The sequence below is a fragment of the Mobula birostris genome, chromosome 14 (genome assembly GCF_030028105.1).
Source record: "Mobula birostris isolate sMobBir1 chromosome 14, sMobBir1.hap1, whole genome shotgun sequence".
NCBI lineage: Eukaryota > Metazoa > Chordata > Chondrichthyes > Myliobatiformes > Myliobatidae > Mobula > Mobula birostris.
The window spans coordinates 24161876-24306054 of NC_092383.1; the positions used below are offsets into that span (position 1 = coordinate 24161876).

General features: G+C 40.1%; 1 protein-coding gene across 5 annotated transcripts; it reads left to right on the plus strand.

The window, feature by feature from the left end:
* Positions 1-215: 215 nt before the first annotated feature.
* Positions 216-93073, plus strand: lrrc28 (leucine rich repeat containing 28). 5 transcript variants are annotated; one of them, XM_072278250.1, is made up of 11 exons: positions 216-303; positions 20542-20614; positions 21211-21442; positions 22671-22711; positions 26012-26049; positions 31226-31363; positions 57088-57294; positions 67127-67229; positions 73405-73577; positions 78318-78477; positions 87205-93073. In XM_072278250.1, exons 3-11 carry the CDS (start codon positions 21275-21277, stop codon positions 87275-87277), a joined length of 1101 nt encoding a protein of 366 aa, XP_072134351.1. In that variant the 5' UTR covers positions 216-303; positions 20542-20614; positions 21211-21274; the 3' UTR covers positions 87278-93073. The 5 variants fall into 5 exon arrangements, with proteins under 5 accessions (XP_072134351.1, XP_072134352.1, XP_072134355.1 ...); XM_072278251.1 differs by having other exon boundaries at positions 21227-21442; XM_072278253.1 differs by having other exon boundaries at positions 224-242; positions 21227-21442.
* The last annotated feature ends 51106 nt before the right edge of the window (positions 93074-144179 follow it).

A 144179-nucleotide genomic window follows, 5' to 3' on the forward strand; every position in this document is an offset into this window, starting at 1 on the left:
ATAGGGCATCTGCCCCTTCCCCCAACAGTCCTGACCAAGGGTTCCGGCCCGAAACGTCGACCGATCTTTTCCATGGATGCTGCCCGACCTGCTGAGTTCCTCCGGCGTGTTGTGAGTGTTAATTTGAAAAACAGAGAATGCGAGATAAATGGACTACAGTCCCCAAAATGCATAGCGAGGCACCGACCAATCGGAAGCCGTTGTGCTTCCGGTTACGCGATTCTGCTGTTTTATTGACAAAGGTAAACGAATCAGAAGGTGGCTTGGGGTACGGTTGTTGTGGTACGTCGGTGTCACGTCTAGGTGAGGGTTATGATGTTTTAAAATGTCTTCCATTTGTGCGTGCTGCCAGTGTGAGATTGAATGGGCTCCCACTGTAGTACAGAAGCCGAGAGTAGGGTGTTATCGTCTGTCCTAGTTGCTGTGTGTTCACTGGGGCCGGGGACATGGCCACTAGTTGAATTGGGCCTCGCATCTCCAATAACCTCTTTGTTGTCAGCTATTTGTTTAACAATGCCAAAACTGTTCTTTGTTTTATTTGCATGTTACAATGGTGACAACCTTCAACGGCGCATCATGGGCTATAAAATGCATTGGGAGATTGTGCAGGTACAGGTTGAGTACTCCTTATCCGAAATGCTTGGGGCCAGGCGTATTTCTCATATTGGATTTTGGAATGAGATAGCTTTGAATCGCCATAATTTCCGATCCTGAATTTATGTCCTACCGGTATGCAGTTTGTCTTACACTTGTTCATCACACATATTTATTGAACAGTAAAAGATATATGCAATTAATTTAATGAAACTATAATGTGAGCAGGGAACAAAGTACAACAGCAGCATCGGGAGAATACTTGAATCAGCTGCTGAGTAACAACAAACAACGGCAGGCTTTCATTCTCCATCTATAATACCGTGTTTTGATTAAAAGGTCATTGTACGAGAAAATCTGCTGGAAATCCGAGCAACACGCTTAAAATGCTGGAGGAACTCTGCAGGCCAGGCAGTATTTAGGAAAAGTACACTGTAATTGTATTTTACTTTTTTTTTAGTTTTTATATAAGGAATAAAAGCAATCAGCATTGTAGACTTGTTCTGGTGTTAGATTTTTTTTATCAGCAGCGATCTTGGCAAACTCATCAATACATTTCTCTGCTGTTCCATGATCAGCAGAAGCTCTATCTTTAAAATATGCAAAATCTTTTAAAATTTAATGCCATGCCTTTTCTTAAATTTCTGCAACCAACCTGTTGAATATTCACAATTCCCTTCAATTCATCATGTTCATCATGTTAGATCTTTGCTTGCTTCATGATCAGCATACTGTTAAAATGGCATATGTTAGCTCCAACAGTGATGAATCCACTCTTTCAATACACGTTCAGGATCTTCATTTTTTGTTTTATGCAGTGTTTTTCTATTTTTCATTAACTTCTATTCATTACATATGTGTGGTCACTTCTCAGAACTGTCTGTAGTGCGCAGAGACCTGTGCATCACCTGGAAACCTTACCAGCGCCTTGTGGAATTTTCCATTTGTGATGTCATGTCAGTGCTTAGGAATACAGATTTCAGGGATTTTTGGATAAGGGATACTCATCCTTTATAATTGTAAAGGCGTGCTTTGTTTCCTTAGTCACGTTTCTGTGGTGCGCAAGTAAGTAAGGATAGAGTATGTATTCCCTGTATATCAAATGAACTAAAGTTCAGTGCTGTGATGGTCATTCCGACAATTTCTTCCTGAAATGTTATGTGCACGTAAGTGCAGACATTGTGGTATTGGTATCTTTGCTCTGTAGTTTATATTGTTCATGTTAGTTTCTTTGGAATTATAGACTTTTACTCTGAGGGGTGGGTGAGATGGGATTAATTATTAAGTAGTATACTATATCTTGGGCAGTGTTGGCGCGTGGCCAGTGGTTAAGGCGTTAGTCTAGTGATCTGAAGGTCGCTAGTTCGAGTCTCAGCTGAGGCAGCGTGTTGTGTCCTTGAGCAAGGTACTTAACCACACATTGCTCTGCGACGACACCGTATTGGCCCTAGTGTATCAGCCCTAATGCCCTTCCCTTGGACAACATCGGTGGCATGGAGAGGGGAGACTTGCAGCATGGGCAACTGCTGGTCTTCCATACAACCCTGCCCAGGCCTGCGCCCTGGAAATCTTCCAAGGTGCAAATCCATGGTCTCACAAGACTAACGGATACCTATATATATTATATATCTTGGGCTGTTACAGAGGTCATGATTATGTTTTGAAATTGAGACAAATAGCTGAGTACAATGCAATGGAGATTCAAGGGGAGTAAATGCTGGAACTTGGTCAAATTTGGTCTGTGGCCAGGGACAAGAGGATGTGAATGCTAGTGAGGCAGGTAGGGTATACAAGAGGTAGTGCTGGAGGTGTACCTGCTCTTGAGCTTGCTCAACAGGTCTAATATTGTTGCTTCCTGTGCAGATAAGAATGGGGGCTGTAGGAAAGATGAGCAACCATACTGTGGAACCATGGTTCAGAGAACAGTTCTAGAGATGGCAGAGAAGAGAAATCTAGTTGTAATTGAGGGTAGTATAGTCAGGGGAATGGACATAATTCTCTGTCGTAAGGATTGAGAGTCCCGAAGGCTGTGTTATCTGCCTGTTGCCTAGGTTGCATCTGATTGCCCAGTAATTTGGAGTGAGAGGTTCAGTTCTTGTGGTCCATGTGGGTACCAATGACATAGGAAGAACAGGAAAGTGATTGTGCTGAGGGAATTTGAGCAGCTGGAGGACAAACTTAAAACACAGCTCCAAAAAGGTAATCTCTGGATTGTCACCTGATGCATGGGCAAACTGGCACAGGGTTAATAAGATCAGAGAGCTGAATGTGTGGATCTAAGATAGGTGCAAGAGAAGTGGGTTTGAATTTGTGAAATATTGGCACCGGTATTGGGAAAGGAGGGAGCTGTTCCAATGGGATGGGTGCCACCTGAATCCTGGTGGGACCAAGGTTCTGGTGAATCAGATAACAAGGGCTGTGGATAGGGCTTTGAACTCAACAGTAAGGGAGATGGGTTCAACAGGTTGGAAAATTATGGATTAAGTAAAAGGGAAGGAGAGTGCAGGAGATGTTACCAAAGTCTCCAGAAGGAATAATAAGACAAAAGGTTTAGAAATGGTAAGAATTTAACCTCAGATAAGATGCAGACAAAATTGAAACGAAGGGTGGTGAATACAGGACAGAAGGTCTTATATTTGAATGCCTATTGTAGATGGAATAAAGTAAATGACTATAGCATAGGTAGAAATTGGCAGATATGAAGTTGTGAACATCAGAATTGTGGTTAGAAGATCACAGCCGATGGCTTAATACCCAAGGATTCACATTGTATCAAAGGGGCAGGGCAGTAGGCAGGAGGGCATTGGGTAGCTGTTGGTTTAAAAAAAAACAAATCAAATCCTTAGAAATAAGTGATATGGGGTCAAAAGATGTAGAATCCTTGTGGGTAGAGCTGAGAAACTGGAAGGATAAAAAGACCCCGATGGGAGTTTTATACATGCCTCTGAACAGTGGTCAAAATGTGGGGTACAAATTACACTGGGAGATAGAAAAGGCATGTAAAAAGGGAAATGCTGTGATGACCACATCAAAGTTTCTGGTGAACGCAGCAGGCCAGGCAGCATCTCTAGGAAGAGGTACAGTCGATATTTCAGGCCGAGACCCTTCGTCAGGACTAACTGAAGGAAGAGCTAGTAAGAGATTTGAAAGTGGGAGGGGGAGATCTAAAATGATAAGAGAAGACAGGAGGGGGAGGGATGGAGCCAAGAGCTGGACAGGTGATTGGCAAAAGGGATATGAGAGGATCACGGGACAGGAGGCCTAGGGAGAAGGAAAGGGCGGGGGGAACCCAGAGGATGGGCAAGGGGTAGAGTCAGAGGGACAGAGGGAGAAAAAGGAAAGTAAGAGAAAGAATGTGTGTATATAAATAAATAATGGATGGGGTACGAGGGGGAGGTGGGGCATTAGTGGAAGTTAGAGAAGTCAATGTTCATGCCATCAGCTCCCTTTTCCTTCTCCCTGGGCCTCCTGTCCCATGATCCTCTCATATCCCTTTTGCCAATCATCTGTCCAGCTCTTGGCTCCATATCTCCCCCTCCTGTCTTCTCCTATCATTTTGGATCTCCCCCTCCCCCTCCCACTTTCACATCTCTTACTAGCTCTTCCTTCAGTTAGTCCTGACGAAGGGTCTCGGCCTGAAACGTGGACTGTACTTCTTTCTAGAGATGCTGCCTGGCCTGCTGCATTCACCAGCAACTTTGATGTGTGTTGCTTGAATTTCCAGCATCTGCAGAATTCCTCGTGTTTGCTATGATGACCATTGGGTTATTTCAATATGCAGGTAGATTAGGAAAATCAAATTGGTATTCGATCCCAAGAGAAGGAATTTCTGGAATGCCTATGAGATGGCTTTTTAGAGCAGTTTATGGTCAAGTCCATCAGGAAAAATTTTGGATTGGATGTTGTGTTTTCAAAGGGAGCCGAAGTAAAGGAGACTTTAGGAAACAGTGATCTCAATATGTTAGAATTCACCCTGCACATTGAGAAGGAGAAAAGTCAGATGTACCTTTACTACAGTGGAGTAAAGGGAATTACAAGGGCAAGAGAAAGAAGATAGCCAAAATTGATTGGAAGGGAACACCAACAGGATTGAAGGCTGAACAGCAATGGCCTGAGTTTCGGGGAGTAATTTGGAATCGAACCTGCAGAAAGAAGAAGAACCATTCTAAAGGGAGGTTGAGGCAACCATGGTTGACGAGGGAAGTCAAAACAGCTTAAAGGCAAAAGAGAGAGTACACAATATAACAAAGGTCAGTTGGAAGTTAGAGGATTGGGAGCTTTTAAAAACCAACAGAAGGCAATTAAAAAAGCAATAAGGAAAGAAAAGATGAAATTTGAAGGTAAGCTAGCCAATAATATGAAAGAGGGTACCAAAAGATTTTCAGATATATAAAGAACAAAAGAGAAGCAAGACTGGACATTGGACAGCTGGAAAATGACACTAGAGAATAGTAATGGGGAACAAGGAAATTCTGGACAAGCTGAATAAGTATTCTGCATTGGCCTTCACAGCGGAAGTCATCAGCCTGCCAGGAATTTGAGAGTGTAGGGGGCCGAAGTGAGCATGGTCACTATTACTAAGGAGAAGGTGCTTGGGAAACTTAAAAGTTTGAAAGTAGAACGGGAGGAAAAGATGGCGGTGCACCTGCGCGTGCACAGCCCTCCGGTGAAAAATAATACCGTATCTGTTAAATAGGGGCCATGGACAATTCTGATTTGATGGAGAATGGACGTGAAAGCACAGAGGAACATCTGGAGAAATTTCTGAAATGCCTGTTCGCTGCTGTTGTTACTGTGTGGTTGGAAGGGTAGGCCTCAAAATCCCCGGCCTTGCCTGCTTTTGGCGACTGAGAAGGAGTTTGAAACGTTTGGACAGAGATGGCGCTTAGTAGTCGGTGTCGGAGAGCTGATCAGAGCTCGAAGTTTTCGGATGACTCAGAGTTGGATTGTGGTCGGCACGGCAGGGAGAGTTTTTCTTCCTTCTCCCATCTGCGTGAGATGTGGGATATTTGAGAAACTTTGAACTTTACTGTGCTCGTGGACCTCTTCGTCAAGTTATGGTATTGTTACACTGTTTGTAACTATATGTTATAATTGCATGGTTTTGTCAGGTTTTTCAGTCTTGGTTTGTCCTGTGTTTTATGATAGCACACTGGAGGAAATATTGTATCAGTTCTTAATGCATGCAATACTAAATGACAATAAAAGAGGACTACGTGTCTTCATAATCATAGATAAGTTACCTGAACCAGATGGACTATACCACAGGGTTCTGAAAAAGGTATCTGAAGAGACTGAGGGCATCAATAGTGATCTTTCAATAATCTACAGATTTTGGAGTTGTTCTGGAGGACTGGAAAATTTCCAGTGCCACTCCACTTTTAAGAAGGGAGGAAGGCAAAAGCTTGGAGTTTATCGACCAGTCAGTCTGACATCAGTGGTTGGCAAGGTGTTGGAGTCCATTATAAAGGAATGAGGCTTTGGGGTACTTGCAGGCACACGATAAAATAAGTGGAAGTCAGCATTGTTTCTTTAAGAGGAAGTACTGCCTGACAGATCTGTTGGAATTCTTGAGGAAATAACAAGGAGGATAGACTAAGGAGAGTCAGTGAATGTTTTTGACTTGGATTTTCAGAAGGCCTTTGACAAGGTGCCATACATGAGGCTGCTAGACAAGATAAGAGCCTGTGGTATTACAGGAAAGACACTAGCATGGAGAGAAGATTGGGTGACTGGTGGAAGGCAAAGAGTGGGAATAAAGGGTGTCTACTTTTGGCTGGCTGTTGGTAACAAGTGTTGTTGGGTATGCAACTTTTCATATATACAGAAATGTGCTGTAAAAGGGCCAGTAGCTTCATGAAGGATTCCACCTATTCTGCTCAGGGAGGAGACTATGTAGCATCCATGCCAGGACCACCAGGCTCAAAAGCAGTTACTTTCCCAAAGCAATAAGGCTGATCAACACATCCAACCACCAACCCACACCTCTGTACCCCCACCGCCACTACTTTATTAAATGGACATTCAATCAATCTATGTTTGTAAGCTATCTTATGTATTTATATTTATTGTCTTTTTTTATTATTGTGTTCTTTATCTTTTTTTGGTGTAGCATTGGAGCCAGAGTAACTATTATTTCATTCTCCTTTATACTTGTGTATTGGAAATTACATTAAACAATTTTGAATCTTATATGCTAATGATTTGTATCACAGAATTGGTGGCTTTTTAGTCAAGTTTTGGAGGATAGAAAGATAAGTGGAGGAGCAGGTAGTACGGAAGAAATAGGGAGTCTGCAGAAGGACTTGGACAGATCAGGAAAATTGGCAAAGGAGTGGCAGATGGAACACAATGTAGGGAAGTTTATGGTAATGCAATTTGGTAGAAGGGATAAGGTGTAGACTATTTTCTAAACGGGCAGCAGATTTAGAAAGTGGAGGTCCTCCGCTGGACGTCCTAGTGCAGGATTCCCTAAAGATAAATTTGCAGGCTGAGTCAGTAGTAAAGAGACAAATGTAATGATTGCATTCATTTTGAGAGGCCTAGAATATGAAAGCAAGGATATGATGCTGAGACTTCATAAGGCATTGCTCAGACCACATCTGGAGCACTGTGGGCAGTTTTGGGCCTCTTATCTAAGAAAGGATGTGCTGGCATTGGAAGGGGTCTAGAGGAGTTTTACGAGAATGATCCTGGGAATGGAAGGGTTATTGTATAATAAGCATTTGATGGTTCTGGGCCTGTGCTCACTGGTGTTTCAAAGCACACGATAAGCGCTCGTGGAAACCTACCAAATATTGAAAGGCCTAGATAGTGTAGGAGAGCCTAGGACCAGACAGCACAACCTCAGAATAGAAGGACATCCCTTTAGAACATAGATGAGTAGCAGTCTGTGGAATTAATTGCCACTGACTCTTCTGAGCAACACACAAAAAATGCTGGGGGAACTCTGCAGGCCAGGCAGCACCTATGAGGAAAAAAAGTACAGTCAACGTTTCAAGCTGAGACCCTTCGGCAGGACTGGAGAGAAAAAGCTGAGGACTAGGTTTAAATGGTGGGGGGGTGGTGGAGGAGAGAGAGAAACACAAGCTGATAGGTGAAACCTGAAGGAGGAGGGATGAAGACAGTAGCTGGGAAGTTGGTTGGTGAAAGGGATATAGGGCAGGAGAAGGGGCGTCGGATCGAAGAGGATAGAAGGCCATGGAAGAAAGAAAAGGGGGGAGGAGCTCTAGAGGGAAGCAATGGGTGGGCAAGGGGATAAGGTGCCAAATTTTGCACTATCTGTTTAATTTAACTTTTTAGGTGTTGGCCCAAAACATCAACTGCTTATTAATTTCCATAAATGCTGCCTGACCTGCAGAATTCCTCTGTACTCTAATTTACAGTTTTATTACTATGTATTGCAATGTGGTGATTGCTTGGCATCCGTCTGCCTTGAAGGAGAATGGGTGATGATGATCATCATCACAAGCCTGGGTGGAAGGTATGGAGATCCTGAGATGTCCAATCGTCAAGATCTCCCTCTCGGCCTCACCAGTGTAGTCCAAAGGAAAGCTTATGAATCAGTACGTTTGGCACCAGCTTGTCCTGCAGAAGGATGTTCAATGACGTCCAGCTGCCTTATGGGCTCCACTCCGGATTTGCTGTCCGGGTTTACTTCCGTAGCCCTTGTCTCTCCCGAGGCTGCTCACAAGGCAGTGGGGCTAGTTACCCATCGCTGGAGCCCTGGTTCATGAGCACCAGGGTGTGTCCACACAACAGTGGGCCTGCATGCTACATGTGAAAGGGCCAGACCTCCTTCCTGTCCTCTGTAGTTCAGCTTGAGTCTGAAAGGAGTTCAGTTTCTGTGTGTCACCTTCGAGGAGGCACTACATGAGGCTTGCTGTTGGAGAGGTTATGTGCTGTCAGGGTGAGGCTTGCACATTCAGCTCTCTTTTTTGCAAGACTGCTAGCCAGCAGTGGAAGCTGAAAGTGAGAGCGACAATCACTACTGCAGTGGAAGCATCACAGCAACCATTTTGACAGCATTGCAATGTACTGCTGCTGCATAACAACAATTTTCATGACATATGCCAGTGATATTGAACCTGATTCTGATTCTCTGGTGGTAGTAATAATGAACAGAGGCAATATCCTGGATGGTGAGATCCTTAATGATGGATGTCACCTTCTTGAGGCACTGCCTTTAGAAGATGCCCTTGATGAGTGGAGGATTGTGCCTGTGATGGAGCTGGCCGAGTCTACAGCCCTCTTCTGCCTTTTTTTGGCCTTGTGCATTAGAAGGGATTGTTTTTGAGCTGTCAGTGGGATACAAGGTCAGAGGAGGACTGATCCGCAGGAAGAATGGTGACAGCGGAAGAAGAAGAAAGACCTGATGAAGCATTGGGAGTCGAGCAGAAGAGTGTGGTATCAGCGGAGCTTCAGAAGCCTGGAGAACAAGGAAGCTGAGATAGAATATTGGGAGCTTGGAGTCAGATGAACAGCTTGAACAGCTTCTTTCCAACTGTGATAAGACTGCTGGATGGATCCTGACCCGGATCTGGGCCGTACCCTCCAAATATCCGAACCTGCCTCTCATTTTTTTTTTGCGCTACCTTATTTTCCCTTTTCTATTTGGAGGGTACGGCCCAGATCCGGGTCAGGATCCGTTCAGCAGTCTTATCACAGTTGGAAAGAAGCTGTTCCCAAATCTGGCTGTATGAGTCTTCAAGCTCCTGAGCCTTCTCCCAGAGGGAAGAGGGACGAAAACTGTGTTGGCTGGGTGGGTCGTGTCCTTGATTATCCTGGCAGCACTGCTCCGACAGCGTGCGGTGTAAAGTGAGTCCAAGGACGGAAGATTGGTTTGTGTGATGTGATTCTTTGTGGAAGTCAGGGACATGACAGGCATCAGGAAGAGTAGAAGAAGATATGCAGACCTTGGCATATTTTGGAAAGTGAGAGAAAGGGCCTGAAGGTAGCAATACATGGCAGAGATGGTAGAGTGTAGGGTACAGAGGGAAAACATAGGGAAAAGAGGCAAATTCAATGTACGTTCCTGAAATCCTGGATGGGGCTGAACTAGAAGGCTTGAAAACAGATGAAACCATCTGGGACAAGATAGCAGTAAAGACAACTATTGAGAGAGGGCATGGCTGTAATAGAAAGTCCATGGTAGAGGAACAGCAGAACAGTAGAAACCACAGGAAGGGAGCACCGTCGGAGGGAATCTCAGAATTTTCATTGAAGAGAAGAGGAAACTCTTCAGAGAAGAGACTTCATATTGGACACAATGAGTAGTAAAATGGAGTCAGATGAGAATATACAGTACTGTGTAAAAGTCTTAGGCACACATATAGCTGTGAGGAAAAAAAACAAACATCATGATATGTGAATGATGATAAACCTGATTCTGTTATGGGTCTTATTGTGGTTTAAGAGTGGGAAGGGTTCAGGCAGAGGGGAGTCATGTTTTGGAAAAGGGGAAGGGAGAGTGGGAAGCACCAGAGAGATGTTCTGTAAAGATCAATAAACCAGTTATTTAGGATCCAAAGACCTTGCCTGGTGTCTCAGGGCTGGTGTTATCCCTCCACCCCGGCACTCCTTCTCTGCCACCTGTCTCATGCCCCTTCCACAGTGTTCCACCCTCCCCATTCCAACATCCTTTGCTCCCACCAGATTTACAAACTCACTCTCCGCTCCACATTGACAGTGAGGTACTGTGCAAATGTCTTAGTACCCTAGCTATATGTCTGTGTCTGAGACTTTTGCTCAGTACTGCAGATGATGCATTCTGGAGTAAAATCTAAACTACTGGGATGAGCAGTATTTGTGGGGAGGAAAGGAATTGTTGATGTTTTGGGTTAAGATCCTGCATCAGACTTAAAGATCAATTTAGTTATAAGTCTACAAATATGTAAGAATCGTTTCCACCTTAGGTTGGGTCCAAAGCTTTTGGCCATACATGGATGAGAATTATTGGCAATTTCCGCAGAGATTTATCTTTCCAAAGTGTTCAGAATGTAGATTTGCAGCCAGAGGTTGAGATTCATTGCTGAGAAATTTCCAAATTAAAGCCTAAACAACAGGAGGCATTAACTTGGTATGCTGAGCACTGAAGTGTAAGCACCAACGTCAGGCAAGTTAAGCTGATTTTAGATTTTGTGCTGTTCTACATTATCTAATTCCTTCCACATTGCTTCCAGAAGCAGACAGATTTTAAAAACAGCTGTCTGCTCTAAAAATACACATCCCACTTATGTTGGAAGCTTTATAAAGTGAATGACTAGAAGATTGTGCTCCATCTGTCTATCAAACTCTCTGTATGAATGTATCTTTGGCCACAAACCTGGCTGCTCATCGACTCTCAGACATGTGTATGGACCAAAAGACCATAAGGTATAGGAGCAGAATTAGGCCATTGAGCCCATTGAGTGTGCTCTGCCATTCCATCATGGCTGATCCCAGATCCCACACAACACTATAGACAAGCCTTCTCACCATATCCTTTATGCCCTGACCAATCAGGAAACGATCAGCTTCCGCCTTCTATATACCCACAGACTTGGCCTCCACTGCAGTCTGTGGCAGAGCATTCCACAGATTCACTACTCTCTGGCTAAAAAAAATTCCTCCTTACCTCTGTTCTAAAAGGTCACCCCTCAATTTTGAGGCCATGCCCTTTCGTTCTGGATACCCCCACCATAGGCAACATCCTCTCCATATCCACCCTATGTAGTCCTTTCAACATTCGGTAGGTTTCAATGAGATCCCCACGCATTCTTATAAATTCCAGTAAGTACAGGCTCAAAGCTCCCAAACGCTGCTCATATGTTAATCCCTTCATTCCTGGAATCATCCTCATGAACCTCCTGTAGACTGTCTCCAATGACAACGCATCCTTTCTGAGATATGGGGCCCAAAACTGTTGGCAATACTCTAAGCACAGCCTGAACAGTGTTCTATAAAGCCTCAGCATTATCTCCTTGTTTTTATATTCTGTTCCCCTTGAAATAAATGCCAACATTGCATTTGCTTTCTTTACCACCTGCAAACTGCAAACTTTGCCACAAAGCCATCAATTTCTTTATCCAAGTTATTGACAAACAATATGAAAAGTAGCAGCCCCTATACTCACCCCTGAGGAACACCATTAGTCATTGGCAGCCAAACAGAAAAGGCCATCTTTACTCCCACTCACTGCCTCCTGCCTGTCAGCCATTCATGCCATTATCTTTCCTGTAACACCATAGGATTTTATCTTGTTAAGCAGCCTCATGTGTACCATTGGGTTTCGCTTAACCTCATCCTACATTTTCTAGTCCCCCCCCCCCCCCCATATGCAGTTTTTGGTACAAAACTAGAAAAGATTAAAAGCTGAGGGGCTTTGCCACTTGGAATTTATTGAAGTGAAGGATATGAGAAATAGCATGAGAAGTCCATAAAGCCCCTTGAGCCTAGTTAATATCATAGCTTATGAATTTGCTGTTCACATTCCTTGGTATCCAGAAATCCATCAATTATAAACTTGAATATACTCAGGTTGCTAAGCTGGAGGATTCCAAAGATTACTGTGTGTAATGTGTGAAATTTATTAGTATGGATACTGAAAAGGTTAACATCTGGAAAGAGTCAGAAATAAGGGGTTTATTTCACATCAGCAGTCAGGTGAGATACTGTGAGATACTGCATGGATCATTGTTGCAGGCTCAACCACTTAGAATTTATATTAAAGACTTGATTGATTGAAGGGAGTAGGTTTTAATGAATGCATGTCCCTTGTTGGAAGCACCAATGCCCTTGAACAGAAAATCCTACAGTAAGTAGTGGATTGGACTCAGTCCTTCACAGGTAAATTCCTTCCAACTATTAAACGCATCTACATGAAACACTGTCACAGGAAAGCAGCATCCATCATCAGGGATCCCTACCACCATGCTTTCTTCTCGCCGCTGCCATCAGGAGGAAGGAACAAGAGCCTCAGGTTTAGGAACAGTTAACACAAAATGCTTTAGGAACTCAGCAGGTCAGGCTGCATTTATGGATTGGAGTAAGCATTGGACATTTTGACTGAGACCCTTAATCGGAACTGATAAGGGGTCTCGGCACAAAATGTTGATGGTTTAATCTTTTCCATAGGTGCTGCCTGGCCTGCTGAGTTCCTCCAGTAGTTAGTGTGTGTTGCTTTATATTTCTATCATCTGCAGATTTTCTCGTGTTCAGGAACAGTTATTACCCCTCAACCATCAGGTTTTTGAACAAAAGGGGATAACTTCACTCGCCCTATCATCGATATGCTCCCACAACCAATGGACACACTTTCAAGGACTTTTCATTTTGTTATTTATTAGTACTTGTTTAGATTTGCATTTGCACAGTTTGTTGTCTTACACATTTTGGCTGAACACCCTAATTGGGCGGTCTTTCATTAATTCTGTAGATTTCTTGTGTATGTCCACAAGGAAATGAATTTCAGGGTTGTGTGATTTACACAGTTGCAAGAAAAATGTTTGCCTTTGCAATTACCTGGTTTTCTGCACTAATTACTCATAAAATGTGGTCTGATCTTCATCTAGGTCACAATAATAGACAAACACAATCTGCTTAAACACACAAACAAATTGTACTTCTTCTCATCAATACTGAGTACACCTTTTAAACAATCACAGTGTAGGTTCAAAAAAGTATGTGAACCTCTGGACCATTGCCTTTGACAAAAGCTATTTGGAGTCAAGTGTTCCAATCAATGAGATGCATGCAGCTGGAAAAGGCTCAGGTCATTTCTAAAGACGTGAGTGTGCATCAGTCCACAGTAAGAGAAATTGTCTACAAATGGAGGAAATTCAGTACTCTTGCTACTCTCCCTAGGAGTGGATGTCCTCCAAAGATCACACCAAGATCACACCAAGAGCACACCATGCAATGCTGAAGGAGATGAAAAAGAACCCAAGGGTAACAGCAGCAAAAGGCCTGCAGAAACTTGCTAAAGTCTCTGTTCATGTGTCAGTTAAAAGAAAAACACTGAACAAGAAGGACACCACAGAGGAAACCACTGTTCTCCAAAACAAAAACGTTGCTGTACGTCTCTTTTGCAAAAGGCCATCTGGATGTTCCACAACCCTTCTTGGACAAAGTTCTGTGGACAGATGAGACAAAAACTGAACTTTTTGGCAGAAATGCATAGCATTTTGTTTGGAGGAAAAAGGGCACAGCATTCCAACACCAAATCTTAATCCTGACTGTGAGGCATGGTGGAAGGGACATCATGGTTTGGGGCTGCCTTGTTGCCTCAGTCCTGGACAGCTGGCAGTCATTAAGGGAACAATGAAATCAACATCATATCAAGACATTTTACAGGAGTATGTTTGGGTAGTGGTCCATCACCTGAAGCTTAATAGAAGTTGGATGATGCAACAAAACAATGATCCAAAACACAAGAGTAAATCAACAACAGAATTGTTTAAAAAGAAGAAAATTGTGTTTTGGAATGGCTAAGTCAGAATCCAGACCTTAACCCAACTCCAACTGAGATGCTGTGGCATGATCTGAAGAGGGCTGTATGCATGCAAGGTATCCCAGAAATATCAATGAACTGAAATGGTTGTGTATGGGGGAATAGTCTAAAATTCCTCCTCTCTGCATTGTGCAAGTCTGCTCAGCAGCTACAGGAAACGTTTGATGGAGGTTCTACCAGTTATTAAAAAATATTAAATAGGCTTCACATGCTTTTTTAGCCTAAACTGCGAATGATTAAACAATGTGTTCAATAAAGACGTGAAAAGTAGCATTGTTTGTGTGTTATCAGTTTAGGCAGATTGTGTTTGTCCACAATTGTGACTTAGATGAAGATCAGACCACATTTTATGTAATTAATGCATAAAAACAGGAATTGCAAAGTGTTCACAAACTGTTTCTTGCAACTGTATGTACTTTGATAATAAATTTACTTTGAACTATTGTTATTTATGAGGGAAGTTATAATTGGGAATTTGATGTATATTTTTGCCCTGACTTCAGCAAGGAGACTGCAAGTAGCCTCACTTCTGTGTTAATAATGTCTTTTGCCAATTTTCAGTTACTTTGCTTCTTCTGCCATTTTGCTATTTTCCAGTCTCTGTAACTTCGTCTTTTTTCAAACTGCAAAAGGGTCAATTTTTCTATGCCTGACAGTTGTGTAAACACATGGTGCATTTTTTTTAACCTACTTCATAGCATATTGTAGGGTGACAATGTTTGTCATTTATAAACAAAATTTAATATGGATTGGAGCAGTTAAATTGGATAGCTATATGGACAAGAAAGGAATGGAGCGTTATGAGCTGAGTGTAGGTCGGTGGGACTAGGTGAGAGTAAGAGTTCGGCACAGACTAGAAGGGCCGAGATGACCTGTTTCTGTGCTGTAATTGTTATATAGTTATATGGTTGTCTGGCATGAAGGGTACAGCCTCAGGTTAAGAACTAGATGTATTTTCTCTGAATAATATATGACCTAATAAGACCATCAGGCTGGGATTCACTACAATAGGAAACTGAACTCGAAATGAGTTTGAAATTGCATAAATAAATTTAAATTTTATTCCACCTGAAGTTTATTTGCTTAATAGGAATTTTTAATATGTTCATTTCTATTTGCAATTACTCTAGTTATGAGTCACTAAGTTCACGTCCAGCAAGATCTGGACGGTATTTTTTTGTGTGGTTATGAGTGGAAAGTAACTTTCATTCACTGGTCGCAATGTTACGGATAACCTGTTATACTGAACCCATATTCCCTTTATATTCAGTGATGTTGCCAATGATGAATCTTCCATCATCGAACATCCTTGGAACTTATAATTAACCCTAAACAAATGGGCTGAATGACTTTCTCTCAGAGGCACGGTACTTATTCACAGTTGAGTTTATTATATGTATAAGCATGTACGCACTTGTGCAAGTGTAAAACTTAACTTGCAGCAGCATCATATGAGCAGCATTCACCAGCAAAACATAAATCAAACATTAATTATGCACAATTTCAGGTATGTGGGGCTCATCAGTCTTGGACGGCAGCTTGCCTAGGTGAAGGAAAATTCTGATTTTAAACCTTCGCTGCCTTGCGACGATACCCGTGCATGGGAAAGGCTTTGGGAGTAAGCCCCAGAGGAAGAAATCTGGAGCCGGGCTCCCTAAGGCAGTTTAGTGTTGTTTACAAATTCAGTCAGGCAACCTCTGCGAAAACACTGGTGCTAAGCTAAGCTATAGCGGCCCTTCCCTTGGACTACATCAGTGACATAGAAACATAGAAAACCTACAGTACAATACAGCCCTTTGGCCCACAAAGCTGTGCCGAACATGTCCTTAAATTAGCACAAACAACAGGGATTCTGCAGATGCTGGAAATTCAAGCAACACACATCAAAGTTGCTGGTGAACGCAGCAGGCCAGGCAGCATCTCTAGGAAGAGGTACAGTCGACGTTTCAGGCCGAGACCCTTCGTCAGGACTTAAATTACCTAGGCTTACCCATAGCCCTCTATTTTTCTAAGCTCCATGTACCTATCCAGGAGTCTCTTAAAAGACCTATTGTTTCTGCCTCTACCACCGCCACCGGCAGCCCATTCCATGCACTCACCACTCTCTGCGTTTAAAAAAAACAGAACTTACCCCTGACATCTCCTCTGTACCTACTTCCAAGCACCTTAAAACTATGCCCTCTCGTGCTAGCCATTTCAGCCCTGGGGAAAAAGCCACTGACTATCCACACAATCAATGCCTCTCATTATCTTGTACACATCTATCAGGTCACCTCTCACCCTCTGTTGTTCCAAGGAGAAAAGGCCAAGTTCACTCAACCTATTCTCATAAGGCCTGCTCCCCAATCTGGGCAACATCCTTGTAAGTCTCCTCTGCACCCTTTCTATGGTTTCTACATCGTTCCTGTAGTGAGGCGACCAGAATTGAGCACAGTACTCCCAAGTGGGTCTGACCAGGGTCCTATATAGCTGCAACATTACCACTCGGCTCTTAAACTCAATCCCACGATTGATGAAGGCCAATGCACCATATGCCTTCTTAACCACAGAGTCAACCTGCGCAGCAGCTTTGAGTGTCCTATGGACTCGGACCCCAAGATCACTCTGATCCTCCACACTGCCAAGAGTCTTACCATTAATGCTACATTCTGCCATCTTATTTGACCTACCAAAATGAACCACCTCACACTTATCTGGGTTGAACTCCATCTGCCACTTCTGCATGGGCAACAGCCGGTTCTTCAAATATTCCCACCCAGGCTTGCACCCTAGAGAGGACACAGTCCACCAGAGGCGCAAACCCATGATCCCCTGGGATTGACGGCTGCCTATACATATATGCACAATTAAAAAAATAGCAGTTCACTTTAATGCAAAGTGGTCATAGTGTTCCAAAATTACAGTGACTAAGGTTTTGCCTATTGGTTCAAGAACCAGATGGTTGAAGGGAGGTAGCTGTATTTGAACCTTGTGGTGTTAAAATTTAAGCTTCTGTTCTTCCTGCCTGATTTTTTTGAATTCCATTTAAGAATTTCTGCAAGGCGCATCAGGAAAAGAACACAATAGAATTTTCTCCATTTTATAGATAACTGCAGTTCAAGTGACACTCTGGAACACCATTCAGCTTGAAGCAGCCCACTTGGTTGGTGCTTCCTTATTAACTTAAACATTCACTTTCCCTATCACTATACATCATGACACCTATAAAAGATACTGCAGCTACTTATCTTGAGTGCTTCAGCAATGCCTTCCGAAGCAGCAATATCTACCATCTAGAAGCGTTGAAAGAAGAGAGATGTGGAAATACCATCACCTTCAAGTCACATATTGTGAATAAATATTGCTGGAATTCCCTTTATCATACACTTCCTGTTTCAAGGATAGAAGTTTCAAATGCTGGCATAGCCAGTGATGCCCAAATCATATGAATTAACCTTTAACAAAAAAGTCATTATCTTCCATGAGCAAGCCAGTTGAACAACATGTTAGATGTATAAAAAAGAGCCCAGATACAATGAGCAGTTCATTAGGAATGTTGGCTTTTATTGCTAGAGGTTTGAACGCAAACATATTTGAATTGAACCAACGTGTCTTTTGGCAATTATATATAGAACGTAGCAAAAGTTAACCAAATGAAGTCCTGGAATAGTGAGTATTAGGCATTTGTCCTACGAGGAAAGGTTGAGCAATCAGAACCTGTACTGTCTTGAGCATGGAAAAATGTGAGGTGAAGTCATTGAAGCTTACAGAATTCTGACAGGTAGCTACAGGTATGGTATCTCCTCAAACTGGTCACATTCTTAAAAATTGGTATCAAATTCAGTCTCAAAGTCAAATTTATGACGATGATGAGAAGATATTTCTCTATGCACTGGACTGTGACTCTTTAGAATAATTTCCCTAAGAGACATGAAGTTTAGTTATGAAGGCAGAGGATGATAGATTTTTGGTTATTAAGAGAATCATAGGATGTGATGTTAGTGGCATAACTTTATCAAATGTCACAGCAAGCAAGAGGGCCTGAATACCTGACTTCTACTATCTCTTACATTCTTCATTCTTCTGACTAATTTGGTAGGTTCATTGTTGTGTATTAGTCATATTAATTTGTAACTAAATAGCTAATTGATTTGAGAAACAAATCTCAAAGGCAATGGGCCCAGATGGCGTCCCAGGACGGGTTCTCCGGGCCTGTGCAAGCGAGCTAGCTGGAGTGTTTGCTGACATCTTCAACTGCTCCTTGCTTCAGTCCGAGATCCCCTCGTGTTTTAAGAAGGCAACGATAATCCCGGTGCCGAAGAAGAGCAAGGTGGCATGCCTGAATGACTATCGACCTGTGGCTCTGACATCAATTGCTATGAGGTGCTTCGAGAGATTGGTTATGGCACACATCAACCACAGCCTACTGGTCAACCTTGACACTTTGCAATTCGCCTACCAGAGCAACAGGTCAACGGCAGATGCCATCTCTCTGGCCCTACATTCCTCCTTAGAACACCCGGAGAATAAAGACGCATATGTAAGGCTCTTTTTCATTGACTACAGCTCTGCCTTTAATACCATCATTCCAAATAAACTGATTTCTAAGTTCCGGACCCTGGGCCTTAGCACTCAGATCTGCAGCTGGATCTTCAACTTCCTCACAGACAGGACCCAGGCTGTAAAAATAGGGGACAAGCTCTCCTGTACAATCACTCTGAGCACCGGTGCCCCACAATGCTGTGTACTCAGCCCCCTGCTGTACTCACTGTACACCAATGATTGTGTAGCCAAGTTTCCATCAAACTCAATATATAAGTTTGCTGATGACACAACAATTGTAGGCCGTATCTCGGGTAATGATGAGTTTGAGTACAGAGAGGAAATTAAGAACCTGGTGGCACGGTGCAAAGACAATAACCTATCCCTCAACATCAGCAAGATGAAGGAAATGGTTGTTGACTTCAGAAGGAGTAGCGGACCGCATGACCCAATTTACATTGGTGGTGCGCAAGTGGAATAGGTCAAAAACTTTAAGTTCCTCGGGGTCAATATAACAAATGACCTGACTTGGTCCAACCAAGCAGAATTCGCTGCCAAGAAGGCCCACCAGCACCTTTACTTCCTGAGAAAACTAAAGAAATTTGGCCTGTCCCCTAAAACCCTCACTAATTTTTATAGATGCACCATAGAAAGCGTTCTTCTAGGGTGCATCACAACCTGGTATGGAAGTTGTCCTGTCCAAGACCGAAAGAAGCTGCAGAAGATCATGAACACGGCGCAGCACATCACAGAAACCAATCTTCCATCCGTGGACTCACTTTACACCACACGCTGTTGGAGAAGTGCTGCCAGGATAATTAAGGACATGACCCACCCAGCCAACAGACCTTTTATCCCTCTTCCCTCCGGGAGAAGGTTCAGGAGCTTGAAGACTTGTACGGCCAGATTTGGGAACAGCTTCTTTCCAACTGTGATAAAACTGCTGAACGGATCCTGACCCGGATCTGGGCCATACCCTCCAAATATCCGGATCTGCCTCTCGGTTTTTTTGCACTACCTTACTTCCCATTTTTCTATTTTCTATCTTTGATTTATAATTTAAATGTTTAATAGTTACTAATTTTAACTATTTTTAATATTTAATATTTGTAATCCAGGGAGTGTGAAGCGCAGACTCAAATACCGCTGTGCTGATTGTATGTTCTAGTACTAATTGTTTGGCTACAATAAAGTATAAAGTATCTCTATACATTATTGCGCTCACTGGTTCCTGGGTATTAAGAAAGTGAGAGAGATTTGAAGAGTGCAGTTTTAATCTTGTAATTTTGCTTGTCCTTGTGGCCATTATTTTGTGGGTATGGTCTGATTTGATTTGTTTCCATGTTCAACAATTTTGAGGGTTAGATTACAAGAGCATTTGGGTCAGTTTCACATGTTTAAAATTATTCTTTGATTTTACACAGTTTCTGCAGCAGCATCTCTATTGCTTTGTTCCTGGTGTGTATGATATTTGAAAAACAAAATGTGCGGTTATGTCTTTGTTACTCTGGTGTCATAATTCCTTACGTTAATTTGTTCCAATGCAAGTACATTTTAAGAGATGGAAGATACTCAGATAAAATGAATATTGATAAAATATGACCCAACACTAAGAGCGTAAGTTTTAAGTTGCTACTGAGTCACTTGAACTGAGTGGTAAATGGTTACATACAAGATGGTGGCAGGAATACTAACAAAAATAGCAAGGATTTCTGTTATTGATGACTTCTGCTGTTAGAAATTTATGCTCAAGTCAGATAAGGGCGTTTGTCCTGCATCTTAACATGTAATAATCAACTGGAAAGCTTCAAGTAAACATCCTGCAGTACATTAAGTTTGAAAAATAGAAAGCTTTCTGTGGCATGTAACCTGTACCAGGTAGTAGGACTGCTTTATAAATAAATGATCTCTTTTCTGATTTTCTGAATTTCTATCAGGCGTAAAACCAGAGGTGACAATTAGTGGTATGACATACTAGTAAGGAGCTATGTCTGCAATACAGTTGTACAGGTAAGACATTTGCATTACAATACCAGTAAGAAATTTGAGGTACTAGCCTTTTGGGTTACAAAAATTCACGCTTATAGAATTCACAAATAACGATCCAAAAATTTGCCATAATAAAATTTGTTCTCGGGTTTATGTATAAATAAATAATTTGACATAGAAACTGTTTTCAGCTTGCATTTTCTTGATACCTTTGAAGATGATACAGCTTTGTGATATGGAGAATCACAATATCGACCTTTTTGGAACATAATTTCCCTCGTCTCCCCCCGCCCACCCCCCAACCCCGTATCATGGGTCTGTCTGCATCTTCACTGATATATTAAGCAAAACTTGCTTTTGCAGCAATTTGTTTTACTTTACTTTGTCAGTTTGTACCTTAAAAATGTTGAAATAACTTGTATTGCACACTAAGCATAACCAAGCTGTTCAAAATATGATTATTAAAGTGAAATTAGGTAAAAAAATATTTTAAGGAGTGTTTAATATTTTACTATCTTTCAGAAAATTGTTTCATGTAATTATATTTTCTTTTATTGTCTTTGGTTAATGATGATGAATTGCAAAAGGATGACTTTTGTTTTTTTGTGTTACCTAAGACTTTTCTTTTCAAAGGGACCATGAATATATGAGATAGTGGCTACGGCTTCAAAGAACTTGATCATGAACACTGACCTGTGGAAAACAATCACTGTTGCCAAGCAGGAGAAGCACAGAAATCTGTATCTAAATTACAAGAACCTCCGCAAATTCCCTCATGAATTACTGAAAGATGGCGGCTCACGTCACTTAGAACATCTCTATATGAAGATGAATTCATTAACAACTCTGGTACATTTAACATTTCTAGTACTTGGTTGCTTTCTGTTTTTAAGGCAAATTTTGTGGGTGCTTTTGTGATACCGGCTTTATTAGGTTTAACGGCTGACAGATATATTTTGAATTGTGCCCGTATCAGACTGAATGTAGAACTGGAAGGTTTTACATGTTTAATGTGGAAGAGAATAGGATTGAGATAGATAATAAATCAGACATGATGGAATGGTGAAGCAGACTCGATGGGCCAAAATGGCCTAATTCTGTTCCTGTGACTTATGATCAGTCTGATCTGAGGTAGCCGATTACAGACAAAATGATGATTAGGATATTAATAAAAATAGCAAGGGTCCCTATTGCTTACGACTTACACTATTGGAAATTTGTGTGGAAGTTAAATGAGAATCATCCTACTTCTCTAATTGGGTGGTATCTAAACATCATCACACAAAGTGCTGAAGGAACTGGGCAGGTCAGGCAGAATCAATGGAGGGTAATAAATGGTCAATGTTTATGGCAGGGATCCTTTGTTAGCTTTTTATTCCCCACTGTAGATGCTGTATGACTTGCCAAGTTCTTCCAGCATTTTTTGTGTGCATTGCTCTGGATATCCAGCATTTGCAGAACATCTTGTGTTTATGGCATCTTAGCATGTTTTATTGTCCACAAGCAAGTAATGTTCACTTGGATAAGATTTCAGGATGCAACGATAGTGCATAACGGAAGCCTAGAAAATGAGAGGGGGTAGTCAAAATCAAGGAAGAAACCAAAATGAAAATGATTCTGCACTGTGAAAACAAGAGGAAAATGGAATTATTCCATTAGCCAAAGATAAAAGATCTTGGAGCTACATTTGTTGCTTCATTTGTGCTCTTTTTGGTGATTGGATATACTAATTGCCATTCAGTTCATGAGAGGTGCTGGATGAATACCTCAGCCTGGGGGGGAAATAGATGACAGCAATCTATATTTGGACTTCAGTATTTTGTTCTCTTTGACAGATGAAATTGCGACATAACAGTGATTTCATTTGTACTTGGGAACATATGGGAACACATCACTGTGGAAACTTTAAAACCAGCAGCAGTGAGCAGATTGCATTGAAGTTTTGTGTGGGCTGTTGTCATACTATGAAGGAGAAATATGAGATTGTTTTTGTAAATTCAATTTTACACTTCCAAAGGGTCACCTACAAAGTAAACACATGAAAAAAATTGTAAGTGCAATATTTTATTATTTTTAGCCAGAAAACCTTGGACAGAAGCTTCCAAATCTTATTGAATTGTGAGTATCAGTTCTTTGTTTATTTGCTGTTTAGTTCACATGGATTTTATTTCATTATATCTTCTTTGGCATCATTAAGGGAACAGCATAGTTTGCACTGTAGTATAGTGGCCAGTGGAGTTTGTACGTTCTCTCTGTGCCTGCACGGGTTTCCCTGGGTGTTCCAGTTTCCTCCCATATTCCAAGATTAGTAAGTTAATTGGTCACATGGTGTATTTGGGTAGCGCGGGCTCATGGTCCAGAAGGTTCTATTACCTTTCTGTATCGCTAAATAAGTAAAATTAACAATGAATGTACCTGGATACTGAAGTGAAATAGTCATATATACAATGTGACCACAAGTGCAGGTCAGAGGCTTAAGAATCTTATGGTGAGTAACTCGTCTCTTGACTCCCTAAAGCCTGTCCACCGTCGACAAAGCTCAAGTCATGAGTGCTGTGAAATACTCTCCACTTGCCTGAATGAGTGTAGCTTCAACAATGCTCAATAAGCTCGACGTCGCACAGCATTTAGTAGCAAGCTTTCTAGGCACCCTGTGCGTAACCATTTATTCATTCCACCATCAGGGAGGTGATAGGCAGGTGAGGAGAAGAGAATGGGTAAGAGGGGAACCAGAACCGAAAGAGAGAATGGGAAGGGGCAAAAAATTAGTGGAAGTTAGAGAAATCGTGTTCATGCCACCAGGTTGGGGACTACCCAGAGAGAATATGATGTGTTATTCCTCCAACCTGAATGTGGTCTCATCCTGTCAGTAGAGTAGGCCATGGATAGCACAGTAGCAACAGTTTGTACTCTTATATGATGCACTGCAGCCACTCACCAATACTCCTTAGACAGCTCCTCCCAAACACACGACCTCTAGCAGTCAAAAAGGCAAAGGCAGCACAAGAATGGAACACCACTATCTAGAAGTTGCCCTCCTGACATCACACAGCACTTAGTAGCCATCCTGACATGAAAGGATATCACCATTCCTTCACAGCTGTTGGCCAAAATCCTTGAACTCACTCCCTGAAACCATTGTGGGTATAGTCATGCCTCATGACTGCTGCAGTTCAAGAAGGCAGCTTACCACCACTTTATCAGGAGCAGTAAGGGGAGGGCAATTAAATGCTGGTTCACCTTGTAAGACTCATGTCCTTCAAATAAATATATATTGTAAATGCAATGTATAGACTTAAATTGCTTAATTTGCCGATAACTAATGGCATTTTACACCAACAAATGCAACACAGAAATGCTGAAGGAACTCAGCAAGTCAGGCAACATGTGTAGAGGGGAATAAACAGTCGATATTTATGGCCGAGACCCTTCATCAAGACTAGAAAGGAATGGGGCAGAGGCGCAAACAAGAAAGTGTGGGGAGGGAGTATGGGGAAGGAGTAAGAAGCTGCGAGCTAATTGGTGGAAGAGGTAAAGGCTGAAGAAGAAGGAATCTTTTAGGAGAGAAAAGTGAACCATGGCAGAAAGGGAAGGAGGGTCATAAAGCCATGAGGGTCATCAGAAGGAGGTGATAGGCAGTTGAGAAGGGGTGAGACGAGAACCATAATGGGGAATGGAAAAAGAGAGAAGGGGAAAAGGGAGAAATTACCAGAAGTTAGAGAAATGGATGTTTATGCCACCAAGTTGGAGGCTACTGAGACAGAATATGATATGTTGCTCTTCCAAACTGAGTGTGGCTTCATTGTGGATGTAGACGTGGCCATGGATAGATATGTTGGAATTGGGAATGGGAAGTTGAATTGAAACAAGCGGCCACTTGGAGATCCTGCCTTTTGTGGTGGATGGACTGAAGGTGCTCGATCAAGTCTACATTGGGTTTCATTGATGTACAGGATGCCATACTGGAAGCACCAGATCCAATTGATGACCCTGACATACTCCCAGGTGAAATGTCACCTCACCTGGAAGAACTGTTTGGGGCCCTGATTGGTGGTGAGAGAGGAGGTGTAAGGGCAGGTGTAGCACTTGTAGCAGGTATAGCACAGCGATAAGTGTCAGGAAGGAGATCAGTCAGGAGGGATGAGTAGACAAAGGAGTCATAGAGAGAGTAAGTGGAGGGAGAGGGTGGGAAAGATGTACTCAGTGTGGTAAGATCCCATTGTATATGGCGGAGGTTACAGAGAATGATGTGCTGCTAACACACGTTCGTGGGATGATAAGGATGAGAGGAGCCCTACTCCGTTATGGGGTGAGAAGAAGGTAAATGTGTGGGAAATGGAAGAGGTGTGGGTGAGGGCAGCATCAATGGTGGTTAAAGGAAAACCTCATTCTTTGAAAGAAGAGGACATCTCATATATTCTAGTTTGGAAAGCTTCAACTTCAGAACAGATGTGGTGGAGAGCGGAGGAACAGAGAAAAGGGAACAGCATTTTTACAGGAGACAGGGTTGCAGGATAGGAAGAGGTATAGTCAAGATAGCCATGAGGCCAGCAGGTTTGCAAAAAAAGATAACCTGTCTCTTTGAGATGGAGACAGAACGATCAAGAAAGGAGGAAGAGGTGTCAGAGATAGACCAATTAAATTTGATGGCAGCATAGGAGTTGGAGGCAAAGTTGATGAAAATGATGAACTCAGCATGGGTGCAGGAAGCAGCACCAATGTATTTGTCATAGTAGCATAGAAAGAATTGTGAGTGTTGCCAGTGTAGGCTTAAAACACGGACTGGTTCACATAGCCAACAAAAAGACAGGCATAGCTGGGGTCCATGCAGTTGCCCCTGGGTTTGGAGAAAGTCAGAGGAGTCACAAGAAAAATTATTGAGGGTGAGAACCAGTTTTGCCAGATGGAAGAGGGAAACTATTTCCACTTCTCCAGCACACCTCTGATTAATACTTTTAAATCTGTGTTTCTGAATAATAATTTTATTACATTTCATTTTGCATTGAGTGCATGTTGCATTATCTTTCCCGGATGGAGGGTGTGTTTGAACAACTTAGGGAAAATAATTTGAACTGGAAAATTATCTAAGATGAACAAATTGAAGAGTATTTTTGAACAGACATCTATTTCCAGTGAGTCAATAGGAATATTGTGGCATCTGGAATCTGCGTACAACAAAATTGCCCTTAGACTCAGTTCCTTATGCTAAACAATTAAGGTGCTATACTTATGTTTCTTAACTGATTCTTGAAAACCTGGTAAGTCAAACATTATTTTGACAATAGTGTTTGACTCAATAGTTAAATGTTATCTACTTTCTATACTATATCACAAACTTTTTTGAATGCTGATATTATGTAAATTATGAGAATAAATAGTTATTCTCTGAATTATGATGCAACCAATTTCTTTTTCTAGATATTTGCATTCCAATAACATAGAAGCAGTTCCAGAAGGTAAGCATAATCTTTACGGAAAATATTTGCTGTTTCAGTATTCAGATTTGTTCATAATATTGCATTATTGGCAAAGACAGCGTTGATTGACTCCAAACTACTGCAGATCTTACGGTGAATGTACTTCAGGAGTGCTGTTGGAAAAGGCGTTAAAGATGGAGATTCAGCATGACTGGAGGATAGCAATATATTTGAAGTTATTATATTCTGCTTTAACTCCATCTGGAAGTTAACAAACCATACCACCGTAGTGGGCCTTATCTCAATTAATGATTAGTTGGAGTACGGGAGGGATATTCAGAGCTTACTGACATGGTGTCATGACAACAATCTTTGTTTCAATGTCATCAAAACAAAAGAGCTGGTCATTAACTTCAAGAAGGGGGAAAGTACACGTGCTCCTGTCTACATACACGGTCTTGAGATTGAAAACATTCAAGTTCCTCGGAGTGAACATCACCAATAGCTTATCCTGGTGCCACTGAGTTGATGTCATAGCCAAGAAAGCTCACCACAGTCTCTGCTTCCTCTGGAGGCTAAAGAAATTTGGCAACCATTACCAATTTTTATAATGTGCCATAGAAAGCATTCCATCTAGATGCATGACAGCATGATACGGCAACTGCTCTGCATATGACTGCAAGAAACTGCAGATAGTTGAGGTCACAACACATTCAGGAAAACCCCAATATGGAGTCTCTCTATATTCAGGTTGGAGGAGCAACACCTTATATTCCATCTGCATAGCCTCCAGCCTGATGGCATGAACACTGATTTCTCGAACTTCTGGTAATTGTACTCCACTACACTTGTCTTTCACCATTCCCTATTTGCATTTTCATCTTTCTCCTTATCTCCTTATCTTCCCATCACCTCCCTCTGCTGCTCTTCCCCCTTTCCTTTCTTCCATGAACTTCTGTCCTCTCCTATCAAATTCCCCCTTCTCTAGCCCTTTATCTCTTTCACCAATTGATTTACCAGCTCTTTTCTCTTCCCCCCCCCCACTCTCGCAGTTTCATTTGTCACCTACCACCCTGTACCTCTTCCTCCCCTCCCCCTAGCTTCTTACTCTGACTTCTCATCTCTTTTTTCCCAGTCCTGATGAAGGGTCTTGGCCTGAAACATGGACTCTTTCCCATAGATGCTGCCTAGCCTGCTTAGTTCCTCCAGCATTTTGTGTGTATTACTTTGATTTCCAGCATCTGCAGACTTTCTCTTGTTTCTGTCTATACTTTTCTTTCCCTTAGTGAAACAGGTAGCATAATCAAAAAACCTACCCATCCTCTCCCATTAGGCAGATGATACAAAAGTCTGAAACTGCGTGCAACTCAGCTCAATTACAACTTCTGTCCTGCTGTTATCAGACTCTTGAATGATAAGGTGACTATTGACCTTACAAAATACTTCATAATGGTCTTATTTTATTGTTTACTTGCATTTTTTTGGTTGCTGCTACACTTTATTCTGCATTGTTTTTGTTTTACCTGTTCTACCATAATGCACTGTGACTTCAGGCATGCCAGGAGTCACACTCACGTCCCGATCTACATCAACGGAACTGTAGTGGAGCGTATATCAAGCTTCAAATTCCTTGGTATCCACATTTCTGAGGATCTCACCTGGTCTCTGAACTCCTCCATCCTGATCAAAAAGGCGCAACAGCGCCTTTATTTCCTGCAGAACATGAAGAAAGCTCACCTCTGTCCCACGATACTGACGGACTTTTACTGCTGTACCATTGAGAGCATACTCACCAACTGCATCTCAGTGTGGTATGGCAATTGTCCCATATCGGACCGCAAAGCACTCCAGCGTGTGGTGAAAACTGCCCAGTGGATTATCGGCGCCTAATTGCCCACCATTGAGAACATCTACCATAAATGCTGCCAGGGCGAAAAGCATTATCAGGGATGCATCTCACCCTAACCTTGGACATTTTACTCTCCTCCCATCCAGTACGCGCTACAGGAGCCTCCGCTCCCGCACCAGCAGGCACAGGAAGAGCTTCTTCCCTGAGGCTGTGACGCTGCTGAACCTCTCATCACAGCGCTAAGCAGTATTGCATCTGTATTGTACTGTCTCAGTACTTTATATTTGTGTACTGCAGCACTTTTTTTATTCGCCATTATTTTGTAAATAACACTATTCTTTGCATTTCTGGTCAGATGCTAAATGCATTTCATTGGCTTTGTATCTGTACTCGGCACAATGAATATAAAGTTGAATCTAATCTAATCTAATTGATTTGATCTGTATGAGCAGTATGCAAGGCAGGCCTTTCACTGTACCTTTGTCCACGAGGTGATAATAAAGTAATATGAATATTTCCATAACAAGTTGGTGGAGATGTTAGCAGACTAATTTGTCATTGTCACAACATTTTTTAAAAAGAAGGCAAAATCAGATGCAAAAGGAAACAAGTCATTCAGGCTATGATTCCTTCAGGAGAACGAGGGAGAGTGTAAATTTTTGCTTTTTTTTCCCTCATGGTCTATCTCTTTAGCAGAATGTAGATTATTTTTTTAATATTCATTTTTGAATATTGGCTATCATAAACAAGCCACTGTTTAGCGCTAGTACCCAATTGGCTTCATTGGTGAGCCACCACCTTAAAGTGCTGAAATTCATTTGAAGGTGCTCCTATATATGTACGACCTTACAAGAGTGGAGCTGCTATGTGCTTGTTGTTCTTTCCTGTTTAGGTAGTAAGTATTTCAGGAAGATAATATTGAAGAAACTATGGGGACTTGCTGCATTGCAATTTGTAGATGCAACTCTATGCCTGAGATGCATACAATGGTTGAGCGAGCGATTAGTCCTGTGATTTGTGTGTCAATTAAGTGAGCAGTTCTGACATGAATGTTGCTGAACTTCTTGTGTATCTTTGGAGCTCTGCTCTCCAGGAAAGTAGGAATGTTCCATCATACTTACTGTATGTTATGCTGAGAGAGAGAAGTGTTTGGGGTTCAGGATGAAAATCAAATGCTACAATATTCCCAGTAATAGAACTGCTTTATAATCATATATTTACATGGATAAATCAGTTATGTTTCTAGTTGGTGGTGACTCTCAGGATATTGATGGTGTTGAAATTGTCCGATGTATCTTCAATTATGATTGTGATTATGGTCTTTCTGGACCAGATTGCAAATGATTAAAAAATGTATGCGTAAGAGATTTATCGTTTAAACCATTGTGGTAAGATATTTTGAAGAGCCAACTGTCTTAGCAGACATCCACAGGATGAGAAACAAATCTATGCTTGCACAATTTTAAAGGAGTAATAATTTAGTTCCATGAAGCTATAGTTAATTTTAGTTACGTTTTGTAATCCAGTAAAATAGAGGTAACCTGAAGGGTTATTTATGAAATAGTAGTTGCCTTTAAATCATGATTGGCAATATTTTGTTTTCAGCATGTTAACATTAGATGGTGTACTTCCATTGTGTAATGTTTGGTTTATTAATAATTCATTTCTGCTACCCTTTCTACTGACCATATGTAGTTCTTTTAAGAACAGTTGGAAAAGTAGTTGAACATTAGGATTTGGTCGACATTGTCCAAATAAACAACCGTTGATATAATAATTTAAAAATATTGGCACGCATGCTAGGACATTTGACTCTTCAGGTGTGGTTCACAATTTGCTGTGATCATAGTTGATCTTCTAGTACAGCTCCATTTCCCTGAACTATTGCTATACCCTGTCATTCTCTTTATATCCAGAAATGCATTAATCTCTTTTGTGAATTAATACATCCCTTGAGCCTCCACAGCCATCAGGACAGAGAATTTCAAAAATTCACTGGTCTCTACATGAGGAAATTTCTCTTCACCTCAGTGCTGAAGGCCTACCCTTATTGTGAGACTGGTAATACGATTTCCAGACTCTTCAGCTACGGAAGCGGTCTCCCTGTAGCCTCTCAAACTCTGTACAAATTTTGCGTTCCAATGAGATCCACTTTCAATCCTCTAAACCTAAGAGAATATGAACCTCAATATCTTCTTTATATAGCCCATCAGCAATCTTTGGAATCAGTCTAGTGACTGTTGGCAAATATGCCAGATTTTAGCAGGACAAACTAAAACTCTCCAGAGTACTCCCAGTGCAGTCTTGCCGAGGCTGTGTATGATAGGAATAAATCATTTTTATCTCTGTTCCCCAGTCCTCTTGTAATCTAAGAAAGGATGTGCTGGCATTGGAGAGAGCCCTTTGTAGTTCATGAGAATGATCCCATGAATGAAAGGGTTAATGTATGAGGTGTGTTTGATGGTGCTGGGCCAGTACTCACTGGAGTTTAGAAGAATGAGGGGAGAACTTCATTGAAACAACCTCAGAATGCAAGGACGTCCCTTTAGAACAGAGATGAGGAGGTATTTCTTTCACTGGAGGGTGGTGAATTTGTGGAATTCATTGCCAGAGATTACGGGGAGAAAGCAGGCGAATGGGGCTGAGAGGGATGATGGAATGGTGGAATAGAGTCAACGGACCAAATGGCCTAATTCTGCTCCTGTTATCTTATGTTAATGAAGGCCAGCATGCTGCACTCTCCCCCGCCCCCCATGGCTTTCTGTGATTTATGTGTAAGGGCACTTTGTCCTCTTTGAATGTTAACATGTTCAATCTCTCACCATTTAAAAGTTACCATTCTTTTTGTTTTGTTTACCAAAGTGGATAATTTCGCATATTTCCACGTTATATTGCATTGCTATATTTCTTTCCCCCATCCACTTAACTGGTCTGTATCCTCATCTCTACTCACCATCCATGCAGTTTTGTATCAAACTTGGAAAAACAACTTTTGGTTCCTTCCACATAGATCAAGGATTGTTGTGATCCAAGCACTGACCCCTTGCTCTAGTCACAGCCCATCGACCTGTGATGACCTTGTTTAATCCCACTCTTTGCTCCTGCAGTCCAACCAATTCTCAATTTAAATGTATTACCCTGATTCTGTGTGCCCTGGCTTTACTGACCATCCTCCTGTATGGAACCTCTTGTGAAAATTCAAATACACCACATCCACTGGTTCACTATTCAAGCAAATTCTACTAGTCATATCACAAATAAACATAACTTTTCTGAAATTTTAGAAAATAGCTATCCTGAATTCCAGAGCATTTAAAATTAGTGATGATAGTATTAACTTTACATTTTTTTCCCTTTCTATTCTAGCAATTGGCACCCTGGTTAAACTACAGACACTGGATCTTAGTAATAATGCCTTGGCTATCCTTTGCCCTGAGGTTGGTCAGTTGAGATCTTTACGGCATCTGCGATTGGCAAACAACCGACTGAAATTTCTTCCTTCTGGTAAGGAAGCAGTCTGAGGTACTATCTGTGGAAGGCATTGGAATTGTTTTCTATTTACACATGTAGAGACACATTGATTTCCTATCCTTTTAGGTATCTGAATCTGATATAACTGAAAAAATATTATAATGTAAGTAATATTTTCATCATCTTTAGTATTTAGCATGTGTTCTTTAAATAATTGTACTCAAAAAATTAATCAATTTATGAAAGCTGACAACGTGAATAAGTCTTACAAAACCATCTTTCATTGTAAAGAGAGGAAAATGGTTTAAATGTGTTGATGCTTTTGTAGTTGACATTGGATTTAAAATATTGAATACATCTTACTAATCATTTCATGAACATTTACTGACCCTGTAGAAATATCCACAAAGAAACAGAATTATTGTCAGGGCTTTTGTTTTTATTTTTCTGACTTCAGCCATTTGTGTGTACGTAAGTGTAACTTGTTGGTAATTGGTGCAGAGAGATCAGGAGCTTTTCGTGATTTACATCTTTCATGTGACTCACTCCCAAATTTGAAATGTTCCGTGCACTTGTCCCCGTTATGCTCCATCCATAATACTGTGGCTTGCATTGCTTCTTTCTCAGAATCAAATTTCCTCATTTGTGAATTGCTGTTTTGATGGCTTCAAACTTCTGCTCCTTGATTTCAAGACCATAAGCTATTCAGCCCATCGAGACTGCTCTGCATGGATGGTCCTCTTTCCTCTCAACCCCATTCTTTTCCTTTCTCCCTGTAACCTTTCACGCCCTAACTTATCAGGAATCTATCAACCTCCACCTTAAATACACTCAGTGGCCTAGCCTTCACAGCTGCATGTGGCAAAGAATTTCACAGATTCACCACCTTCTGGCTAAAGAAATTCCTCCTCTAAATGGACATCCCACTATTCTGAGGTTGTGCCCTCTGGTCCTAGACTCCCGCACTATAGGAAACATCCTCTCCACATCCACTCTATCGAGGCCTTTCAATATTTGAAAGGTTTCAATGAGATCCCCCATCATTCTTCTAAATTACAGCGAGTACTGGCCCAGAATCATTGAACATTTCTCATACGATGAGCTTTTAATTCCCGGAATCATTTTTGTAAACCTACTTTGAACCCTCTCCCAACATCAACACATCTTTTCTTAGCCCAAAACTGCTCACAATACTACAAGTGAGGCCTCACCATTGATTTATAAAGCCTCAGCATTACATCCTTGTTTTTATATTCTAGACTTCTCGAAAAGAATGCTAACATTGCATTTGCCTTTCTCACCACCGACTCAACTTGCAAGTTAACCTGTAGCGAATTCTGCACGAGGACTCGCAAGTCCCTTTGCGCATTAGATTTTTGAATTTTCTCCCCATTTAGAAAATAGTATTTGTTGTCTCTACCAAAGTGCATGACCATACACTTCCCAATACTATATTCATCTGCCACTTTGTCCCTTCTCTGAATCTGTCTAAGTCCTTCTGCAGCCCCCCTGCTTCCTCAACTCTGCCTGCCCTATATTTGTATCGTCTGCAAAATTGACCTCAAAGCCATCAATGCTGTCATCCAAATCATTGACATACAGTGTAAAACGAAGCAGTCCCAACACCAGTTCCTGCGGAATACTACTGATCACCGGCAGCAAATAAGAAAAGGCTCCCTTTATTCCCACTCTTTGCCTCCTGCCAATCAGCCAGTGCTTTGTACGTGCTAGTACCTTTCCAGTAATATGGGCTCTAATCTTGCTAAGCAGCGTCATGTACAGCATGAAGCCTTTGAGGGCCTTCTGTATAAAAATTAAAGTACACAACATCCACATCCTGCTTATTTTCTCAAAGAATTCCAATAGATTTCGCAGGCAAGATTTTTCCTTAGGAAACCATGCTGACTCTGGCTTTTTTTACCATGTGCCTCCAAGTACCCCGAAACCTCATCCTTAACAATCGACTCCAACATCTTCCTTACCGCTGAGGTCAGGCTAACTGGCCTATAATGTTGTTTTTTCTTCCCCCACCCTTCCTTCTTAAAGAGTAAAGTGACATTTGCACTTTTCTAGTCCTCCAGAACTATGCCAGAATCTATTGATTTTTGGAAGATCATTACTAATGCAATTACTAATCTCTTCAGCTCCTTCTTTCAGAACCCTGGGATATGGTCCCTCTGATCCAGGTGACTTATCTACCTTTAGACCTTTCAGTTTCCCAAGCACCTCCTCCCTAGTAATAGCAACTGTACTCACTTCTGCCCCTGAACTTGAACTTCTGGACCACTGCTAGTTCTTCCACAGTGAAAACTGATGCAAGGTACGTTTTCAGTGCATCTATCATTTCCTTGTCCTCCAATACTACCTCTCCTACAACATTTTCCAGTGGTCGGATATCTTGACTCTCCTTTACTCTATTAATCAGAAAAACTTTTGGTATCCTCCTTGATATTATTGGCTACCGTCTTCATATTTCATCTTTTCTCCTTATAGCTTTTTAAAAAATTTCCCTTCTGTTGTTTTTTTAAAGCTTCCCAATTCTGTATCATCCCACTAATTTTGGCTCTATTTTATGCCCTCTCTTTTGCTTTTATGTTGGCTTTGATTTTCCTGTCATACTGCCTTTAGAATACTTCTTTGGAATGTTTCTCTCCTGCGCCTTTCAAATTGCTCCCGGCATCTCCAGCCATTGCAGCTCAGTCATTACTGCTAGTATCCCATTCCAATCAACTTTGACTAGCTCCTCTTTTATTCCTTCTGTAATTCCCTTTACTCCACAGTAATATTGACACAATTGACTCAGCTTCTCCCTCTCAAATTGCAGGATGAACTTTATGATATTATGATCACTGCCTCCTAAGGATTCCTTTACCTTAAACTTCCTAATCAAATCTGGTTCATTGTACAACACCCAATCTAGAATAGCTGATCCCCTAGAGGCTGAACCAGAAGCTGCTCTAAAAAGCCATCTTGTAGGCATTCTTCCCATCTTGCGATCCAGCATCAACCTGATTTTCCCAATCTACCTGCATATTGAAATCCCCTCTGACCTTTGTAACATTGCCATTTTGATATGCATTTTCTACCTTCTGTTGTAATTTGTAGCTCACATCCTGGCTATTGTTTGGAGTCCTGAATATATAGCAACTTCTACCAGTGGCTTTATGCCCTTGCAGTTTCTTAAATATACCCACAAGGATTCTAAATCTTCTGGTCCTATGTCACTCTTTTCTAAAGATTTGATTTCATTTTTAAGCCACAGAGCCATGCCTCTGCCTACCCGCCTGTCCTTGCAATGCAGTGTATCCTTGGACGTTAAGCTTCTAACTAAAATCTTGTTTCACTCAGAACCCTAACCCTAGTCCACAAGGTTATACCTACCAATCTCTAACTGCACAACAAGATCATCTACCTTATTCTATATACTAAGCATTCAAATTTTACACCTTCAGTTCTGTATTCAGCACCCTTTTAGATTTTGTCCTTAGTTACAGGGCAACTCATTTCACCGACTGCAATTTTGCCTATCCTTCCTGACTGCCTCACTGCACACTGCCTCTGTTTGTATACCAATTATCCCATCCTCAGCCCTATCGCTTAGTTTCCCTTTCTCCTGCAAAATTAGTTCAAACCCTCCCCAACAGTTCTAGCAAACCTGCCTGCAAGGATATTCATCCCCTTTGGGTTCAGGTGTAATCTGTCCCTTTTGTTCCCTTTCTCCAGACAAGATCCCAATGATCTAAAAGGCGAATGCAATGTTGGCCTTCATTTCAAGGGGAATAGAATATAAAAACAAGGAGATAATGCTGAGGCTTTATAGGACACTGCTCAGGCTGTGCTTGGAGAATTGCCAACAGTTTTGAGCCCTATATCTCAGAAAGGATGCCTCGTCATTGGAGAGAGTTCATGAGGAGGTTCAAGAGGATGATTCCGGGAACGATGGGGTTAGCATATGAGAAGCATTTAGCAGCTTTAGATCTGTGCTCACTGGAATTCAGAAGAATGTGGGGGTATCTCACTGAAACCTGTCAAATGTTGAAAGGACTAGATAAAGTGGATGTGGAGAGGATGGGGGTATCCAGAACTAGAGGGCACAGCCTCAAAATTGAGGGGCGACCCTTTAGAACAGAGGTAAGAGGTAACTTTTTTTTTAGCCAGAGAATAGTGAATCTTTGGAATGCTCTGCCACAGACAGCTGTGGAGGCCAAGACCGTAGGTATACTTAAAGTGAAAATTGATAGCTTCCTGATTGGTCAGGATATCAAAGGTTATGGTGAGAAGGCAGGTATATGGGGTTGAGTGGGATCTGGGATCAGCCATGATGGAATGGCAGGGCAGACTTGATGGGCTGAATGGCCTAATTCTAATCCTATGTATTACGGTCTTACGATTTTATACCTGAAGCCCAGTCCCCTGTACTAGTTCCTCGGCCATGTATTCATCTGCGAATCATCCTATACTTACCTTCACTGGCACAGGCAGCAGTCCAGGGATTACAACCCTGGAGGTCCTGCTTTTTCAACTTTGTACCTAGCTCCCTAGGTAGAAAGCTGGAGAGCAAGTATTTCAGGTTATATACTGTTTATGTTCTCTGATATTAAATGAACCTTTGAACCTTTGAGCATTTGCTCTTCAGAACCTTCTCCCTTTTCTTATCTACGTCTTTGGTGCCAATAAGTATCAAGAATTCTGCCTGCTCACCCTCCCCCTTTAGAATGCCATGGACCCGATTCGAGAAGTTCCTGACCCTGGCAGCTGGGAGGCAGCATACCATCTGGGTATCTCTGTCGTGTCCACAGTATCTCGTGTCTACCCTAACTGTAGGATCCCCTATCACTACTGCAGTCCTCTTCTCCCCACTTCTCTTCAGATCTATAGCACCAGACTTAGTGCCAAAGACCCCACTGCTGAAGCTTCTCCTTGCTAGGTCATTCCCCTCCCAGCCCCAACAGTATCCAGTGGAATAGTCATTATTGAGGGGATTACCCACAGGGGTACTCTACACTGGCTGCCAATTTCTTTTCCCTCTCTTGACAGTCACCTAGGTACCTGCCTTCTGCTACTTAGGGGTCACTACCTAGCTGTAGCTTCCAGTTGTCACCTCTTCACTTTCCTGTTTGAGCCAAAGGTCGTTGAGCTGTAGCTCCAGTCCCTAACATGATCTCTGAGGAGCTGCAGCTCAGTGCACCTGGTGCAGATGTGGTTACCCGGCAGGCTGGAGGCCTTCCAGAATTCCCACATCTGACACAAAGAACACAACACAGCCTGTGGATCCACTCTTACTGGTCTAACTATGCACTAACAGACAAAGAATGAAGAATGATGAAGAAATGTTTTCAGATACATACTTACCCCAAGCCTGTTCTCGCGAAGCCTGATGTGCCAAAGCCTCCCCAGTCTAATACTAGTCCACTCACTCAATGGCCACTCAACTTGTCCCTTCCTTACTTTTATTAGCCCTTGCTGGTGAATTGTGATTTGAATGGGCTGCCAGAAAACGCTGAAAGCCCCCAAATACTTCTTTTTAAAATCTCACTCAAGGACCAGTGAGTTGCCTCCTCTCTTGCTGTCAATTTGATTGGGCTGCCGGAAAAACACCAAAAGCCCTTGAATACTCCTTTTTTAAATCTCACATGGACCTTTGTATTGACCCCTTTCTTGCTCTCGATTCGATTGGGCTACTGGAAAATTATGTTGTGGATGTGTTAAGATTTGCGCTGTTTAACTCCAGCTTATGATTTCAATCTTTTCCTTGTCTGATACCCACTCCCTCTGGTCTACTTGGCATTCTGTTTATCTGACTCCAGACCCCAGGTAACTTCAAGATTCAAGATTGAAGAGTGTATATTGTTATTCTTCAATACACATGTGGAAAGGAGAATGAAATGATTGTTACACAGGACTGATGCAGCATAAAAAAATAATAAGCATAAAGAACACAATGCAGAAACAAAAACACCATGTACAAGTCAGTTGTATACATTGAATGACTGTATGTACATTGAGTGACACTAGGTGATTGGTATGTAGCGGTGGTTGGATGGGTAAATTGGTGGAGGTGTTGACCGGCATGACCGCATGGGGGAAATAACTTTTTTTGAGTCTAGTTGTCCTGGCATGGATGCTACCTAGCCTCTTCCCTGATGGGAGTGGAACAAATATTCAATCGGTCGGGTGATTGGGATCCTTCATGATATTTCTGGCCTTTTTTCTTGCACCTTTCTGTATTCCCTTGTTGGTGGATAGACTGATGCCAGTGATGCATTGGGCAGTTTTAACTACCCAGTGTAGAGCACTTCTGTCTGCCATAGTGCAGTCTAATGCCATAGTCTTGAAATAAATATATACAGAATACTTTTACCTCTTTGCAAAGTTTGGAAAGAATTCTGTAGAAGTTAACTATTCGAGTGTTTGCCATTCTCTAATTGCTTTTTCTTTCAGAAGTTACTGTGAGACGCTTGGGGAAATTTGCTGATTTTGGAGGCACTATATAAATTAACTAATTGGAAAGATAATTACTTTTTCCAGAGAAAGCAGATTTAATTCATCTCATTCATTACTGGCCTCTTTCATAACAGTTGTAGCTTTAGGCCAGCAGATGGCAGAGGTACCACAGTGCAAGATTCTAAGTAGCTTGTGGTTTGGTTTCCAAGAAAGAATTGCAATGCTCCTTAAATGAATGTCATGTGCTGCAATAATCTGTGTCTACAATATTACATAACTGTTTGGGTTTTCAGTCATAGATACTCCAGTATTTAAAAGTTTGTTTTTTGACATGGGCAATTCTAAGGAAAGTCTTAGAAATAATTCAGATTTTGTTTTGCCATGAGTGGGACGGCACTGCTCTTTGGTAGATTTGTGTTTAGAGAACTACTGATCTATTTTTGTAATGGCTCTTGACAATGCATTGATGAAATCATGTTTGAGCTTGAGGGTCAAATGTTAGTACCTCCGAACTCCTGATCTGCCACTGGGCTCTACACAAATGCACTGAGTTGAAGGGGCAGAAGCAACTCGCGTTCAGCCACCCACTTTCATACTGGGTATGGTTGGCTTGTATATCGCAACCCTTGATAGAAAATATATTTTTTTATTTTACAAAATCACAGAGTCAAAAGGCCACCAGATCTGTCAAAAGTGGGGCTTCAGTGTTCGCTTCCTAGTTGCATGTCATGTACAACTCCATTCTTTTTGCAGGATGGAAATAGCAGCTGGAACAGGATCTGACTTTGGGGCTGTGTAAAGTTAATGCAGCTGTGGGAATAGTGCTCGCCCTACTGACCTGAGCAAGCTCTATCTGTTTCAGTGAATTTGGTACAGGCCTCAGGTTATGACCATGCTGACCCCATTCTCCTCCATATCCCTCCTTCTATTGGCATGGAGATAATGGCTCAGACCTTCAGGTCTCTCTAACCTTCAGCAGGGCTCAAAGCCTTTTCCTCTTGTCACTATACCATATTTTGCTACCCATTTACTCGTGATGTCCTATTGTTAACACAGTATAAATTCAAAGTAAATAAGTAAAGTAAATTTAAATTTATTATCAAAGTACCAGTATGTCACCTTATTTTCTTTTTCATTCATTTTCTTGTGGGCATTCTCAAATCAATAATAGAATAATGACCATAATAGAATCAATGAAAGACCTCACCAACTTGACCATTCAACTAGTGTGAAAAAGACAACAAAATGCAAATACGAAAGTAAAGAAATGATAATGATAAATAAATAAGCAATAAATATCGAGAACATGAGATGAAGAGTCCTTGAAAGTGAGTCCATGATTGAGGGGTAATAACTGTTCCTGAACAGGATGCAATGAGTCCACATGCTCCTGTATCTTCTTCCTGGTGGCAGTAGCAGGAAGAGAACATGACCTGGGTGGTGGGGGCCATGATGATAGATGTTACTTTCTTGCGACAGTGTTTCATGTGGATGTACTCAGTGGTGGGGAGGGCTTTACCGGCGATGGACTGGACCGTGTCCACTACTTTTTGTAGGATTGTATAGTTGTTGTATTCAAGATTCAAAGTACATTTATTTATCAACGTATGTATGCAGCGTACAACCCTGAAATTCATTTTCCCCACAGACAGCCTTGAAACAAAGAACCATGGAACCAACCCATTCAAAGAAAAAAAATCAAACCACCTCTCCTGCGCAAAAAAAAGATCAATAGTAGCCTCAAAGTTCAGACAACAAAAAGTCAGCTATAACCCTAATCCCAATTGCTCTCTGCTCGTGGAAGTATGCAGAATGAAATAGAGATTTGTTTGGGTAAGTTAAAACCCATCCTCTATCCAAAAGTTTTTGAAAGTTCACCTGTCTTAAACTCAATGCATTAATTAGGTCTTATCAGTCTTAATCAGTTAGCCAGTCTCAGACAAAGGAATGTGGATATTGGAGTTCTAAGAGAATTGGTGTTAGTCTTTGTGATATACGTGGGGCATTTTCAGTTTAAGAATTGTTGAAGACTTATCTGAAGTGAGTGTTGCCATGCCGACCACTTAGACTACCTCCTAGTTCCATTGGTGTACAATCAGTCTGGATTCAGGCCTTCCTCATGTTTAGTTGACAGAATGTTAATCTCATGATTTTATGAAATGCATACTCATTGAGCATAGTTTGTTGACTAATGTAGTGTAATGGGAAAGCAGGAGTTTATAAGGATTAATTCTTTTTAAAAAGGAAATAATTGGATTTGCATTAATTTTGTTCAAAATAATGAAAAGTCAGTTTAATAGATATGGTGAGTCTAGATTTGAAATTCAGTTGCCCATCAATCTGAGGTGTTATTTGGTCCATTTTGATGAAAAACAATTGATACATTTTCATTGGCCCAGACATTTGCAGGAAAGTGCCAAAAGTCTACATGCCATGTGCCCTTTGTATGGGAAAGTGAGGTGATTGTAAAAGCAATCCTGAATTTGTTGGGATCTACTTGCCATTGATTTCACAGCTGTGTTCCAATATTAGTTACAACAATATTAGTTCGTGGAGGAGTTCAAATTTGTAGCCTTTCTCTTGTCACTTAAATTGTAGGTGCCATTAGTTTAGCATTTTTTAAATATATTAGTACATTTCTTTTTGTTGTAGTGTTTGCAAGTTTCTAAATTTTACAATTAAGTGGTTTCTAGACTTAAGGCCAATTTATATTTCTGCGTCAAATTTATGCCATAGGTTCGGCATAGCCACGTACCCTATGCCGTAGCCTGAAGCGCACCTCCCCAAAAATGTAACTACACGTCGCGGTGATGCAGACCGCAACAACTGTGATTGGTCCACTTGGTAGCATCGCATTTCCTCCTACACTGCAATAGCTTCCCATTGGGTGATGAAGGGCAGGGAAGGAACTCTGGCTGCAATGCTTTCCGTAAAGCTTTACAGACCTCTGAAATTATGGAGGACCCTATGCTTGACGCCAGTTTGTAGCTAGCTGTTATAGCCTGTTGACTTCCACCTGAAGCTAAAACTCGAATGGTGATTGCCAGTCTCTGAGTATATTGAGCGTACAGTGATGCGAAATAAATGGTTGGAGACGATGAACCAAATCGTCAAATCTCCCTGCTGACATCCAAAAATACTTGAAATGCATTTCCTCGTCCATGTCTCTCAGTGGCTGGACAAGCACAGAAAATTCACCTTCCTTCAGTTTCAGTCGCCATTGTTTGAAGTTTGAGTTTCTTTGTGTTGAGACACATATGTGGACAAAGCCTTGCCATAGTGCAGGACTTCTTCATTGACAATCAGTTGGGCACTCTGCAGCAGTTTGATGCCGAAGGATCACTAAAGACAAGTGTGACCTTAACAATTAGGTTGGAACATACGCAGATGTCTGGAAATTCTGAAGTGAAAACTGTTCAGTACCTGACAGTATGACTCTGTGACTTTGCTAATTAAAGAATCACAAATAGTACCATCTTCAGAAAATTAATGATTGAACCTGTCTGAGCTAGGGTTCTGCCAAATAAAAAAGTCAGAAAAATTCTGGATTTTCTTCCGTAAGTCTCTGTGCAGCACCACATTTTTTTAACTCCCATTTTTTTTCAGTAACTCCTTAATACCTCAACTTTTCCACTATCCCTTTTGATATGCACTGATGTGAAGAACTCTTATTTGTTTTTATTGTGTTAAAGGTATCTTTTTAAAAAATGCTATACTTAATTTCCCTCTAAAACTAGTATATAGTGTCGCTAGGTGCTGTTAAATATGGATGCTTAATGTATTGGGATTGCAGATGCTATTGAGAGAGGCAAGAGTGGAATTTGCAGAGACCTTGACAGAGATCTCTATCTCCTCTTTAGCCCTGGGTGAGGTCCCAGAGGATGGGAGAATAGCCAATGCTCTACCTTTGTTTAAAAAGGGCAGTAATGACAAACCAGGAAATTTAGGGCAGTAAGCTGTACATCATTGTTATGGACATTATTTTGAGGGATTCTCATACATAGAAAACATAGAAATCTATACCATATTACAGGCCCTTCGGCCCACAATGTTGTGCCGACCATGTAATCTACTCTAGAAACTGCTAGAATTTCCCTACAGCATAGCCCTCTATTTTTCTAAGCTCCACGTACCTATCTAAGAGTCTGTTAAAAGACCCTATTGTATTTGCCTCTACCGTCGTCGCACCCACCACTCTCTGCGTGAAAATTTACCTCTGACATCCCCTTTGTTACCTACTTCCATACGCCTTAAAATTATGTCCCCTTATGTTAGCCATTTCAGCCCTGGGAAAAAACCTCTGGCTATCCACACGATCAATGCTTCACATCATCTTGTACACCTCTATCAGGTCACCTCTCATCCTCCGTCACTCCAAGGAGAAAAGGCCAAGTTCACTCAACCTATTCTCATAAGGCATGTTCTCCAATCCAGGACATCCTTGTAAATCTCTGCACTCTCTCTATAGTATCCACATCCTTCCTGTAGTGAGGTGACCAGAACTGAACACAGTACTCCAAGTGGGGTCTAACTAGCGTCTTATATAGCTGTAACATTACCTCTCGGCTCTTGAACTCAATCTCACTGATGATGAAGGCCAACATACCATATACCTTTTTAACAACACTGTCAACCTGCACAGCAGCTTTGAGCGCGCTGTGGACACGGATCTCAAGGTCTCGCTGATCCTCGATACTGCCAAGAGCCTTACCATTAATATTATATTCTGTCTTCAAATTTGACCTGCCGAAATGAACCATTTCATACTTATCTGGGTTGATGTCCATCTGCCACTCCTCAGCCCAGTTCTGCATCCTATCGATGTCGCACTTTAACCTTTGATAACCCTCCAGACTATCTACAACACCCCCAACTTTTGTGTCATCAGTAAACTTACTAACCCACTGTTTAACTTCCTCATCCAGGTCATTTATAAAAATCACAAAGAGGAGGGGTCCCAGAACAGATCCCTGCTGAACACCACTGCTCACCATCCTCCGTGCAGAATATGAACCATCTACAACCACCCTTTGCCTTCTGTGGGCAAGCCAATTCTGGATCCACAAAGCGAGGTCTCCTTGGATCCCATTCCTCATTATTTTCTGGGAACTTCATCAAATGCCTTACTGAAATCCATATACACTATATCCACTGCTCTACCTTCATCAATGTGTATTGTTCAATGGATATGATCTACTCACATCTGAAAAAGTATAGAGTTATAAGGATAGTCAGCATGGCTTTATGCTGGCTAGTTCATGTCTTAGAAGACAAGACTTATTTTGAGAATACAATGAGGATGATTGATGAAGATACTGCAGGGGATCTTGTATGCACGGACTTCAGTAAAGCATCCAACAAGATTGCAGCCTCATTCAAATGATTAAGCACATGAGATCCAATGGAGACGTAGTAGAATTGATTCAAACTTTGCTTGGGCATAGAAGAAGGAGGATAGTGGTGGAGGAGTGTTTTTCTGACCAGAAGTCTGTGACCACTGATGTCCCACAAGGATCAATGCTGGGACATAGCATGCAGCAGGATACAGATCAGTTGGAAATATGGCCTGAGAAATGACGTGTGGAGTTTAATGCGGACAAGTGTTAGTTTTGAAATTTGGAAGGTTAAATGTAAGAAGAGATGACAAGACCCTTGGGATCACTGAAGGATCTTGGAATGTATGGACATAGCAACCTGAAAGTGGCAATGTATGAATGTAGATGGTAAAGAAGTGTGAATGGCATGCTGTACTTGCCTTTATCGTTCAGGGTATTGAATATGAAATTTTACAAGTCCTATTTCAGTTGTATAAAACTGGTTTAGGTCAGATTTGGAGTATGATATCCAGGTTTGGTCAGCACTTTACAGGAAAGATATGGAAACGTTGGAGAGAATACAGAACAGTAATGGCTATAAAGAGGGGTTGGACAATCTGAATTGTTTCCTCTAGAACATCAGACGGTGAGGAGTGACCAGACAGAAAATGATGAGAGGCATAAATAGGCTGGGTAGTCAAGAGTCTTTTTCCCAAGATGGAAATATGAAATTCCAGAGGGTGAAGGTTTAAAGAAAATTCACAAAACAAGTTTTTTTTTACAGTACCTTGGTACCTTGAAAGACCTGTAAGAGGAAGTGATGAAAGCAGATATGATAGTAATGCTTAAGAGGCATGTACACAAGAATATGAATAGGGAGAGAATAGAGGAATATAGACCAAATACAAGTCTATTAGTTTCAATTGCCTTCATCGTTGACACAGATATTGTGGACCAAAGAGTCTGTTTCTATGTTGTACTGTTCTTTGTATATTCTGTGAATGAATTCCATGCCAACTAATATTCATAGTACACACAAGCCCATCACTATTTGCTACAATGCTATCTGAGTATTAAACCAATGTGAATGTAGTACAGAAAGCATTTCTTTACTGCAGAGAAAGCGAATCATGTTGGATGAATTGGGGCAGTTGAACTCTTTAAAAGACAGTAATCTCAGAGGGAGAATAATTATAGCTAGGTTCAACAACAAGACATTAGAAGTGACATGGTTGAGTGCTGAATGGGAAAGGAAGATAGTGTATTGGATAACTAATTTTATATTTTTTATTGAACACAGAACAGTGCGGCACAGGAAAAGGCCCTTTGGGTCACAGCGTAATGCAGAATTAAATTAGTAATCAAATGCTCAAGTAAACTAATCCCTTCTGCCTGCTCAGTAGCCATATCCTTCCATTTCCTTCCATTTCCTGCATATTGATGTGTCTAACAGTTTCTTGAACGTTTCTAATGTAATTATCTCCACCACCTTGGCAGCGGATTCCAGGCACCCACCACTCACTGTATTTAAAAAAACCTTTCCCCACCCATCTCTTTTGAACTTGCCTTCTTCATCTTAAGTGCATGCCTGCTGATATTAGACATTTTAACCCTAAGGAAAAAAGATACCAGCTAATTGCTCTTGCTTGTTGCCTCTCATAATCTTATAAACCTCTGGCAGATCTCCTCTCAGCCTCCACCACTTAAGAGAAAATGACCTAAATTTGTCCACTTTCTCCTTGTATCATATGCCTTCTCATCAAGGCAGCATTCTGGTAAACCTCTTCTGCACCCTCTCCAAAACTTCAACGTCCTCCTGATAAAGGGAGCGACTAGAAATGAATGCAGTACTCCGGAAGTATCTTAACTAGTGTTTTCTAAAGCTCTAACATGGCTTCCCAACTCTTGAACACAATACATCCACTAATAAAGGCAAGCCGGCTTTACCACTCTATCAACGTATGTAGCCACTTTCACGGAGTTATGGACTTGAACCCCAGGATCTTGCCATTAACTGTGCCTTTACTTTGATCTCCCAAAGTGCAACATGTGTCGTATGGCCAGGGTAAGCTCCATCTGCCATTTCTCAGCCCATACCTGCATCCCGCTGTATCCTTTGGCAGTATCGACGTTATTCGTAACACCACCAATCTTTGCACTATCTTTAAACTTATTAACCTACCTGTTTACATTTTATCCAGGCCATTTGTATACTAAATAAATACATGCACAGGCAAGTCTAAGAAGAGGATATATATATCTGCATATTGGTTCATTAAACCTTGATGAATGTACCTTACAAATTTTGCCCCATCTAAACCGCTTGCACTGAGGAGGTCCCCGTCTATTTTAGGTAAGTTGAAGTCACTCCTACAACAGCCCTATTGTTTTTACATCTTTCCCTGATTAATTAGAGCTGTAATGGGGCTCTAATATCCCATTACAGTGATTGCACCTTCCTTATTTTTGAGCTTTACCCATATAGACTCAGTGGACAAGCCCTCCATTATGTCCCCTTTATGTGCAGGTGTGAAATTGTACTTGTCCCCCACCAGTTTTACCTCCTTCTCTGTCTTTTCTAGAACATCTAAACCTTTGAACAGTTGAGCATCCATTCTTTTCCTCCCTCAAGCAAGTCTTTGTAATGGCCAGATCTTCAGAGTTCCGTGTATTGGTACAAGCTCTTAACTTTGTCTCCCTTACCCATAATGCTGCTAGCATTAAAATGCACAAACTCATCCATCCTGTTGTAAATATTATCTTGTTACTGGCTGTTCTGACTGGTCATGTCATATAATTTCCTCCCAGTTCCTCCACTTTCTGAGTTGGTGCTGTTGTGATGTCTCACAACTGCAAGTTTTACATGTACAATTCTTCAAATATGTTTCATCTTGAACAAAGCTTTTATTCTTGTAATTGTTTTGTTACAAACATCAACTCTGTGAGAACAATATTCTAGGTTTGTGATTATTTGCCAAGAGAATTTACATAAATGAGGAAGGAAGAACAGAAAATTAAGTTGTTGAATTGGGATGAACTAAGCTCATGAAAAGTCAAATATTGTCGTAGACTTGAAAGTTGGAATGATTTGTTTCTTCCCTTCTGCCATCTGATTTCTGCATGGACATTGAATACAAGAATGCTACCTTATTCTTTTAAAAAATTTTTGCACCTCTTATTTAACTATTTTAGACCATAAGACCATAAGACCATTGGAGCAGAATTAGGCCATCTGGCCCATCGAGTCTGCTCCGCCATTCAATCATGGCTGATCCTTTTTTTCTATCTCCTCCTCAATACCAGTTCCCGGCCTTCTCACTGTAAGCTTTGATGCCATGTTCAATCAAGAACCTATCAATCTCTGCCTTAAATACACCCAACGACCTGGCCTCCACAGCTGCATGTTGCAATAAATTCCACAAATTCACCACTGTTTGGCTAAAGAAATTTCTCCGCATCTCTGTTTCGAAAGAGCGCCCCTCTATCCTGAGGCTGTGCCCTCTTGTCCTAGACCCTCCCATCATGGGAAACGTCCTTTCCACATCTACTCTGTGCAGGCCTTTCAACATTCAAAAGGTTTCAGTGAGATCTCCCCCCCTCATCCTTCTGAATTCCTGGGAGTACAGACCCAGAACCATCAAACATTCCTCATATGGTAACCCTTGTGAACCTCACCTGAACCCTCTCGAATGCCAGCACATCTTTTCTAAGATGAGAGGTCCAAAACTGTTCACAATACTCAAGGTGAGGCCTCACCACTGCCTTGTAAAGCCTCAGCATCACATCTTTGCTCTGGTATTCTAGACGTCTTCAAATGAATGCTAACATGGCATTCGCCTTCCTCACCACTGACTCAACCTGCAATTTAACTTTCAGGGTGTTCGGCACAAGGACTCCCAAATCCCTCTGCATCTCAGATTCCTGGATTTTCTCCCCGTTTAGAAAATAGTCCACATATTTATTTCTGCTACCAAAGTGCATGACCATGCATTTTCCAACATTATACTTTGTATTTCATTTGCCACTTTCTTGCCCATTCTCCTAATCTGTCTAAGTCCTTCTGCATCCTACCTGTTCCCTCAACACTATCTGCCCCCCAACCAATCTTCGTATGATCTGCAAACTTGGCAACAAAGCCTTCCATCATCTAAATCATTTATATACAGCATAAAAAGAAGTGGTCTCAACACTGACCCCTGCAGGACACCACTAGTCACTGGCAGCCAACCAGAAAAGGATCCTTTTATTCCCACTTGCTGCCTCCTACCAATCAGCCAATGCTCTAACCATGTTAGTAACTTTCCTATAATACCATGGGCTCTTAACCTGGTAAACAGCCTCATGTGTGGCATCTTGTCAAAGTCCTTCTGAAAGTCCAAATATACAACATCTATTGCGTCCCCTTTATCTATCCTACTTATAATCTCCTCAAAGAATTCCAACAGGTTTGTTAGGCAGGGTTTTCTCTGAAGGAAACCTTGCTGGCTCTGTCCTGTGTCACCAAATACTCCATTACCTCATCCTTAACAATTGACTCTGACATCTTCCCAACCACTGAGGTCAGGCTAACTGGTCTATAATCTCCTTTCTGCTGCCTTCCTCCTTTAATTAATTAAAATTATATATTTTTACTATAATTCATGTTTTTTTTCTATTATGTATTGCTTGCTGGTGATACTAAACCTGTTTCTGATTCTGTTTCTGTATTGCAAGTGGAGATTTTGCATTTAACATGTGTGAGTTTTTAGTGTACGTGTTTACTTTTAATGAGTCCTATTTAAGGAAGGGTTATTAAAAATGATGAAAAGTAGCAATGGGTTTTCATGTTTTATCTCCATATCTGTTGAGAATTTTAGGGAAGTAATTTTGACGACATTCCATTTAGTGTACAGTATAATTGATCGTGCCTTTTCTAGTTGGCACTATTAGTCTGCTTCAATTTTGAAATACCAGAAGTTTACCATGTGCTGCATAGATTAAGATATATTTCAGTTTGTTATTTCTTGTACTAAGCTATGGAAAGTATTTTCACTTGAAAATGCAATATAAAGGACAATGAATACTTTGGTGAAATTGCAGGAATTCAATGAGAGACCTTTACCTTTATATGTAATCCCATTGGATGTTGATACTGGCAGAATTTCAACAGTAATACATTGGTGTTTTTGTTTATGGAAAGGGCTTTGCACTGCCAGGTTAAGTAACACAGCTTCATGCACACAAATGGTGAGAACATAGCTTGCATCGTATCCTTTGGAGAAAATCCTAAACCTAATTAGTCAGTATTTGAAATGTGCAAAAGAACAATTCAAGAAGTTCTTTCATTTTTACTATCTACTGATCTGGGGCAACAGTTAAATCTTAGAATTTCCAGGAAGCAAAATACATCAATGAGCATGGCAGTACAACCCTGTGTGCTCAAATGTTTTTATTTTGGCTGGTGTACAAAAAACCAATTTCCTAAAATTTTCAGGACATGTCTGGAAAAAATATTACTCTGTCTCCCTTAATACTGTATACTAAGAAATTTATCTTGTTTTTACATTCATTTGAGGCATTTATAAGCTCAACATATTGCAACAATAAGACACAAAATAACTTGTTGCACACTCCTGCTATAATTGTAGGCACTGAATGCATTGCATCCTGATAAATGCAGCCTACACAGGGTAAGTACAACTGAGTTTTTTTCCTGTTTTCATTTTGTTAGAAGTTCCTATGACAACTCTGGTCAAAGCCAGAAGTTCAGAATAGTGCGTCTTTGAAAATGCTTACATTTGCTTAAAAACTCTGCCAAAGATTTTTTTGTCCATCTTATTCACGTGCTAGTTATGTAGTGCATTCCATCCCAAAGTCATTCTGCCACAGCCATGCGTAAGAGACTGGATAGCCACCCTTTCACAAAGGTAGTCTCTTTAATTATGTCAGTTAATGCTGACACTTCTCTCCCAACCCCACAACCATTCTTTGGTAATCCTCCAACACTTGTCTTTAATTTAGCACTGCCTTTCTCTCCAGCATCCTCACTTGCAGCTCTTATTTCTACTGAAGAACCATCTCCCTCCCTTCTCCCCAAATGGATTAGCCATCCTCTTCCATACAGCCAAGTGGTTTATGCTGGTGCTTTCCATACCCACCTCATCTCAAAGCACTGATTCCCAGTTAACACGACTTCCCATTTCTCTTCTTTTATTCTCCACTCACCCAATTCATAGCCATCCCTCCGTGCTGCCACCGTACATGTAACCACATTGCTGCTGATGGAAGTAATTTCAGTCATGGTGCACTGCAGTGGAAACTCCTGTTTAGTTCGAATTCATGTTTATATGACGAAGCATCTGGAATTGCTTGTACTAGCAGCATGACATGGAGCGAACCTGTGGTGAGAGGAACAGGAGTCTGTTTGTGCTTTTGACACTAAGGATGAATGTTTACTATCAGTATGAAAACATTTGAATTTAATTTCACATTATGAGTTAACATCATTGCAAATATTTTTTAGTTTCATAAGAGGATGAACCATGGCAGTGTAAATCAGCTATCAAAGATCACGGTGAAGAAGCAACAGCAGCAAGAATGTTTAGATGTGCTATATTGTTGCGATGCGTGCGTCTAGAGGGGCACTTTCACATTAGTTGCACAGTTAACACAACTGACATGAAGGTCTTTCTGAAAATGCCTAATCTAACTCTCCTCCTCGCTGACGATCGACACGGGCACATCTCAGGGATATGTGCTTATCCTACTGCTCTTCTCTCTCTATACCCATGACTTCATGGCTAGGCATAGCTCTAATGCCCATCTATAAATCTGCTGATTATATAACCATCGTTGGCAGAATCTCAGATGGAGGCAAGAGGGTGTACAGGAACGAGATATACCGGCTAGTTGAGTGGTGTCACGGCAACAATCTTGCAATCAACATCAGTAAGACCAAAGAGCTGATTGTGGACTTCAGAAAGGGTAGGAGGAGGGAACACAAACCAATCCTCAGAGGGATCAGAGCTGGAGAGAGTGAGCAGTTTCAAGTTCCTGGTGTCAATATCTCTAAGAACCTAACCTGGTTCCAACATCAGGAATTCTGCAGATGCTGGAAATTCAAGCAACACACATAAAAGTTGCTGGTGAACGCAGCAGTCCAGGCAGCATCTCTAGGAACAGGTGCAGTCGACGTTTCAGGCCGAGACCCTTCGTCAGGACTAACTGAAGGAAGAGTGAGTAAGGGATTTGAAATTTGGAGACAGGAGGGGGGAGGGATGGAGCCAAGAGCTGGACAGGTGATAGGCAAAAGGGGATACGAGAGGATCATGGGACAGGAGGTGCGGGAAGAAAGACAATGGGGGGGGGGAACCCAGAGGATGGACAAGGGGTATAGTCAGAGGGACAGAGGGAGAAAAAGGAGAGTGAGAGAAAGAATGTGTGTATAAAAATAAGTAACAGATGGGGTTATTTTTATACACACATTCTTTCTCTGACTCTCCTTTTTCTTCCTCTGTCCCTCTGACTATACCCCTTGTCCATCCTCTGGGTTCCCCCCCCACATTGTCTTTCTTCCCGCACCTCCTGTCCCATGATCCTCTCGTATCCCCTTTTGCCTATCACCTGTCCAGCTCTTGGCTCCATCCCTCCCCCTCTTGTCTTCTCCTATCATTTTGGATCTCCCCCTCCCCCTCCAACTTTCAAATCCCTTACTCACTCTTCCTTCAGTTAGTCCTGACGAAGGGTCTCGGCCTGAAACGTCGACTGCACCTCTTCCTAGAGATGCTGCCTGGCCTGCTGCGTTCACCAGCAACTTTTATGTGTGTTGCTGGTTCCAACACATTGATTCAGCTATAGAGAAGGCAAGACTGGCTATATTTCATTAGGAGTTTGAGGAGATCTGATTTGTCACTAAAAACACTTGAAAACTTCTATAGATGTACAGTGGAGAGCATTCTGACAGGCTGCATCACCATTTAGTATGGGAGGTGGCTACTGCACAGGACTGAAAAAAAGGTACTGAAAGTAGTAACATTAGTCAGGTGCATAATGGGTAGTAGCCGTTTTATCCAAGACATCTTCAAGGAGTGGTGCCTCAGAAAGGCAGCATCCATTATTAAGGACCTCCCATCACCCAATGCATGCCCTCTTCTCATTGTTACTGCCAGGAAGGAGAAGCTAGAAGGCACAGACTCAGCGGGTCAGGAACAGCTTCTTCCCCTCTGCCATCTGATTTCTAAATGGATATTGAACCCATGAACTTTACCTCACTTTTTTTTATTATTTCTGTTTTTGCACTATTTTTTATTAAACTATTTAATATACATATATATACTTACAGTTATTCATTTATTTTTTCTCTATATTTATCATGTGTTGCATTGTACTGCTGCAACTAAGTTGACAAATTTCACGACATATGCTGGTGATATTAAACCTGATTCTGATTCTGAAATAAGAAACACTAGCTTCTTATCCTCTTATTCCATTCTCTTATTAGTTGTTTGAGAGCTAGTTTATCATGCATATGGGCTTCTATTCTATTGTCCATTGTCTGAGTGTAATTCAGTTCTCTTGTACGTTACATTTCACAATACCTGCTAAATGTTTACAGTTCACTTAATACTATTTAGGAGCTACTTACTTCCTTTGAGATTTTTAAAAAATTTGTACATGGATGTTTACAATTTAATTTCAGATTGATGAAAATTTGTATTGTTTCCAACTGAAGTGCAAGCCAACTAGACAATTGCTTTTGTAACCATGCTTTACTGCTGTTAGCCGTGTTATCATTTCTTTGAAGGAAAGAAAGATTGATTTTAAAACGTTTGGAGATAAAATGGGAATGGCTCATAAACTTTGATGCTTGAAATTTTATACTTAATTGTAAAAGTGACCACATTTAAAGTTATGTTTCTGATGCCCGGGAAGGGTATCCTATCTCCTTTCTGTAGTAAATATAAAAATTACGATAAAAATTCTGTGGTCTGGCAATACTAAATGGAGTGTTTGATTTTGCAATTGTGAAATACACAGGGTCAGATTTGCTATGATGCAAACTGACCTTATTATCCACTTGAATTTCATATGATGTATTTATCCTGTTCTGGTATTCTTCCACCCAGCCAGACTTCCTGAGAATCATAAACAGACTTCCACTTCTCTTGCTTGCAGATCATTCAGTGAATAGAATAACATCCTTTCAGCAGTTGGTGCATCTGATAGCAAAGGAAATGGGGCCTGACTGTAGCTTGGTGCTTTTGTTTCACACACACGGGCAATCATTTTAATGAATCTGTTTTTTCCCTTTTAGAGTGTGTTACATATTTGTTTGATATTCCCTGAGCTATAATGTTTCATCTGGTACTGTCCCATCAATGGGAGAATAATTGGTATTATTATTTATCTAATAGACTACCTGTGAGAGTTTGGCATTCAGTTTTGTACAGAGTTATTTATTATTTGAAACCAGCACCCTATAGCTACATTCTCATGGTTCAAGGTAATTTTTATAGTAAAAGTTCTTTAATCCTATATCTTTCCTGTTTATTCTGACTAATAATGATTTATTTAAATTCCTCTTTGAAATCCTTCCGGTCTGAAGTCCTCAGTCTGTTTTTATGTTCCTGGTAAGATTATTTGTATATCCTACTTCCTCTTTCCTTATCAATGCCTTGGCCCTTCTTCCCTGAATTCTTATATTTCCCCATCTTTAACTTTCCCTGACAGCTGTAGCTGGACTGTTCGTTCATTTGGCTTCATTTTGTCTTAATGGAATATATTAATAATAATAATATCTTGTATATAGAGCATTTTTCATACAGGTGATATAGTTCAAAGTGCTTTACAATGGTTATTAATGGTAGTACAGTATATGCCTTATAGTATATGATTTATATACTATATATTAATTCCTGAAATGTTGGTATTCACTTCTCTGTTGTCATGTCTTTTAATAGTTTCTGAATCTATTGCAGCCAATCCATGCATCTCACCTTCTGTAATTTCCTTAATACCCTGGTTTTTGAGTTTAAACAAATCATTTCCAATTTTAATATTATGATTTCTGTTCCCCAAATGCCCTTTAAAACCTAATCATCAAATAACCTTCTCTCAATAAAGGATGCTAAATCTAAAAATCTGTTCCAACAACATACTTTTCTTTGGTGAGTTGGAAGGTAAGGTTAAAGAGAGCCAAGCTATGCTTCTGAAAAGGAAGAAAAGGGATGGTATTAGAAGTGCAATATATGACATAGACCATATATAAAAGCTTTTGTTTGAAATATATGCTCATTAACCTCTTCCCTTTCCACTCTCATACACTCCAGTCACAAATATCACCTTCATTTTCTCCATCCTTCCTTCCATCTGCAAATTTTAAGCATACCTCAATCCTCATTGTTCAAGTTCTGAAGGACTATTGAGCTATAATGTTTCTCCCTCCACAAATTTTGTAGTTCCAATTGGGAATCTTCAACTCTTCCTGTTATTACGTGATAAAATGATGTATTTTTTCTTTTCTTTTCAATGGTGTATATTGCATTTGCTGGTCCAAAGCGGGTCTTTACATTGTGGAGATCAAACAGAGGTTGTGTGATTGCTTTGCAGAACACATCTATTCAGACTATAGGTATGATCCTGGCCTTCTCGTCACCAAATTTCTTGAGCACATATCACATCGTTCCTTAACTTCCCATACAAGTCCTAAAAAACTTAATTTAACCTTGAAGAATGCCATTTAATTTTTCAAGCAGGCACAAAAAGCCTTCAGACTCGACATTGAGTTCAACATTTTCAGATAATGATTTCCCCTCTCTCATTTACTTCAGCTCAGGGCCCTTATTTTTGTTACTTATTCCATTACTCTTTTTCTTTAACCATATCCCTTTTGGCATTTAATCTTGTCTTCTGGACTGTTGCAGAGTTGCACTTTTGTCCTCTCCTTCCTTCCGAACAGTTTTGTTCTGCATTTTGCTGAGAAACTGAATGACTGTAAGGGTATAGATATTGAAGGCCAGGGTCACTTTAATTGTTGCCACACCAAATGAATGACATCCAAAGTAATACACACAAAATGCTGGAGGACCTTGGCATGTCAAGCAGCATCTACGGAGAGGAATAAACAGTTGACATTTTGGCCAGGACCCGTCATTACTACATTGCAATCCAGGGTATTGATTGCAACAGTTCAGCTTAATGTCAAACTTGTGGAATATACTTTGTTAGTTGTAAATTTATTTGTAATATTACTTTGTGTGTGAGTTCTATATACTGTGTTGTGTACCTTGGTTCAGAGAAATGTTGTATACGGTTGAATGACAATAAACTTGACCTTAAATGTGAAAATATACTGTTTTTTCTTGTCCAGGGTTTGCAAGGATTGTGTCTGGACTCTGATCAGGCCAGAGTAGGAAGTTCTGAAATCTAGCATTTTGTGTAGGGGTAGGGAGGTGGAAAGAATGTTCAGTCGTTAGGAATTGGGAGGGGAGAGGCAAGTGTGACTCACTGGGGTTAAGGGAGTTGGTGTTACTCGCTAGGGCTTTGGGAAAATATTCTGCTTGTGAATTACGAGATTCGGTTTCGGGGTGGGCTTGTGGGTTGATCTTAGAATCTGTGTTTGGGGCAGTTGCTGTTGTGTGGCCTATAGAGTCTAAGTGTATAAGTGTTGTGCTTATCTGGTAGGTTTTGAATCTCTTGACGTGCAGCAAAGACGCGTTGTTCCAGGATTGTGTAACAAAAGTGCTTCCCCAGAACAAGATAGTGCAAGTTCCCCTGCAGTGCCCCGGAAATATATCAGCAAATTGCCTGAAGAGATGATGTCATTTTTTCAAGTTTGCTGATGATTCTAAAATTGTGAATACGGAGGAGGATGTACAAAGGTTCAAGAGGATATGAACAAGTTAATTGAGTGGGTGAGAACATGGGAGATGGAATATAATATTGAAAAGTATGAGGTCAGTCACTTTATGCACATAACAGTAAAGCAAAGTGTTTATTAAATGGTGACTGAGTAAGTGGTTAATGTTTATAGAGACCTAGGGGTACTTGCATTAGTTACTGACGATCAAAATGAAGGTAAAATAAGTAAATAAGACTTTGTTGTATTCATTCAAGAGATGTGGGCTTCACAGTCTGAGCCAGAACTTAGTTGCCTATAGTAAGTTCCCTTGAGAAGCTGGTAGTGAGCTGCTTTCTTGAATTGCTGCAGTCCTTGAGGTATGCTTTCACCCACAATCAGAGTTCCCACTAATTTGTAATGATCAATGTGTGCAAAATCCTTGTGCTGCTGCTCTATTTTTTACCCAGTGACAACAACCTGTGCACACTAAATAATTTATTCAATAAAAACAGTATAAATAATCCTGTTCTAAAATCTGTGGACAAGTTGTAGCAAACCCCATGTTGTCAACACGGTCCGCATCAGAAATTGGAAAAGGAAATGTGATTATGTATGATGGTGAAATATACTTAATATGCCGACAGGCTAGAGGGTGATAATCTTTTGTGCACACCTTAGAGGAAACACTGCCTACAATGCTTAGGAGGAAATTCCAGGATTGTGTCCCAATGACGGTGAAGGAATGGTAATATAATCCCAAGTCAGGATAGTATGTGACTTGGAAAGCAACTTCTAGGCGATGATATTCCCGGATTTTTTCTACCCTTGTCCTAGCTGATAGAGGTTGTGAGTTTGGAAGGATATGGCATATTATCCTTTATTATGAGATGGTTTGATTTTAGGAGGTCTTATTGAAACTTTCTGAGGCTTTGGTGAGACTGCACTGTGTACAGTTTTGATCTCTTTGTCCTGATTGGGTACAGCAAAGTTTCACAAGACTGGTTTTGGGAATGACGTGTCTGCAGAGGGAAGAAGAATAAGTGATCTCATTAAAATGTTGAACATAATGGGAGGAGTTGATATTGGGTACAGGAAGGTTGTTTCCCCTGGCTAACAGGGGGTGTGTGTTTCATAATTATGGGTAGGCTATTTAAGACTGAGGCGCTGCAGAGAGCAGTGAAACTTAGAATTTTCCACCCCAGAGCTCCATTGAGACTTGGTCATTGTGTATATTACAAACAGGAATTGGCATATTCTTAGACTGTAAGGATATGGGATTAGTGTTGGAACATGGCACTGAGGTAGACGACAGGCCATGAGGCTCCAAGGGCTCTATGGCCTATCGCCTCTCCTTTGTTTTCCATTGAAATAAAGTGAAATGCAGCAGCTTATGTAAAATGAAATAAAAGAATTGATGTGCAAACAATATTCAACCGTAGTTTATCGATGTTTGGGACATATGTGTGAATCATGACTGAAAATTATTATTAAAATGCTCAAGCCATTTTAGTCCTTTTGATTCAGAATTCAGGTTGTGAAGTTTGTAACAACAATACAGTGCAGGCATGACTAATTACTATAAATTACAATGCAAAAACAAGCAATGCAAATGAGGAATGGTGAGGTGGTGTTTAGAAGTTCATGGACGATCAGAAGTCTGATGGCAGAGGCGAAGAAGTTGCTCCTAAAATATTGAAGGTATGTTCTTAGGCTTCTGTAACCCCTCACTGATGATAGTAATGAGAAGGGGGCATGTCCCGAATGGTGAGGGTCCTTCATGATGGATGCAGCCTTTTTGAAGATGGTGGGGACGCTTGTGCCCTTGATGGATCTGGCTGAATCTACAATCCTCTAAAGCAGGGGTCCCCAACTTTTTTCATGCCATGGACCAATACCATTAAGCAAGGTGTCCGTGGACCCCAGGTTTGGAACCCCTGCTCTGAAGCCTGTTATGATGGCATAGAGACATTGGTACATTGGTGCCTCCATTCCAGATATCTCTGTAGAAATTTGCTCGAGTCTTTGGTGGCATACCAAATCCCCTCAAACTCCTAATGGAGTGGAAGGGGTGGATTCATTTAATTCTTCCAAAAGATGTTACTTGTTTCATTGAAATCTGTAGAGTAGAAAAAATATAAATGATTTATGATTGCGATTTATTTTATTTTTCTCCTAAACAGAAATTGGAGATCTAAGAGAACTGCAGACCCTTGATGTCTCAGCCAATTGCTTGACTGCGTTGCCAGAGACTCTTCATTTATGCTTTTCCCTGCAGTATTTGTCTGCCGACCGGAACCAGCTTAAAGATATACCCAGGCAACTTTGCATGCTTACAAACTTGAAAGAACTCTCTGTAACTAGCAACAATTTAAAATGTTTACCACAAGGTGAGTTTCAAGTATTTTGTTAATGATTAATGCATTGAAAGATTGTTATCCAATCATGGAAAAATAAAGTTAACCTTTATTTCATTTCAGTTAGCTTTTAAATTTTCAGTTAAAGGTTCATAAATATTGAAGCAGCATAAAAAAAAATTGCAGATGCTGGAACTAGTACTTCCAAACTATAAGTAAGTAATTAATAAAAACCTCAATCCTCTAAAGTTTAGTGTAGCCAAATTGTTGCTACTAAGTCAGTGTAACATACTCTTTTAATTAAAAATTGATCATGGTTTTGCCTTAGTGGGTTATAGATTGAGGGACAGGATGGTCAGATGACAAGGATTGGAGCTGAGGTCAAGTCACCAAGAAAAATTAGTAGCCAAGAAGACGATGTATAGACTTCAGGCAGGTGGAGTTAGGGGCAAAGAGCAGTGGGTGGGAGCAAAACATCAAAGAGGCTTTGACTTTAATCAAGGGCCGAGAGCTATCTCTGGGGAAGAAAAATAGGTTCATTAAAACGTTGCTGGTTTGTTGCCGCTGAATTAGGGAAGCAGATGCTTGTGCTTTATGCGCTTGAAGGGTCTCAGAGCGCCATGGTATGGGTTAAAGACCAAAGAGTAACCTGTGTATGGAACTGGACAAGATCTTGAATGAGTATTTATCATCTCATGATCAACTCCTCTTGGTGCACAAATTTATCAGCGCTCTCCCAATTCTGCTCATCAGACCTGGAATATCTCGCAATTAAGTGCTGTCCATTTTACCTGCAGTGGGAGATCTCTGTGGTCATTTTGGTAGTGGTGTACATTTCACCTGAGGCCAATGTCAAGTAGGCTCTAGATTATCTGAACAATAGCATTAACATGCACAAAATAGCACCCTAACACCTTCACTGTCATTTTGGGGGATTTTAACCAGGCCACTAAAATCACTAAATAATTACCAACAACAAATCACTCGTAGTACCAGAGAAAACAAGACACTGGGCCACTGTTACAGCAGCATCGAGAATGCCTACCGTGCTATTCCACGCCCTTACTTTGGAAGGTCTGATCACCTGGCTGTACTTCTACTCACTGAGTATAGGCAGAGACTGACAACTACAGCACCAGTAGCGAGGACCAAAAAGCTATGGACAAGGGAAGCACAGGAGCACTTACAGATGAGTATGCCACAGTTGTTACCTACTTCATTTAAACCTGTGTGGATGAGTGTGTGCCCACAAAAACTTCCTGTACATTCCCAAACCAAAAGACGTGGATCAACCAGGAGGCACGCCATCTGCTGAGGACTAGATCTGGGCATTTAATTCTGGCGACTCAGATTTGTACAAGAAAGCCAGGTATGACTTGCGGAAGACTATTTCAAGGGCAATGAGACAAATCTGAGTGAGGTTGGATGCACGACAACTCTGGCAGGGTTTGTAACACATTACTTCCTACAATGTGAAACCCAATAGCATGAATGGCAGTGATGCTTCACTACCAGATGAGCTCACTGCCTTCTACTCCTGCTTTGAAAGGGAGAACAGAACTACAGCTGTGAAGATCCCTGCTGCACCTGGTGACGCTGTGATCTCTGTCTCAGAGGCCGCTGTTAGATTGTCTTTAGGAAGATGAACCCTAGCAAGGCGGCAGGCCATGATGGAGTACCCGGTAAGGCTCCGAAGACCTGTGCCAACCAACTGGCGGGAGTATTCAAGGACATTTTCAACCTCTCACTGCTATGGTCGAAAGTTCCACTTGTTTCAAAAAGGCAACAATTATACCAGTGCCTAAGAAGAGTAGCGTGAACTGACTTAATGACTATCAGCCAGTAGCACTCGCATCTACAGTGATGAAATTCTTTGAGACGCTGGTCATGACTAGAATGAGCTCTTCCCTCAGCAAGGTCCTGGACCAACTGCAATTTGCCTATCGCCACAATAGGTCTGCGGCAGACACAATCTCAATGGCTCTTCACATGGCCTTAGATCATCTGGACAATACAAACACCCATGTCAGGATGCTGTTCATTGACTACAGCTCAGCGTGGAACACCATCATTCCCACAATCCTGATCAACAAATTACAGAACCTGGACCTCTGTACCTCCCTTTGCAATTGGATTCTTCACTTCTAACCGGAAGATCACAATCTGCATGAATTGGTGATAATATCTCCTCCTTACTGACGATCAACACTGGTGCACCTCAAGGGTGTGTGCTTAGCCCACTGTTCTACTCCCTCTATACCCATGACAGTGTGGCTAGACATAGCTCAAATACCATCTATAAATTTGCTGATGATACAACCATTGTTGGTAGAATCCCAGATGGAGATGAGAGGATGTACAGGAGTGAGATATATCAGCTAGTTGAGTGGTGTTACAGCAACAACCTTGCACTCAACATCAGTAAGACGAAAGAGCTGATTGTGGACTTCAGGAAGTGTAAGATGAAGAAACATGAACCAATCCTCATAGAGGGAGCAGAAGTGGAGAGAGTGAGCAATTTCAAGTTCCTGGGTGTCAAAATTGCTGAGGATCTAACCTGGTCCCAACGTATCAATGTAGTTATATACGAGGCAAGAGAGTGGCTATATTTCATTAGGAGCTTCAAGAGATTTGGTCTGTCAATTAAAATATTCAAAAACTTCTGTAGGTGTACTGTAGAGAGCGTTCTGACAGGCTGTATTATTGTGGGGGTGGGGTTGCTACTGCATAGGACTGAAAGAAGCTACAGTAAGTAGTAAATTTAGTCAGCTCCATCTTGGGTACTACCTTCCGTAGTATCCTAGAAATCTTTGCGGAGCAGTGCCTCAGAAAGGCAACGTCCATTTTTAAAGACCCCCAGCACCCTGGGTATGCCCCTTTCTTATTGTTACCATCAGAAAGGAGGTACAGAAGCTTGAAGGCACACAGTCAGCGATTCAGGAACAGCGTCTTCCCCTCTGCCCTTGGATTTGTAAATGGACATCGAACCCACGAACACTACCTCACTCTTTTTAATATAACTTGTTCTTGCACTATTTTTAATCTATTTAATATACATATATAAACTTACTGTGACTGAGTCCCCTTGCTGACATCATCAAGCAGCTGTTTAGTTTTGGAGATGCTGGAGGCTGTTGTCGTGGCACCACTCATCCAGGTGTCCTGATTTGCTCCTGTAAGCTGACTCATTGCCACTTATGATTCATCCAACAACAGTAGGAGACATTTAGACAGGCACTTTAAATAGGCAGGAAGTAGAAAGAACCAGTGCCATGGAGGGAAAATGGGATTAGTCAGTGGGCAAAAAGGTTGGAATGAATGCAGTGGGTTAAAGGGCCTGTTTCTGTGCTATACAATCCTACGACTCTGAGATTTACCTAGGAGCAGTTCCAGTACACCACTGTGCTAATAAAAGATGACTGTTTCCAGCAGCAACAGAATATCACTCCCAAGATATTCTGGTCTACATTCCTTCTGAACACTGTTAAGCATGACTGTCATCAGGTATGTGCAATGTATGGTACTACTGTCTTGCTTTGACTCAGATGCGAGTTAGGATTTCATTCTACATTTGCAGCAGCTGTTTACCCTTGAGCTAAGCAGATACTGCTTCACAGTCCCTTAAAGTAGCAGCATGAAAACATCTTGGAGTCAGAATAATTACTGTATTTCAGTAATGAAATCCATTTTAATTGAACTTCCCATAATGAACCTTTAAGGCTTGTACTCTTTGAAAAGTGCACAATAGTTTTATGTTTAAATGCAGAATGCGATTGAAATCCTGATTTTATTAATTTATCCAATACTATAATTGTATCAATATGAGACAGTCTTTTCACTAATTTACAGCTTATTAACCAGAGAAATTATCCATTGCAGTTGGAAATGAGCCATAGCTAAAGTCATCATCAGTCTCATTATTTTTTGGCATTTAGCCTGCTAAGTGTGACCAGTCAGTTGATTTCAAAATTATTATGTGCATTCCAAGTTGAATCAGTTTTGGAATTTGGTCAGTACGTGCACTTAATATTTAAAATTAGATATACATGGCAAAATGTCTTGTACCTTCATTATGAAATGGTAGGATTTTGTCATTTTGTTTTGTACTACAAAAAGGTGAATATGATTTAAGTTTTCAACTTACTGATTAATGCTGCTCTTGTATTACCTCTAGACATTTTACATTTCTACTGAGAAATTGGTCATTATTTAATTTCATTAAATGTAAAGATTGCAAATCAAATGTGAAGAATACATCTTATTTCCAAAGGTTGGAAAATGTCCCTTTTGATAATCAAAACCCAGCTGTTTCAGTTCTGGAGACTAATTGAATTGTTCAAGAATCTGTGATATTTGAACTGTACAGTGTAAAATTTCCACCATTAGGATTTATGATTTATTATAATTATAATTCCCAGGGTCACAAAATTCTGCTGTTCTTGGAATCACCAAGAGCATTCCTTCACTGGGATTTCTGTTGCATAAAGTAACAATGGCTTCCTTTGAAATGATCATGAGATGTGAAATCTCTTTTGTATACCAAGCCAAATAGTAATAAATTATAGTGCATATATAGCTTTATTAATTGGCCAGTACATATTGGCCCTGTTGGTGGGGAAGGGGAGGGGAGGACTGTGTAGAATTCTCCATGAAATTTCCTTCAGCAGAGCAGAAGCGGCTTCATTTTACTTCCCAAAGGTGCCCAGAATTAATTGACCTAAGTAGCACTTAAAGTTGCCCCGTCTGTTCCTTAAATAAATAGTCAACTAAGAAAGAAGGTTGGTAATTGTTCGTAAACATGTCTCTACAGGGTGACAGAGTGTGAATGATTTTGAGCAGGCTTTTTGGGTTCTGAAGCAATTCACCATTTGGTTAACTTCCATGGCTTGCTTTACAGTATGCTCCTGAATTCATTTGATGTGAAAAAGTGTTAATTTGCTGTTAGGTAAACAAAGATAATTTCTCTAGTGAAGCATTGCTATTAGAGTTAGGTAATTTTGACAAAAAAAAGCAGCTGGCCTTGATATTGAGGCATAGGTCTGCATTTATTTTGGAATGTCTTTTTTTATCCTTAATATTCTTGGTATAATTTATTAGCCCTTCCCTTGGACAACATCGGTGGAGTGGAGAGGGGAGACTTGCAGCATGGGCAACTACTGGTCTTCCATACAACCTTGCCCAGGCTTGCACCCTGGAGACCTTCCAAGGCGCAAATCCATGGTCTCATGAGACTAACGGATGCCTATAATAATTTATTATAACTTTAAAATGAAAAATAGGAGGTTTTAAAACTAAAATTTTCAAAGATTTGCTTAACCCATTTTATCCCAAAATTAACTCCTACTGAACTTAGGACACTTGGCTGGTTGACTGGGAAGTTGGCTAGTTTTAGCTGATTGATGAGAGTGATAATGTGGACTGGTTGTCCTGAAGTGGCGACTTGCAGCTTTTGAGGTTTCATAAAACAACTGAGAACAAATTTGCGGTGATGGAACTTCGGACAGAATTCAGCACATGGAAGCACGAGGGAAAGAGCCAGGTGCATGAGGTGGAAACTTTTGTTATGCTGCACAGAATAATTGTGGTAATCATTTTTTTTGTGATTGCTTCTTACAAAAAAAGCTTTCAGACCCCAGTAATAACTAGATTTTAAACTTTTGTGCCAGGAAATTCTGTTTTTATTTTCTGATCATCCTCTGGAAATTTAGTCAAAATCCTGAGCATATGGATGATGTAGCTGCTAGTTTATGCTATTTCATTAATGTTTACATCAGAGTTTTATTGGTGATTGAAACCTCATTTTTATGAAGCCAATTGTATTTCGTGTTTGTTTTAATAAGTGGCCAATTCATGCAGATGACTTCGGTTAAAACTGATGCCATTAAACTCCGAAGCTGTTTACATTCATGGCCAACATGTTATTCCTTACTGAACATCGTTCAGTTCCAGGCACACTACGAACAATTTAGATGTTGATTTTTGGAATTTTGTCCAAATGTGTACTTCATATTAGATTTTGTTTGTGGCTCTTTACTTGTTTCCAAAGAGTGAGGACCCTTAAGAAAAATAAATCATTGAGCAAAAGAATGGAATTTAAATTCTGTTCCAAAATCATGGATCAGTCACTTAACATTGCAAGAATGATCTTACTCCCACTGGAAAATTTGCAGTTCGGATTGTACAGATATAAACTCTAATCTTTGAGGAGAAGTATTTCTATCAGTCTATTTATTTAGGATACAGCTTGGAGTAGGCTCTTCTGGCCCTATGAACCATGCCGCCCAGGAACCCCACAATCCCTATTAACCCTAAACTAATCACGGGATACTTTACAATGACCAGTTAACCTACCCAGTACGTCTTTGGACCGTGGGAGGTAACAGGAGCACCTGGGGGAAGGCCCACCCATTCCACCCCAGAGACCCCTTACAGAATGGTGCCAGAATTAAACTCCAGATCACCGTGAGCTGTTACAGCATTGTGTTAACTGCTACGCTATCATGGTGCCCACAGTACCTATCAAGGTAAAACCCCATGGTTTTTGACAGCTTGATGCCTTTAAATATATCCTTTCTGCAGATAGTCCAAAGATGCAAAATAAAACAAAGTCTGACCTAAATCCCAAAGTAAGCCATCTACACGTTTAATACCATTATGAAATGAACTCTTAATATGTCAGCATACTGAGGTAGCAAATGAAAGACAAGAACAAGTTTACTCTATTTGATTGGTTAAGTTTCAATTTTGTTTTTTTAGGGTGAGCATGTAGTTTTCATTTCAACCAGTAGAAAAGTATGATCACATAGGTGACAGCTGAGAGTAATTTATTTTAAATAATTTATTAATGTATATTGATATGCGCGTTTAATATCTCTTAATTATGTTCACTTTGGAGTAAACTCTAACTGATGAAATGACAGCAGCTTCACTTTCCATTAATTTTATTTCCTCCTGTGAGGATGCACCTGCCATTTACTCCATACCTGATCACAACAGCATGGAGTGCACCACATGGAGACCGAAAGAACAAATCCACATCCTGTCTCAAATGGAACAGAATGTTAGAGTTCCAACATGCTGTGTCACTGCACCTGCTGATCTTGAGAAGAATTTTTGTTGTTTATCTTCCATTAAAGCTGTTTTATAATAGGAAAATTGAGAGTTTCCATGGTTGATACCTTGCTCATTACAGTGATCCTGATCACTTGTTGACTCTTCTGTGATTTGAGTTTTATTTTCTTGCAGTTTCTACTTGTTTCCCTTCTATCATTATTTTAATAATACTTTAATGACTGATTTATCCTTCTCACTTGATTTAAGAAAGATACCATTGTGAACTTGTTAGTTAAACACACATTTTTTGTAGGATTATAACCAAGCCTATTTTTCTATGATGTATCTGTAACATAAACAATAAGTCACTTCCTTGAAAAATACAGAGAATAATAACATGAAGTCAGCTAGATGCACACCAGAACTCCTGATTTTAATTACTATTTAATCCATTGGCAGATTTTCCTCAAGGTCTGGAATTGCTGTTATTCACCCCTTGAAGTTCTTGAACTTTTGTTTTAGGCAATCCGTAGCACTAATATGATCCACCATATTATCCAATTCATTAATCTACACGTTTATATTCTAGATTAATTATTTCCCTTTTTTGCGTATTTCATTATCCGTATCCCTTATTTTATACCCTTATTTAAGGAATCTGTGTATGAATGTGGAAGATTTCATCTCAAACTGAACAATGTATACTGCAATCACATTAAGGCTGTCCTTAGTTTTGCTAGTATTAACTTGGATCCTAAAATATTGGAGCAACTACAGCTAAAATCTTAATGTCATTCATGCTGTGTTATCATTAATCTTACCACTGTTTCTATAAGGTCACCTAGAAGGCAAAGCAATGCACATAGCAGCTGCATTGCTCAGGGTGGGTGCTGAAATTGTGTTCCTTGATAATGGTTCCGATCACAATCTTCTGAAACATGAAGCCATGTTATCTGCAGCGGTGTCAAGAAACATGGGTTGAAGGAAATGAAAATGTGTTTTTTTAAAATTACTTTATTTTCTCCACATAAATTCCATGAGAGTTATATTCTGTAATCAAATTTTTTTTTTTTTGGATTATGAGTTGTGAATCCTGTAAAAGCAAAATTCCATTACCCAAAATGGCTATAATGAAGGATTACCAGTAGGTTATGCAAGTTAAAATTGTTTCTAAAAGTAGCATTTGATTATGGCCACTTTTTTTTTTGAACATATAACAGTGACTGAGAAGATGAAATGTATATAGCTGTATATTCAGAACAGACAATCACAAATTAATCATTGGAAATCATCAAACAGCACAATATCAGCTTATATATTTTTAATTTTTATGTCTTCGTAAGCGTAGCGGTTAATGTAATGCTTTACGGGTTCATTTCCCGCTGCTGTCTGTAATGAGTTGGTACATACTCCCTATGACAGCGTGGGTTTCCTCCGGGTGCTGGGTTCTATGTTGGCGCCAGAAGCATGGCAACACCTGCAGGCTGCCCCCAGCGTATCATTAGACAATTTGGGTTGACGCAAATGATGCATTTCACTGTAGGTTTCAATGTATATATGACAAATAAAGCTCTTCTTTATCTTTAATGTTATGTGGAGTCTGTATTATGATTTCTAAATTGCTGGTTAATATTTTGTCTTCATGAGTTATTAGTTAAATTCTTGTCTTATTCTAAAACAATATGAATTAGAAACATATAATGGACTTTTCTACCCTCACATTTGTTCTGTAATTCAATAAAATCATGTATAATCTTCTAAAAACCAGTATTGAAGTTAATAGGCAGAGATGTAACTTGATCTTCCAATTACTGTAAACTGAGCACTGGGAAACAAATTATCAAAGAGAAAATAATAAAAAAAAGTGTGAAAGTACTTTTGTTCGTCACGTGAAGATGCCATAAGAGGACATGTTGAATGGAACATTCATCAACTCTTTGAATCACCGGAATTCAGGACATATCTTGCTTAAACAGTTCAGTGTAGGAATATCTCAATCAAAATGGACCATTTTTCCATTCAAAGTCACTCAATAATCACTATTATATCAAATAGTTATGAATAGATAGGAGCATATGAACAGATAGGGGCATATGAATTGATCTCACTGGTGTTCTGGAGACTGAGATGTGACCTTGTAGGGGTTTATAAGATTATAAAGGGTGAAGGTGGGGTAGATAATCTGTTCCATGGTGAGAGGGGAAATATTTAAATCTGAGGGGCAAGTTTTGCATAGGTAGGGTGATGTGTAGATGGAACAAGTTCCCAGATGAAATGGTAGATGCAAGTATAATTGCAACGTTTAAAAAGCATTTGAACAGGTACATGGATAGGAAAGGAACAGAGAGATTGAGCCAAATGTAGGAAATGGAGGATGTGCATCTTGTTCAGTCTGGATGAGTTGTGCTGAAGAAACATTTTCCACACAGTTGTATAGCCCTATGGTTCTTTTTTCAGGGGTATTAGGTGTTTGAACCAGGTTTCATTGCTTTCAAGAATTGGCACACAGTCCGAATAAGAACTTGTGGTTTCTAGAGAAAAGAGCAATCATTTCACCAGCAACCAATTCAATCAGAAAGATTCTTACAGCAAGTTCCCTAGGATTATGAGCCAAATGTGGACAACTGGGACTAGCTTTTTTGAGCACCTTGGTTGTCACAGGCCAGTGGGGCTGAGGGCCTGTTTTTGTTCTGTATGATGCTGTTACCATTTAATGAACACTTCCAAGTTTCAACTTAGTTTTGGAAATAAATTTACTTGATTCTTTTATGTTTTGGTCATATGGTTGTTTCTTTTATATGTTTTCTTTAAGATCTGGGGCGATATCCAGAGCTTCAATATGTGTACGTAGACAACAACATTCAATTATGTGGACTACCATCTTATCTCTATAACAAAGTTATTGGCCACAGTGGGTAAGAACATTTTGCTTTTCCTAATGAGTAGTTAATCTTTAATTAACAAATCTGGATGCCATTAAGTGTGCAAAGTGACATTTGAGCACATTAACTTGACAATTAGTTGCTTATAATCAAGGCAGTAATAAGATTCATAAAACTGAGTATCTAGACGGTTCAAAAAAAGTTCAAAGTAAATTTATTATCAAAGTACCTATATGTCACTGTAAACAACCCTATGATTTATTTTCTTGTGGGCGTATTCAATAAATCTATAGAATAATAAACACAACAGAATCAATGAAAGACCACCCAACTAGGGTGTTCAACCAGAATACAGAAGACAACAGACTGAGCAAATTCAAAAGAAGAAATAATAATAATAAATACACAATAAATATCAAAAACATGAGATGAGTCCTTGAAAATGAGTCCATTGGTTGTGATGGACAAGCTGGGATGAAAAACAGTGGAAAAAGTCAAAGACAACTATTATCCATAGACATTGGAAATGCTGGAGCTGTTGAATATATAGATGTTCATTATGTTATTTTAATTTGGGAATATAAAGATTTTACACAGGTTGAGATTTTAGTTTGTGTTCATACAAAGTGAACTCTTTTGGCGTGTTATTTTTTTATTGCCCATTGATGGAACAACAAACAATGAGGGAATTGCAGCTAGACACTCAATGGCCACTTTACTAGATACAGGAGTGGATCCTGGTGTGGTCCTTCACTGTTGTAGCCCATCAGCTTCAAGGTCTGACATGTTGTGTGTTCAGAGATGCTCTTCTGCACACCAATATTGCAACTGTGGTTATTTAAGTTACTGTCACCTTCCTGTCAATTTGAACCATTCTGGCTGTTCTCCTCTGACCCTTCTCATTAACAAGGCATTTTTGTCCACAGAACTTCCGTACACTGGATGTTTTTAGTTTCTCGCACCATTCTCTGTAAACTCTAGAGACCAATGTTTGTGAAAATCCTAGGAGATCAGTTGTTTCTGAGTTACTCAAATGACCCCGTCTCGCACCAGCACTCATTCCACGATCCAAGTCATTTAGATCACATTTCTTCCCCATTCTGAAGTTTGGTCTGAACAGCAACTGAATCTCTCGACTGTGTTTACATGCTTTTATGCAATGTGTTGCTGCCACATGATTGGCTGATTAGATATTTGTGTTAATGAGCAGGTATATGGGTGTTGGTGGCAGGATGGAGATATGTCTCTACTAAAGAGGTGTCAGCTGCTCCTTCCCTCTGCTAGCCTGCAGGTCACCCTGCTTAGCCCCCCATTCCCCCCCCCACCCAATCAGGGTCACATGAAACCATAGGAACAGGTAGTGGATGGTCATATGAGCAGTTGGTGCATATCACAAGTCTTGGTTATGCAACTACTGAAGCTAAGCAGACAATCTCTGAAGAGTATTGTTAATGGCTAGGGCGTCTCTGCTTGTAAGGACACTGCCCAGAGGAAGGCAATGGCAAACCACTTCTGTAGAAAAATTTACCAAGAGTAATCATGATCATGAGACCATGATCACCTATGTCGTACGATATGCCACCTAATGATGATGATGCTTTTGTACCCAGTAACGTGGACACTAGGTGTATGAGATTTTGATGAGGTCATGACTTGTATCACTAGAACTTGAGCCTTGCTGCTCAAGGTTGTGTAATTGTCAGTTCCTTTAATTACCTAGTGATTTTCCCATTTGAGAATTATAATACTGAGTTTAGATTGTCAGTTTGATAAAATCTTAAAAAAGCATGAGCAGGAAAATATAGAATGTTATCAAGTTCTGTAAAGTTTACAGCTTTGTCTGTTTATGATTTGCCTGTTCAGGTTTTGATTTCAGCCTGTGAATCTTTACTGAGGGGTAAACTATGGTCATTCTTTGCTAGGATACTTAAATTTTTGAAGCGACTGATAGAATGAAAAAGGATAGACCTGGTATAAAAAATGGGATAAGGATAGTAGAGCGGAAAGATTTTTGCTTCGCAAATTAGGAGATAGTTTTTTTACATGCAGCTAAGAAATGGAAAATTTCAAAGAACATATTTAGTGGTTGTTCTGGTGATGTAGAATAAACTGAGAAATTAGAGATGCAGGTTACAAAGGTAATATAATAATCATGTTACTTTAATTTCCATATTCTGTACATTAGACACACCAAATTTGCTGCAATATATGGACTATGAACTCATGGAGAGCAATTGAAATACCTTTTTTAGATTAGAACCAATGAGTGAACAGGTAATGGGTAACGAAAATAGAAAATGTTAGAAATCTCATCTACGAAAAGAGAAACGGTTTATATTTCAGGTCTTTAATATTTTATCAGAACTGGAAAAGAGGATGATATAAATTAGTTTTCAGCACCAGAGAAGGCTGGGGAGGAATGTGTACAGTAAGTGAAGTATCGTATCTATGATAGGATGAATGGAAATGGCTTAATGGGCCCAGTTAGCAACGTATTAAGCTTCTAGGTTTGATTAATGAGTTATGTATTAATAGTGAGTTGGTGGGCAGTCCGGTAGCCTAGACTTGTAACAATAGGATATGAGAGACTGAGTTAGTGCAATGATGCAATAATAAAAGCAAAAAAAGAACATGCTGGAAAACCTAACCTTGCCAAGTAGTATCTATTGAAATGGAACTATTTTGTGTTTCAGATGAAGAACTATTCTTCAGACCTGAGGAAGATTGAAATAAGTTTTCTCCTTCGGTCCACTCTCCTCTTCCTTCTTCTCCAGCCCATTACTTTTCCCACCCACCTGGCTTCAGCTATTACCTTACAGCTAGCCTCCTTCCCTCTCCCCTCACCTTTTTATTCTGGCGTCTTCCCCCTTCCTTTCCAGTCCTGAAGAAAGGTCTCAGCTTGAAATGTTGACTGTTTATTCATTTCAATAGATGCTGCCTGACCTGCTGAGTTCCTCCGGCATTTCTGTGTGTTGCTTTGAAATAAGTTAATCTATGAGGGTATGCTAAGAAAAGCTCTGATAGATTGAATGCATTGGCACATGAGATGAGGTACAGTGTATGTAGTTTGCTGCTGATGTGGTTCTGGAATACTAGGAAATGTTCAGCCAACATAATTGTTCCCTGAGGGCAAGGAACATATGATGGCAAGCAGTGGTTCTTATCGAGAGCTTTTTGTCTAACTGAAGGTTGTGTGATACTGTATTGAAGAGGTGTTGAGGTCAGCATAGAGCAGCAATGGTCACATTAAATGTGGTTGCAAGCCTGAGGGGTCTGGTGGCCTACTCCTGCTCCCGTTTTCTTGTGCTCTGGTGTAAACTTATAGACTTTGATGTTGTGTCAAGAAACTGCAACGTGTCCTAATGGAAGATGAGGCATTGCTCCTCATGCTTGTATCGGGTCTCCTTGTAACAGTGCAGGAGGCCACAACAGAGGGGTCAGTAGGAGTGGGGTGATGAAATTGTAGATAACAGGAAGCTCCAGGTTATTCCCATATACTGAGTGCAGGTGTTCCATAAAGTGATTATCCAATCCATATTGCTTCATGCAGTTTTGAGATCTGAAAGTAGTACTGAGGAAATCAATGGCACCTGAAAGGTAATAGAACTATAGACACTCCAGAGTTGCTGCCTGAATTCTCCGTATTTTCAGCATTTTCTGTTTTTATGTTGGATTGCTCTTGGCTTGAACTTGCAGTATTTTTATTTTGCTCTCCGTGAGTTTTGTACTAAAGTAGGTCATAAAGTGATGACCTTTACTTGGAGTAAGTTTGTAGTTTACTGGGATGTGAAACCCATTTATTGCTGGAATTACAGGGATAGAAGAATAATAGTGAGAATATTTTTTAATAAACCAGGAAGTTGCTGCCAGGAATGTCCTGCTCCATCAGAAACTGCACAGGATCAGTATCGTGACACTAAGATACACAAAGCAGTATGACCTTCCTGTACTTTGATTATATACATTCAGTTAGCTAACCTGAAAAACCTCCCTCGAAGACTAAATCTGAAGTTTTATTTTCTGGCAATCAACTTCCTGGGACTAAAAATTAGTTTTCATAAATGTAATTCATTCATTTTAATTTTAATTACTGTTAAAGCGTTCAAAGAAATAAAGGGCTTTAAATAAAACTCTTGGACTTTTTATCTCCCCACAGCATGCTTTCCCTTTTATCTTAACACTTTTTCTGCCTAATTTGATAATAAATTAAATCTCTGACTGACTATCCCTGCTTCAAACTTGCTTTCATTTATAAGCAATGCCTCAAACTCATGATTAGTTAAGGAGATACTTGCTTGCTTGCCAATTCACGAAGGTTTCAGGTTCTCTGTAGCATCATTAGTTCAGTTCCCAATTCAGAGAAAGTCCCGGTGCAAAGTCCCATGGAAAGTCTACTGGTAAGTGTAGTAAATAGCTGGAATTGCTCATGTGCTGCTGCTAGCAAAATCTTGCTCAATATAATTAATTCATCTGACATATAGAAACCAAATTATTCACATCATTTTTGTAATGTTTTTCTCTCTCAAGTTCAAGTTCAAATTAAAGTTTGACATTCAACCATACATACATATACAGCTAAATGAAACATTGTTCCTCTGGCGCCAAGGTGCAAAACACAGTATGTATAGTCTCACACTGCACATATAATTATGATCCACCACATACAGTCACAAAATAATATTAGCACAAGTCCCTGAGTGGCATGGCTGAAAGGTTGACAGGGTGACATAAAGTGTGAGGTACATGTTTATGTAAAACAGTGTAATGTTACTGACACTAATATAATTAAATGAGCAGTAGTGTAAATATGTGAAACAGCAGCAATAAAAGATGAAACGTGTCTCTGTGAATTGGAGAATGAGGTGTAGGCCGACAGAGCATTCAGACAAGGTTACATGTGTGCTGGGTGGCAGCAGGGTGTTAAGAAGTCTAACAGCCTGGGGGAAGAAGCCATTACTCAGCCAGATAGTTCTTGTTCTTATGCTGTGGTACGTGACAGTAAAACATGTACTAAGGGTCAAGGAAGGTAATCAGTGTAAAGAAGAAATTGGCCTCTGTCAAACAAGACATTTGTAGGAAAGGATAAATGATAACCAAGATATTAGGATATGCAATATAAGAAAAATCTTCACACACAAGTAGAAATTCTGATCTGAATCCAATGTTACAGTACTCTCAAAAAGTGTGACTCTACACAATAGTGGATTCCAGTTAATTGGGACACAGTAGGATCAGTACACTTTGGCCCAATTAAAGTGGCTGTCCAGTTAGCCAAAGTTTCATGGGAAGAGTTAAAAGTGTGCAAAAGAGACAATCTACTGTTTAACTAAGTAATAAATTATGTATTTAAATGAAACACAGAACAAATTGGAACATGAACAATGCTACTACAGTACTATAAAACTTTGTGTGTGGCCTAATTGGAATATTCTGTGCAATTTTGGTAACCTACCTACAGGAAAAAATGTAAATAAGGTTGAAAAAGTACAGAAAAATTTTTCAATGATGTTGCTGGGTCTGGAGGACCTGAGTTATAAGGAAAGATTGAGTAGGTGTAAAGCTTCTTTTCCTTTGAATGTAGAAGAATGAGAGGAAATTTGATAGAGGTATACAAACTTATGAAGGATATAGATAGGGTAAATGCAAGCAGGCTTTTTCCACCGAATTTGGGTGGGTCATGGGTTAAGGGTAAGGTGAAAAGTTTAAGGGGAACATGAGGGGAAACTTCTTTGCTGAGAAAATTGTGAGAGTATGGAATGAGCTTCTAGCTCAAGTTGTGCATGTGAGCTCGATTTCAATGTTTAAGAGAAGTTTGGTTAGGTGCATGGATAGTAGGGGTATGGAGGGCTATGATCCTGGTGCAGGTTGATGGGGGTAGGCAGTTTAAATAGTTTCAGCATGGACTAGATTGGCTGAAGGGCCTGTTTCAGTGCTGTACTTCTCTATGACTCTAAGTATGGTGTAGTGTTTAACTGCCACATAAGTGCACATGACAGATGCCAGTTAAAAACATTGGCAACAGTCTCCTATCCTAATTAAGCGGCAGAATGTCCCAAATAAATGAAAAGGTTCCCAGTTATTTTCTTGATTCGTTTTTGTTCTTTGAGTTCTCCCAAATTAGCAGCTGCCCAGATTAACTGTTGGCCCAATTAACCAGAATCCACTCTGTTGACTTATGAATATAATTTTGTTTCCTGTTTAATCATAGTTGTGGTTCCTCAACACAAGATGAAGATGTGAAGCTGTCATTTTCCCATAAACAGATGACCATCATTCTGCCAGATGAAATCCTGGGAATAGGAACAGAAAATGACCCTGTGCCAACCCTTCAAGAAATGGTTATGAGAACTATCTACAGTGTTTTCCGAATATCTGATAAAGGCATGTTTAACTAGTAATCCTTTTATTGAGAGTGACTGATAATATGAATAAATGGTTTTATAGTTTTAACATTAAAAATGCTTTTATTACAGTACTATAAAGATGATGCTGCCCAAAATGCCAGTGGGGTTGACAGGCAGTAACTATAAGAGTGATAACCATTTCATCAATTTTGTAATAAATACAAGAAATGGGTTAGACTATTCTTCCATAAGGTTTTAGATGATTTGCCTCACTTCCATAATTGCTATTTTTTAAAATTCCTTTAGCATCCAATGAATGATCTATCATTTCCCTACTCTTCACTAATTTTGCAATAATTTTTATTCCTTCATTTAGAGAGACTACTTCTAATGGCCAAAATGCTATTTATTTTAGGTGATTGGCAAAAGATCCAGTCTAACGGGTCAGCCTTTTCATTTTTCCTTGTGTTGCATTGCCACCTGAACCAACTCACTGCTACTCAATATAATCATTGCACTTCCCACCAATAAACACATATACTTCCATAGGCTAGGGGTCCATATTTGTACAAGATGTTCCTGTAGTGGTCTCACCACAATATATATTGTGCAAGAATTCTTTGCTTGCTACTATTTTCCTTTTTGATAATCAGTGACTTGGGACACATGCCAAGATCTTTCCAACAATATTAGGTAATTAAGTATAGTTAAACTTGATAAAAGCATATTCCTTTTGCACTATGTTTTTGGTAGTTTATAGATTTTCATGTCTTTGTACTGTACTACTTTTGCAAAACAGCCTATGGATTTTGAAAATAAATTTTATCTTCTCACGCATTCCACTTTCAAACTGCAATGTGAGGGATACACTAGGAAGTCACTGAAAATATTTGCATGTGCATCTCTCACTAACCTATTTTATACAGATCCTTACCATACTCATCTACAGTACATTCTAAGGCTAGAGGATGAAAAACAAAACTGTTCTGTTAGTTGTGTGTTCCTTTGTTGTAGCATGCACTAAGACATGAATTGATTGAATTCTTTTCCACTGTCCTAACTCTTCTCAATTAGCTGATTCTTTACTTCAATTATGACATTGGAAGGAAGAGCAAATTGTTGGCTATGCAGAAAATTTGATGTAGAGAGTTGTATCTCCGTTTGTCTCTATTGATGAGCGTTTTAAATGGTAAATGTGTATTGGTTATCCTTACACAGAAAACAAAAAAATAATGTGATTTAGACTTGTTCAGATAATCTAAAACTGAATTCCTGTGCCTATTTATGAAAACTGGCAGTGTGCATTGCATTATCACTTCCAAACAAAATTTATCCATAGTGCATTATGCATGACATTTCATTGCAATGTGAACTATGTGCATTTCAAAACTACAACAGACCTTTTTTTGAAACTGATGAACATCATCTGATCTTCAGTGTTTCCTGAACATACCAATAAATTCTGTTTAATTTAAAAGTTCAGGTTCAAATTTATTGCCATCTACCTGTACATAGATACAACCAAATGAAACAATGTTCCTCCGGACTCTGGTGCACCCACAATACATGTATCACGTACAGCACATTAAACAAAATATTACCACAAATAAGTTAATAAAATATAATTCAAAATTCATGTAAAATGTGCAGCGCAGGTAAACAGTACACAGGTCACTGTCCTAGTGATAAGACCTTGGTGGTTGCAGGGTATTAATCAATCCCACAGCCTGGGGAAAGAAGCTCTTACCCAGTCTGGTGATCCAAGTCCTGATTGCTCCTATGCTTTCTTCCTGATATTGGAGGATCAAAGTGTTTGTGGGATGGGTGGTAGGGATCCTCAACAATGGTCGGCGCCTTCATATACATTGCTCCCAGTAAATGTCACAAATGTCTCACCGGGGAGGGAGACCCCGGTGATCCTCTCGGCAGTTTTAACTATCCTCTGTAGGCTCTTGCAGTCCAATGACTTGCAGCTTATATACCACCCAATGATGCAGCCAGTAAGGATGCTCAAAGGTGCTTCTGTAGAAAGTTGTTAGAATAGGGATGGGAGCCTTGCATGCCTCAGTCTTCTCAGAAAGTGTAGGCACTGCTGTGCTTTCTTGACTAATGAGGAGGTGGTGAGGGTCCAGGTTAGATTGTCCATTATGTTCACACCAAGGAGCTGTATATACTTGTCAAGTAGGTGCATGAGCCTTGTGGAACGTTTGTCAAATTAGCAGCAAAGTAATCCAATTTGCATTACTTGTAATATTACCTGATTTGCTCTGACCAGTACAGCCTGTGCTGCTGAAAACCAGATGTGCCCTTTGTTTCATATGTGCTGTTCTGTGCCTTCAAGCATTCACTCTGGGATTTTTAATAGTAGTTTAAATTAAACAAGATTATGTCACTGCAGCCAGTGAAGATGGGGATGGAGCCTATATTGGAGAGAAAAGAAAACATTTCATTTGGTTTACAGTAGAATCTTTAATAATGATGCGGAAACTTTAAGCTGTTCAGGTCAAAGTGATATATTTGACTGATACTGATCAGATTCGCTTCTTTGCCAATCTGGTTGAAGTATTTAAATAGAATTTGCAGATATTTGGTGTTTATGAAGTAAATAGTCAAGTACATACTCAGAAAATTTTGTAATCTCATATCAACTACTTGGGACATTCTGTGGCAAGTCGCAATGTGCTGTTTTCTAAAGTTGCGGTTGCTATAAATGGTAGTTGTTCTTTGGTTAAGGTAACACACTGATGAATGATCATGATGAATTAAAGGAAAGGCTGATTTCAAAACTGGAGGTTAAATGCTTTCATTTTGTAATAAGGCCTGCTAAGCACAAGCAGTTAGACAAGAAAACATAGGAGCCGAACTGGGGATTCATTCCATCGAGTATACTCCACCATTCCATCATGGCTAAGTTATTAACCCTATTGTCCTGCCTGCTCCCTGGAACCTTTAATATCCCTACTAATCAAAAACCTAACAACCTCTGCTTTGCATATTTATTTTTTAATTTATTAAGATACAGCGGCACGCCATTCAGCAACCCATATTTAATCACAGGACAACTTACAATGACCAATTAACCTACTAACCAGTGCATCTTTGGACTGTGGGAGGAAACCAGGTCACCCAGAGAAAATCTACGCATTCCACGGGAGGATGTACAGACTCTTTACAGAGGGCGCCAGATATTTTCAACTCTGAACTTTGATGCCCTGTGCTGTAATAGAATTTGGCTAATCGCTACGCTACCGTGGTGCCCAGTGACTTTGCCTCCACAGCCGTCTGTGGCAATGAATTCTACCGATTCGCCGTCCTATGATTTTATTATTCTATATTTATCCAATCATTTCCCCTTTTCCTTATTTTATGTAGGAAGCAGAAGTTTCCATTAAATAATGTGACAAGTGAATTGCAATAATTAGAATAGATTGTCATAGATTAGATGTATTTTTAATATACTAATTATATTATGTATTTTCTATTCATATGTGATGAATATTGTCTGTCATATTGATTTCTTAATTTCTGTGTATGAACAGCACACTTGTTTATGTATTTACAGGATGTGGATATTGCTGGCGAAGCTAGTATTTATAGCCCAGGTATTATTGCTTTTGAGAAGTTAATGGTGAGCTACCCTTGTTGTGACTGGGGCTAAGGAGTTTGAAGGTTTAGGTCTAGTGATGATGAAAGTCAGATGATATATCTCTCAGGGTGATGTGTGACAGGAGAGGTCTGATAAGTGGTGCTGTTGCCATGCACCTCTTGTACTTGCTGTTCCCTTGCATCTACTGGGTGGCAGAGTTTGAATTTGAGAGACTCCTAGAGTTTCATAGGTGGATAGTGACAATGCATTTAAATGCTGCAGACACATCCACCATGTGTCAGTGATGGAGGCAGTAGAGGATCGAGTGCCAATCAAACAGATTGGTTTGTCTTAACTCTAAATGAAATATATGCGGAAAACAGAATGGGCCAAATTTATTTCTTCAAGCTGCTAATGAAAAAGCAAATGTTTAAACCTTTTATTAACAAGGTCTTGGTTATTTGAGTGCTAAGTGTAAAAGACACGTAATGTAATTCCAATTTTCTAATTGACTTACAAATATATTCAAATTGTTTTTGATTGCTTGAGAATAAGTGTAGAAGAAAATGGCATATAATTTTGTGCTTTTACCATTTTGAGTTCATAGTGATTTCTCACAGTTTAGTGCAGCTTCATCCAACTGCTGAATTTCAGAGAATTGTGCAGTGCTCGTGTGTATTGATGTTGAAACATGAGTTACAGAGTGATCAGGCATGGGGAAGGGGGATGCACCTCCCCACTCTGTATATCTTTCGTCCTCATTTTATAAAGATGGACTCTGATCAGAAATTGCATTCTTTACCAAATGGGAAACAAAAATTGGAAGGAGGAACTGAGATACAGAAAATCTTATTACCCCAGTGATCAGATTTGGTGGATGTCAGAGTTTATTGACTTTTCCTCTGATCTAATAAAGTGGTTTGTGTTATGACATCTGATCTAGGGAGAATAAGTAAAAGAAAATATCAGGGCTTGTTAATATCTATATAGTACACTACCAGTAATAATACTACCTGTAACATAACATGTACAACAGTTGAAGCTGTTTCTTTACCTGTATTGCAATTGCTGTGCAAGTCTGGATTCAAACTGTGGTGTTTGTACAGCTGCTGCATACATTTGATAAAAATCAAGCTTCATTAAATAGGATGATAATTGCAAAGAAATTTACAGTGTTATGTTCTTCTCTAGGTCTGGAAATCTTGTCCCCAATCTCATTACCTAGGAATCTGTACAAGTTACTATTCTACCCACTGGGACATTGTCATCATTGCAGCAAACCAATGTTTACCATTGTCTATCCTAAGTGTTATCCTCTGGTGGAGACCCCTATGGCTGCCTTGTATAATGGGTAATTATAGAAAAAAATTATTGTATTTCAAATATCCATTGAGATTTTTGCTGAAATGAAAAATATCAGTACCCAAAGGAAAGTGCACATTTTTTATTTGATTGAGAAGTGAGTGTATTAAATTGCAACAAAGGCAAAACAGTTGCATATTTTTATGTTAGTCCTGACGAAGGGTCTCGGCCTGAAACGTCGACTGCACCTCTTCCTAGAGATGCTGCCTGGCCTGCTGCGTTCACCAGCAACCTTCATGTGTGTTGCATATTTTTATATCGACTACCGAAATCAAATTTTGCACATTCTTGCTACTGAGGAATATTTTAGTAATTTTTGCATTAATTATGTTTAATAGCCTAATGGAATTTAAACCATGTACCTGGAGCTTCCCTTAAGAGAATTAAGATTCTCTCTGTCACGAAAGTTTGAGCACAGTAATTGTGTGTTGTCTTCATGAAACATTCACCATTGTTCCAGAATCTAGTTGAACATTCGTTATTTACTTATGTCTGCGTAACTGAGTAGTCATGGTTGTTTAAAAGTCTTTCTCAAGAGTCAGTAGGTTGTAGAACATAGAACAGTACAGTACAAGAACAGGCCTTTCAGCCCAACTAAATTAGTAATCAAATACCCAACTAAACTAATCCCTTCTGCCTACAAAGTGTTCACATCCTTCCATTTCCTGCACATTCGTATACCTATTTCTTTAATGCCTCTGTTATATTTGCCTCCACCACCACCTCCACCCCCCCCACTGGCATCACATTTCAGGCACCCACCAATAAAAAAAACCTGCTCCACATATCTCCTTTGAACTTACCCTCTCTCACTTTAAATGCATTTCTGACTTGGGAAAAAGTTTCTAGCTGTTCAGTTTATCTGTGCTTCTAAGTCACTCGTTATCCTCCTTGCCTCCAAAGAGAAAAGTCCTGAACTTGTTCATCCTGTCCTCAATTGTCATGCTCTCTAATCAGAACAACATGCTGGTAAGTCTTCTCTGAACCCTTTCTAAAGATTCCACTTCCTTCCTATCATGAAGCAACTAGAACCGAGCACAATACTCCAAATGTGTTCTAACCAGAGATTTATACAGTTGCAGCATTACCTTATGGCTCTTGAACTCAATTTCCTGACTAACAAAGGCCAGCCCACTATGTGCCTTCTTAACCATCCTATCAAATTGTGCTGCAACTTTGACGGATCTGTGGAGGCAAATCCCAAGATTCTTTTGTGCCTCCGAACTGTATCCCTGTATTCTGCCTTCAAGTTCAACCTTCCAGAATGAATAGTGTCACTCTTCTCTGGATTGATCTCCATCTGCCACTTCTCAGCCCAGCTCTGTATCCTATCAATGTCCCACTGTAACCTATGACATCCTTCTACACTATCCACAACTCTACCAACCATACTGTCATCTGTGAACTTACTAACCCACCTTTCCAATATCTCATTCAATTCATTTATAAAAATATCAAAGAGAAGGGGTCCCAGAACAGACCCCCTGGAGCATGACTGGTCACCAAATTCCATGCAGAGTTGCTGAATTCCATACGGGATACGCTGCATCTACTCCCACCGTGTCTTCTATGGGCAATCCAATTCTAAATCTATGCAGCCAGGTTTTCTTGGATTCCATCCCTCTTGACTTTCTAAATGAGCCCACCATGGGACCTTGTCAAATGCCTTATTAAAATCTGTATACACCACATCCATTGCTCTGCCTTAATCAATATGTTTTGTCACTTCCTCAAAGATTTCAATCAGACTCACCAGGCATGACCTGCACTTCACCAAGCCACATTGACTATTCCTATTCAGTTAGGACCTCACCCACATCTTACACCATCAAGCACATATTCCCTTCTTTATCCTTCAGTGGTTTTACCCTCTCCCTAGTTATCTTCTTGCTCTTGACATACATGACAAAAGCCTTGGGATTCTTTTCAATCTTACTTACCAAGGACTTTTTTTTGTTGACCCCTCCTGGCTTTCCTAATTCTCTTAATTCCCTAAGCTTTCTAAATCTTACATATAATTCTTTTTTCTTCTTGACTAAATCCATAACTTCTCTACATCCAAGGTTCCCTTACCTTGCTATTTTTGTCCTTTCTCCCTAATGGAACATACAATATCTCTCCTGTGCTCTGCACAGTTGATCTTTGAACACCCTCCACGCGTCATATGAAAGTTGTCCAAAAACAGTTGATACCAATTAAGTCTCTTGCCTAGTATACTGATAATTTGCAATGCTCCAATTTAATACTCTCGCATGAAGTCCTTATCCTTATCTATAGCTATCTTAGAACCTAAGGAGTTGTGATCATTGTTCTCTAACGGTTCTCCCACAGATAGGTCAGTCACCTGCCCAGGCTTAATAGCCAACACTAAGTCCAGTAAGTGTTAGACTATCTACATATTGATTTATGAAACCCTCTTGGATACACCTAACGAATTCTGATCCACCTAAACCTTTTGCATTAAGGATATCCCAGTCTACATTAGAGAAGCTGAAGACACCCATTACAACAACCCTGTTGTTTTTACACCCAATATTCTCTCTAAGGTGTGTGTGCACACATCTTTTGCTACTAGCGTACAAAGGAATTTAAACTGCGCATGAAATGTTGTCACCCTCTACCTCGGTGGCATGTTAAGTATATTTCACGATCTTACACAATCACATTTCCTTTTCTGATGCGGGCGGTGTTGACAACGTAGAGTTTGCAATAATTTGTCTGCAGATTTTAGAGCTGGCTTATTATTGAATAAATTCTTCAGTGCGCAAATGTTGTTATCAGTGGGCAAAAAAATTGTACAGCACAAGAGTTTTCAGCACACTCGACATTACAAATTAGTGGGAGCATTGTCACCTTTCCCTAATCTGCTTGCCTATCTGTTCGTCAAGTCCTGCTGGCTATAGGGTTGGGGGGTGGGGGTTATATTATAATCTAATTAGCATGGTTGCATCTTTCTTATTTTTGAGTTCTACCCATATAGACTCGTAGGACAAGCCCTCCATTATGTCCCTTTTGAGCGCAATGGTGATATTGTCCCTGATTAAAAGTACAACTCTCCAGACTCTTCTGCCTCCTTTATTTTAATCTTTTCTAAAATGTTGAAACCCTGGAAAATTAGACATCCATTCCTATCCCTCTCTCAACCAAGTGTCTGTTATGATCACAACATTATAGCTTCTTGTACTGATCCACGCTCTTAAGTTCACCACTCTTACCCATGTACTCCTAGCAATAAAATACACACACTTGAAACTCTCTGTCCCATTCTTTCTATTACCTTGCTCCTACCTGTTCTTGCTAGTCATGACCTCTACCCTCCTTTCAATCCCTCCACTTCCTGAACTTGTGTTCTGGGATTCCTGCTCTCTGCCAAAGTAAGTTTAAACTCTCACAAACAGCGTTGGCAAACTTCCCAGCCAGGATTTTGGTTCCCTTTCAGTTAGGGTGTAACCCGTCTTATACAGATCACTCTCTGCCCCAGAAGAGGTTCCAATGATCCCAGGAACCTGAAACCCTGACCCCTGTGCCAATTTCTCAAGGAGACATTCATCTATTCTATCTTCCTATTCCAGCCCTGACTATCACGTGGCACTGTGAGTAATCCAGAGATTACTACCTTTGAGGTCCTGCTTTTCAGTCTCTTTCCTAACTCTCAATACTCAGTGCATAGGCCAGTATTAGGACATGGACAAATAATCTGTACTAATATTCCTCTGTGAGAGTATCTGTAGTTTCATAGATGTAATCAGTTAAATCAGATATTAATGCAACACCTGTTTCATCTATGCCTGTGGTTCAAATGGATCTTGTACCATAATTTCAGAAACAGTGTCATGAGCAACAAATAACATCAGTAAGAACAGATGAACAATTCGTTCATTCAGTGATTAATTTTTTTGAAAAATGCTTTGGGGTTTTTGATAGGAGGGCTTCTCAGGTTTGACCATGGATCTGCACCCTAGCTGTGATACAGAAGCCAGTCTGCAAGCCAGGGCAGTGCAATATGGAGAGCAACCTGTTGCCCATGCTGCAGGCTGCCCCTCTCCTTGTAGCTGATAAATCCTAAGGGACAGCAGAGCCTGATAGAGTTTTGCACCAGCAGTATAGCAGGAGTTACCAGTCAGCATTGAACTTAACCAAGGGTTGCCTTAGAGACTCCAGCTCTAGAGCTTTCCTCTGGGTTTACTCCTGTAGCCGCCTTCTTGAGTGGGTAGAGCCGCAAGGCAGTGGAGGTTTGAGATCAGAGTTTTCCTTCTCCTAGGTGAGCTGCAAACCATGGCTGAAGGGCCCCATCTGCCCGGAACAACTTGTTTCTAAGGTGCCAGTAATCTGCTTTTGCCCCTTCTCCTGTCAGTAGAAATGAATTCACTGGGCTTAGTAGCTAAGCCACGCACAAAGACTAGGAGCTGGACTTGGTTCTTAGAGGTTATTTGACATGCACGCCATTGGGAACATTTAATAGATAGTGGGAGCTTATTCCCACTACCCTCTCTTCCTCCCCCGCCCACCTGGCTACAACAACCTTAAAGAACCGTTTTTTGATATGGATGATTAGTTACCACACAAAATATGTCTCCTATAGTCATTCTAAGAAAACTACAGTATTGACTCAAAATGTTGCATTGTATGGCGGATGTAACTCTTACTCTGGGTCATCATCCAAATTCTCGTTTTCAGAAAAATCTTGAGACTTTCAATTCCATACCAAACCGCAAAAGAGCACAAGTATTTACAGTGGTGCTAGAAAGTTTCTGAACCCTGTAGAATTTTCTCTATTTCTGCATATGAGCTAAAATATGATCAGATCTTCAGACTAGTCCTAAAACTAGATAAGGAGAACATGATTAAATAAGTAACACAAAAAACGTCATACTTGTTCATTTATTTATTGAGAAAAGTGATCCAGTATTATATGTATTTGTTGCATTTTCAAGGAACTCTGTACTCGTATGCCTAGATCTTTCTGTTTAGCAAAACATACCAGGTACCTGCTATTCACTATGTATGTTCTACCCTGGTTTAACTTTTCAAAATACATCATTTGCACTTTCATCCTGCAATTAGCAGATGATACTAAGATAGGTGGAGTTGTGGATAATGAAGTAGGTTTTCAAAGCTTGAAGAGAGATTTAGGCTAGTTAGAAGAGTGGGCTGAAAGATGGCAAATGGAGTTTAATGCTGATAAATGTGAGGTGCTACATTTTCGTAGGACTAATCAAAATAGAACATACATGGTAGATGGTAGGGCATTGAAGAATGCAGTAGAACAGAGGGGTATAGGAATAATGGTGCATAGTTCCCCGAAGGTGGAATCTCATGTGGATAGGGTGGTGAAGAAAGCTTTTGGTATGCTGGCCTTTATGAATCAGAGCATTGAGTATAGGAGTTGGGACGTAATGTTGAAATTGTACAAGGCATTGGTGAGGCCAAATTTGGAGTATTGTGTACAGTTTTGCTCACCGAATTATAGGAAAGATGTCAACAAAATAGAGAGATTACAGAGAAGATTTACTAGAATGTTACCTGGGTTTCATCTCCTAAGTTACAGAGAAAGGTTGAACAAGTTAGGTCTTTATTCTTTGGAGCGTAGAAGGTTGAGGGGGGACTTGATAGAGGTGTTTAAAATTATGAGGGGGATAGATAGTTTTGACATGGATAGGCTTTTTCCATTGAGAGTGGGGGAGATTCAAACAAGAGGACATGAGTTGAGAGTTAAAGGGCAAAAGTTTAGGGGTAACATGAGGGGGAACTTCTTTACTCAGAGAGTGGTAGCTGTGTGGAACGAGCTTCCAGCAGAAGTGGTTGAGGCAGGTTCGATGTTGTCGTTTAAAGTTAAATTGGATAGATATATAGACAGGAAAGGAATGGAAGGTTATGGGCTGAGTGCAGGTTGGTGGGACTAGGTGAGAGTAAGGCACGGACTAGAAGGGCCGAGATGGCCTGTTTCCATGCTGTAATTGTTGTATGGTTATATGGTAATTGTTTGTCCACTTTCCCACATGAAAAATATCCCATTGTAAATTTAAACAATCTTCTTCACTGTTCAATCTGTTTCCAAGTTTGACGTCATTTGCAATCGTACCAATCATGACAGCAACACTCTTAACCAATCTTTGACATATATGATGAATAACAAGGAACTACAGCATCAATACTTGCAACACACCACTAATCAAACACCTACAGTCTGAAAAAACAACCCTCCATTACCACCCTTTGCCTCCTACCACTTAGCCAGTTTTGTATCCAGTTGGCTAATCCATTGTAGATCCCATGTGTTCTAACCTCCGTCCCAGTCTACCATGCGGTTCCTTGTGAAAAACCTTGCTAAAGTCCATGACACATCTACTACCTTGCCCTCATCAGTCTCTTGTCACTTCAAATAAAACCTCAAATCAAATTCATAAAACATGATATCCCAAAGACAAAGTCATGCTGACTATCCATGTACTCTCGGATTTCTAAACCCAAGAACACTACCTTATTACTTTTTTAAAAATTTCTGCTTTTGCACTACTTATCTTAATTTAACTATTTAATATACATATACTTACTGTAATTCAGTTTTTTTCTATATTTATCATGTATTGCATCGTACTGCTTTCCTGCAAAGTTAACAAATTTTGCGACATATGCTAGTGATATTAAACCTGATTCTGATTCATATGCAACAAAAGTTTGTCACAATCCCTTCCCGAAAAACTTTCCTATCACTGATATCAAGCTCACTAGCCTATAGTCCTCAGACCTATGTATGTTGCCTTTCTTAAATAAAGGTACAACATTAACTATCCTCCAGTCTTCCAGTACCTCACCTGTAGCTGGCAAAGTAACAAAAATATCTGCCAAAGCCCTTGCAAGCTTCTCCCTTACTTCCCAAACATCCTAGGATACACCTGATCAGGACACAGGGACTTATTCACCTTGTTATACTTTCTAGGACTGCCAGCACCTCCTTAGTCTTAATGTTGATATGCTCCAGAATATCCCTGTTGCTTTCCCTGAACTCACTAGCTTCCATGCCCTTCTCCACAGATAATGAATAGGAGAAGTATCCATTTAAGATCTCGCCCATTTCCTGTAGCTCTACGTGTAGATGATCCTACTAGATGACCCACTTTCTCCCTGCTGCTCTTATACTCTTTAATATACTGACAGAGTCCTTATGATTCTCCTTTATCTCATTGCCAGGGATATCTCATGTGCCCTTTTTGTCTTCCTACTTTCCTTAAGTATAGTTCTTGGAGTTAGGATCAAGGGAATCCCTTTTCCCTGGCCAGACCCTCTCGATCCCTCTTCAACCAAGGTTTCCTAATCTTACCAGCATTGACTTCATTCAAGAACACAGTGACTTTCAGCTCTTCCTATCTCACTTTATTAAACAAAACACTTGTCAAATGTCCCTTTACCTGCATACAGCCTCTCCTAATCAACTTTTGAGAGTTACTACATAAAGCCATTGAAATGTTCTTTCCTCCAATTAAGGATTCAAGCTTGAGGACCCGTCACGTCGTTTTCTATTACTACCTTGAGACAAAGACAACTATTTTGTGTTTAAGATAACTATGGTGACTGGTCCCAAAGTCCTCCTGACTAACACATCAGTAACTTATCCAGCTTCATATGCTAGTCCAGAGGTTGAGTGCAACATTTTCTACAAACGTGTGTACATATTGCTTCAGAAAAACCTTCCTGGACGCACTTAGTAAATTCGGTCCCATCTAATCCCTTAAGCATTATGGCAGTCCCTCTCAATCAGTGTTATGGAAGTTAAAGTCACCTATTATTACACCCCTATTATTCTTACACCTGGCTGTGATTTCCCCGTGTCTAACCTTGAACTCCTGCTGATTATTCATATATATTAGTTTAAATTGTATGTCATATATGTTACTTTAAATGATATGAGAATGTCTCGAGAGTGGGGACTTAACCAAAATCTGAACCAAGATTTAAAAGGTGTGGAATATTTCATAGTGTTACCCTTTTGTATTCCTCTTGTTCATGGTGTTGTTAAGATTTTCATGAATTCATTATGCTTTCCAAATTTCTGAGCTCTTCTGTTCTAAAAGCATGAGTGTGATATTACAACCTCCAAAGCCTCTCCTATACTGGAGTAGTTTAAGTATGAACATCAATACTGTAGATTGCTGTTGACCCTTTGAGTTTAATTTCAAAAGCCTTTCAGGATTTTAATATGTGATCTGCCTTTCCAACTAATAGCTATTAGATCACATCTGAGTTACATACATTGGTTTTTAATTTTACTGTCTCAGAATGCTGAGGTCACTTGTATAAGCATCTTTATTAGCTTGGTAGATAGTAGATAGGTGGATACCTACCAGTTAGATTAGGTTAGGTTATAATAGTTATCAGTTCTGAAGAGGTTTATTAGTTACATACATGAAATTTATTTCCAATTTCTATTCATTTGCTGAAAACATAGCCATAATAAATATTATTGAATACAGAAGTTCTCAAAAATAGTTTTGAAATGTAGGCATAAATCATATAAGCTAAAACAAAAAGTGGTCAAAATCTATGCTATTTAAAAATAAATTCTCCCGAAGATGGGGAAATAGAACTTGGAGGAAAAAGTACATTTTAAGTAAAAATAAATCTCGATTGTAACCATAACTGCTTAAGGAAAATTAAACCTCATTTTATCCTCCAAAATGTATCTGATGATTAACGGTTATAAATTCTGTTTTCACAGGAGAACAAAAATGAGCTTTGTAGCGTACTGCTGTTCTGTCAAGTGTCTACAGCTTTTTGACTTGCTCAGATGATAGACCTCATAATGAGGAATGAACTACTGCCAGCACTTGGAAGAGACATTCCAGGGTGAAGCACTCTGTGATGACCCCTTATGATTTGCAAAAATCTGTGCCAAATTTTTGGGAGATGGTCTGCAAAAATGATAATTACTTTTCAATTTGTACTAATAACTGTTACATTTCCACACAGTTGTACAAATTCTAAATATTAATGAAACTTACTGTCATAATTAGACATCAAGATGGTTTGAGACTCTGTCTTCTGTAAGTTAATGAATAATATAAGCACCAGGCGACAATGTGCAAACAAATAAATGAAAACCAGTTTGGCTTAAAGAATTGAAGGAAAGAGCTAACTTTGTTTGAAGTGGTTAATTACAGAATTTGAATGACTTTCTCCATAATTTCCTTTGTTATTAAAATCTAGGCATTACCTTATATCCAATAATATACCACAATTTGTTTCTCAAATAAAATAGATCATGAAACAGTTATGAGCAAATTGTACAGTATGGATTATCCTGCATTACAGGGGTTGCATTTATAGAAAATAGTCTGTACCACAATTCTCTGTAAAGCAAAGCAGCGAAATCTGCACTTGCTCTAAGAAACACAAGTTTAAAAATTGTTTATTTATTTCCTTTCTGATCATGTAATTTTCATGAGCGTGATTTTCCTTCATCAGCTCAAATTTTTTGGTTAGTGATTTGTGAATTCTGTAAGGGTAAATTTCCTTTATCCAATAGGCTTTAACACATTATTACAGCTGTTATAAGATCATTATTATTACAGCCTGTCTGTAATAATTTTGCAACCATGGGCAGATTGAAGGGTCATTTAAAAACAGCTTTCAGTAATTCTGGCTGAATAACTAATCCTTGAAGATATGGCATTATCTTATGTTTGTAAGTAATGCAAAAACTTCCATACTTCAGGATTTATATTTTAGCTGTTACTATTTACAAAGTCTCTTTGCAAAGTTACTACATTGTAGAAACCTGTTCATGTGCCATTTGCTGCTTGTACATGACACTTGTGGGGAAGTGGGAAATCTGAGTGGCATGCATTATAAAGCTATACAGATTATTGGTTGTTGGTTTGATGCATCATGTACACAAAGTGAATTGATTTCATTAACAGTAGCAAAAGAAAGAACTCAAGTTTTGACCTGTGAACAGTGTTAAAAATCAGACATCATTGGCAATTGTTAACCTGCTGCATTGAAAAATTAATGACCGAGATTACTAGATTTTGATGATATAATGTCAAAGGATTGAATTGCCTTTTCTGACCTCTGACATAATTTATGAGTGCATTATGTAAAATGTAGGAATTATTTGAGGAGGATTGGTCTAAGTAGTAGTGTGAGCACTCGAATCGAGTATGACGTTCTTTTGGTGGGAGCTCAATTAGCTGTAGAGGCTGATTAGAGATCCACATAACCAGAATGTTAGGATGGATTTCCTTTCATGGAGAATGCCTGTGTGTGACTTTGTTTAATGTGGCTGCCACCACACAGTTCCTGACTGATCAGGGTTGAGGTCTAGTGGTTTGGAGAGCAAGGCGACTGGGGACCCTTCACTGCTGCTGGCAGCTCCACCATTGAGGTCTTGGGTGATCACTCTGTGCCTGGAACCTCCCCCTTGACCTTACCGCCATGAGGAACCCTACCAGGAGCTAAACTCCAGACCTGCTCTCGGGATCTCCACCATGACAAGGTGACAGTCCTCAGAGAAGGCGATCCTTGGTCTAAGAGAGAATTACACGTTAACTCAGGTATTTCCAAAACAGAATAAATCTACTTTTCTTCAAAATATGAAGGAGTAATTGCTTAAGCAAATAGTGTTCAAGGATAGCAGTGATTTCCTATACCCATGCTTCAATGTACAGTATGTCTGAATAAAAATGATGAAAATTGGTTTCAGTTCCTTTTTGAAATGGCCAGTCACTGGATTACACCAAAGTTGCACTGCTGACTTGGTCTGCTTCTTTAAAAAGTTCTAAGTACAGCCTATGGGATCCTAGGTAATTGGAGCTGCTTCTAAATTCTTGGCATGATTACTCAAATGTCAGCTCTGGGTTTAGGCCCAATACCTTGGAGGAAATGCCTTTCCTTGTTATTTTTTTTAATTTTAAGCTTGTTTTCCTTAACATCAGACTCCATGAATATGAATTTCTCTTCCTTGTCTCCAATTTTGGTGATCTAAGTCACTCCCAGTCATCAGTTTTGAAATGAGACGAAATGTCTTGATAGAGGACAGTCATCCTCTAAAAGTTCAAACTGAATTTATTATCAAAGTAGTTTATTTCACCATATACTTCCTTGAGATTTGTTTTCTTGCAGGCATTTACAGGAAAATAAAGGAATATAAGGGAACATGAAAAACCGTACATAAAGACTGACTATCAACTAATGTGCAATAGACAAATTTTGCAAAAAAAAAAGTGACTTAATAATACTGAGAACATAAGTTGTACAGTCCTTGAAAGTGAGTCTATAGGTTGTGGAATTAATTCAGAGTTGAAGTGAATTAAGTTATTCACACTGGTTCAGGAACCTGATGATTTTAGGGTAATAATTGTTCCTGAACTTGGTGGCGGGGACCTAAGGCTCCTGTATCTCTTGCCCGATGGTAGTCATGAGAAGAGAACTCTGGAATTCTCTACCCAAGAGATCTGTAGTTCAACATATTTAAAAGAGCATAATAGAATTTTGCTGCTAAGAGTACTGAGGGAAATGGGATTCAGTGCAGGAAAGTTGCTGATTTTATTGTCAGGATTTTATTACAAAGCAGGTTTAACACTTGAATGGCCTACTCTTCACTTTGTTTGTAAATTTCTGTATAAACAAGCCTTTTTTTTAAATCATTCTTCACTTCAATTGACTGTTAGAATCTTAGTTGCTTGTATACTGTATATTTGTGTAGCATGCAGAGAAAAATCTTAATTGTACTGCATGCCATCCGTCTCTAACAGATGAGGCTCTTTCATGTCTGAGAATTCTTTGTCTAGCAGCGCTATCTGATCCATTTTTGCAGGGAATGGAACAAGCTAAAAGCTTTCATTTGTGTCAGAAATCATTCAATATTAATGCTGAAAGTACTGAAAATTTGACCAGAAAAATCATGATAGTTGAGATATTGTATGATGTAATTTGCCAGATGCATTTTATACTTAGTGTTTTGACCAGTTTTTATTTACCTATCGAAGCAGCTGTAAAGGCATTTGCCAAGTCCTTCTCACAACAGATCTGTCTTGCTCACCACTTCACTGACTGTTAGTTCATCATCCATTAGCGGCTTGCTCATAGTCATTACATAATACAATATGCTGTATTCCTTGAAAATGTCATTTACACTTGGTGGTTGCAAAGAATCTTAAGTGTGTATTAAGCCTCCATTATCTGCTTTCACATTCCTTAATGCTAGCCAAGATAGTCGAGGTGAGATATTTTGAATGGAATTCTCTGGTCAGGGATCTGAATATAGAAATATGGCTTGTGCACTCCTGGCCCATTGAGTGGAAAGTGCCAAACTGTCTCTGGTTCCAAACTATCACTGATGAAAAGAACTGTTAATCTTGAGGTATTTCTCTTGGGAAGATTTATAGATCTGTAGCACTCAATGAAATAGACTTCACCTTGAGCCCACTCCTCTCTTTTCACAGCTTGAAAAGAACAACCACCTACTTTTACCTAGCCTAATTATTGTCATAATAAATAGAAACAGCTCCATGGCTTTTATGTTGGTGTAGAATTGAGATTTAATTTCTTGGTGCCTTATAGTCATTGATTCCTCTTCCCAGAATGATCTGAGAATGTAAACCTTTCAATGGAATAGTGGTGCAGTAAAAATTTGAGAGTAGGGCTCCTTTTATAGCATGTGGAATAGATCAGTTACTTGGCACTTTTAAAAGATTGTGTTCTTGTTCCAGTTACTTTACTAGAAACAGCACACGTTTTGGCAGTAGTGAAATGGCCACAATCCAACATTAGCAACAGTGGAGCAGCACCTAAATCTTCTTTCTTTTTGCACGATTACAGTAACTACTTTCATATGAGTAAAATTTTGCACACAACCAGAAGCTCACCGATAAGTATCATTATTATAGGATCCATCAGCTTGGTTTGGTTCTGTCCACCTAATTTACTGCTTGTGATATGATACAAGATTCTGTGGATTTTTCATTATCTAGTTGAATAAAATCAACTTTTTAGGGGGGAGTGGGGGGTCTGTACCTCTTGAACTGCCTCATTTAAAGATATCAAGTTACAACCAACAGGAATGTAGTGTTTTAAAATATATTTTCATGTATTACCAGCCAAGATCCTTCAATTAAGGATGTCTATTTAAAAACACACAAAAAAAAAATCTGCAGATACTGGAAATCCATAACAACACACACAAAATGCTGGAGGAACTCAGCAGATCAGGCAGCATCTATGGAAAAGGGTCTCGGCCTGAAACGTCGACTGTTTTCTCTTTTCCTGGCCTGCTGAGTTCCTCCGGCATTTTGTATGTTTATTTAAAACTCGCCGTCACCTGGATAGTAAAAGTAATAGCACAATGGTGCAGCAATCAGTGTTCCTACCACATAGCTCTAGTGACCTGTGCATTACCCAGTGTGTTCCAGTTTCCTCCCACATCTCAAAAATGTTCTGGTGGGTAAATTGCCATCATAAAATACCACATGTGTAGATGAGTTTCTGAAGTACCAAAGAGGAGTTGTTGGGCATGTAAAGAAAAAATATTACAGAGAAAGAAGAGAAATGAGACTGGCGGGATTGTTTTGCATGGAGCAAGCGTGGACCCAGGGGACCAAATGGTCTCCTTCTGGGTCATAATGACACAAGCATGATGTATGCATTTCCCTTTGTCCGCTTCCCAAAAACACTTAAGAGAACTGAACAAAGTTACAGTGTGCAGCATTCAGTTTTTTTAAACTTCATTTTTCCCCCTCTGAATTGCATACACATGCACAACATATTGGGGTGAGCTTAAGATGTGGGGCAAGATCACAAGTGAAGGAATTCTTGGATTTGATGAAATGTAATTTGTTTTTGGCTTTCCAAGTTCAAGCCTCACATTTGAAATCACATGTAAGATTTATGGTGCACACTTATTATGTGTAAATTTATCACTTCACTTCATTGTGAATATGCCATTACTATATTTGATTATGTGAAAGATGTGTGCTTTAAATTTACATTATCATCTTGTAATCCTCAGTATTGTGGCAATCCTGCCATCTAGTAAGAAAACCAGCAGAGTTGGTCAGATAATTGCTCTACAATTCTTGTTCCCTTATTTTGTTTAGCTGTGCTGCAATTTCATTCAAAGCCGTCATTACAGTTAATCTGAATGATGATGGAACTAGTTGTTTTGATTCTATTTTCATGTATCATGTAAGCAAGATTACTATTATTTTTAACAATGTACAAATGGTTAGTTTCTTTCATACTGATTTCTTGATTTCCTCCCTTCTTCCAGTATAAGTTATGGTTTTAGGTACCACACATGTAGCATCCACACCAGGGTCACCAGACTCAAAAATAATTATTTCCCCAAGCAGTAAGGCTGATCAACACCTTCACCCACTAACCCACCCCACCACCACTGCTTTATCATTTTTTGTCAGGCACCAATGTAGTCTAGCGTCACTTAATGGACATACAATCAATGTGTTCCTTGTTATTGTGTTAGTTTTCTTCTTGTGTTTTTCTTTGTGCTGCATCAGATCTGGAGTAACAATAATGTTCTCCTTTACACTGTGTACTAGAAATGACATTAAACAATCTCAAAACTTGAATCTTGAACTCTATATTTATGGGATATTTATATATTAAATATTGCTTTGATTAAGGTGATTGGTCATCTTGCAACATTGAACCATTCCCTTACGTGACTCAGGCAGGCCTAGGATAGAGTGCTTTTTTAAGCTGCTGTGGTGGCTAGTTTAAGAAGGCTTTTTAGGCAAATCTGTTCACAACTAGTCTGGAATTTGCTGTGTACTACAGCCAGAATGACCCAGAATACCAATGTACAATATGAGGACAATCTTTCATATGGACATTTCCTCTCACCTCTCTGTATCTGTATTCTAGCCAGTTGTAAAGGTTTTCCTGCCAAGTCTAGCGGGCTCCAGCTGATCCAATAAAGGAAGCCAAGAACATGGTCTACATTAGACAAAACAGATAGGGGATTCAGACTGACAATAAAAATACAGTAAAACAGACTGAAAGCAGAAAAGATTAGTTAAAACCAAAAATGTGTGAATAAAATTATCAAAAAATACATGTTTGGCACAACATTGTGGGTCGAAGGGCCTGTATTGTGCTGCAGGTTTTCTATGTTTGTCTGTCATAAGTATCCATAGAGTTATAGTACAGATATTTTAAAAATATCAAAGGACAAAAGAAGATAGAATTAAATCACTTGATGAAGGAAGGGATTCATTTCTCACATGCTCAGAATCTGTTGGCTTGCAGAAAGAAAATTTCTTCCTATTGAATGCTAAAAATTCTTGTTTATAAAGAGTATAGCTTTGGTTCTCTCTTGCACTTTTAGAACCAGCCACCTTGCTCTGAGCTTCTCAGCCTTCTGATAGTCTCCACCCTAATGCATTGTAAATTTGGAACATGCCAATTGTCAGCCATCAATTATCTGAAGTTTCTAAAATATTTTATATTTAGCAGGTTGGGGGCCCATTGAATGAGAGGTGACATGATGCTAATGTATTTTCCAGACAGATTAAATAGCATGACAATATATATGCTTGCCTAAAACCTACCTTTAGAAGCAGAATTGAGTATGCAGTTGCTACAATAAGGTACACTTCACACGTTAGAAATGGGATTAGTTTCTAGGCAACTACCTTCATAAATACTTTTAAATAGTATTATAGTTTTGGGGTATATTGATAAATTTGATGCAAATGAAACTTCATATAGATAAAAATCTTGCATCTGTTTTATATTGACTTATAACTTACTGCCCATTATGCTGCTGGCAGTTAGTGCCGCAAAGGAGATCCTCCATCTCTGGCGGTGCTTAGGGCTTCCTTCATCATGACAGTAGCTTCCTCTTGGTTATTGACTTATAAGAGCAACTATTATATGTAACCCATATCAATCAAAAAAGATTAGAGAAAAACTGGCCCAACTTTTTGAAATACTCATTTTCAGGGTGAGGGCATCACTTATTCATTACATTATCCTAATTGCTCTTGAGAAGATGATGGTGAGACTCCACATTGCACACTAGTTGAACGCCCAAACTAATGCAGTCTTTCATTGGTTCTGTTATGGATATTATTCTATGGATTTATTGAGTATGCAGACAAGAAAATGAATCTCAGGGTTGTATATGGTGACATATATATGCTTTGATAAGAAATTTATTTTGACTTTGACATTGCCCTCTGCAGCCTCTGTAACGAGGGTGGTAGGATAGTCCTAGAATGTTGTTGGATGTTCCATTATCTATAGTAAGGCGAAATCAAAAATACAAACTGCATTTGTGGACATTTGGGGTGCAGGGCAGTGTGGTATATAAAACAGAAGATGCTGGAAACACTCAGCAGATCAGGCAGAATCTGTGAAAACAGAAACAAAGCTCATGTTTTGGGTTGAAGACCTTTTCTCAGAACTAGGGAGAAGAAAATAAATTCATGCTAAACAAATTCATGGGGGAGAGATGGGTAGGACAAAGAGAATTTCTCAGATGGGGATGGGCCAGAATGAAGGTGATGACAATCTGTTCATTAAGCTTACTGATGTAGTCAGTGAGGGAAGTTGGAGAGTTGGAAAACAGAAGAATATGGACTGTAATTTTAATAATGGTAGTTACTGTTCACATATTATAACACCTCCAGTAAACTGGAGGCGGAGGAGGGGATGTGATTTTACCTTAAAGCAAATAGCTGCTTGTACAATAGGCAATGTCATCAATTGTTTTAAAGAGCTGAAAGCATATTCTCCCAAGAAAAGTGAGGTAATTTCTCCAGATAAGTGCATTGAAGGATAAGTACAGATAATGTATGTGCATAAAACAGTCCCCTATAGCAGTGTGGTCACCAAGCTCACTTATCAACAAATTTCACTCTGGCTCACTGTAGCATTATCACCAAGTTGCAGCATTCATTTGAAGAAAACACCAGGATGAATGTTTACAGTCTTCAAAAGGCACCGATTTATACATTTTCCAAGCATTAATTTGGCATTTGGTCATCTGCAATATATCCGATGACATCATTCTTATAGCCATATAACAATTACAGCACGGAAACAGGCCATCTCGGCCCTTCTAGTCCGTGCTGAACTCTTACTCTCACCTTGCACTCAGCCCATAACCCTCCATTCCTTTCCTGTCCATATATCTATCCAACTTAACTTTAAACGACAACATCAAACCTACCTCAATCACTTCTGCTGGAAGCTCGTTCCACACACCTACCACTCTCTGAGTAAAGAAGTTCCCCCTCATGTTACCCCTAAACTTTTGTCCTTTAACTCTCAACTCATGTCTTCTTGTTTGAATCTTCCCCACTCTCAATGGAAAAAGCCTATCCACGTCAACTCTATCAATCCCCTTCATAATTTTAAACACCTCTATCAAGTCCCCCCTCAACCTTCTATGCTCCAAAGAATAAAGACCTAACTTGTTCAACCTCACTCTGTAAGTTAGGAGATGAAACCCAGGCAACATTTTAGTAAATCTCCTCTGTACTCTCTCAATTTTATTGACATCTTTCCTATAATTCGGTGACCAGAACTGTACACAATACTCCAAATTTGGCCTTACCAATGCCTTATACAATTTCAACATTACATCCCAACTCCTATACTCAATGCTCTGATTAATGAAAGCCAGCATACCAAAAGCTTTCTTCACCACCCTATTCACATGAGATTCCATCTTCAGGGAACTATGCACCATTATTCCTAGATCCCTCTGTTCTACAGCATTCTTCAATGCCCTACCATTTAGCATGTATGTCCTATTTTGATTAGTCCTAGCAAAATGTAGCACCTCACATTTCTCAGCATTAAACTCCATCTGCCTTCTTTCAGCCCACTCTTCTAACTGTCCTAAATCTCTCTGCAAACTTTGAAAACCTATCTCATCATCCACAACGCCACCTATCTTAGTATCATCTGCATACTTACTAATCCAATTTACCACCCCATCATCCAGATCATTTATATTACAAATAACATTGGACCCTGTACAGATCCTTGAGGGACACCACTACACACCGTCCTCCAATCTGACACACAGTTATCCAGCACTACTCTCTGGCGTCTCCCATCTAGCCACTGCTGAATCCATTTTACTAATTCCATATAAATGCCTAATGATTGAACCTTCCTAACTCACCTTCCATGTGGAACCTTGTCAAAGGCCTTACTGAAGTCCGTATAGACAACATCCACCACTTTACCCTCGTCAACTTTCTTAGTAACCTCATCAAAAAATTCAATAAGATTTGTCAAACAATACCTTCCACGCACAAATCCATGTTGACTGTTCCTAATCAGACTCTGTCTATCCAGATATCTTCTTTGGTTCATCCATCTGCAGTTACTATACGGCAAAAATTCATTCTTGAGCTAGGAACAATTATACGCTGTTGCTAAAAAATAAATTAAGGCAGAAGAACATATACACTTGGTGGCCACTTTATTAGGTACACCTGCTCGTTAATTCAAATATTCATTCAGTCAATCATGTGGCAGCAACACAAGGCATAAAAGCATGCAGACATGGTCATGAGGTACGTAAACACAAAATAATCTGCATGCGATACGGTTGTCGTTCTGACCAAATATCAGAAGAGCAAACAAATGTGATCTAAGTGACTTTAACCATGGAATGATAGTTGGTGCCAGATGGGATGGTTTGAATATCTCAGAAACTGCTGATCTCCTGGGAATTTCACACACATCAGTCTCTCGAGTTTACAGAAAATGGTGGGAAAAACAAAAATCATCCTGTGAGCGGCAGTTCTGTGGATGAAAACAGCTTGTTAATGAGAGAAGTCAGGGGAATGACCAGACTGGATCAAGCAGACAGGCAGGCGACAGTAGTTCAGATAACCACACGTTACAACAGTGGTGTGCAGAAGAGCATCTCTGAAAGCACAACGCATTGAACCTTGATGTGGATGGGCTACAGCAGCAGAAGACTATAAACATACTCATATACTGGGTGACCACTTTATTACGTACAGGAGGCACTTAATAAAGTGGCCACTGAGTGTAAGTGTAGGGTAATGTAACTGGTGGAAACGTACGTAATTCACAGCCACCGACATTGAGTTAGGGTTCACTTTAAGAGGCTGGTCTGACATACGACGTAAGTATGTAAAGGATTCTTACTGTGCTTTGTGTTCAGTGTTTTGGAGTTTAGCAAATGAGTTGTTACAGTTTTCCTTAAACATAAAGCACCTCATGTCATTTAATTTGCAAAAGCCTACATTGGTGACCCCGACGTTCTACAACAATTCCAGAGTTATTGAACATGTTGGCCAACCCAGTCACTTTGAAACTCCTGAAGTTTTGGGAGCAAAATGTCGTTGCTTGGTTTGTACAGGCCAAGGCCCAATTCGCACTGTGAGAAATCACTGCTGACGACACCAAATTCTACCATGTGGTCGTGTCACTCGGAAGCTCCACAGCTGTGAGAGTGGTGAGTCTACAAGAACACCTGTCTGGATGCGATAAATACCAATTGCTGAAAACTCACTTTTGGACTATTAAAGTCTGAATGCTCCAAACGGTTGCTCTCCTTGTCTGGCCTTGGTGATGCTAAGCCTTCGGAGCTAATGGACCACGTGCTGTCTCTCCTGGGAACTCACCATCCTTGTTTTAAAGAACTCTTCATGCAACAAGTGCCTGATTAAGTTTGCATAGCCCTCGCTAATGTGCCAGTGAAGGACTCTAGGAAGCTTGATAAAGTGGCCAGGCAGCAGTGCATGTTTTCTCCTCTTTTCCCTGCCCTAATAAGCCTGCTCAGCAAGGCCTCCATGATAAACATGTGAAACAGACTACCAACTAATGCTGCGAAGCAGACTGCACCGGGTCTGTGTTTTTACCACGCTCACTTTGGTACGAATGCCAGAAAGTGCTGACCACCCTGCAGCTTCAACAGTCCCGTGCATTGGGACATTAAGATCTGTGACCACCATGGGTTCCAGCTGCCAGAGACAACTACTGTTCACTATGGACACCCTTTCAAGGCGACACTTCCCATGTGACACGGCTGCTCAAGAGAATGTGCTGCCAGCATCACCTATTGATCAGAATGCAAACAGCAATGAAACCTCACTGGAGGCCTCCAACAGCAACAAGATCCAGACTCACAGGACACAACGTGTGACGCCCTGCTTCAGTTATATATGGGACTTCATCCTGGCTAATGTGGCTCGACCTCTGCTCGGTGCAGATTTCCTGTGTATCCACGGACTGTAAGTTGATCTTAAAAACCGCTGGCTTGTGGATATCAATGACCTTGGTTTGTTACCTTGCTCCTCCAGTAAATTTCCCACAATGACTCTGTCAAGTACTTACACCACCACATGTGAGTTTACTCGACTACTGGGCGAATTCCCAGACCTCAACAAGCCCACATTCTCCACTACAGTCACAAAACATGGGGTCGAGCACCACATTCTCACAACTGGCCCACCATGCGCATAGACTGGACCCAGAAAAGCTGGCAACCATGAAGGCTGAGTTTGCCAAGATGGAAAGACTTGGCATTGTACCCCAGCTGAATAGCCCCCGGGCTTTGCCACTCCATATGGTCCCCAAGTCCAATGGTGGTAGCTGCCCATGTGGTGATCATCGACGCCTTAACGAGGCCACCACCACTCAATCGATGCCCGGTTCCACATATTCAAGACTTTTCAGCATGTTTAGCCAGCAAGTTAATTTTTTTGCAACGTTGATCTAGTTGAGGGCCACCAACAGATGCCTGTGTGCTTGGAAGACATTTCCAAAATGGCTGTGATAACCCCGTTAGGCCTCTCTGACTTTCTATGCATGCTCTTTGGGCTGCAAAATACAGTACAGACTTTCTAACTGTTGATGGACTCTGTATTAAAAGACTTAATTTTTTTTTTTTGTTTACTAGGGTGACGTGCTTGTCGCCACTGCATCCAAATCCAAATATGTCTTTCATCTCTGCACATTTTTTGAGTGCTTAAGCCAACACAGGTTGATTAGTAACCCTGCTAAGTACCGGTTTAGATTGTCAACCATCGACTTTCTCGGCCAACGTGTGTCTACAGAAGGAGTTTTTTGGTATGGTGAGTTTCTATCACCGCGACAATCTGCGAGCCGCTGAACTTGTGCTCCCCAGTATAGTGCGCTTAAAGGCAATACCGCTAATCAAGTGTTTGAGTGGTCAGCGGAAATGACCGGCATTTGATGATACCAAATGACCGCTTTCCAATATAACCTTAGTGGTACACCTGCTCCCCAATGCACCCATAGCCATAACCACTGATGCTTCAGACTATACTGTGGGTGCTGTGCACAAACAGTTGGTCAGAGGCATGTGGCAGCCGCTCGCCTTCTTCAGCCGGCAACTCTGTCCCACCAAAAGGAATTATAGCACGTTTGACCGCGGGCTTTTTGGTTTCCATCTGGTTGTCCACAATTTTAGTGTTCTTCTAGCAGGTTGCCATTTTATAGCATTCGTTGACCACAAGCCCCTTGTGCATGCGATGGCCAAAATATCAGACCCTTGGTCTGCATGGCAGCAATGCCTCTTGGCCTACATATCAGAGTTCACAATGGATATACAACATATCAAGGGGAAACATAATGCCGTGGCTGATTGCTTTTCATGGCCAGCCACTGAGACCATGCACATAGTGGTTGACTATGCCAGTGTGGCAGCTGACCCAGCTACTGACCCAGCCGTTCCAGGCTTACTGAACAGCAGTCACAAGCCTGTGGTTGGCTGACTTCAATTTCGGGGAAGCTGGTTGGGGTTTCCCTCCAGTGCGATGTCTCAACTGGTCGCCTTCGCCCCATACTGAAGCAAACTGGAGGTGGACCTCTCACATCCAGGCCCAGAAGCCTCATTGAAAATGGTTGCACTTAAGCTTGCGTGGCATGATCTTAGAAAGGATGTATGTGACTGGAGTGCAGCCTGTGGGGATTTCCAGTGGGCAAAAATTCACCGTCATATCCAAGCACCACCGGCACTTTTTGAGGTCCCTAAGCGGCAGTTTGAACATGTCAATGTGGACCTTGTTGCCCTTCTTGCCCCCACCCCCACAGTTTCACACACCATGGTGGACCATATCACCAGGTGACCAGATGTCACCCCTCTAGCACTGACAATGGCAGCAGACATGGCTCAGGCATTCATCAACACCTGAGTTGCCTGGTTTAGCACCCCATCTGATCTTTGGGGCTGCGGTCCCAAATTCATTTCTGACCTCTGGGCTGTGGCGGACCAGAACCTTGGTGTTTGGCTACGTCACACCATGGCGTATCACCGCAGTCCAATGGCCTTTGCGAGCAGTTTCACTGCTCCTTAAAGGCTGCTCTGAGAGCTTCCAAGGTGGCTGCGTGTCAGCATGATAGTCCCCATGGACCCTGCTGGAGCTCTGAACATCTCCGACAGACGTCCGCAGCTGAGTTGGTATATAAGCGGCTGTTACAAGTGCTGGGTGATTTCATTCCTGACACCACAACCACCTGGTCGGCCTCGCAACAACATTCCACACCCCTCAGTAAATTCCATTCTTTGCACCTATTCCCACTTCCCATCATGGCGTACAGCACTCTTGGGTTCTTGTTGACCTTCATTCTGCCTCATTTGTCTTCGTACGTCATGATGCACAACAGCATCCCCCTAGGCCCTCTTACAATGGCCCATTCTGCATTTTGGAATGGAGAGAAAGGACTCTTATCGTAGATAAGAGGGGTAAACCTGAACGTGTTTCGGTAGACTGCCTTAAATCGGCCCACCAAGGTTTGGAGGATTCCACTACTATACCCCTGCCGTCACAATGTGGCCATGAGCGTGTCAACACACCTCTGGACAAGCTTAAGGCACCTGCAGTTCCTCCACCCATGAACCATAGGACCTAAGCAGGGAGGTCGTCCGAGCTTTGGACAGGTTCACAATGCCGGTTTTACTGAGCCTGCGGGGGAGGGTGGGGGGCCTATATAATTGGTGGACGTGTACATAATTCTCAACCACCGACATTAAGTAGGGGTTCACTTGAAGAGGCTGGTCTGACATGATGATGCAATTATGCAAAGGACTTTTACTGTGCTTTATGTTCAGTTTTTTGGAGTTCACTAAATGAGTTGTTACGGTTTTGCTTAAACATGAAACATCGTTTTATTTATGAAAACCTACATAAGTATAGTAATTTAAGCAAGCTTTTTGGACAAACATCCATATTCTCTTTGATTGACTCAGTCCATTTTCTGTGTAGAAGTGAACGTGTAATTCTCTATTGGAATCTTTCTGTTGCTCATTTAAATAGTTCTACCTAGTATGTTATCGTAAATCTTTTTCCCTTGGTAAATTGTTGTCTGATATCCCTCATTCAACTGATTTTTTTTTTGTTGTAACTTGCCTGCGATATGATATATAATGAACTATGATCTGGATTTGCAAATTGTCTTTTAACATTTCAAATAAAATACTCAAAGCAGTATCCTGCAAGTTATGAGACATGTATTCCCAATAGCTGGCATGGTTTTCATTGCTGACAGCTGTACCAAGCAAAAAAAAAAACACTGTTAATTTCTGGGAATTATTTGCTTGGAGTTTCTGCACAGCTTTATTTTTTTTAAATTATTGGAAGCTGAACATTATCATTGGTGTCAAAACCTTAAGCTAATGAGTCTATATTGAGAAAGCTCCCACATTAATAAATAAAATGATATTTCACATTGTAGTAAAAATGGAAGACACCTTGCCCAATTTCAATATGACAGCTTGGAGATGAATTGCCTGTTGTATGAGAGTAGCTGAGATGAGCTTTGTTAGGTTGCCTACGTGAACTAACAAATCCTCAGGAACTGGACTAAATATAAGAGCCTGTTCATCATTGTCTGTGCAATTTAACAACCGTGATTAACTGATTAGAGACTTTTGGACTGAAGTACAGTACATTTTTGGTGTCACTAAGTAACTCATTCAACCTGCCAATGCTCAATCAGTTCTCAAAGGTCACTGAGATAATTCTCTTCATTACATTTGGAAATAGACAATGCAACCTCATGTCAGCTGTCTCCTTGTATTTTTTCATGGCTCACACTCAAAACTCTTCGTACACCATTTAGCTTGGTCAACAGGTAATTCCTTATAGCAAACATTCTTCATTAAAAAGGAGTCCATTTGGAAGGGTTGTTCCTGGGACAAAGATGGACTATTGACCATACCTGTGCCCCTTGTGATTTTTCATGGTAAATTCAAAGGTAAGTCATTAGGTTTATTGAAGCACATCACTGATAGCCCACTATTTTAGATTAGAGTCATTGAATAATCCAGTATAGAAACAGACCCTTCACCAATGCTGACCAGGTTACCTACCTGGGCTAGTCCCATGTACCTGTCTAAATATCTTTTAAACGTTGCCATTGTAAATTGCCTCTGCAACTTCATCTGGCAGCTCATTCCACATATCTATCGCCCTCTGTGTGAATAAAAGTTTCCCATAAGGTTTCTTTAAGTTATTCTGCTTCACTGTAAATCTGTGCCCTCCAGCTTTAACCTCTGTTACCCTGGGACAAAAATGGGCTATTCACCATATCTATACCCCTTGTGATTTTATTACCTCTATAAGTAACCCCTCAGTGTACTCTCCTTACAGTCAGGCCCTCCAGTTCTGGTAACATCCTTGTGAATCATCTCTGTATTCTTTCCAGCTTAAAGACATCCTTACTATAGCTACTAGGTGACCAGAACTGTGCACAATATTGAAGGTGTAGTCTCACCCATGTTTTGTACAATTGTAACATGACGCCCCAACTCTTGTACTTAATGCCTTGACTAGTGAAGGCAAGCATTATGTAACCATCAATTCTGTAACTACCAGTACTCTTAGCACTTTAATATTCTTGTTTCTACCTGATTTTGTTCCAACTGTTTATTGCAATTAACTAAATGCACTGATTCAAATTCGTTTCAAGTTCATTTTTCATCAGGTAATGCTTATGTCCTCCGATCCTCCTTCCCAAATTTTATTTGAAATAGATTTACTATAACAGATTGTGTCTAACCCCATGTAGCCTCTTGACTTTAATCAAACTCCTTTAAGGAAATGCACAGTTTGAGCATTTTAACCTTGCTCACCCAACGTTACCCTACTGCAGACCTCTTCAAACTACAGCAGCCCTCACCCCAAACCAAATGTTGAAATTTGTTAGTGTGACCGAAGAAAAAAATGGCAGTGCTATACTGTTGAAATTTTGGTTTACAGACTGGTGGAATTATTGTAGAGGAGTACCTCGTCCTAGCAGGACATTCTCAACATTCCTCTCTTCTTTCTCAATTTCCCTGCACATTACACTCTCTAAAGTATTTACAGAGCTCTCTTCTGTAGCCATTAACTGATCCTTTTATCAGCACCTTCACAGACCATCAATTCTGAATTCTAACATTTGTATTTTTTAATCACGAATAGCCACCTCCAATTCTTTCCATCTGTTTTACTCCAAGGTGAATGACTCAAACTTCATCATTCTAGCCTTGATAGCTGAAATCTCTCACCCTAGCAACATTCTAGTTTACATTCTCTCTGCTCTTTGTTGAGAATGCTTGCTAAAGTATGGTGATTTTAGCACTAATTGGTGAATTTGACATCTCATATTTTTTATGGTGTTTTCTTTCTCCCCAGGCGCACTATCGATTGTAAAACTCCCTCAGTGGTGACAGCATTAGTGTCGCACAATTAGCTTGTTTGCTGTGAGATTTTAAACCTCTGATTTAAAAACTAATTCACCTTTATTTATGGATCAGCCAGATTTTACTAACCCCTTGCCATTGAAACTGTGCAATTGTTGAGGGCCAATAATGAAACAGTATTTTTTGTCTTCACTGAGAACTTCAGCCTCCTAGACCTCAAGTACAACACTGTATGCTGGACAGCTTTAAACATGGAGTTTAAGGAATGGTTATTCTTAACTTCACAGGATTTCTAGGTTGCTGTCACATCTCACATCTTGACCATAAGGACATAAAGTTTGCTCTACCAGTCAATTATCACTGATTTTTTTACCCCATTTCCTCCCTTCTCCAATAACTCTTAACCACTACCCCCCCCCCCCCACCCTCCACCTTACAGATCATGAACTTATCAACCTCTACCTTAAATACGCTTAATGACTTGGCCTCCACAACCAACTGTGGCAAAGACTTCCATAAATTCACTCTTTTAAATTTGAAAAATGTCCTCTTCATCTTTTATCCTGAGGCTGAAGGAGAGGTAGAAGGCCTCCACCTACCACTAGAAAGCATCTTCTCCAGGTCCACTCTGTCCAAGCCCTTCAGTATCTAGTAGGTTTCAATGAGATCCCTCCCTCTTTTGATTTGTTGCTCTCCACTGCATTAGGGAGGAGGCCTTCTATCTCTCCCTCAGTTTACAGAAGCAAGAAAAGCAAGTGGGATATTTGCTTGCATTGCCAACTTCTCCAAATTGCAAACACTCATTATTACAAAAGGTCTTCTGAGACAACCGATAGAGTACTTTGTACAGCTTTAATCTCCTATGTTGAAAAAAGAAATGCTTGACACAGGGAACGTGACTGAAGAATCATTAGTCTAGTTCCTAGATAATAGATTTGCTGTCTGGAAAAAAGAGATTGAACTTTAAAGAATGATGAAAGATCATTCAAGTAGATACTTAAAGGCTTGACAGTCGAGATGCAAGAGTGTAGAACCAGGATCGTGGTCTCAGAATTGACGTTAGAACATTAGAAATATTCTTTACTGAGAGAGTTGAAACTTTGGAATTCTACATTGTGGAGTACGCTGGGCACCTTTCTGTAAGAACATGAATGCCTGCAACTTTGGACATCTTGTTGACATGAAGTGAAGGTAAGATAGATGAAATCTTGCCCACTAGACTATGGAGTCTGGGGGGAACCACCCAAAGCAGCAGTGAACCATAAACCATGATGTCATTAAATTCAATGAAAATAAGTTGACAGACAGAAAATAGACAGCAGAAATAAGTAGGTCTTCTTTTCAAGTTTTAGGCAATGATTATCTGGGTGCTGAAGGGATCAGTGCTTGGACACCAGTTCTTTACAACAAATACTGATAACTTGGCAGACAAAGTGTATCATACCTCGACACTAAATTTACTATCAAGTTACCGTATGCTACCTTAAGATTCTTGGAGGCATTTACAGGAAAATAAAGAAATACAACAGAATTGGTGATAAACTATACATTTGGATCCGGATATGGGATCCGAATGTAATACCTCCAGGTTTACAGTTGATGCAATGCTGAGGGAGGGTGTGAAGATTGAGGCTCGAATGTGGCAAGTTTGACGAGTCAAATGCATGGCAGATGTAGTTTAATGAGATCAAATGAAATTATTCACTTTGGTTTTGAAAACAGCAAAAGATGAATTATTATCTGAATGGTGATAGGTTGGAGGATAGGGAAAGTATAAGGAGCCTTGTGTGTTCATCCTAACACAGTGTCAGTGAGGATGAGTGTTCAGATATGCAGTTAGGAAGCCAAATATATGTTATAGTAGTCATAGTCATACTTTATTGATCCTGGGGGAAATAAATTGGTTTTAGTTACAGTTGCACCATAAATAATTAAATAGTAATAAAACCATAAATAATTAAATAATAATATGTAAATTATGCTAGGAAATATGTCCAGGACCAGCCTATTGGCTCAGGGTGTCTGACCCTCCAAGGGAGGAGTTGTAAAGTTTGATGGCCACAGGCAGGAATGACTTCCTATGACGCTCTGTGTTGCATCTCGGTGGAATGAGTCTCTGGCTGAATGTACTCCTGTGCCCAACCAGTACATTATGTAGTGGATGGGAGACATTGTCCAAGATGGCATGCAACTTGGACAGCATCCTCTTTTCAGACACCACCGTGAGAGAGTCCAGTTCCATCCCCACAACATCACTAGCCTTATGAATGAATTTGTTGATTTTGTTGGTGTCTGCTACCCTCAGCCTGCTGCCCCAGCACACAACAGCAAACATGATCGCACTGGCTACCACAGACTCATAGAACATCCTCAGCATCGTCCGACAGATGTTAAGGGACCTCAGTCTCCTCAGGAAATAGAGACGGCTCTGACCCTTCTTGTAGACAGCCTCAGTGTTCTTTGACCAGTCCAGTTTACTGTCAATTCATATCCCCAGGTATTTGTAATCCTCCAACATGTCCACACTGACCCCCTGGATGGAAACAGGGGTCACTGGTGCCTTAGCTCTCCTCAGGTCTACTACCAGCTCCTTAGACCTTGTTGGCCTTCATTGCAAGAGGATTTGAATACAAAAGCAAAAATGTCTCACTGGATTCACAGAGCATCTTGCTTAGACCCCACCTGAGACAGCTTTGGTCGTCTTGTGTGAGGAAGAATGTTCCTTTTGCGGCCAGAATACAGCTGAGGCTTTATAGACAGAAAGCTGCCTGGATGGATGTATGAGAGGTCAGTTAGGCTTGTGTTCACTATAAATGGAAAACTGAGAAGAGGATCTTGGTCTATAAAATTTATGAAAGGACTAGACAAGGAGGATGTTTCAGAAGGCTGGAGACATTACAGCTGGGAGTTTCAGCCTCAGGATAGAACCAATTAGAACCAAAAGGATGAGAACTTTCTTCACCCAGAGGGCTGTGAACCTGTGGATTTCAGTAGTGCACAAGACAGTGGAATCCAAGTTATTAAATATATTCTTGGAGGTGATAGATGATAAAGAGAACAAGGGACATGGGGAGAAGGCAGGAACATGGGAAGTGGACAATCAGTCATGATCATGTTAAATAGTGAAATGGGGTCAACTGCTTAATTCTGCTCTTATTTTCTAAGCTTCTGTGATGTATTTCTAGAATTAAGGAATTGGAGATGTGAGGGTAGTGCAGGAAAATGATGCAATGGTGGAAGATTAGTCATATTCTTTATGAATGGTGTAGCATCTTCTAAAAACCAGGTGACCTATTTCGTATGTTCGAAGTGCAGATGTCATAGGTAGCGTCTGCCAGAAGCAGCTGGCTGTTGTTACATCTGTTTCCCCCTTACACAAACAACCACACTCATGTCCTTTAAAATCAGATTCAGGGTTATTGTCATATCCACAAGTATATGTATGCATAGGTGCAATGAAAAATTTACTTACAGCAGCATCACAGCCACATAGCATCATATAAGGAGCATTCACAAGAAATACATAAATGATGCATAATTCTTACAAGATAGAACACAATGAAAACAAAGTCCATTTTAGTGTAAAACGGTTATGGTGCTTTACTTGCCTTAAACTTTTGACTGTGAGGCTAAGTAAAGCTCCAATGCCACGTTTAAGTTTGCTGATGATGCCAGGGTTGTTGGCCGAGTCATTGGTGAATCAGCATGCAGGAGGGAGATTGAAAATCTAGCCTAATGGTGCCGTAACAACCTCTCACTCAACGTTAGCAAAAAGGAGGAAACTGGAGGTGCATGAGCCAATGCTGATCAGGGGATTAGAGATGGAGAGGGTCAGCAACTTTGGATTCCTCAGCGTTATCATTTCAGAGCATCTGTCCTGGGTCCAGCACGTAAGTGGCTTTACAAAGAAGGCACAGTGGCACCTCTACATTCTTAAAAGTTTACGCAGACTCGGCATGCCATCTAAAACTTTGACAAACTTCCATAGATACATGGTAGAGAGTACGTTAACTGGTTGCATCTCACCCTGGAAATGGGAACTCCAATGACCTTGAATGGAAAAACCTACAAAAAGCAGTGGATGCAGCCCAATCCATCACAGGTAAAGCGCTCCCCACCACTGAGCATATTTACAAGGAGCACTATCACAGGAAAGCAACTTCCGTCGTCAATGACCACCACCATACAAGCCATGCTCTCTTCTCTCTACTAACATCGGGAAGGCAGCATGGGAGTCTCACTACCAGATTCAGGAACAGTTATTACCCCTCAACCATCAGGCTCTTGAACCAGAGGTTTCACTCACCTCAACACTGAACTGATTCCATGATCTATGGACTCACTTTTAAGGACTCTGTATCTCATGTTCTTGATATTTTTTGCTTATTTATTCACTGTTTTATTTTTATTATTATTTTTATCTCCTTTTTGTATTTACACATTTTGTTCTCTGTTGCACATTGGTTGCTTGTCTTTGTCATGTGTGTTTTTCATTGATTCTATTGCGTTTTTTTGTGTCTACTGTGAATGCCCTCAAGTAAATGAATCTCAGGGTAGCATTTGGTGACATATATGTACTTTGATATAAATTTACTTTGAATTTTTTTGGTGCACGTTAAATGCAATTGCTTATCAGCAATTTGTCTTCAAAGTTCAATGCAATCTAAATTTCTCTATAAGTAGTTTGCTATACCCTCTTTAATGTTTCTGCTATTACTGAATTTGAAAAGCTTCAGTCTGATTTTGATTTCAAGGTCATTAATGTAAATTAGAGTAACAGAGATCAATGTACTGTACTGATCTTGCAGAACTATATTCAATATCTCTCTTTGAGTATGGTGTACACTTCCTATGGGTGCTATGATATTTGTTTAAATTCTTCTTTCTAATGTATGTAAACTTGCCTAAAATATTGTGAGTAACTGCAAAATTAGCTGGTCTAAAGACAGTTTAACTGGGATGTTTCTGTTCCTACACAGTATGAAACAAATACAAGGCAAACATATCTGTTCTTCAAGTGAATGATGGATTTGACCTTCTTATCAATTTCCATGTGCCTAGATCATGTAGCACAAATAACTTGGCTCTTACAGATTCCTGTGAAGTTTTACATTGCCTGCAGATCATATTGCAAAATTTAATGGATGGATTGCAATTTAAGCCCTTACCATGTGTCTGGTGGGGAACAATTGTACAACAAATCAAACAGAAACCAATTAAAGCACTGCATGCCATATAAATCAGCATTTACACATTCTGCCTGTCCACCTTGTCCCAACTCACTTAGCTATACTTAACAGAAAGATTTTAGGTGCACAGATGAATTGATTTTTAAAATGAAACACAAAAGAAAAATGTCATTGAAAATTGTTGTGCTAAAATAATATTTAGTGATAGACTTCCAGTCAGAGCCAGTTACATGCAAATTTGTTTTTTTGTAAATAAACAAAGTATAGATATACAGAAATAATTAGAAAATGAAAATAGACAAAAATATATCCTTCTTAGAAAGAAGCTTGTTATTTTTACTGGCATTTGCAATTTTTATTTTTACCTCTCCAATCTTTCTCTGGTTGAATATGTAATTCACCTCAGCCTGAAGGCTTGATTGTTCTATGGAATGTTGCCAATTTGGTGTAAAATTCTAAATGCATTTAAAATACAGCAAAAAACTTCAGGCTGATTATAGGTTTATGGTAACTGTCAAATTTTCTGGTAGATGCTTTAATTTAACTTTACATTTTTTAAAAAAATTAAGTGTCTAATCTTGAAGTTGATTTATGATTAAGTGGCAATTTAAATTAAGAGCACCAGGTAGTTACTCATTTCTTCAAAATGGAGGATTAGATTGAGCTTTTGTGAATATGTCAATCTGAATGTAACAGCTTAACATCCGCTAACCCCTTGTGGTTTTGTAATTATCATCAGTTTTATTTTTATCTTGAAAATTAAATGTGTTTATTTTATTCAATGTATTAAAAACTGTGGCTTTGATTTTATGCGGTGACACATAAAGCTGTTATAATTCAAGATGATGGTATTTTATTTATTGTAAAATATATTTTCTGTACTGATTTTTGGATAAAGATGGAAACATACATAAATAGATATTTTTCCATTTTTAATGATAGTGGGAATGGTGTGGAAACCACAGTTCAAACTCCACCCACACACCCAGAATCTTTTACTTAGCCAGGTGATCAAGTCACTTTTAACTAATCTCCCTGTGAGTTTCCCCTTTCAATCTGGTCTCATGTTCCAGAACCGTTGCCAAAGACGTTGAAGAAAACAGACACATTCTGTCTGATGGCATTTATTATGGCAGATGGCAAATTGATTCCGATATGATGACGTGTAAATGTGATGTCCACACCTTGCCAAATGCCCTATTCACCAAACAGCAGAAGGTTTACAATGTAGAAAGGATCCACTCAGACCATATGCCTTCAGATTGAAAACCCTAACTTGATTTTTCACCTTTTGATTTGTAAACCTGCAGATAGTGTCTCTTTTGAAATGTGCTGAGGGTTTCAGCCTTCACATCCATTCAGATAGTATGTTCCAGATATTTACAACCTCTCTGGCTGAAAACATTTATCCTCAATTCTCCGCTAATCTTTCAACCAGTTACAGAGTGAATTCTGTTATTGAGCAAGCGCTAGACCTGTCAAGGGTGAGTTAATTAATACACCAATTAATTAAAAGCATCCCGACTCCCAGTCTAGCTGCTTAGTTTGAAATGGTGTTTATTAAAGCATCCTGAATTGTGAAGTGAAGCATAACCAAAATTCATTATAATTTTAAGAATGGGTTTTGACTCGTTGGTTTAAGGAAATAGATCCTTCCTATTTATTAATCCAGGTCCATTATAGATTTACACTCGTTATTCTTCCATGAGCTTCTTCTATTCCAAGGAAAGTAACCTTAATTTATCCAGTTTTTCCTCATAACTAAAAATTTCCAGTCCTGGCAACGCCACTATAAACCTCCTCAACTCTCTCTCCAGCATACTTACACCTTTCATGTAATCAGGTGTCCAAAACTGTACTCACTATCCAAGTTGTGAGCTAACAAGAGTTGTATACAATGCCATGATTATCTCCTTGTTTTTTATATTTTGTGCCTTGACAAATAGAAGATAACATCCCCATGCCATTTTAACGTGTGCTTTGTGGAGTTGACATTGCTGTTCCCAGACTGGAGGTCCTCTCTCTCTCTCTCTGCCGTACACAGCAGAATATGCCGTCAGCCATTGGTATGACATCAGTGCTGTTTAAGGGTTTTATCAATCCCTTGTCAGTTATTTTGAAGATATATTGCTGTAGACTTCAAATGTGATTCTAGTTTAGTACCAGGAATTCTTTAATCCTTCTGAAGACTGCATTTAAGCTGCGCTGCTGGGTGCTGAAGGGCATTTTATGGTTCTGCTTCAAATGAGTTGCTCCCAGATGTAGATGCAATGATGGGCATTCTGTACAGTCTCTGTGGAGCAAACTGCTGGGAATCCAGAAGGAGCAACGGCAACCTTTGATAGTTGTTGGTCTGCTAAGTTCAGGTTCAACCTGAGAATGCTGAAGACACTAACGAAGTGGGAGGGTCAAGACCACAAATATTTCACCTTGAGGACTTGTCTGCGTTTCCTTGTCTGCTGCCCTTTCTTGCAGAAGAGAGGGAAATATGAAAATGAGTTGCATGGAATCGGTTGGAATGCTGCAGATTTCATGGTTGTGTATTCTGTCAACATGTGCAAGGATTCTGATTCTGAAGATCTGAGGTGTTAGTGTGAGGCTTGTAGAACTGCTCATGTACTATAGAGAAGAGAGAAAAGGCTTGCTGGCTATCAAGTCCACACCAACCATCAAGCATCCAATTGCATGAATTACATTTTATTCTCCCCATATTTTCATCACATTCGGTGGCCTCTTTATTAGATACACCTGCTCATTAATGCAAATATCTAATTAGCCAGTTATGTGGCAGCAACTCAATGCGCAAAAACATGCAGGCATTGTCAAGAGGTTCAGTTGTTGTTCACTCCAAGCATCAGAATGGGGATTATTGCAACCCTAAGCCTAATGAATGGAATGATTATTGGTGCCAGAAGGGGTGGAGAGAATATCTCAGAAACTGCTGATCTGGAAGTTTCATGCACAACAGGCTTTAAAGTTACAGAGAATGGTGAGAAAAATAAAAATGACCCTGCAGGCAGCGGTTCTGTGGGTGAAAACACCCTGTTAATGAGAAAGGACGGCGGGGAATGGCCAGACTGGTTCATGGTGACAGGAAGGTGACAGTAACTCAAATAACCATACGTTACAGCAGTGGTTGGTAGAAGAGCATCTCTGAACACACAACACATCGAAACTTGAAGAGGATGGGCTACAGCAGCCAAGGACTACATACATTCAGTGGTCATTATATTTGATACAGGAGTTACCTAATCAAGTGACCACTGAGTGGATATTTTTTGTTGTAATTTATAGCTTTTTTATGTATTGCACTGAATTGCTGCCATAAAACAACAATGTTCATGACATACATCAGTCTTATTAAACCTGATTCTGATTCTAATGTTCTATTATTCAATAGGCACATTTAATGTCAGGTGAATGTATACAATATACATCCTGAAATTCTTTTTCTTTGCAAACATCCACGAAAACAGAGGAGTGCCCCAAAGAATGAATGACAGTTAAGTGTTAGAACCCCAAAGCCCCCCAGCTCCTCCATCCCACGCATAAGCAGCAGAAAGGCAACAATCCCCCCAGCACCCCCACCAGCAAAAAGCAACGGCACCCCCCCACCAGGCACTCAAGCGTGCAGCAAAGCATCAATAAAGACGCAGACTTGCAGTACCCCAAAGACTACTCATTCACCCAGAAATTTGACATACCATAGGCTCTCTCTCTCCCTAATAAAGGAAAAAAGAGGTGTCCCCCATTTCACAAAGAGAGGAGAGACATAACAAAACAACTCACTGATTTATGGTGTTCAGAGTGTGTTGTGTCACTTCTTCCGAGTTTTGTGCCACGGCCAGCAGCCAGCTCACTGCTTTCAATCTTCCATCTCTCATAACACGTCAGTTGTTTGCAGCGGTACCGACCTCGAGTCTGCCTGCCTTCAGAACCTCGAAATCCCAGAACCCTGGAGGTGTGCTAGTCTTCTTGGCTGTGTCCTTGGCATATTTCAATAGCGGCCAGTCGCGAGACCCCGAGAGTGGGTCCCATTTCCGCAAAGAACTGGTCAGCGTGTAACTCCAGGTCAGGATCTTCAAAAGAACCCTGAAAGAGAAAAATAGAGATATTAAAGATAGAAACACTAAGCTGAACTGCACACTCTTGGGAAATTATGCTGGATTACTAACCTGCAGACCTGCATGTCTTTGGGATATGGGAGAAAACTGGAATGCCTGAAGGAAATCCACTATTGACAGGGAAGTGTGGAAACTCCACTCAGTGGTCAGGATTGAACTTGTATTGCTGGAGTTGAGAGCCCAATTAATTGTGCCATGTGACTGATGGAGAACGTTGGGCGCATTTACATCATAAGAGTAGAATCTGAGTGAGTTAGAAATAGTATTTGAAGATAGATTCACCGACTTTTCATCACCTGCATGAGGCGGCTTGGTAGCAAAGCAGATAGCGCATCGTTTACGGTGCCAGCCAGCGATCAATGATTGGTTCCCAATGCTGTCTGTAAACTTACATGTTCTCCCCATGACCATGTTGGTTTCCTCCATGTAGTCTGGTTTCCTCCCTCATTCCAAAGACGTACAGGTTAGGGATTTGTGGGCGTGTTATATTGCCACTGGAAGCCTGGTGACACTTGCACTCGGCCCCCAGTACAGTCCATGCTGACTTGATTTGACACATACGACTCATTTCACTGCATGTTTTGATGTACACATGACAAATTTAGCCAATCTTTTATCTTAAAATTTACTGAATCGAGGTCTGAGCTTGACTTCCAGATCTGAGAGATATAAATGTCTCCTTCCACTGGTTTCTGAACAGATACTTGGAGATCCACCCTCTCCACCCTCCTCCAAATAATTTTCCCTCTAAATTTCCTGAACCAAGGATGCAGTGAAACTTTAAGCCATTCTTTCCTATCTGCGTCATTCTTGGTCTATTTTATGTGTCAGCTTCAGCTGAGCGTCTCTCCTTTAGGAGGGGCCAGATTATTGGCTAACTAATTGCTGGTGGTTATTAACAAAATTGGGCCCCTGAGGCATCACTTCCAAGTCATTATAATAGGCAAACAGTACAAATATGGTGTGCCTCTTGAATCTATCAATTAGTTCGGGATTAAGCAAGTATGACTCTCCTTGCGTCCATTTCCAGAAGCTAATCAGTTTAGCCCCCAGAGCATTCGCTGTTTTTGTTTTGGCTATTAACATCATTTAACTCTTCCTGCTTGTGTTAGATTCTCACTTATGACAAAGTGAACCTGTTAAAAGTTGGATAAACAACTCAGCACTAAAGTAATATGTTAAACTTGTTCAAGACCCTTCATCAGAACAGGAAAAGAAGGGGGAAGAAGCTAGATAAGAAGGTGGGAGGAGGGGAAAGAGTACAAGCTGACAGGTGATAGGTAGAGAAGGAGAAGGGCTGAAGAAGAAGGAATCTGATAGGACAGGAGATTGCACTGTGTGATTCATTTGTTGCATCATCAGAGATGCTGAACAAAAGCAGAAAAATGCCAGAAATGCTCAGAAAGGGAAACAGAGACAACAATTTGGGCCAAGGACCCTTCAGCAGAACTAGAAAAGAAAGAAAGCAAGTTGGTTTTCAGTAATGAGAAAGACCGTTTGATATGGGAGCAATATTAGGCCATTAAGCCCATTGAGTCTGCACCGCCATTTCATCATGGCTGATCCCGGATCCCATAAAACCCCATTTACCTGCCCTCTTCACCATATCCCTTGATGCCTCGGTCAATTAGGAATCTATCAACTTCCGCTTTAAATAGATGCACGGAATTGGTCTGAACGGCAGTCCTGTGGCAATGCATTCCACAGATTCATCACTCTTCTGCTAAAAAATTTCCTCTTTACTTCTGTTCTAAAAGGTTGTCCCTCAATTTTGAGGCAGTGCCCTTGTGTTCTGGATATTCTCATCAGAGGAAACGTCCTCTCCACATCCACCTTATGTAGTCCTGTCAACATTCAGTAGGTTTCAATGAAATCCCCCCACTTTCTTCTAAATTCCAGTGAGTACAGGCCCAAAGCTGCCAAATGCTTCTCATACGTTAACCACTTCATTCCTGGGATCGTCCTCATGAATCTCCTCTGGACTCTTTCCAATGACAAAACATCCTTTCTGAGATAAGGGGCCTAGAACTGTTGACAATACTCCAAGTGTGGCCTGACTAGTGTCTTATAAAACTTCAGCATTACCTCCTTGTTTTGCGGGGAATGATGCGTAGAATCGGTAACATCACTGGTAGGGTTAGTGAAGGAACATGGACACTGATACGATCAATCAGGCGACAAGCTAGGACCAGCGCAATCCACTCCGGTGTAAATTCGCAAACAGTTTGTGCTTCCCTGCAAAAGTCACCTATTTTCTCACTAACTTACAACCATTTCCAGAAGTGGAAATTCCATCTTTTTTTGTTTATGTCATAGTCACCTGTGAGGTATGACGGAAAACATTTATTATGTTCCCAAAGGCAACTTAATAAAATTTTTAAAATATCAAATCAAATCAAGTTTAGTTATCATTCAAACCATACATAGATACAGCAGAACGGGACAGTGTTCCTCTGGGGCCAAGGTACAAAACATTCAAAATAGCAAGCAAACATTTGAAAATAGCAATGAATTTAATTCAAAATATTGAGCAAAGAAGCATATTCACTTGAAAAGAAAAACATATATAGTCCAAGCCCTGAGTGACAACGACCAGCAATTGATCGTACAGTCTCCCAGCACAGGAAGGCAGCTCTGATGGGCAAGGCCAGGTCCCAGCCGAGCTCATCTTTTTAATCCTCTAATTGTTAGAATCATTGCTTCAGCTGTATAGGCTGTGTCTAAACCAAGTGCCTTCCTATCTATATGGCATAAATAGTTGACCGATAAACGTTAACATCCTTGTTTCATGAGGGAAATTATATACACAACTACCTTTATTTTTAAAGTAAGTTCTTGAGTAAAATTTATAAAGAGGCTGTTACAAACATAACTTTCTACTTTGTTAATACTTTCTTCTGTACATGATCCTGGGTTCTTCAGCAAAGTGGTGCAGCTAGTAAAGCTGCTGCTTACAGTTCCTATGAGCCACATTCAACTGTGAGTTCCAGGAATGTCTTTGTGGAGTTTTCATGTTTTCCTTGTAGGAGCCATATATCTGTTTTTTTAAAAAATCTGGATTTTATTTTGTGTTGCCTGATTATTATGGTAGTTAGTCACATGGGTGGGGTGTTACAGCATATTTTGGATTTAGGATGTATAGCAAAACATTAACTTCAGCCTCCAATCTTCAGATTGAATATGGACTGTAGATTAAATTTAAAATGTAGCTCTGAACAATGAGTTCCTAAGAAATGTGAACCACAGTTAACTGGAAGACCAGACAACACTGATTCAGCATTCATTTGGGTGTCTGTACAATGGATGTGAATAAGGAGGTGTGAAAGCCATACACAATTAAAAGGAAACAATGTTAATATAGACATGATCTCTAGCATATAAAATGCCATATAAAACTGGGCTCAGCAGGTCCCCTCTTCTGAAAGGGTCTCAATATTATGCCTGCTGTGTCTCATTTTATTGAATAAAATAATACTTCATCTTTTTTTTTCAAAGTATGTCTACGTTACCATATACCACCTCAAGATTTACAAAGTACTTTCTTGCAGGTAGTCACGAGGGGAAAAAAAGAACACAACAGTATTTATGGAAAACTATATATAAACAGACTGACAAACAACAATGTGCCAAAGAAGACAAACTGCAAAGAAAAAAATAATAAAATAAACAAGAGTCCTCAAAAAGTGAGTCTGTAGATCATAGAATCATTTCAGAGTAGTGGTGATTGAAGTTATCCATACTAGTTGTCGGGTAACAACTGTTCCTGGATCTGGTGGTATGGAACTTAATGCTTCTGCACCTCCTGCCCTATGGCAGTGGCGAGAAGAGAGCATGGCCTGGATGGAGGGAATCTCTACCAGCTATGTCTCTTTGGTGACTTTGTTCATGTTACAACATTGAGCCATGAGCTTCAGGGATGTATTTGTGGATTTTTAATGTTATCCTTGTTGTAGGAGCCTATTTTCTAACTGCATTGTGTATTGTGTTGTAGATTTACTATGTTTATTATGGTAGTTAGACATGTGGGTGGGGGTGTGGTTGAAGCAAAGAGTTTTGATTACATATTCATGTTTTGTCTTTAGTGCTCTTAGACTGGCGTGCTATTTTTTTCATTAACTGTTTAACTTTGTTTAAACCCGTTTAATTACATTTAAACTAGCTTAGTTAGCTTAATTACATTGAAGAATACTGAAGTATATTAATACACTAGGACTTTTTTTGTCTTATCACTAGTTTTAGTTTAATCACTTCAAGATTGTTTCATTTGCTAGTTGCTTAATAAAGGATTGAATATATTGTTTGACTTTGAAACCTTGTTTTTCGATTGAATGGAAGGTGCATTGTACAGTATTAACAACGCCTTCCCCCCGCCACAACCACCCCATGCTTAGTTGTTGGTTTGTTCGAGTAGTCACTACAATCATGACCACTTGTGTTTCTCTTGAATGCACTGGTTTCTCCCCATTTCCCCATTTTTAGCTAATCAGATTGCTGGTTTCAATCACCACTACTCTGAAGTGATTCCCTGAGCTGCAGATTTGCTTCCACGGACTCTTTACAGCTCATGTCATTTATTTTCTTTTGTACATTGGCTGTTTGTCAGAGTTTGCCTGTTTATGTGAAGCTTTTTGTAAATTTTATTAATGCTTTTAAATGCCTGCAAGAAAATGAATCTGAAGGTAGTTGATGGTAACACCGAAGTCAAAGTAAATGTTATGATCAAAGTACATATATGCCACCGCATACAGCCCTGAGATTCAGCAAATCTATAGAATAGTAACTAGAACAGGATCATTGAGAGTGCAGAAGACAATAAACTGAGCAGACGCAAATATAAATAAATAATAATAAATAACAAGAACATGAGATAATGAGATAAAAGAGCCTTTAAAGTGAGATAATTGGTTGTGGGAACATTTCAATGATTGGGCAAATGAGTGTAGTTATCCCTTTTATTCAAGAGCCGAATGGTTGAGGGGAAGTAACCGTTCTTGAAACTGGTGGTACGAATCCTAAGGCTCCTGTATCTTCCACCTGATGGCAACAGCGAGAAGAGAGCATAGCCTGGGTGTGGTGTTCTCTGATGATGGACACCTCTTTCCCACAACAGAGTTTCATGTAGCTGTGCTCAGTGGTTGGGAGGGCTTTGTTCGTGAGATACTGGGCCGAATCCACGACCTTTTGTAGGACTTTCTGCTCAAAGGCTGTGATGTAGCCTTCCAGAGACTGTCTATCCTTTGAGAATGTTTTAAATGGACCTCAATTTTAAATGACCTTCCCCTTACTTTATAGGTACATCCCCTTGTTTTTGTCTCTCCCACTAATAAAATCACCTCAACATTGACCTTAAGGATCTTATATGTTCTCCACATATACTGTACATACTTTATTTAATTTTCTTTTAACTTTGATACTCTAAAGACATGTGGGTCTGTACGTCAAGCGGCCACCTGTTGTATAGATGACAAAAGGAATCTGGAAGGAGCTCATAGTCATAGTCATACTTTATTGATCCCGGGGGAAATTGGTTTTCATTACAGTTGCACCATAAATAATAAATAGTAATAAGACCATAAGTAGTCTGCAGAGCAGACTCGATGGGCCGAATGGCCTACTTCTGTTCCTTTGACTTGTGATCTTGTGAAATAATTAAATAATAATAAAACCATAAATAGTTAAATAGAAATATGTAAATTATGCCAGGAGATAAGTCCAGGTCCAGCCTATTGGATTAGGGTGTCTGACCCTTCAAGGGAGGAGTTGTAGAGTTTGATGGCCACAGGCAGGAATGACTTCCTATGACGCTCTGTGTTGCATCTCGGTGGAATGAGTCTCTGGCTGAATGTACTCCTGTGCGCACCCAGTACATTATGTAGTGGATGGGAGACATAGTCCAAGATGGCATGCAACTTGGACAGCATCCTCTTTTCAGACACCACCATCAGAGAGTCCAGTTCCATCCCCACAACATCACTGGCCTTACGAATGAGTTTGTTGATTCTGTTGGTGTCTGCTACCCTCAGCCTGCTGCCCCAGCACACAACAGCTGACAGTTGATGATAATGTGGTGAGAATAAAAATGGGGTTAGTTTAAATTGTTAGTTGATGGTTGACATGGTCTTGATGGGGTGAAAAGCCTGTTCCTGTGATTTGAATGAATAATTTGCCTGGATTTTTCACTTCTAGAAAGTATCACTTAATTGCAGTTGGTTTTCATTTCATCACATTGATTCTATAAAAGTAAGTCAGGCACAGTCATTAATTGGTCCAGAAACCAACATTTTGTAAAACTACACTATGCAGTCCTTGGGTCTGATAATCCCTTTAGTATCTTCATTCCAAGGAGATGCTTCTAATTTTTCTTTTAACAAAAAACCCAGCAGGGAGGCAATTGCTTGTAGAAGTTAACCTTTTATTTTTAGTCATGGCTGAGTGAGATTTCTCACGTCTGTGCTCCAGCTTCAGAATTCAGTCTATGACCTTATCCCAGAGAGGTGAAAGGAGTAATTTGTAATGTGATTCTCTCAAATGACGTGTGAAAGCACTAAGGCAATGAGAATGAACAATGAAGAGATAAAGCTGTAGCATGTTTTTAAGTAATCTTTCAAATCCTTCAGCAGTTCAGTTCAGTTCCCATGAATGGATCTTGTACCACACAGTCAGAGGGACACGTTGAGTTGCTCTCTTCGACACAAACCCAAGAATTACCCCAATTGCGGATCTGATTTAACGTTTTGATCGGTGAAGCCAGTCATATCTAGGCAATGACAGGCAGAAGAAAACAGGGCTCATGGCATAATTTTTGTCCATGTAAAGCTTTAAAATTTGATTACAGTATTTGACTCCTCTTTCAGAGAAAATCTCATGCAGAATGGGAGCAGCAGTAGGCTACCAGCTCCCTCTTGTCCTGACCTGCTCCAGTACCATCATGAGTAATCTGTGATGACCTTAACACCTCTTTTATGGCAGTTCTTCATCTTTAAATCCCTACTTAAATAAATCTAATTCCACCAAGATACAACACAGGGCGTCATAGGAAGTCATTCCTGCCTGTGGCCATCAAACTTTACAACTCCTCCCTTGGAGGGTCAGACACCCTGAGCCAATAGGCTGGTCCTGGACTTATTTCCTGGGATGATTTACATATTACTATTTAACTATTTATGGTTTTATTTCTATTTAATTATTTCACAAGATCACAAGTCAAAGGAGCAGAAGTAGGCCATTCGGCCCATCGAGTCTGCTCCGCAGCTCCCCCATGAGCTAAACTATTCACCCATCTAGTTCCAATTTCCAGCTTTTTCCCCATATCCCTTGATACCTTGACTAATTAGATACCTGTCAATCTCCTCCTTAAACACCCTCAATGATTGGGCCTCCACAGCTGTATGTGGCAACGAATTCCACAAATCCACGAGCCTCTGGCTAAAAAAATTTCTCCTCATCTCTGTTTTAACTGGGTACTCTCTAATTCTGAGACTATGGCCTCTTGTCCTGGACTCACTCGCCAAGGGAAACAACCTTTCCACATCTACTCTGTCCAACCCTTTCAACATTCGTAATGTGTCTATGGGTGCAGCTGTAATGAAAACCAATTTTCCCCAGGATCAATAAAATATGACTATGACTATGACTATGACTAATTATTTGGCCTCAGAATATTAGGTTTATTTAAGGTAGAGACTTCTAGAAATTCCGCCCAAGTGACCAATGAACCTATTAAGTGGTACGTCTTTGGACTGTGGGGGGAAACTGAAATGCCTGGAGGAAACCCACGGGATCCTGCATCAAACGTACAAACTCCGTAAAGACAGTGGTGGAATTGAATCCATGTCACTGGCACTGCAACAACATTGCGTTAACCCCTTTGTTACTGTGCCCCCCCATTCATCAATTAGAATTTCAATCCGTGTCCAAAATGCTACACAAAGTCCAGCCAGACTAAACCTGCTGAATTTTTAATTGACAATTTATAATGTGATATGCAAAAGATTAAGGATGGTATGTTGTTTAATTAATGGTTTAGCTTCCATTAATATGGATATGTGGGTAGTGTAAGTACTTTCTCATTGTGCTGCCTTAAGGTGAAGAGACTCCCACTCCAGCAAATGAAGACTTGCATATTTGAGTTTATCTGTAACATTAATCAAGAGTTTATTGATTCCCTCATATGATCCGTTCATTTAATGGTCCTGCAATTACATGACTACCACTTCAGATTGCAAGCCTGTCTTCAATTAAATTGAGTTGATCTAATAGACCAACAAAAATTGTTAAATCTTTACTGTCTCCATTCCAGAGCATTGATTTGCAGTTTCTAAATAATCTATGCAGACTCTAGTTCACCACTGGAGCTTATGAGGAGAGACTAAGCACATAAAGGATCAAGCTTTTCCACCAACCAACACCCTCTATGCAACGATACTTCCAAAAATCAAGATTCAATGCAAACTCAAATGGTGGAAAATGTGAATCACTTTCCACACCTCTGAAGCCACTGGCAGAGGCAGACATTGGTGACAAAATTCACCATTGACTTGAGCTGACTGAATGAAGTGTTCATAGACCAAGACATCAAACTCATGGGCTGCTCTGCAGTACAGATAAGCAACACACATCAAAGTTGCTGGTGAACACAGCAGGCCAGGCAGCATCTCTAGGAAGAGGTACAGTCGACGTTTCGGGCCAAGACCCTTCGTCAGGACTAACTGAACGAAGAGCTACCAAGAGATTTGAAAGTGGGAGGGGGAGGGGGAGATCCAAAATGATAGGAGAATACAGGAGGGGGAGGGATGGAGCCAAGAGCTGGACAGTTGATTGACAAAAGGGATATGAGAAGTTTATGGGACAGGAGGCCCAGGGAGAAGAAAAAGGGGGAGGGGGGAGAAACCCAGAGGGTGGACAAGGGGTATAGTTAGAGGGACAGAGGGAGAAAAAGGAGAGAGAGAGAAAGAATGTGTGTATATAAATAAATAACGGAAGGCGTACGAGGGGGAGGTGGGGCATTAGCGGAAGTTAGAGAAGTCAATGTTCATGCCATCAGGTTGGAGGCTACCCAGATGGAATATAAGGTGTTGTTCCTCCAACCTGAGTGTGGCTTCATCCTTACAGTAGAGGTGGCCGTGGATAGACATATCAGAATGGGAATGGGATGTGGAATTAAAATGTGTGGCCACTGGGAGATCCTGCTTTCTCTGGCAGACAGAGCGTAGGTGCTCATGTCTGCAGTACAGATTCCTGTTTTCCAATGTGCTTTGGAGACAGTCAATTTGCATGGGCAGTCCCTGGGCTATGAACACCTAACTTATGAACACATGTATCTTCAAATCAGCTGACTTACAAATTTTTGACTTGACAAAAATTTTCCAGTGAATTTTTAAACACATTTTCAAACACGTGTATAATTGAGGTTACACACACAAAACTCAGCAGGCCAGGCAGCATTTATGAAAAAAAGTGCAGTCGACGTTTCGGTCTGAGACCTCAACTGTACTTTTTTCCATAGATGCTGTCTGGCCGACTGAGTTCCTTCAGCATTTTGTGGGTGTTGCTTGGATTTCCAGCATCTGCAGATTTTCTTCTGTTTATATTTGAGGTTTATCTTGTTTATATTCGATTAACCCTAACTTTATAGCAGGATTTCACAGGTGAATGTGAGGTGAATCAAGTGATTTGGAGAGGATCGGTGTATTTGGAGCCTGTATGCTGCTGAGGCGGAGGCAGTATTTTTGGCGAGAGTTAGTAGTGTGAGCTGCTGTGCTGGCTGTTTGGAGGTCTGTATGGGGGTGAATTTGCTGGCTGGCGAGGGGCTGCTGGCATCTTCTGCATTTCCAGTTGCCTTCTCTCCCCAACTCCCCAAGCCCATTCCACACTGCAAGAATCGGAGGCTGAGTCAAACCGAGCAGAGTTGGGAGCACTGACACACCCACTAAGTCAGACAGGCTGTCAGCCACTTGTCCCACACCTACTTCGCCTCCTGTTATAGCTGTTACTGTGATCTGCTCCTACACACAGTTTTTGTTTTTTTCCCTACATATGAAAAAATCGGGTTACAAAGAGTTCTTGGGAATGGAATTAGGTTGTGACCTAGGGAATGCCTGTAAATGGCACCTCAAAATATTAAGATTGTCTCCACAGTTAGAAGGATAGAAAAAGCAATGTTAATGTCCTCTCCACCCCCTACGTTAAGGCCTTGACCGTGATCCAGTGGCCCCATTCGATGGGTCATACCTTGTGCATGCATGACCTCAGATTCACAAATCGAGAATTCTCACCCAGGCTCCATCATGGTGAGCAACATCCAACAGCACAGAGATTTTAAAGGTGTTCAAATTGCAACATGCTCACTGAGTCATGGGAGTCTCTGATCCATCACCACTGAAAGTGAAGGAGCATCTGGGAAAGTACTGAACGCCTTGAGTTTCTATGATGAAAACATGCAAAAGCAAGTTGCAGACGGTATTGAAACGACCCTCCAACCTTCCCTCTCGAGCTCGTTCTATGGTAGAATCCACAGATTCTGTAAAGGGCTAAGTTACCTCAGAACCACAGAAATGAAGTGAAAGCAAGTTATCTTCCACCCCGAGGGACTGCCTACGAGAGAAAATGCACACAGCTACATATAGCAGTGCCACTTATTATAAATGTTCAAATTTTGGGAAGAGATGGAGGAAACATTTCCATGTTTCATGGGACCTGTGCTTTTCACATCCTGATTAATTGGCAATTGTACAGTATTGGGCTATTTCTCACTTTGGACTATTATTAATGGGGTAGCATTGTTTGTTAGCCAGTGACAATAGCTCTTGCAGCTTTTTAAAATCCAGCACTGCCTGTTTAGCTTTTATTCTGCTGATGCCCTTATCCATTCCTTCATTGTCTTTACGTGTAGCTTCCAATGTTTTCTTGCTGGCTTTCCATTATTCACCAGTTCATCCAAATCTCTGTTACCTTTAATTTGCACCTTGCACCCATGTCTGCAAGTCTGCGAATTCACTGGGGGAAGTCAGAGGCCCAGTATCTGTGGATAGGGGTGGGTGTGGGAGGGGGAAGGGGCTTGTTTTGCTGCTGTTGTTTTGTTGCTTGTGTTTTTCCATTGAATATTGTAGTCATGCTACGCTGGTGCTAGAATGAGTGGCGACACTTGCAGGCTGCCCCTAGCACTTCCTTAGGTTGTGTTTATCGATAGCTCAAATGACACATTTCACTGTATGTTTCAATGTACGTGTGATACCTCAATGAATCTGAATATGAATCTCCCTTTATCCCCACCTGCACGCCATCCCTGCATTGTACTTTAATCTACATCAGCATCAGGAGTGGCAGCACAGTTTTCATTTTGTCATCTTCATTTTCAAATTCCTTTGTTTGTCTTACTGTTTTGGCAAAGTTGTGGGTAAATTAGAAATAATTAGCTTGCATAAAAATGTTTGCAGAAATATATGAAGTGATAAAGCAACCAGAATTGAAACCTATGTTCCAAAATGTACCCGATCCCTGGAAAAATGGATTAAAGATGCAGTACGTAGTGGTCCAGGAGAAATTTTCACAATGTGCTGTGGATTCTAGTGCGTGTGGGTTCCAGGGATGGGAATATAGGATTCTGGAGTGTCAGTGGGGGGTTAGAATGGAGAGGGAATGCCGAGGAAGTGCTGGAAGTGGCTATCGGGGTCAAGGTTGATGTTGAGGGTTGGGAGGGGCAAGTTCATGGGGTAGGTTGGGTTCGTATTTGGAGAGAGTTTGAGGTTCGGGTGTAGTGAGTGGGAACCTGAATGTGTGAAGGTGCACCTCAAGGTAAAGCTCCGGTGAGAGAGAAACATTGCAAGAATGGTGTCTGGGCTTTGGATATGACTGTGTGCATTGCGATATCTTAGGTACAGTATATAGACCCAAAAACTCTTCTCTACCTGTTTCTCATAAACTTTTGTACGCCTATGCTCAAGAAATCTACTTTGGTCCTGAATTTATCTAAAGACTTACTCTCCAAATAGTGACATAGCATGAAAATGTTTGAGTAATTTCTCTACAATTTGCTGTGTATTTGATATGGATGAAAGAACAATGGAGAGCTAAGTGGGAGGAAAGGGTTTGATTGATCTTGGAGTAGATTAAAAGGTTGGCACAACATTGTGTGCTGTACTATTCTATGTATTTCCACTGGCTTAGAGAGAATTAGAATTATAGAATGTTCTAAACTGAAATGTTCAAATATTTGCATGGGGCAGAGAATTTCCTCCCTCTACCTTGCTACCCTTCCTCATCCTTCAAGTCACTCTTTAAAACAAACCTCTTTGACCAAGTTTCTTCGGCAAGTGCCTTAATATCTCCTTTTGTGACCTGGTGTCAGGTTTTGTTCAATAACTCCTGTGAAACCCTGGGGCTCTACGCTATATTGAAGGTACTGTGTAAATACGTTATTGTTATTGCTGTGGAGACTGGGCTCATAATGCACAGTGTGGAGGATCCGTTTCAGCGGGGAAGAGTGACTGACACATGCAAGGCTTAAAGTGGATCGGAATTACAAATTTGTCAGATTATTATCAGTTCGGTAACATTTCATAAAATGCTCAAAATATAGAGCTAAAGGAGTATTTCCATAAATAGGGGAAACATCCTGCGCAGAGCAATATTTTTTGTGTAAAATAGTATCTGTTCAAAATATAGGGCAAACCTGTTCAAAAGCGAATCTGTTGATTTCTGCAAATGTAAATGGTGCGGATTTGCAACAACCAGAAAAATGAACTTTTTATATTCAGTAATCAATTAGTGTAGTGACAGTTTCTTGCCACCTGATGTCTTTAGCACACTGCTGCCTGTTATGAAATGATGCAACTATCCCTCATTGCAGATTTATCTTACAATATTATTTCTGACATTTTCTGAAACTGCACCAAATTTCCATTGTTAAACTATTAAGCAGCACAAATTTGTCTAAATTCATTAGTAAATACATTATAATGCATTATCTGTGGGAGGGTTGGCTGGCTACTTAGAAGGATAAAATATGTTGCATGCTAATTCGTCACTTCTAATTGGTTCATCATTGACGTTCATAACAAGTTCACAACCTGCTTTGCTTTACAAAGCCAACTTGCCAATTATTAATTCGTTGTCTGCTCATGGAGGCTCATTTCATGAAAGTCAAGATTTTTTTGGCAGGGATTTTATACACTTAACATCAGGATAGATTTCAGATAACAATTTCTAACAGTCCCAATGGAACTGTCAACATTATTTTTAGAATTATTATCTGCAGAGGAATAAGCAAAATGTAGTTGGTAATATATTTAAGAAGAATTATAATTCAAATGGCTTTAAATCTATTTTAATCAGTTTAGCCAATCACTAATTATAACATGAAAATATACATCCTCTTGAAATGATCAGTCATGTTCTGCCTCTGCTCTTTTTAACATTTACTTGTATTCATATTTAAATATTAAAATGTAACTCCTGCAGTTTTCTTTTTCTTTGCTCCACTGGGAAAGCTGTCAGCCACGTCCATCATGCAAGTTAAATACAACCTTTCTACTCCTTTGACTGTGAAGCACAGAGTAATGTTAAAGATATCTGCATGAATATAATTGCAAAAGGTGGATTCTGCTGCAGCAGCTGGGAGCTGTTTCGGTCACCATTTTAAAATAAAGCAACTACCAGATAGTTTAAGGAAGAGCCACTGTTCCTCTACAGGATATTGTGCTTCCTCTAAATGAGGCTGACTGGAGTTAAATATTGTCAGTTGCAACTGCATGGATAACCAGCCGTTTGGTTAACTTTCTTACACTTATGCTGTCACACATTCACCAAGTCCTATATTTTTTTTCAGTGATGATCATGTTTCAGGATTAATAAGTAGGTGTTGGCAAGATCTTGTGCTGATTAAAGATCATGTTTGAGCAGTGGGCAGACTGACAGATCAAATGATAGGTTGAACTAAGAATGAGGTTTTCCTGAGGAAGTGTAGGGGCTATTCAAAGCGCCTCAAGAAAGGTAACAATTTTGGTATTACTACTAGAGCGGTCGGCAGAATTTCATAGGGTTGCCAGATTAGGGATTTGAAAGATGGCTTAATAGTGGGTGTAAGTGATTTTGAGTCCCGAGATACTAGCACTAGCATCGGGGAGAGTGAGCTGTTTCCACTGGCTCATGCAGTACCCTAGTAAATTGAATATGTAGGGCTGTGTTGATCTTTAGATTACATAGTGTGTAAAGAACAGGAATTCTGCAGATGCTGGAAATTCAAGTAACACACATAAAAGTTGCTGGTGAACGCAGCATGCCAGGCAGCATCTCTAGGAAGAGGTGCAGTCGACATTTCAGGCCGAGACCCTTCATCAGGACTAGACGAAGGATCTCGGCCTGAAACATCGACTGCACCTCTTCCTAGAGATGCTGCCTGGCCTGCTGCGTTCACCAGCAACTCTTATGTGTGTTGGGGGGGGGGGGGAGTGGATTATGGGTGAAAGTTTGGATGGAAGAAAATTTAGTATCGCAAAAAGAAAGGGCACTATGGTATTATATGCTTACGATGTGGGTATTGAGAACCAGAGTGTGATAGGAAGGATAGGGTTTGCCAATATACCTACACAGCAGCAAATAGAGTCAACAAAAGTGAATGAATGCATATAACATTCATAACAAGATAGACCAAGTTACCGAGATCTTTGGGGAACGTGGGAGCAGAGGACATCAATGTAATTGGACTAGAGCAGAGAGTGATTAGGGCAAAGCAGAACCAAAGGTGGCAGAAGAAAAAACTACTTCTTTTGAGTAGGGGCGAAGTGCCATGAAACAAAATGCAAAAACCATTATTACTTCAAAGGATTTGCAGGTATCTCAGTGGGGCAATCTGAGACTAACAAAGAGGCAGCAAGAAGACAGGTGGGATGGGGGCCAGTTGTGAACCAGAGCTTAATGGGAGTGAACTACTGAGAGTTATCGTTGGTGGGGATTGAGGCTAGCTTTGGTCTGAGGATGGCAGTTGCTATTTCTCTTCCAAATAGCTTCAAATGTTTTCAGGATGGTTTCATAGGTGCAACATTATGGTTGCTTAAATATTTTAAAAAATTACATTAATAATGCACATTACAACTTTGTGTGCCTAAGGGCATTGGTAAGTTTGGTATTATTGAGGTGAGATTGATACAGCTGTTTTAAATGAAATTTAGAGTATGGTATCACACCTGTATGTAACTTCTGCAGAAAGTTTTCTACTGAAAGGATTTGAATGTAAGCGTTTTTAAATTTCATGAAAATGCATTCATGATTTCTTTTAAAGTGGACTAAAGGTATTTGAAATGTCAATGAACAATTTTTTGTTCTTTCTTCTAAAGCTCCAGATTTGTTCTCCTGTCATTTGTTTTCAGAGTCCATAATGTTGGATGCTTAGAAGGGAGCATTTGGCCCTAATCCTTCCATTTTGAGATAGGGAGATAACGAGAAACACATATTTTGATAGCTCCTTAAAAAATAATGCTTGCAAAGTCAAATCTGTAGCAGGCTGAAAGTGAATGCAGGAGAATGCTTATATTTTGCTTTCATTTAGGAAAGAGAAACCCATCACTTGCATAAATTTGCGCACTTGTGATGAGGAGATGGCAATGAGTAAGAATAAAAGGGGCCTTTTCTGGTTGGTTGCTGGTGACTAGTGGTGTTCCACAGGGGTTGACGCTGGGTCCGCTAATTTTCATGTTAAATTTTACTGATCTTAATGATGGAATTGATTACTTTATGACCATGTTTGTGGGTGATACAATTATAAGTGGGGACCAGGTAGTGCTGAGGAAACAGAGAGTCTGCAGAAGGACATGGACAGATAAGGAAAATGGGCTAAGAAGTGGCAGATGGGATACAGCATAGGGAAGTGTATGGCCATGCACTTTGATCGGAGAGGTAAAGATGTCGACTATTTTTTAAACAGGGAGTAAATTCAGAAGTCAGGTGTGCAGAGGGACTTGGGATGCCTAATGTAAGATTCCCTTAAGGCTAACCTGCATGTGAAGTTGGTAGTAAAGAAGGCAAGTGCATTGTTAGCGTCCATTTCAAGAGGACTAAAATGCAAAGACAAGGACCTAATGCTAAGACATTAAAAGGCATTGATCAGACCACATATGGAGTATTGTGAGCAGTTTTGGGCCTCATATTTAAGAAAGGATGTGCTGGCATTGTAGAGGGTCTACAGGAGGTTTACGAGAATGACTTTCAGGAATGAAGGGGGGTAAATATAAAGAACATTGGAGGACTGTCGGCCTGTACTCACTGAAGTTTAGAAGAATAAGTGGGGGGGGGTGGATCTCATTTAAGCCCCTGAATATTGAAAGGCCTGGATAGAATGAATGTGGAGAGGATGTTTTCAATAGTAGGGGAGTTCAGGACTGGAATGCACAGCCTCAGAATAGAAGATTGCCCATTAAAAACAGAGATAAGTCTTCAGCCAGGCTCTGTGGAATTCATTGCCACATATGGCTGTGGAGGCCAAATCACTGGGTATATTTAAGTTGGAGATTGACAGGTTCTTGATTAGTAAGATTGTCAGAGGTTACAGGGAGAAGGCAGGGGAATGGTGTTGAGAGGGAGAATAATCAGCCATAATTGAATAGTGGAGGGGACTTGATGGGACAAATGTCATAATTCTGCTCCTGTGTCTTATGTTATAATTAGTGTTTATAAGATAGCGTACTCAATAATGCAATAATATTCTAAATATATTCTTTCATTTAACATTCTTTGCTTGCTTACATAATTCATTATCGATTGTATGTAAGAAGCATGTGAATGGCATACGTCATTATGGCACCGCGTCATATGTGAGTACTTCACTAAAGAGGGGAAAAAAAACTGAAGTAGACAAGTATTCTGGCTCCTGTGTTTTTTTTTTGCTTAGTTTCTGGAGTTGCAAAACATTACAGATAGGCTGGCCTGAATGAGTCTGATCATGTTGTTTATTTTTCTTCTGCAGAGTAAGGATTCACATTGAGCTTTGTTTTACCAGCTGTTATATTACTTTGCTTTTAAATGATTTGGGGTCAATTGGGAAAGGCGTTAGTATCAAGTTCAGAATGCACAATGCCACACTGTCACGTTGAAAAACCCCAGTCAACAAACCCATCCCAAACATAAGAACTTGGAAGGATAATTTATCCAAGAAAATATTTAAGGACAGATCCTAAGTTCACTTCATCTTAGACTTGAAATTTCTCAAACAATATCTGCCATGTAATTTTAACATTCACTTTATAGTGTATGAGAAGCTTTCTAGCTCCGAGAATAGTCACCGTTACTTTATGCTTCAAGAAAGAACCATTTTAGCTGAGTTTTATATAACATCTTTAGTTTAACAGAGGATCTCAAGGTACTCACTGATTCGTTATCCATCAAATTTTGATTGAGCTGTGTGAGGAACTGTAATAGTAAACAACTAAAATTTTAATAAAAAGAGATCAGCTTAAAATGAGTAGTCAGAAGGTTTAGGAAGGGATGCTATTTACCCAGGTTACTCCGATAACTTGTGACTTCTGTCACCAAGAAAGATGAGGGCAGCCAGTAGATGGGAACACCACCACCCACATGTTCTGCTCAATATCTTACTCAGAACTTGGAACTATGTGGGTGTTTATTCATGTTGCATCCCGGAACTTCACACCCAACAGCACCGTGGAAGGTCTTTTACAAGAAGAGCTGCAGCAGTTGAAGAAGGCTGCTCACAAAGTTTAAAGTTCAAAATAAGTTTCTTATCCAAGTACATATATGTCACCATATACTACTCTAATCCATTTTCTGGAAGACATTCACAGTAGAACAAAGAAATACAATAGAATCAATAAAAAAAGCAACACACAAAGAATGATAAACAACCTAAAGAAAACAAACAATGCAAATACAAAAAAAAAATAAAGAGATAGGTAGATAATAATGAGAACATGAGTTATTGAGCCCTTAGGAGTGAGGTTGTGGAATCAGTTCAGTGTTAGGTGAGTGACCTTTTCCATGCTGGCTTAGGGGCCTGATAATTGAGGGGTAATAACTGTTCCTGAACCTGGTGGTACAGGACCTAAGGCTCCCGCACCTCCTTCCCGATGGCAGCAGTGAGAAGTGAGCATGGTCTAGATGGTGGACTCCATCTTTTCCAGAGCAATTAGCTAAAGGTAACAAAGCTATGCCTTCCCAGCAAGGCCCAAATCCCAGAAATGAAATCTAATTGTCCAGATCTTGATTTAAATATAGTGAGAGCACACCCTTCAAAAGCACTTGAATGAAATTGAGTACACACAAAAAGCCAGAAAAGGAGGAATCCAGATATCTGAAGAGTATTTTAGGGCCAAGGATGAAGTGAAGCTGGTAAAGTTGTATCAGAATGAGAATCAAAATCAGATTTATTATCATTGGCATATGTCAGGAAATTTGTTGTTTTGCCGTGATGAACAGGGCGAGACATAAGTAGTGCTATCTGTTATAAAGTAAATAAATAGTACTAAAGGTGAATAACGTGATTGTGTTCATGAACTATTCAGAAATCTGATGTTGGAGGGGAAGAAGCTGTTCATAAGATTTTGAGTGAGAGTCTTCAGACTCCTATACCTCTTCCCCAATGGCAATAACATGAAGAGGACACGTCCCAGATGGCGAGGGTCCTTAATAGTGGATGCTGTTTTCTTGAGGCACTTGATGGCGAGAAGTATTGTGCCCATGATGAAACTAATTAAGTCTACAACCCTCTGAGTCTCTTACGCTCCTGTGCATTGGTGGTTCCTTACAACAATGTGACCAGTCAGAATGCTCTCCACTGTACACCTATGGAATTTTGGTGACATATTAAGTCTCCTCAAAGTCCTAATGAAGTAGAGCCGCTGGCATGCCTTCTTTTTGTCAACATCTCAGATCCACTGAGATGTTGATGCCCAGGAACTTGGAGCTGTTCACCCTCTCCACCACTGTCCTTCAATGAGGAATGTTATGATTCTCTTGACTTACCTTTCCTGTAGTCTATGATCAATTCTATATTGAGTCTTTGAGACAATTGTGGAAGTGTCTGTGTGGACAATAAGATGTATATAATATGTATAGTACATTTTACATGGTTTGCATTTACTGTGGGTTTCTTTAACTCATTCTTTCATTGGAGGGACTCAACTTGTTAGTCTCCAGCTGAATTAAACCCATTTTAAATTAACAGAATTGTACTTTGCCACAAGTAGTATTTTTGGCTTGCATTGCAAGCAAGTCATTCACCAGCCATCAGTGAGGTAAGAAATCAACGCCTAGAGTGAGAATGGTTAGGTTAAATGTACTTCCTCTTCAAACCAGCTTGGGAAGTACACAGGAAACGGGGTGACTCAACTTGCAGGGAGAAGCCAAAAAACGAAAAAAAAAGACAAACCACAGAATTAGACAGACAGAGAAAGCAAAGAAGGGAATCTCCTGTTACCCACACCAGATGACTGTGGCTGTGAGAAAAAAATAACAGTCTTAAACTGCAGAAAGCCATTAAATTCTCTAATTCTCTCTCTTTCCTTTCTCCTGTTTCTTAACTACCAATTGTTAGAGATGAACAACTTGTTGAAGGCAGGTTAGTCTGATAAATAATTCTGAATTATTGTAGTACTGCCTTACAATTAGACTGTTGCACCAGATAAAACATCAAAATAGAATAAATGCATTTTTACATTTTTGTGTCTGCATGCTTCTGCCATTAGAACGCAGGATCTGAAAACAAAGGGAGCTGATCCTATGTAATTCTTTGGATTTCTCTATTAAAGGTCAATATTGATTTATCTTTCTGAAATTATTTGCCCAGGCGGAGGTGAGAGCATGAAAAATTGTTGACTGCTTGTCCTTGAGCTGACCTTCAAACTTCAATCTGTGGGCTCTTGGAAGATTGAATTATCTTCTTCCACATTCACAGCATTGCTTACTGATGCTCTTAACCTTTACCACATGGGCTCCACAAGCAGCAGCCTTGCCTCTGGGTCATCACTTTGTGGGTTCAAGCCCATTTCCAGACATCCAAACACTAGATCTAAAGTCCACATTTCGGCACAAAATCTAAGTTAACATTCTTTCACTGTATCAAGGAAGTTCCACACAGTCAATGCCGTCACTAAATTGAGACTCCATTTTTCCTTTCAGGTTACAGTGTAAGATTAAATAGTGCTTTTTAGAGTCAATAATTATTCTTTTTTTTGTGATTTATTTTTTATTGAACTTCATCATCAAACAAACATTTCCACAAGATGTATTTCAGACACTGTACATATATATCATATAATCATATTTGTCACAAATCTCCACATAATACTTATCTGAGGTATACACTTATAGAAAGGAGAGGAAAGAAAGAACAATCAAAAGAAGAAAACTATGTACAGAGTAGGAGAGATCTTTTTTTTACAACATATTCATTGACTTCTGAGAATAAAATCAGGCCTATGAGGTGTTATGTAGTCAACAATTATTCTTGAATCCAAAACAAAAATACTATTTTATTAACACAGGAGGTTTTGCAGATGCTAGAACTGTAGAGTAACAACACACAAAATATTGGAGAAACTTAGCAGGTCAGACAGCATCAGCAGAGAAGACTAACTGTTGATGTTTTGAGCAGGATCTTGGCCTGAAACATTGACTGTTTATTCCTCGTTTTCGATGATACCTAGCCTGTTGCGATCCTCCAGCATTTTGTGTATGTTACAATTTTATGTTCCTTCAGCAGGCGTTGATGTGGCTGACAAGGACAATTTTATTACTGGCACACATGAGATTATATATGCCAAAATCTGGAGCAATAAATAATCTGCTGGAAGAACTCATCAGGTCAAATATCACCAAGGTCCTGATGCAGAGTTTTTACCCAAAATATCAACATTTCCTCTCATCCCACAGGTGCAGTTTGACCCACTGTGTGAGTTCTTCCGGAAGATTCTTTGCTGCTCTAATTCTATTATCCACCCCTAATTGCCCTTGGATAATGGTAGTGACCTGCCAATTTCTACTGCTGGAACTCTTGTGGTGAAAGTACCTTGACAGTGCTGATTGGTAGGGATTTATAGAATTTTGACCCACTAATGATGAATATATACTTCCAAAGAAAAACTGGTCTATGATTGAAGGGATCCTTACAGACATTGGGAGTTTCTTTGTGGCTCTTTCCTTGTCCATCTAAGTAGTAACTTTTGTGGAAATGGGATATGTTGCAGAGGAGCACAGGTTAGCTGTTTAAGGTGCACTGGAGATGGGCACCATATTCAAGGAGTGCCAATGGTGCAAACCTTTTCTGTGTCACACATGGCCAAATGTATCTTGATGCCGAGGGCAGTAATTCTCACCTCACTGCCAGAATTCTGTTTGTTTGTTAAGGTCATAGAGTCATAGAAAGGTACAGCACAGAAACAGGCCCTTCAGCCCATCTAGCCCATGTCAAAACATTTAAACTATCTACTCCCATCGACCTGCACTGGGACCATAGCCCTTCATACCTTACCATCCATGTACCTATCTAAACTTCTCTTAAATGTTGCCACTGAGCTTGCATGCACCACCTGCACTGGCAGCTCGTTCCACACGCTCATGACCCTCTGAGTGAAGAAGCTTCCCCTCATGTTCGCCTTAAACTATGACCTCTAGTTGTAGACCCACCCAACCTCAGTGGAAGAAGCCTGCTTGCAAGTGCCCAATTTAAGCCCCTCATAATTTTGCATACCTCCAGCAAATCTCCTCTCAATCCCCTACATTCTCATTTTGATCAGGATTTCAAGGAACCCAGCTTGATCGTCAGCAATTTAATCTCCACCCAAAGAAGCTCCAAACTCTCCAGAGAAGCCTACAAGCCTTTCAGTTTTCAGCCCCTGACACTTCTTTTAGCTGGGCTATCCATCTCCTGTGCACTGATGGATAGCAAGCAACATTGTAGAGAACATTGCTGACAGTGACTTTATTGCTTTGTTGCTGATTGCCAACAGACTGACGGGCTTATGTTTAGCTCGATTGGATAACTTCTTGTCGAAAAAAATGGACCTGGGCAATTTTCCACCTTACTTGGTAAATGGAACTGGAACAGCTTGCTCATTAGTACATTGTGGTTTCTAGGACCAAAGTGTAAATCTAACTAATCTAACTCTGTCAGCATACGCTTCTAATCCCTTATCCTTCAAATGCTAATCTTGTTCTGTACCATTCATCTCAACTAGTCTTTGTTCAAGGAAGTTCATGTCCTCACTGTGCTTTAGGTTAAAAAGCATTTTAAGAATCCTCAATTTAATTCATTTTTGACTCTGTTCTGCTGTTTTCACTACCTAGATCTTAATATAGTCAAGCATTTCTCAATGAAAAATAATATTATTTCCAACACTGATTCAGGTTAAGTGTCTTCTACTAAAATTCTACTTCTCTTTCCACAGGTGCTGATCTCCTGAATGTTTCCTCTATTTCCTCTTGTTTCTGAATTTTAGCGTTTCTTGCTTCTTTTTTGATTCTCATTTCACAAAAAGGGAAGAACATATAAATTTTAAAATCCTTTATTATTTGGTAAATGTTTCATTGGATTCATTGTGGAAATCCACAGGGTAGGGTTTGGCAGCCTTCGGATGTAGAGGGAGAGATCAACAGACTTGGTAGCACAAACAAGATAAGTAAGAGGAATTTGCTGGGATGGTGCAAAATATTGATGAGTGAAATGGACAAATGACAGCATGGTCTAATGATTGTCATTTAGAAGCACTGAGATCAGGATGTAAAGGTTTCGTGTATTGGTGCTTCATGGGTTATAGAGTCTTGGAGAGACTCAGGAACAGCCCCTTTGGTTCAGAGAGCAGTGCCCTTTACATTCTAATCCTATCCTAACTCATTTTATTTCTCCCTGTATTTCCATCATCTCTCTTCAGATTCTACCACACCTGTTCACTAGGGATAGCTTACCGGAGCCAATTAATCTGCTAGCCCTCATGTCTTTGAGATGTGAAAGGAAATTGGAACACCTAGAGGCAAACTATATGGTCAAAGACAGAACGTGCAAACTGCTCAGCGACAGAACTGGAAGTCTGGATTTAACATGGGGGTCATTGGATCTGCTAGACAGCAGCTCTACTACCGATACTGCTGTGTCGCCCAGTGTGATTTCATTATTTGTCAGGGATGGGGGCTTTCGCAATGACATTCAAATACCTTAAACATACAAACCAATCTTCACATAGAGATGAACTGCGCAGTATTCTAAAGAGAACATGCTGAATTATATATCGGGTGGGAGCCAAAACGGTTTGGTTTTAGGAGCGGATCTTTCAGAAGGCTTTGAAACATGAAGTCTGTTGACAGGAAAATAAAAAAGATTTATATTCATAATGAATAAGAAATTGTTTATATTTGGATAACTTCACAATTTGGTTAACTGGACAAACCTTTAATTATACATGAATAGGAAGTGATAGTTTGTGTTTTCTGTACAGCACATATTTTGTTAAAACCTTCATTTACTTACTCAACACCAAACTGTGAAATATAAAATATATCGCACAAGAAAGAGCTGAAAGCTCAGCAGTCACTGAGTGACTCAGTCTACTGTATTCAAAAAAATTCCCCAGGGTAAGATTTTCCCCTCTACTAATTGGAAACCATTTATCACGTCTATATGTGATATACACTCTCACAGTGCTGGTTTCATTTTCAACATACTCTTCTGGGATAATAATGGAAATCTTGGTGATTATAACTGGCAATTTTTATAGGATACTTAGCAAAATATTATCAATCAGTTCATCACATGTATGGTGAATATTGATTCGGCAGCTGAAAACAGCATAAGCTAGACACTGTGGATTCTCTTGTGTAAAGGTACTTGTTGTCTGGGAAACCTGCCACCTTTCTGCTGTCAGGGGTGCGATTCACAGCAGTAACTCTGGCACGGTTTTGTTGCCTAGTGGTCTGGGGAGGCCATCCATTGCAGTCCTCAGAGTGTGCAGGAAACGCCAACTTCCACTTCTTAAAAATATTAATCACTTCAATTCAGATTGTGATATTGAGTAAAGGTCCGTCAGATGACAGGGCCATTGGCCTTGTCTGTATTTAAGTTGCAGACCATCAATGGCTAGACAAAATTAAACTTGTCCAGGCTTTCTTTGTCTTTAGCGATTACGTACTTCAGTCACAGCGTTTTGCCGAGAAATGGTTCACTGTGCCGAATCCTCACCTGGTTCTCCAGTACGTAGCATCTGCACATCTCCAAATGATGTGGTTTTCTAGAGTATTTCTGGAATACCTGGAAGCTTCTCTTTAAAATTCTTATCCACCGGCATTATACTGTTGCTATCAGTAGCCAATTATCTCATTTGTATTGGTTTCTACAATAAGAGGTGTCATGTTGTTTTTTAATCCAGGCGTATCCATGTTGGATGATAAAATAGCAGCATTGAGCTGACATCATTTTCAAAGAATGGAAGTTTTCTACAATGAAGTTGATTTTGGTTAGCCTCAGTAATATAATCTTGATGAGAAAGCTTGCTTATGCAATCTGTTCATATTTCCCAGTCCTATAATTGATTTTATTTGACCAGTGCAAGTTCAGTACTCAGAGTGTTGCTATGGTAATACTGTTACCATAACTACAAGTGATGGCCTCCAGAATCCTTCCAAATTCATCCTGGCTTAATTCAGATGTATTTGAATGTTTACAAATTATTCATGTTCTGCACTATCACCGTACAGGCGACCAATGTAGTTGCCTTTGAATCTTTTGAAGAGAGCTACTTCTGCAACAGAAGTGCATTATAGGAAACTGAAAGATTTTGTTTTCGAAAATTGCAAGTTTGAATCCCCCAACTTTTTCATCCGCCTCCATTTCCCATAACAAGGAATGACGTCCTTTTTTTTTGAAGTGAAGTCATTTTTTCTATCACTCATTCATAATTGCTGCCGATAACGTTTGGAAGCCAAGATGAAAACCTTGCAATACAACAAGAAGAAACAAAAAAATTAATTCTGTTTAATCTTACATGAAATGAAACATATGAAAAGAAAGTTGCAGTAAAGGAACAATGAGAAGCGAAATGTATTCAACGACATAATGTGGAAGGTGGCTGATTGGTATTTAGATTTATGAATATTAAATTGTTTGATGGAAAGCTTTATTACGTGTAATCATTTGCAAGAATTGTAAGATTGAAAAATAACAGGGAAAGCCCCTTTCCTTTCATAAAGGTTAAACAATTAATTTAATTTTATTTTATTTACCGCTTTTCCCAACCTGTATCCAAAATGAGGTGGGTTAATAGAGAGAAAACCCAGGAAAAGCCTTCCTGCCACTTGACCAGTCAGTAAAAAGAGGACCTAATTTTAAGCTCTTTACTAAAAAAGAATGAAAAGTTTGGTTGAAACTTTTTTTGTTATTGCATCTTGCTAGATTAATGAATACCCTCCCACGGATCTTTCAGATAATTATTTGATTAAAAGTAAAGTGAAGTCTAAGGGAATGAACAAATGAATAACTATTTCAGTGCAACATACACAAAATGCTGGAGGGATTCAGCAGGCCAGGCAGCATCTATGGAAAAAAGTACGATTCATGTTTCGGGCCAAAATCTTTTGGCAGGACTCAAGGGTTTCGGCCCGAAAAGTCGACTGTACTTTTTTCCATAGATGCTGCCTAGCCTGCTAAGTTCCTTCAGCATTTTGTGTGTGTTGCTCAGATTTGCAGCTTCTGCAAATTTTCTCTTGTTTGTGAATTATTTCAGAGAGTAACTTACTTACTTACAGCCCGTTATGCTGCTGGTGTTTAGGGCAGCAATGAAGGTCCCCCATCTCTGTCTGTCCACAAAGATAAAGAAGGATTCCTTTTTTGCTATTACTGTAACAATTTTTTTTGACCAATCATGGTTGTTAGCCCTGAGCTGAACCCCTGAAGCCGGAGCACTGGTGGACCACTCTTAGTCTGCTCTCTACCCTTTGACTGTTTGACATGGGTGACCCTGCTAAGAGCTAAAGCACAAGGCCCTGTCTCTAGCCAACATGGCTCCCAGGTCATTGAGGCATGCAAGCCTCCAAACCATGACAAGGTTGAGGTCCTCTTGGAAGTTCAGATGGCAAGCATGGACATAATAACTTGAACAACCTTTTGTGAGTTAAATTATATATTTCTGTAATTGAAGAGAAATCATACTGATTCATAAAATAAATATTCAATACAGACTGAACTGTTTATATTAAGCCAAATACAGGACTTCTATATGTTCTCAAATAAATTGTACTTATTGCAGTTGCTCTTTGAAATCAGTATAGGTTTTTAAAAGAAAGATTACAAGAGTGCATTCATTAAATTCTACAATCAACCTACAGCATCAAATTACCTGGCCGTTCATCTCAACTCTTACACCCACAACTGACAAAAGAAATATCGGAAATAGAATACAGAACAAACGCTTGGAGCTGACACACATCAGTCTGAATCTTTTCCTGTATTATTTTCCACTGGCTAGAATGAGTCATTTAAATATTTAAATTCAACACTCCCACATTGCTTATAATACCAGGAAGGTACAGAAACTCATCCCAACACTTCAATTACTCTGAAAGGCAGCAATGCATACAACCCTGAGAATTACTCTCAAATGTTCTGGATTAATGGCTCAACAGTCTGAACTGGGACTTGTTATCTAATTTCTGTCTCAGATTTCTGCCACCGAGCCCTGGCTGACAAAACATTGTAGAACTACTCTACAAAATGAGAGAAATTTAATTCTAAAAATTTGTAGACCTACAGCACAAAATTGATCCAAACTTTCCATTAAATTTGCTTGCTGATACCACAGATGGTTTCTAATGGGACATGGAAGAAAAATAAAGATTAAGGCTTGGAGCAGTCATGTGTCTTTTTCTCTGAACCACAGAGAGCTTTACTCTACATCCATTATATTGTGTTTAACATCCCAGCCATAAATGGTCAGGTCCCTGCCCCAACATACCTGAAGTTATGGCATATTGGCTAGCTGTTAATGAGTCCCCAGTCATTCCATCCAGGCTGCAGTTTTGAGTCCCAGGTTCTACCTCAGTGGAAATAAGAGATATAAAAAGATTGCTTTGGCACCAAATAAATCTTTTGGTACATTTTGCAGCTGTCAGGATCCGTGCCCCTGGCATAGAACAGGTATTCCAGCCTGTGAAATGAGATGGGTATTTTTTCTTTTTGCCAAATCCCCATTTAATTCACACCATATGAAATCTTCTTATATTGGAAGTTAAGCTCTGTGCATCTGAAAATTATAAACTCTGGCAGCTTAGGTAGTTTTTCTTTAATTTTGTAACTTGATTTGCAAGTTGAAAAAGGTGAATGTTTGAACTAACATGACTGCTCCTCACCCTTCAACATCATTTTTTGGAGGTTCAGAGATGGAAGTCTGGTAAATATAGAGCTTGATCTTAGGTCAGTCGATCAACTGTTTAGTTTTCCAACTAAGCTGTATAGAAGTATGAAAAACCTAGATATACACATTGATGAAGGTAGAGCAGTAGATGCAGTATACAACTATATGGATTTCAGCAAGGCATTTGATAAGGTACCCCATGCAAGGCTTATTGAGAAAATAAGGAGGCGTGGGATTCAAGGGGACATTGCTTTGTGGATCCAGAACTGGCTTGCCCACAGAAGGCAAAGAGTGGTTGTAGATGGGTCATATTCTGCATGGAGGTCGGTGACCAGTGGTGTGCCTCAGGGATCTGTTCTGGGACCCCTACTCTTCATAATTTTATAAACGACCTGGATGAGGAAGTGGAGGGATGTGTTAGTAATTTTGCTGATGGCACAAAAGTTGGGGGTGGTGTGGATAGTGTGGAGGGCTGTCAGAGTTTATAGCGGGACATTGATAGGATGCAAAACTGGACTGGGAAATGGCAGATGGAGTTCAACCCAGGTAAGGGTGAGGTGGTTCATTTTGGTAGGTCAAATGTGATGGCAGAATATATAGTATTAATGGTAAGACTCTTGGCAGTGTGGAGGATCAGAAGGATCTTGGGGTCTGAGTCCATAGGACACTCAAAGTTGCTATGCAGGTTGATTCTGTGGCTAAGAAGGCATACAAGACCATCAATTGTCAGATTAAGTTTAAGAGCCAAGAGGTAATATTGCAGCTCTGTGGGACTCTGGTCAGACCCCACTTGGAGTACTGTGCTCAGTTCTGGTCGCCTCACTACAAGAAGGATGTGGAAACCATAGAAAGGGTGCAGAGGAAATTTACAAGGATGTTGCCTGGATTGGGGAGCATGCCTTATGAGAACAGGTTGAGTGAACACAGCCTTTTCTCCTTGGAGCGATGGAGGATGAGGGGTGACCTGATAGAGGTGCACAAGATGATGAGAAGCATTGATTGTGTGGATAGTCAGATGCTTTTTCCCAGGGCTAAAGTGGCTATCATGAAAGGACGCAGGTTTAGGGTGCTGGGGAGTAGGTACAAAGGAGATGTCAGGGGTAAGTTTTTACGCAGAGAGTGGTGAGTGCGTGGAATGGGCTGCCAGGGACGGTGATGAAGGCAGTTATGATAGAGTCTTTTAAGGGACTCCTGGATAGGTACATGGAGCTTAGAAAAATAGAGGGCTATGGGTAACCCTAGGTAATTTCTAAGGTAAGGACATGTTCGGCACAGCTTTGTGGGCTGAAGGGCTTGTATTGTGCTATAGGTTTTCTATGTTTCTATGTTTCTAAGGTATGGCATATATAGTCAGTGAGTAGTTATATTTTCTATAGGTTCCAGTATTTACATATAGTGGATTCCAGTTAATTGGCCTTTGGGAGCTGCTTTTTTGGGACAAGTCTAAAAGAACAAAGCTACTTGAGAAATTAGCCAGGATTCCCTTCGTTTAGTTGGGATGCTATGTCACTTCATTGGTTCGGGGACTACTGCCAAACGGTTTCTAATAGGCATCAATCGCGTGCACTTGTGTAGCCGGTAGACACTACAGAGTGACCAGTTTTTAAGTAGCGTCAGTTGCGTATGCTTGTGTATGTTGTCCACTTGGCCGACGGATGTTGATCCAAAATGGTGATTTTTGATAATTTTATTTTTTATTTTGACTTTATACAGGAAAGCACTGAAGGCAGTCAATTATCTGCCCCAAGTATGTGCTGATTTTGTTCGTTCATAGTCAATCATAAGAACACTGCATGAATTTCTCTGTGATAACTTTTGGGAACAAATAAACAGTTTTATAGAACTGTAGCAGTTATTGGTAGTGTTCTAATTTGTTCTGTATTTCATTTAAGTGCATAATTTGTTACTCTGTTAAATGGTAGTTTGTCTTTATTATATCTTTTAACTATTTCTTAGAAAGTTCATCGGATTTGGGCAGTCGCTTAACTGGGCCAAACTGTACTGGTCCCAATGCATCCCAATTGATCGGAATCCACTGTATTAAGGAACGGTGAATGTTTGATTATCAGACATATTTTAAACTGAGTTAAATGTATCGAGATTTTACCTTCAGACTTGTTTATCTTGTTCATCATATTTCCGTAGACTGTTTCAGGGGAGTTCCCATGGAAGCACTAAACATTACCTAAAGGACTCTTAAAAAGGCATGTCTCGAATGTCACTCTCCTCTCCTATCAGTTCATTCTTCTTCAGCCTTTTACCACTTCCACCTATTACCTTTCAGCTTCTCACTTCGTCGTCCTCCCTCACTCACCTACTTACCCCCCTCCATACCACTTCCCCAATCTTCCGTAGATGCTGCCTGGCCTGCTGAGTTCTTCCAGCATATTCTATGTTATACCTTCCCCCTCACCTGGTTTCACCTACTATTTGCTAGCTTGTACATCTAACCATCTCTCACCTTGTTATTCTGGCTTCTTCCCACTTTCTTTCCAGTCCAGATGAAGGATCTCAGCCCGAAATGTTCACTGTTTAATTCTGTCCGTAGATACTGCTTAACCTGACAAGTTCCTCCTGCATCTTCAAGGACCAGTGCCTTAGGGAGGAGGCATCTATTGTTAAGGACCCCCATCACCCAGGGCATGCCACTTTCTCATTGGTATCATCAGGTAGGAGGTACAGAAGCCTGAAGGCACACACTCAGCGATTCAGGAACAGCTTCTTCCCCTCTGCCATCCGATTCCTAAATGGACATTGAACCCATGAACACTAACTCACTACTTTTTTATTTGTTGTTTTTGCAACACTTATCTTAACTTAACTATTTTAATAGACATATATATATATATATATATACTGACAGTAGTTCAGTTTTTTTACCTCTATTTATTTATAATGTATGTCATTGTACTGCTGCCGTAAAGTTAACAAATTTCACAACATATGCCGGTGATATTAAACCTGATTCTGATTCTGATTTTGATTTTGTGTTTGTTGCTCTGGCCTTCCAACATCTGCAGAATCTCTTGTGTCTAGAATTTCAGTTGATGTTGTGGTGTTTGCCGAGCTTGGCAATTAGCTTGTAGATGTTTCATCAGGTCAAGTCAAGTTTCTTGTCATTTAATAATATATATGTATATAACATATATAACCATGTAATGTATATAGAAACAAGAAAATGCTTCTCTGAACCAGGGTGTAAAGCATAGTAGTACACATTACGCGCAACATCTTTTGAAGGCAAGGATAAAATCTACAAATAAATCACACATAAATAACAAACTAACGTGCATTAATATTAAATATTGTAAGGTACAGAACAGATAGTGACACTTCAAATACGATGCGGCGGGAGTTCAGAACCATGATGGCCTGGG

Bases quoted from the DNA above. Each gene is read 5' to 3' on its own strand.
- lrrc28 (XM_072278250.1), top strand. From the start codon at position 21,275: ATGAACACTGACCTGTGGAAAACAATCACTGTTGCCAAGCAGGAGAAG. The intron at 31,364-57,087 runs GTAAGGAAGCAG...TCTCCTAAACAG, and splicing joins ACTGAAATTTCTTCCTTCTG to AAATTGGAGATCTAAGAGAA. The intron at 67,230-73,404 runs GTAAGAACATTT...GTTTAATCATAG, and splicing joins AAAGTTATTGGCCACAGTGG to TTGTGGTTCCTCAACACAAG.